This window comes from Camellia sinensis, chromosome 13 (assembly GCF_055761805.1).
Source record: "Camellia sinensis isolate YWXY chromosome 13, ASM5576180v1, whole genome shotgun sequence".
Lineage (NCBI taxonomy): Eukaryota > Viridiplantae > Streptophyta > Magnoliopsida > Ericales > Theaceae > Camellia > Camellia sinensis.
The window spans coordinates 63,714,974-63,859,152 of record NC_138973.1 but is presented as its reverse complement, the minus strand read 5'-3'; the positions used below and the strand labels follow the sequence as shown (position 1 = coordinate 63,859,152).

Genomic DNA, 144,179 nt, shown 5'->3' with positions numbered 1-144,179 from the left:
TAAGCCTTGGAATTTATAACCCTTGAGGGCATTGGATTGCACTTGACTTATTGTGCCACATGCTATAGATTCATATTCTAGGAATGTCGAATGTATAATCTCATGAGGAGTATTTTTGTAAATCTCTAAAGTTTAATGAATAAAAATGTTAGAGATTGATGATGATGTTAATAATGAGGCTCTATATTTGTATACTTTAACAAATGGAGGCTATTAATTTAGAAAACAAGATTATATTGTTGGAAGATAATAAGTCTTTTTGGGTTAATTTCTTTGGGGCGTTACAATTCAATTATCCAATAAAATCGAGAATATTAACAATTTTTTTCTAATTTTAAAATTGAGAACATTATCAGTGTTTTCATTTTTAAAGAATCTCTTTTTTTTTCTCCTTTATAAAAACAAAATTTTCAGTGTTGCACAAAAAAATAATTTAGTTGTTTTCAATTTTTTTTTTTTAAAAAATGGTTTTTTTTATTTACACATAATTTTTTTTTAAATTTGAAAGTTAATGTTTTAAAGTTTTGAAAATCAAAATAAATGTTAAATTATCATGTTCTTTTATAAATAATCATAAATGATGCATACTCATTATTTGAAGGCTAATTCTGACTATATAAAAATTTAATGGGACTTGAAGATTCAAAAAATTTTAATTAGGATTTAATAAAATATAAATTCATAAATTAAAACTTATGTGTAAATTCCCCATTTTTAAAAATGAAGAATCATAGTGGATAATTTAGTTCACAATTTTATGATAATAGATGCCGTTTAAAATCAAACTGAATCACGTATAATATAACGTATACACGTTAAATATTTTTGGTGGCATGTTAGTACATGCCTAATACAATTCAATCATATCACTTCATCTTCATCAATTTGGGGAATAAATTTGCATTGTTAATGCATCAGTCGCAGCTTGGCTAGTTACTTGATTACCCAACCTACTGAATTTCATGATTGACAAATTGAAATAGGCATCCAGTTTTTTAGCCTTGAACCGTAATTTCAAATGGAATTGATTTCCAAGTAATTTGGTTCTTGATTGCTCTCAAAACTGAAAATATTAGGGGTTTTTTGAGAAGTCACATTATAACCTACTTCTCTTTTTTACAAAAAATTGATTATAATCAGCTTTTAATTAACTTTTAACTAAAAAATTTATTATAACCATCTTCTCAAAATAGTCCTGATAAGCTTACCAGTCTTGATTTAAAATAAAAATTGAAAAAACTCTTGGATGGGCTCTTTTACTATTTTGGTTCAATCGTGATGGGGTTTATTTTAACGTGAGAAAGGATTGATGGGTCAGTATAAGTATTCAATTTTAATATAATTATATTAAATTTAGGATAAATTATAGGGACACTTTTTCATAAATTTTTTTTTACCTACTTATATTTTATTTAGTTTATATTATTTTCTTAGGTTCCCATAAGTCCTATGAGTGACGTAGTTACCAAAACACCCCTAATAATATTCGCATTTACATTGTGAATGTTCCGTGATGTGAATGTTCACACAATCAACGTGAATGTTAACATGTTAATGTGAATATTCACATTATAAAATATGAATGTTCACATCACCAAATTACTAACCGTTCAAAAAATATTTGTAAGGGTTGAAATGCCCATAAAATACCTTAAACATGAGAATTAGGATTTGCTAGATCCAATGTCTAAATAATAGGACTTATTAGATTATAAGAATATCTTATGGACTAATTGGGATACAAACACTTGAAAAATGATTTTCTAATAAATTTTCCTAAATTATATTGACACTTTTTAAAATTTCTGTTTAATATAGATTTCTCCCTCATATTTGAAAAGTTATATAAATTATATTTTCTCCTTTGAGGTTAGTAATCTCATTACAAATTACCCACTAAATTGCTAATGTCAACTTTTTAAATTTTTTAAATAGTTATCTTGCCATTTTTCCTACCATTTCTTCTTCCTATCGTCATGGTTACATTCTACAACTTTTCATCATTAAATTCTACCTGAACATATTCTTATTGAGTGATGATATACAAAAATAAATTTTATATAGAATTTTCAAATACAATGGCTTAATGGTGACTTTTCACTTTAAAATAAAACACCTATAAACATTATTTATGTTTACAATAATATCATCATCACAACAATTTTTTTTTGTATAAATTTTTATATATGAATATAATTTTTCATTTTTATTTCTACCATTATCTAATCTAGATATATTTAAAAAGTATAAAATTTGTACAAAAAACTTTTGAAAAATCCATTGAATACAACAAAATAAGATAATGTTTTAAATTTTAAAATTTTTGTTTTTGTTTTTGTTTTTTTTTTTTGTATTTAGTGAATTAAAAAAATCATAAAATATTATACTTCTTAAATATATCTAGATTAGGTTTATATAAAAAGTAAAAAAAATTACTTAAAATATTAAAAATTTAAAAAAACATGAAAAATAAAAATAAAAAAAGCTTAATTTTTTGTGAGTTAAACTAAAGAAGATAATTGTTATTTTTCTTAAAATGACATGAAGAGAATATCTGCATTATTTATTATTTTATATGTATAAAGATTAAAGGAGAAATATGTCATTCTAACCTGACAGAGGGTAAATGTAATTTTTTAAATGTGACGGAGAGATCTATATTAAACAGAAACCTCAGAGGGTGCCAGTGCAATTTACCCTTGAATTTATTAAAAAAAATATTTATAATTTTTTAAAATATAAAAATAGTGTTGTTCACTCGTTTATAATAAAATGTATATATATTATTTATTTATTTTTGTGTTTTTGTACCATTGTATTAGTTTCGGTACCCTTAACTTTATTAAAAAAATTAGTAGATGACCCATGTAATGCACGGAAATTTATTTTTACAATAGAAAATTAATTCTGAGTCTTAATACTTTATGTGTAAAAAATTTTAATAATTGAAAGTCAAATACAAATAAATTTGTTAATAGTTGATAAAATTTTTTGTTACTATATGTGATCTTATATGAAAAGCTCATAAAAATAATTTATTTCAAAGTTAAAAAAAGAAAAAGTGTATTCTCAACTTGAAATCAAAGTATCATTAGTGTTAATCAAATTTACCAAAAATCATGAATTCCACTTGTATCAAAATATATTTCTGAAAAAAATAAGAAAAAAATTATATAATATACAAATTATGACTTGGTCTAACTCATGGTATATTATTTTGGTTACTAATCGAAAAGATCTTTGCTAATTTCTTATATTTTTTGCTATGTCTAGGGGTGTAAATTTGGCTCAGCCTAGCCTGACCCATATCGGGCCGCGCAGGCTCCTTCCAAAATTTGGGTAGGGTCAAGTTGGCCCACAGGCCAAAAAATTAAGCTCAGGCCCAAGGGGTATTCAGGCATCGAGCCGAGCATGGGCGAGCCTAAACAAATTTTTTTTTTCTTTCTATTTTTCCACCAAAATTTTATTATTTTTCACTAAAAATGACATTGGGTCTTGGGCAGGGTAGAGCTTTGGCTCTCATTGTTGTTGCCCAGTGTTTGTATGGTCCGCTCGAGCGGGTCATTCTGCGCTCGAGTGTGGTTTTCACCCTTCCAGTATTTCGTGTCCTTGCAAAACTTCTGCAGGTGTGTTTTCTACGCTCTAGCGGGATTGTTGGAGCTCGAGTGCGTAGTTCTTTTTCTGAAAAGTTCTAGGAGATGAAAATCTACGCTCGAGCGGACTGGTTTTCGCGCTCGAGTGGATGTACTTTATTCTTGTGTCTTGGCGCTCGAGCGGGCCTTCTTGCGCTCGAGCGGACCTAGTTTTTGTTCTTGACGCTCAAGCGTTATGTTTTCCGCTCGAGCGGGAATGTTGTATAACAGAGGGCAACTGGGCATTTTTGAATCATTTTCTATACTTCCACTCTCTCTCTTACTTTTCCAAAACGCCATTTGAGAGCTAATCTCTTTAGAACCTTGCATTCTCTCTAGGGTTTGATCTAGCTAGGGTGTTCTCCTTTCCTTTGGCCTTTACAAAAAGGTTGTTGATCGTCGAGGGCTATCTTTTGATCCTAGAATCTCTGGATTTGGAGCATTTCCGTTTCCTTCATCTTCTTCGTTGGGTTCCATCATTTGAGGTAGAGATTCTTACTTACTACTATGGGTTTTAACCTAGATTTTCTGGGCATTTTGTTAAATGGTTGATTTTGGAAAGTTAGGGTTTGAAAATGTTAAAAAGGGGTTTTGTTATTTTGATTCTAAAATGTATATTTTGGGTTTCAAAATAACGAAATTGTTGTTAGTTGTTGGTATATAGACCATTGGGTCAATATTGGGAAATGGGGTAGAAAACCCTAATTGGTTGTATAAATTAATTGGTATGATTAATTTGGAAAAATTGTGGTTATACGGAATTGAGTTAGAAATAATGAAATTGGCTCATTATATAGTAGAATAGTGGAGTTGGATTTATTAATCGTTCACTTCTGAAAATATTGATATTTTATCTGTTGGAGCTTTTATTTTCTGTTTAGAATAATTGCTTGGGCTACCGGTGGAGGGTAGTTTTGATTGTTGTAGACAATGCATGATGATCAGGCAAACTAAAACTAATCAATTGGATATGTAATAGAGTATGACGGTTAATAGAATACATTAACGTTATGTATTGATTGATTGTGTATATGACCTATGTGTATATACGTTGTGTGTGTGGGAGGAGATAAGGGATGTACTTCACGGTTTAGGGGAAGATAGGGGATGGACCTCTAAACCGGATGTTGTTTGGGAGGAGATAGGGGATGGACTCCACTGATACAGCTCATATGCTTGTCAGTTAACGTGTTGATATAACTCATATGCTTGTCTTTGGAAGTGTTGATATAGCTAATATGCTTATCGTTGAAATGTGAATACAGCTCGCATGCTTATCTGTTGAGATGTTGATGCAACTGGTATGTTTATCTATTGTAAAATGGGAAACGTTTAATATGAGTCACTGTCTCATATAAGTGGTTGGGCAGGTTCTGAGCCGTTGATGCAAATTGTGAAATTGATAAGAAATGGAAAATGAAATGAAACATGAACACAGTGGTCATGAAATGGAAATGGGTTATGAATTGATTTATGAAAATTGAACATTTATCAATTGCTAATGTCTTAGTTATTGCTCATACTGTGTTTAGCATATCTCTACTGGGCGTTGGCTCACCCTATATGGGACATTATTTTCAGGTACAGGTAGTATGCCACCTCCGAGGACATAGCTTGGATGATGATGAGAGTTGAAGACTCTTTTTGTTTATTTTGTTTGTATTACATGTATATCAAGCCAAGGGCTTCTTTTGTATAGAGTTAGTACTCTTCTTTTGTGTAACCAGGTATTGACTTGGAAAACTGTAAGCCCATAGGGCATTTGCTTTTGTTGTTAACATGTAATACTGTTGTAAGAACTACTCTGATGAATAGAAATGGTTGGTTTCTTTTATATCAATGCATGTCTAAAGTGATGGGTTTTATGTATTATTTTGAGGGTGTTACACTGGTCCTTGGATCGGGCTTTGAGTGGGCCTTGAGCGGGCCAATGGGATCGGGCCATGGGTTGATCCGGGCCCAAGCTCAGGGTCATGGGTTGGGCTCGGGCCAAGCTAGGGCTGCAGGCGGGTTTCGAGCCTCTATGGGCTGCGAGCCATTTTTACACCCCTAGCTATGTCTAAAGTGATGCATTGGGTCTTTAATTATATTTCAAGTGGTGTTTGATTATGATGATCTAATATAATATTTTATATGATAATATTTAAGTATTTTATTATACGAAAAAGTGCTTAAGATGGGTTGACTCAAAGGTAAGATTTATGTTTGTATTAGTAAGATCGTAAAAGTTATTCATATTGATGTATAAAAAAATTACAAATTCAAATCATAATTTTAGTTCTCAAAGAGGTTCTAATTAATTATGTGATACATCATAATAATTGTAAATTTTTTATTTCAGCCAAATTATTTTTGCATATCTTTTCTGACAGAGCTCATGAAAGTGTATTATCAATAATACTATAAATTCAAAATTTTTATTTAAAAATTATTGAAGAAACAGCAATAGGTGCCTTAAATATATATAATTATTTTTGATGAATCATTATTATTTAAAATAATACTCCACACTATTTATCATTAGACATTTGTCAATTTATTTTCTAAAAACTTAACAAAAAAACATATTGAGTTTCATTATTTTAATCAATCAATAACAAATTGGACACTGCAGGTGCATGTAAACAACATCTAGAAATATGATGTCTGATATAAAATCACAATGGAACTAATTTTAATTAATGTAATAATATTTTATATTATGATACATGTTAAAAAGAATAATTTTAATTTTAATTTAAAATAAAATTTTAATTGAAATTAATTATTTTAATAATCTTAACATTATCGTTCTATAAAAATATTTCTTGAATACTTATATGTTTGGCATAAACTTCTTGGGTTAAAATAGTCACAAAAAGACAAAATAAGCTAAAAAGTCAATAAAACAAAATGTCACATCCAAACCATAATAATTTCATTTTTTCTCTCACAAAAGTCAAAAAAACCAAAAAGCCTATCCCAAACAAGGCTTTTTAGTCCCAGGCTAAAATAGCCAAAAAGTCAACCCACTTCTCAAACGAAGGCTATATATAATAAACTTAGTTAAATTATTTATTTATTTTGATAATTTTAATTCTATTGTACTATAAAAATATAATTATTATATAATAATTTTATACGATATATATATATATATTAAATTATAAGATAATAAATTAAAAATAATAGTTAAAAATTAGAAAAAGAATTAGTAATATAAAACTAAAAGTGATTCCAATTATTTAATTTTATTTTTATTTTTATGTTTATTTGGAAAATAAAAATATGTACAAATAAAATGAGAAAATTATTTATAAGTCCTATTAGGAGAACTTATTTAATGTGAAGTCATGTGTAGTTTTTATAGAGTTTTAAGTCCTATTTAGATTGGAAGGTGCTCCACAAGGTCCTATGAATTATGAATAAATGGTATTAGTGTACTATTATACCCTTTATATGTTTCCATCTTATAGGTTATTCTATCATTCAGTCTATTAAGTGTTTGGAGACTTTAGGAACAAAAATGTTTAAGACCCCCTTTCCTCTCACCCCCTTTGACCCCCTCTCTTTTTTGATTGGCTACTTTTTCTTTTACTTTTTTTTTGTTTTCCTTCTCCTCCAATCACCACCCGCCACGTGTGTGTGGGGGTTGTGGGGGTGATGATTGGAGGGGGCCTCTATCAATGCTCCTTTAGGAAAATGGAATGTGTATGCGTCGTCCGTGGGAGTGAATGTCGCATTGATCGCGAAATCTGGGGAATTTTGAAAATGTTGCTGGTTTGGATGTAGATATAGGTGATGCTGTCATCAAAGTTGGGGGTTGTGTTGTTTGCTTTTGCTGAGTTGGACTCTAAGTGTTTGAAGGAAGGAGGTAAGGTTTTTTGCTTCTGATATGGCTTTCACAATCTGTTACAGCCATCCAACGATGTCTAATGTTACAATGCAGATGTGGTTTTTTGCATCTGAATATCGCATATGATATGGTTTTTTGCAATGTTGTAGCCTCCAATGACGTTACGTTTAGGTTGTAATGTAAACCCACATCTGCAATGTTAGCATGTTTGGTGCGTGTTACATTCGGTTGTATTTGTCTTTGAATTTGTGTTGTGACGCTGTTGTATTCAGTGTTTACATATGTGTCACGTTACGTTTCGCAAACTTAATGGGTTTTTAATTTTTTTAATTGAATGTGAAAATGTTGCTGGTTTATGAAAAATGGTACATCCATACATTGGCACACTTTCATTAACCTCCAATGACGTTACATTTAAGTTGTATTGTTAACCCACATCTGCAATGTTGTCATGTTTTGTGCGTGTTACGTTCGGTTGTATTTGTCTTTGAATTTGTGTTGTGATGTTGTTGTATTCAGTGTTTATGTACGTGTCACGAACTTAATGAGTTTTTAATTTTTTTAATTGAATGTGAAAATGTTGTTGGTTTATGAAAAATGGTATATCCATACATTGACACACTTTCATTAGCCTCCAATGACGTTACATTTATGTTGTAATGTTAACCCACATCTGCAATGTTGGCATGTTTTGTGCATATTACGTTCGGTTGCATTTGTCTTTGAATTTGTGTTGTGACGTTGTTGTATTCAGTGTTTACCTACGTGTCACGTTAAGTTTCACAAACTTACTAGATTTTTGATTTTTTAAATTGAATGTGAAAATGTTGCTTGTTTGTGTATTTTGAAATTCAAATTCACATTCATATAGATATGATTTATGGTAACAATGAATTTCCTATATATGATTTTACCATTATTTATGATATTAACAACTAATATTAAGGGTAAATGTGTATTTTGAAATTCACATTTACATAGATATGATCTATGGTAACATTCAATTTCCTATATATGATTTTGCCATTTTTTATGATATTAACAACTAATATTGAGGGTAAATGTGTCAACAAACTTTCCATAGGACTTATGGGAACATAAGTTTTTTAGTAAGACCATATGCAACATAAGTCTCCTTAATAGGACTTATAAAACTTATAAATAATTTTCCCAAAATAAAACTACACAAAATTTATTTACAAGATTAAATATAAATATGTTATAATTGGATTAAAAAGAAAATACATAAATTAAGTATGTAAAGTATTATTTTTTTTAATATTCGTTTTGAATTATTCATATACATAGTATATAGGTATATAAAAGAGGGATGCTAAATGTCCTACCTTTTTACTTTAGAGCTCCCATTTAAAAAAAAAAAAAAAGTTATTATAATTTTATTCTAACATCAAATTATCTCCATCCTTATTCTCTTAAGTCTATTCCTAATTCTAGTCCCACCACCACTTCCACTCTAGCCGACGGCCTCCGATGACCAACCCACTTCCTTTATTTTCATCGCCCAGCGAGCCCTTTCTCTACAGCAACACCTATATGAACTTGGATAAATTATGCAAATAGTCCATATAGTTTATACAATGTGTCAATTTGGTCCATGTTGTTTTAATTTGCTCGATTTTGTCCCATAATTTAATAAATTGTGTTGTTTTAGTCCAATAAATAACGGTTGTTAAGTTTGGTGGACAGATAGTCTACATAATATGTCAATTTGGTCACTATAGTTTACAGAATGTGTCAATTTAGTCCTTATCAAAATCGAGCAAAATAAAATAACAGGAACTAAATTGACACATTGTGTAAACTACAGGGACCAAATTGACACGTTATGTAGACTTTCCGTCCACCAAACTTAACAACCATTATTTATTGGATTAAAATGACACAATCTGTTAAATTAAGGGGCAAAATTGAGCAAATTAAAACAATATGGATCAAATTGACACATCGTGTAAACTACAGAGACTTTGTATAATTTACCCTATGAACTTTTGAGTGTTATACAGAATTGAGTTCTTTTCTATTGGGATTTTCAACATTATTTTTGCTAAATTTGGGGTTTTTTGGGTGCTTGTTGATTTGGGATCTTACAAAGACTCTTTTCAGTGATCTGGGTTAATTAGTTTTTGTTGTCAAAGTGATTCATGATCTGGGTTTTGATCTCAAGGTGGTTACTGATCTGGGTTTTGCTCTGGAAAGGGTTTTGTGATTGCAGGTGGAGTGTTTGAAGAATTGTGTGCTTGTTTGGTGATGTATGGGCCACATGGTTTTGTTTCAAGACTCTAATTAATTATTGAGCACTGCTCTAGGGAGTGAGCCAAGTTTAATCACGGGATACTGGATAAAATGCTTGAAATTTTTTTTTGTTGCTCATATGGCAGTTGATTAATGAGCCTCGATGGGTTGGGCTGGTGGTGACACGACCAAAGATGGGTGGTAGGTAGTGGTTGAGATAGAGAAGGAGGTAGCCGGAGTGGGAAACGGGTAAGGAATGAGGGTTGTTGGAGAAAGAAGTGGAAGGGGTGAGGCTACATAGAAAATGGGTAAGGTTGGAAATCTGTTGAGGGTCCAAACAAATAAAAGTGGAGAGCACTTTTGGAAGGTGAGGGACCAAAGAAGTGGATAGATGTGGTGACTGGTAGCGGTGAGTAGCTGAAAGTGTTCACCGGAGTTAGTGGTCAGATGTCATTGGAGGACATGAGATGGCTTAAAGGATGCCAAAAAGTGGACTGAGATCACAATAGTGACTGCTCACCCACCGAAGAGTCGCCAGAGATTGTCCGGAGCTCCCTACCTAACAACATGGGTGGTGATGGGTGATAGGAGAAAGTAAACACTTGTTTTAAAAACAAGTTAAAACAACTTTTTTGTGTTTTCAAAAATTTTGGAAATTTTGAAATCAATTTCATTTACCAAACAAGTTTTTGTTTTCAGTTTTTAACAAAATAAAAACAAAAATAGAAAATAAGAAACAAAAAGTTAACAAATGACCACTAAGGTGTCGTTTGGTAAAACTTACGTTTTCAGTTTTCTGTTTATATTTACAAAAATTTTAAAAACTCAAATAAAAACTTGTTTGGTAAAATTTTTGATTTATAAATCAGTGGTCTCAGTTTATAAATTTGGCCAAAAAATGGAAACACAGAAAATGTGTTTCTATTTTGAGTTTTTAGTTTTTTTTTTGTTTATCACCCAAAACTAGTCACCACCCGCTACCATTTTCCACCACCGCCTTCCGCCACCACCACCCACGCCCACTACCACCACCACCACCACCACCACCACCACCACCACCTGTCACCACCACTCACCACCCACCAGCCACCACCCGTCACCAGCCACCACCTACCTGCCACCCACTCGCGACCACCACACACCCCTTGCCGCCGCCGCCACCACCACCATCATACGCCACCTATTTGCTGCCACCACTCACCATCCACCTGCCACCACTATCTACCACCTACCACCACTATCTACCACCTGCCACCACCAACCACCCACCACCATCATCACCCGCCACCCACCCACCTGCCACCACCACCCACCACCTACCACCACCACCACCACCCCCCACCTACCTGTCACCACCCACAACCCACCACCATCCGCCATCCGCCACTCACCTGCCACCACCACCACTCACTCACTACCACCCACCATCCGCCACCGTCACCCACACACCCGCCATCACCCACCACCCACCTGCCACCACCACCCACTACTCGCCACCACCACGACTCACTCGTTACCACCAACCACCCGCCACCGTCACCCATCCACGCACTACCACCACCCGTCACCTACTCGCTACCACCCACCACCACCCGCCATCCGCCACCCACCTGCCACCACCACCACCCACTCGCTACCACCCGCCATCGCCACCCACCCACCCACCCACTCGCCACCAGTTACCCACCACCCACCGTCACCACTTTCCACCACCATCTTCCACCGCCACTTGCCACCATTGCCATTTCTCACTTTTTTTTATATTTTAAATTTTTTTGAACATTTTGTCAATTACCAAACGCGTTTGTAATTTATGTTTTTCTAAAAATAAACAAAAACCAGTTTATAAATTTTTTATAAATATAAACTGAAAACGTAAACGTTACCAAACACGCCCTAAGTGTATCCACAATAGATGTGTTAAAAATATTTGTTAAAATAATAAATATATGATCTAATTTTGTGTGTTAAGAGTTTATTATTTAAGAGGGAATGAATGTTGAAGTGTAAATTCAAATGGGCTATAGGGTATCTGTGATGACATGCACTGTGCGGCCCTTTATCGGCCATTTTCATAAGATTATTTATTTTATATAGTTCGTTGAGTAGATTGCTCACGTAAAAAATTAAGTTGATTGAAAATTAATAATTATATATAAAATTATATATATTTTTAATAAAATTAAATGATAAATATAATTTTTAGAACATAATGCATATCTCTTAAAATAAATGTGATCTAATTATTAATATCTGATTAATTTAATTTTTTTAAATAAATAATTAACTTATGAAAATGAAGTTGAGAGTGAGCCCCCCAAAGGGCATAGCAGCCCAAATACCCCTTCTAATGTGTGTGAACTGAATATTCTGTATCAAAAAATATTTCTTGTCCACATGTTATTCGTATCCAACTCCCCATTGGTAGGGTAAATAAATGTTGCCTAAAATCATGCTTGGTTTCAAAAAATTGAGTTCATTTTTTAGAAAATTGATTTTTTTTTATTTTTTGTATTTTCTTGTTTTAAGTGAATTTTTTTTAATATTTTATAATTTTTTTTCTTTTTAGATACACCTAATCTAAATACGCTTAAAAAGTATAATAATATAAAAAAAATATAAGAAAAATATATTAAATTTTAGTATTTTTTTGTATTCAATGAATTTTTTTTAAGATTTTTGTATAATTTTTATTTTTATTGTTTAAGTGTATGAAGATTAAGTAAATCTAAAAATTAAAATAAAAAATGATTAAAATATTTAAAAAATCATTAAAACTATAAAAATGCGAATTGAAAACTCAAAAAGCTATTTTTAAAAATTAAAAACCAAACTGTGGGGATATATTTTCTAAGTCCACACGTGGCCAAGGTGACGCCGACGTGTCAGCCGAGGTGCCACGTGTCTAAGATATGACGCCGAGGTTATCTCGGCAAGGCCGAGGTTATCTCCGAAGATATCGGAATCTGAGATAAGCGGATAAGGGACAAGAGTCCTAGAATAAGGAAGGACTATGGTCTGGATAAGGATAAAGCTCTTAGAGAGTTTATCTTTATCTCTTAGAGAGTCCAAGATAAGAACTGAGCAAGAGTCCATTGAAGTTAGGCTTCTAGTGGGACAAGGATTGAGTTAATTATAAAAGAGAGACACCCCCATGGGTTTAAGGTACGCAATTTATATTCTGAACAATGAGTTTAGCACTATTGATTATCTTTGAGAGATATACTGACTTGATCGTCGGAGTGCCCCCGAGTGGACGAACCACCGCCGGAATCTTCTCTTTCTGTTACAGGTCAGCTAGGTGTCATCTATTTTGCTAGTACTCTCCAGCTGATTACTGAGTTGGGCAGTGTGATCGGAAAATCACTCACACAATTTGGCGCCATCTGTGAAAAAGAAAGAAGCATAGATGGCTAGTGACGGACAGAAAGAAAAAATTGGGGACGACACTCCTGCTGGGGGTAGCAGACCTATCGACCTTGACGTTGAAGGAGATAACCGCAACACAGAAACTCGTGACCAAAATCACAGCAAAAAAGACGTCGGCCAAGAGGGCGACGTACCAAGGAAACCAGAACAAAGCAATATTATAACGAAGACGACCTCTAAGTGTGAAATGATAGATGCCTTCAAAGGGACGAAGAAGTAAAAGAGATGGCGAACAAATTAACAGACCTACAGTCGGTCGTTAATTTTATGATGCAAAACAATGTCATGTAGCCACCGTTCCCGCTGCAGGGCATGTCGATTCCAGCAGCTAATGCACAGAAGGAAGGGCAGAAACCAATCCCAGAAATCCCCAGCACACCAGGAGCGAAAAACACTCTCACCGACCTTCAAGGGAGGTTGGATGAGGAGAGTCGAGGAGAAAAGAATCGCGGAGGATGCATCGCGCTAAGAAGGCAGACCCCAAAGAACAACGGCATGTTCAGGGGCAGGCACTCTGCTTCGACACAACTCACGGAGAAAAATTGAAAAAGACCCACCATAAAGCCGAGAGTAGTATGCCGAAAAGACTGAAGTCAGGAGATAGTCGAGCTCCTGGATGGAGCAAAGAAGACTTGAGAGATTACCTCAAGAGGAAGCAGCAAAATGCCGATGCCGAGGTAAATTCCCCTGAAAAGCCGAGAACACCATTCTCTGTGGAGCTAGACAAATTTAAGGCTCCGAAGAGATTCAGTATGCCAAGGTTCCAGATATACGATGGTAAGTCGGACCCCAACTTCCATGTTAGGTTATACTTGAACTCGATGGCATTATATAGTGGGAACGAGCCGTTGTTCTGCAAAGTGTTCCCCTCATTCTTCGGGGAGATTGCATCAGATTGGTTCCACAAATTACCAAAGGGAAGCGTGAAGACTTGGGAAGGCCTGGCCGAAATGTTTGTGGCCAGGTTCGTGACAAATAAACTGCAGCCATTAAGGGTGGACGCACTAATGGCTCTGAAGATCAGTAAAGAAAAAAGCCTTAGGGCCTATGTAAAACGGTACTATGAGGTATTCAATCGAATACCAGAGTGTAATCAAGAGGTGGCGGTCGTATCTTTCAAGAACGGCCTAAAAGACAACTGTCCACTACAAAAATCTTTGGCAAAGACATTGCCAAAAAGCATGGAAGAGCTCATGGCGAGGATCGAGATGTACGCCAGAGCCGAAGAAGATACATCGGGGATCAAGGAGGCAAAACAAGTAAAGGGAAATGGCTCGCCGAAGCGAGGCCGAGGTAACAACGGATCCAGCAAGTAGGAGATAGAACCGAGGGCAACACAGACAGTGACAACTGTGTTCCGAATCCCAATTCACAAATTCCTGAATCAAATTCGGAATCAACCCTATTTCAAAACACCAGCAAAGGCACCAGGAGAATTCATGGTAAGAAACATTGGCAGGCATTGTGCTTACCACAATGAAAACGGGCATATGACTCAAGGCTGCAGAGCCTTGAAAACACACTTGGAAGACCTAGTGAGGCAAGGCCATCTGAGAGACCTTGTTGATGAGGCCAGAACAAGAGAAGAATAGGCAAGATTGCCTCAAGCGACAACAGCCCCACCTTCCCCAGCACAGCAACCACAAGCAGGAGGACCTCGGGTAATTAATGTAATTCACTCGAAGGTCAACGAAAACGAGATTCGAGGGGAGACCCAAAAGGTAAAACACCTGCAGCATGTCTACCAAGTCGGGGAGAAGAGACATCGGGTAAAAGAGTACCAAGGACCAGTAGTGTCCTTTTCTGAAGCCGACCTAGAGATGGTACAGCATCCGCATAATGATGCCTTGGTAGTATCCCTCCAGGTTGGGGAATGGCAAGTAAAGCGTATCCTGATTGACCAAGGTAGCTCTTGTGACATTATGTACGTCCGATGTTACAAGGAGCTTGGCCTTCACCCAGACGATATGGAGCAGTCCAATAGCCTAATGGTCGGGTTCAATGGAATGCTGGCATGGCCACTGGGAACAACCAACTTGGAGGTGCTGGCAGGCACCAAGAAGATAACAACAGAGTTCACAGTAATTGACACACCCTCTCCTTACAACATCATTTTGGGAAGGCCATGGTTGCATGCAATGAGGGCTGTTCCCTCAACTTTGCATCAACTATTGCGGTTCCCAATAGAGTATGGGATTAAGGCTGTCAAAAGAGATCAGTTGCAGGCAAAGAATTGCTCCATGGCAGCAATGAAATCCACCTGCAGCATTCGAAAACCAGAGACGGCAGAGATTGAAGACAAGGACGTGGAGGTCCTAGAGGATGTCGGCAAGGAGCCAACCGAAAAAAGTGAGAAAACACTGAATGAAATCCTCGTCCAAGAGGGAGATGAAGAATGCTTCTTTTTTCTCGGCTCGGGCCTAGTTGAAGAAGAAGAAAGAGAGATGGAAGCTTTCTTGAGAACAAATATTGAGGTGTTTGCTTGGACGCCTTACGAGATGCCTGACATTGACCCCGAGGTCACTTGCCATAAACTAAACGTTGATAGGTCGGCAAAACCGGTAATCCAACGAGCAAGAAGACCGATGTTGATACACGTCGAAGCAGTGGAGGAGGAAGTAGATAGACTTCTCGAGGCCAGGGCCATTCGAGAGGTAGATTACCTGACATGGCTATCAAACACGGTGGTGGTAAAGAAAAAAAATGGTAAATGGAGGGTCTGCGTAGACTTTACTAACCTGAACAAAGCCTGTCCCAAAGACAACTTTCCTTTACCCAAGATTGACCAGCTGGTAGACGCCATTTCGGGGCATGGAAGGATGAGCTTCTTGGATGCATACAGAGGGTACCATCAGATAGCCATGTACCCCCCAGATGAAGAGAAGACTGCGTTTATCACTTCCAAAGGGCTGTATTGCTACAGAGTGATGCCTTTTGGGTTGAAAAACGCAGGAGCAACTTACCAAAGACTGGTAACCAAGATGTTCAAACACCTGATTGGCAGAACGGTGGAAGTTTACATTGATGACATGATCGTGAAGACCAAAGAACCTGAAGGTCATCTGGCCGACCTGAAAATAGTCTTTGACATCCTTAAAACATATCGACTCCGACTCAATGCAGCGAAGTGCGCATTTGGAGTAGGATCTGGTACGTTTTTAGGATGCCTGGTGACTAGAAGAGGCATTGAGGCCAGCCCAGATCAGATTAAGGCCATATTGGAATTGAAGAGCCTGACATCGGCAAAACAGGTACAAATGTTGACTGGAAGGGCCGCAGCCCTGGATAGGTTCATAAGCAGAAGCTCAGACAAGTGTAAACCTTTCTTTAACTTAGTGAAAAAGGCCACAGATTTTTTATGGACAGAAGAATGCGAGGCCGCCCTCGCCGACCTGAAGAAGTATTTGACCATAGCTCCAGTTCTTTCAAATCCAGAACCTAGGGAGGAGTTATTTTTGTACTTAGCAGTCTCAGAACACGCAGTAAGCGCAGTGGTAATCCGCGAAGAAAAAGGGGAGCAAAGGGCTGTTTACTATGTAAGAAAAATCCTGGCCGATGTAGAAACAAGGTATCTACCCTTAGAAAAATTGGCACTGGCTTTAGTAATGGCTTCAAAGAAGCTGAACCATTACTTCTAGGCCCATAAAATTGTGGTGCTAACTGAGCACCCCTTGAAGTCCTTACTGCAACAAGGAGACTTGATAGGGAGAATAGCCAGATGGACAATCACTTTGGGCCAGTATGACTTGGAGTACAGACCCAGAACAGCAATCAAAGGCCAAGTTTTGGTCGACTTCGTGGCCGAGTTCACACCAGAATCCATCGCACATCGGGCTCTGTTGAGCCGAGGTGAACGATGTCCAAGCAAGCAAGGAGAAGCCCAGTCAAATGCAACAGAACAAAGGAAAAAGGAAAAACTCAGACCCTGCAGCATTTACATCGGCGACTCCTTTTGACTGTTTGTTGATGGGAGCTCAAACCGGCAAGGAGCGGGGGCAGGAGTAGTACTGCTATCTCCAGATGGAGAAGTATTGGAACAGTCCATTCGATTGGGGTTCAAGGCCTCAAACAATGAAGCAGAATATGAAGCATTGATTGCAGGACTAAAACTGGCGGTTGCAGCAGAAGCAGATAAAGTGATAGTCTTCTGTAACTCCCAACTCATAGTCAACCAGACAACGGACGAGTTTGCAGCCCGATATGAAAGGATGTCAGCCTACGCAAAGGAAGTCAACAGGTTAGTAGCTTTGTTTCATAATTGTCAACTACATCAGGTTAACCGAGATGATAACAGTCACGCCAATGCACTAGCCAATCTGGCCAGTGCAATACAACCTGGAAAAGCAAGGACGATAATGGTTGAATACTTATCGGGCCCGAGCATTGAACCACTGACCACAGAGCATGAAGCAATGTGTGTGGACATGGGACCAAGCTGGATGAATGCAATTGTTGCATTCCTAAAAGAATGAAAGCTGCCAGATGACCACAAGGAGGCACACAAGATCAGATTGAAATCGGCAAGATTCAGTCTAACATCAAAAGGACATCTTTACAGAAGATCTTTCACTGGACCCCTTTTAAAGTGTGTACACCCATCACAAGTTGAAGATTTTTTATATGAAATACATGAAGGAATCTGTGGAAGCCATACTGGGGGCAGATCACTTGCCCACAGGGCCGTTATTCAGGGGTATTGGTGGCCCTATATGCAGAAAGATACAGAAGCCTATGTAAAGAAATGTGAAAAATGCCAAAGGTTTGCACCATTGATACACCAACCTGCAGCAGACCTAAACCCAGTATCCAGTCCTTGACCGTTTGCCCAATGGGGCATGGATCTCGTTGGGTAACTGCCCCAAGCAACTAGACAAAGGAAGTACGTGCTAGTAGCAATAGATTACTTCACCAAGTGGATAAAAGCTGAGCCCCAAGCCAAGATCCGAGATGTAGACGTGAAGAACTTCTTATGGAGGAACATCATCACCAGATTTGGGATTCTGAGAGCAATAGTTGCTGACAATGAAACACAATTTGACAGCAAGCTAATCAAGAACTTCTGTGCAAAGTTCAAGATCAAGAACTACTTTTCAACCCCAAGCTTTCCTCAAAGCAATAGACAAGCAGAAGCATCCAACAAAGTTATCCTAGATGGGATAAAAAAGAGGCTGCAAGCGGCAAAAGGAAAGTGGGTGGATGAACTACCAAATGTGCTCTGGGCATATCGGACTACGCCGAGAAGATCAACGGAGGAATCCCCCTTTGCCATGACCTATGACACAGAAGCTGTCATTCCGCTTGAAGTTGGCATCCCTGGGATCAGAACCCAGGGAGTAGAAAGTGGGACTAATGATATACTCTTAGCCCGAGATCTGAATCTACTAGAAGAAAGAAGAGAGAAAGTTGCAATTCAGCTCGCAGCCTACCAGCAGCAGCTTGCCAGAGCTTATAATAAGAAAGTCAACCCAAGGGAGTTCCAAGTCGGTGACCTAGTCTTGAGAAAAGTCGTCGGCAACAAGAAGGATCCCAGAGAGGGTAAGCTTGGCCCAAACTGGGAAGGACCCTACAAAATCACTTCGATATTGGGCAACGGGGTATATCAGCTTGAAGATAGTGAGGGCAAGGAGTTGCCAAGACCTTGGAATACTTGTAATCTGAAGTTTTTCTACCATTAGATTTTCCTTGTTATTTGCCGATGTCATGAATAAAATTTTAGTAGAATTCTTCTATATTTGTGACTGATGAAGATACATAACGTTGTTCCGGAATACGTGCATAATGAGGCCCCAAGTGGAACTTAGGTTCACATTAGGGGGCAGAGAGAAGAAATGATGTTTCACACTTGTTGAAACTTGAGAAAAGTTTACAAGTTGAAGTTAAATCGAAATGATGTTTAACACTTATTGAAACTTGAGTAAAGTTTACAAGTTGAAGTTAAACCGAAATGATGTTTAACACTTGTTAAAACTTGAGAAAAGTTTATAAGTTGAAGTTAAACCAAAATGATGTTTAACACTTGCTAAAACTTGAGTAAAGTTTACAAGTTGAAGTTAAACCGAAATGATGTTTAACACTTGTTGAAACTTGAGAAAAGTTTACAAGTTGAAGTTAAACCGATATGATGTTTAACACTTGTTGAAACTTGAGAAAAGTGTACAAGTTGAAGTTAAACCGACATGGTGTTTAACACTTGTTGAAACTTGAGAAAAGTTTACAAGTTGAAGTTAAACCGATATGGTGTTTAACACTTGTTGAAATTTGAGAAAAGTTTACAAGTTGAAGTTAAACCGAGATGATGTTTAACACTTGTTGAAACTTGAGAAAAGTTTACAAGTTGAAGTTAAACCGAGATGATGTTTAACACTTATTGAAACTTCAGAAAAGTTTACAAGTTGAAGTTAAACCGAAATGATGTTTAACACTTGTTGAAACTTGAGAAAAGTTTACAAGTTGAAGTTAAACCGAGATAATGTTTAACACTTGTTGAAACTTATGAAAAGTTTACAAGTTGAAGTTAGGCTAAGGTAAAACACTTGTTGAAATTTTATGAAACCAAGGTTATATTTAGAAAGGTACTTGGGTACTTGCTGAGATAAATCGTCAGTTTGTATTACCGAGGTGTTTCACCCCAAGAAGGTTGCACAAGACTAAAGAGCATTTTTGAAGACAAAATTATTCTAAGTATGGAATCATACAAGAGTAATACAGAGAAGGCACACATACAAGCATTCAGAAAAGAGAGTTATATTAAAACGTTGACATATTGGCCAAAGCCTACAATTGTTCTAAAAACAAAAGTACAAAGCACAAAAGAAAGAGAAAAACATGAAATCAAGAGTCTTCAGCAGCAGGCTGGGTTTGGACCTCGGAGGACTGCTGAGAAGACATCTTGGCAACCTTCTCAGCCGCAAGTTCAGCATTAATTTCTTGAAGGGTTTCATCTAGGCTCTTGTCAGCAGGAGGCACGTCCGATGACGCCTTCTCTGGAGTGGCATCCTTGGAGACTTCCTCATCCTCCTCATCTTGAGTCAAGTCCAGGACTTGCTCATTTTGAGGAGGAGACTTGGCCCCAGCAACATCTTTTGACTTCCTCACCAAAACCTCCTCCTCAGATTCAAAGTCGTCATCGGATTGAGTTGGAGTTGGAGAGAATGGAAGAGGAATGGCGTCGGCGTTTCGAAGGGGCGAGTCGGCAGGAACTTCAAGCTTTTTTAGAAGAGACATCTAACCAAGGGTGAAACCCTTGTTGCATGCCTGCTTCACTTGTTTTTCATAATCCGCCGTGACATCGGCCACCCCTTCGCTATAGCCCTTTTTGTCAGCGGCCTTGACCTCGGCCTCTTTGGTGGCCAGGGCGTCTTGAAGCTCCCTTTGGGCCTCGGCCATCTTGTTCTCGGCTTCTTTCAGCTAGGCTTGAAGGACTTTGTTTATCGCCTCAGCAGCACTTGCTTTCTCTTCGGCGTCATGTTGAGCTTTGATAGCATCCTCAGCCTGATCTTCCAGGGTCTTCATCTTTGACTGCAAGTTCTTATTAGTCTTTTGAAGACTGGAGACTTCCCTCTTCATATCATCCAGCCTCTCCCGGTTCTCAAAAGATTGTACTGAAAAAGAATGGGCATGCTGGATGGCCTGAAAGTAAACAGAACAGAAATTGTTAGAAAAAATTACATGTATGGAATGAACAGAAAGAAAGAAAAAGTTTCCAGATAAAGACACTTACTTGAACGGAGCGTTGAAGCATCAGAGCGTAGTTTTCATACTAGCTCAACTCGGCGTTTCAGTCGAGATCGTCGGGGAAAAGCAGAGCAGTACTGAGAGCTACGCCGACGTTGATGTCATCGGTGCTATTGTTGGCCATAGCTGGCTTATCTTCCAGAGTGATTCTGGGGGCCCAGGGGGCATCATGTTTTTTGGACCCCGAGGTGGTTGCAGAGGATGACCTCGACCTCTTTGATTTCAGAGAATCAGATGGTTGGGCCTCGGCACGCCTCTTCTCCACGGTAGGCTGGGACTTGTCACTCTCAGCCAGTTTGGAGATTGGCAAAGTGTCCTCAGTGATAACCTGAGTCACCTTGGCCTTTGGTTGAGCCTTTTTAATTCTTTTTTGTTTTGGTGGAGGTTGGTTTTGCGATGGCTGAGCGTCAACGGTTGATGGGATCCTGGCCAGGAAATCTTTTGCAACAGCTTTTTGACGGCACATCTCAGCAGGAAAAATGGTTCGTCGCCGACGTTGTCGTTGGGATATTGGGATCAGGTATGGAGCCGAGGTTGACGGCTGCTCAGCTGGATCAGAGGTTAATCCTTGGTCTTGTTGAGATGAGGAAGCAGTCTGAGGAGTTGTTGCAGAAGGTGGAGAAAGGCTTTTCTTCTTCTTTTTTAGGACGTCGGGAAGAGCCGACTTATACGTCGGAATGAAATTAAGAAGCAGAGGGGCCTTCCGCTTGTGGACTAACAAATTCAGTAGTTTCTTCAAGTCTTTGCTGGGGAAGAAAGACTGACGAAAGTCCTTTGGTGGCTGAGGGAGAACTGCAAAAAAGAAAAAAGCATAGACATTAGAGCAAGAATGTTGAAAACTTTATGTAAGAAAGCAAGAAAACTTGTGAAAGGTGGCCCTTACCAGCTCCTTCCCCGAAAACTGTTCGACTTAAGGGATAAAGATGGAGGTCATCGTTTGGCTGAAACTCCCAGTTACCCGAAACGATGAAATAATCATCCCCCGCTCCCTTGTTGGAGTCAGGGAAATTGTGAGCAGTACGAGTATTCAAGACATGGGCAAATCGCAAAATCATGAAATAAACACATTCAGATGCATGATTCGTGAATCAAATGTTTGAATAAAACAACAATGGTGACTAATGATAAAGTAAAAATTTCTTGGAGCGTAACAAGAACTAAAACCAGGAGGAACAGTGGCTTACCAGAAAGAGGGAAGCCGGAATGGGATTTGCCGAAGTCTGACAACGATTGTAAAGGCGGAAGATTGGTGAAAATCACGCCGGAGGTGGTAAACGAAGCAAGTTGCAGAACTCAGAAAGCTTGAACAATGAAGGAGATGGAAGGCTAGAGAGAGAGAGAGAACTTCAGAAACAATGAAAAGTGAAAAGACGGGGGAAAGAAAGAAGTTTTGATAAAACAAAAACGACGGCAAAAGGGTCATAAATGAGCCTAGAACAACGTATACGCCAGACGACGCACGTGAGAATGATTCGATTTACAGACGCGTATCAGGTACGATCCAGTAAGGAAAAGACGCGTGGCTAAAAACGGTCGAGTTGTTATGCATAATAGCTCATGCGCGTGAAGAAGTTCTTGGAAATCTTGATCTTTAAGAAGACATGTCGGCCTAAAGTGATGATCTCGGCTTAAGCCAATGTATTGGTAGGAAGTACCGATATAGGTTCCATCACCTCAGAATGCCGAGGTAATAGAACCTAGGGGACAGTTGTGGGGATGTATTTTCTGAGTCCTAACACAAGGCCAAGGTGACGCCGACGTGTCAGCCAAGGTGCCACGTGTCCAGGATATGACGCCGAGGTTATCTCGGCAAAGCCGAGGTTATCTCCGAAGATATCGGAATCCGAGATAAGCGGATAAGGGACAAGAGTCCTAGAATAAGGAAGGACTATGGTTTGGATAAGGATAAATCTCTTAGGGAGTTTATCTTTATCTCTTGGAGAGTCCAGGATAAGCATTGAGCATGAGTCCATTGAAGCTAGGAATCTAGTGGGACAAGGATTAAGTTAATTATAAAAGAGAGGCACCCCCATGGGTCTAAGGTACGCAATTTATATTCTGAACAGTGAGTTTAGCACTATTGATTATCTTTGAGAGATATACTGACTTGATTGTCGGAGTGCCCTCGGGTGGACGAACCACCGCCGGAATCTTCTCTTTCTGTTACAGGTCAGTCAGGTGTCATCTATTTTGCCAGTACTCTCCAGCTGATTACTGAGTTGGGCAGTGTGATCGGAAAATCACTCACACACAAACATAATTTTACGATATTTCAAAGTATATATACAATTGTGAATTGTATAAACCAGGATCATTTTTTAAATTAATTGAAAACCATAACAGCTAGGTTAATTTTTGAGTATTTAAACCAAATTCGATTGGAAACAAAATTTTACATTGTTTTTTGTTTTTACTAGGTACTTCTAATAACAGACCTAAAAATTCAAAATAAATATAATTTAATTGAAAGAAAGCATTTAAGCAGATTTTATTGTTGTCGTTAATTGAAAATTTTAATTTATTTTATTTTTACTTTTAGACACAAGTATTAAAATTTCAATAAATTTTTTAAAATTCATTTGAAAGAAGAATGGACACATTTGTTTGGTTCCACAGAATGGAGGTGATTAAGAGTAAGGTGGAATTGAGTAAGAAAATTATTAATATGGTGATATTAAGTTGGAGATGTTGGATAAATAGTGTTTGTTTGTATACTATCGGATTAGTGATACTATAGATAGTATAAATATATAAAATAATATTTTTTAATTTTTAGTATTTTTTAATATTATTATTATTTTGTTTTAAAAAATATAAATTTTACTTAAAAATCATTTAAAAATTTACTAATTCCCTTACTCAATTTCTAATTCCAACCCCACTAAGGGATTGATAATCCTACCAATGGAGAGATTACTAGTCCAAGAGAATAGTTAATTCCTTTACTCATGTCCCCAACCAAACACTCTATAAGCGAGTTTCACATACTATTAATCCAAACCTCCTCAAAAAGCCAAACAAACATGGCAAATAAGGGAGAATCGGGTTATACCAATTTTGCAGTTTTTGAAGCACTTCAAAATTTTGTTTAAGGCTCTTATATATGTATCTAACAAATTGGCAAGAATTTTTCTTAATTTCCCTTTCCTGTACTTTCAACCACATATTAACATTGTGTTTGAATTATAAATTTGAATAATAATTTAAAAATAAAAAGAAAAATGAAGAAAAAAATTGATTTACATTTCATTCACAATTTTCATTTTTATTTCTAAATTTCTACTTAAATTCATAATCCAAACAAAAACTTAATATCAAGTTTGTTGTATTTTGAGATTATTTTGATTGGAAGTGCAATTTAAGGATCAGAAAATATTTATTTTTATTCATTTTTAATAATTGCTTTTAAATAAAGAATTAATAATGGCGAAATATTATGAAAATTATGCCATTTATTCATAAATGACATAATTTCATACTATGACATAATTTCATACTATGAGAGTTATAATTAAAAAAATTGAGTTATAACTAAATATCACATAAAATATAACTACACAATTCTTAAATTATAATTAAAATAATATTGTGGGGATATATTTTCTGAGTGCCAACACGTGGCCAAGGTGACGTCGACGTGTCAGCTGAGGTGCCGCGTGTCCTGGTTGTGATGCCGAGGTGATCTCCTCTAAGCCGAGGTTATCTCCGAAGATATCGGAATCCGAGATAAGCGGATGAGGGATAAGAGTCCTAGAATGAGAGATGACTTCAGTTTGGATAGAGATAAGACTCTTAGGCCCCGTTTGTTTTGGGAGATAGAATGGAGGGGATTGATAATGAGGGGATTAATAGTGGGGGGATTATTAGTGAGGGGATTGATAGTGAGGGGATTAAGTAGTGAAGGGATTGATAGTGAGGGGATTAGTAGTGAGGAATTGTTAAATTATTTTTATATAAAATAATAAAACAAATAAAAAAATATAAAAAATTAAAAATTAAAAATTATATTTTAAAAAAAATTTCCCATATATAAAAAATAAAAAAATTTCTAATCCCCTCACTATTTTTCTAATACCATCTCTACCTCCTCCTTACCAATCCCCTCTCCAAGGGTATTAGTAATACCAAGGGACTAATAGTCTCAAGGCCTTCTCCCAAAACAAACAAGGCTATTACTAATACCTTGGTATTAGCAATCCCAATACCCTCTCTTTCACCCAAAACAAACGGGGCCTTAGAGAGTTTATCCCAATCCTACTGGGAGTCCAAGATTAGTAGTAATCCTAAGTCAATTGAAGCTAAGCTACTATTGAGATTAGGTAAGTGTTAGCTATAAAAGAGAGGCACCCCCATGGGTCTAAGTTACGCAATATATATTCTGAATAGTGAGTTAAGCACTCTTGATTATCTTTGGGATAACTGACTTGATCGTCGGAGTGCCCCCGGGTCGACGAACCACCGCTGGAATCATCTCTTTCTGTTGCAGGTCATTCAGGCGCCATCTATTCTGCCAGTGCTCTCCAGCTGAATACTAAGTTGGCAGTGTGATCAGAAATTCACTCACACAATTTGGCGCCGTTTGTGGGAAAGAAAGGAGAATATGGCCAACGACGGACAGAAAGATAAGGTTGGTGACGAAATCCCTGCTGGGAACGGTAAGCACATTGATCCTAATATGGAGGAAGATGGTCGCAACGAGGAGACTCAGAACCAGAATCACGGCAAGAAAGACGTCGGCCGGGATGGCAACATGCCAAAGAAACCAGATTGAAACGGGTACTACAACGAGGACGACCTCCAGGTATGAAACGATAGATGCCTGCGGAGGGACGAAGAGGTGAAAGAGATGGCGAACAAATTGGCTGACCTGCAATCGATCGTCAATTTTATGATGCAAAATAATGTCATGCAGCCACCATTCCCTTGCACGACACGCCGATTCCAACGGCCAATGCTGAAGTGAGGTGTAGACACCCCATTTTTGACCGTCCTCAAGACTTGGACGTCACCGTTTGAACACTCGGTGATTATCTATGTTTGTGTTTGTCTTGAGTTCCCGGAGGTCTCGGCTACGCGCCTTGCCTTAGGACCTCTCGACTCGACTGTGTTGTGTTTGGTTTTGCACCAAACACTTGTGTTTTTGTTTGGAGGGCAGGAAATGGCTTGTTGGCCATCCCCACTCCTCACCGACCATGGCTTGAGGCCACCGGCCGTGTCTTCTTTCCACCGGCCATTGATGTTGGCCGGTCGGCACTTTGTGTGGTTGACCAACCATTTAGTTGGCCGATGGCCTCCTTTTCTGGCCGGTACCACATTGTTGCCTCTTGCAGGCATGGTGCATGCCAGCTGTGCCAGCTGGGATGCACAGACCCTCCCCCCACATACGTGTGTGGCTGTTTTGGCCCCTTTGCCCCCTTTTTTTGATCCAAACTTCTTCTAGAAGATTGCACCCTTTGCTCAAGCTTCTTGAGGAAGCTTGACCCTTTGTCTTAGCTTCCTCAAGAAGCTTAGACCTTTGGGATAGCTTCTCTTAGAAGCTTGGTCCCTTTTACCCTTTCATTTAGCTTCTCTAAGAAGCTTCAAGCCTTTGCCTTGTCTATATAAGGAGACCTCTCTTCTCCATTTGAGAGGTTCAGCAAAACCAAACCTTATACGATATATATATCTGATATATATCACTCTCTCTATATATATATCTCCCTCTCTCTCTTCATTTGTATGTGTTTGAGGGCCTAAAAGTGTAGTTTGTTCTTAGTTTTATACTAGAACACCTACTATTACACCATACTTCGACTTAAGAGGTGTTGAGAGGTTGTTCTTGGAGTTTTGAGCTGGTTTTGATGTAACAACCCTCATACTGCTTACCGATTAATGACTGATTGATTACCGATAACCATCGATTACCGTTAAATTGAATTGATTATGACTGATAATTGGACTGATTAAAGTACTGAACTGACTGACTGAGTCTATCTGTTTAATTGTGCATCTATCTGTTTGGTAAGATTATTTGATCTGTTCGTGTTTTACGTTTAAACTGCTAATTGAAGGCTTTATCGGCGGCCGAACCGGGAATTGATTGATGTTTTATGATCGTCATAATTTATGTGATTTTATGGTATATTTATCTGAAACTGATTAGGTATGATTAAATTAGATTAAATTGAGCTAATTGTAAGAGTTTGATTTATTTACCTTATTGCCATTGTGAGTGGGTCCTTTATTAGCACATTTGAACCTTATTATATATTTAGGCAACATCTTCATCAGTCCAATTCCTTGTTCTTGCCGACCTAGAGGGAGAGAGGGAGAGAATTGTTTTGTTCTTGAGGGTTTGGCTTGGAACTTGATAGAATCGAAGTGTATTTGCATAGTTGAGCTCCCTCACCTCTAATTCTACACCTAAGGTAGATCATTCATCTTCTTAATTGTGTCTTTGAATTGTTCTTGCATGGTCCATGTTAAATTGTAGAGCTAAGCCTTGTTTTAGTTCATACATGTTGATATAAAGCTCATTCCATGCTTGCATGTTTGAATTAATGAGTTTTTGAGTTGAATTCATGGTAAAATGGTGCATGCATGTTCATGATTTTGTAATGGTCCATGTTTTCAACTTGTTTTTGGATCAATTGGCTTCTTAGAGCATCAATTTGGAACTTCAAAGCGATTTGAATTCATGCATGTTTGCATGTTCATATTGTTCTTGAAAAATGGTTTGAAATTGGGTTTTGAATTAAACACCCTTGGGCTTTGATTTCTCAAAATTGAGCTTTGAACTATGATATTCTATGTGTTTATAAACGTTTTCCAGAAAATGGGCCCAAGAGGATTGGTTTTGATGCATTTGAAGGTGAGTTTGAGCTTGGAGGTGCAATCTGGACTTCCCAGATTCTGCACTTCCGCTCGAGCGGGGGAAGTGCCGCTCGAGCGTGGAATCCGAGCATCCAGTATCTCTGCACTGTTTTACAGTCCGCTCGAGCGGAGGATTGGGCGCTCGAGCGGAGTCATGTCTCAAGCTCGAGCGGGCGTCGAGCGGAGATTTCACCCATCCAGTACTTTTACAGTACGCTCGAGCGGGAAAGTTGACGCTCGAGCGTGTGCCTTTGTTGCATGACCGCTCGAGCGGGGAAACCTGCGCTCGAGCGGGATTCTGTTTTTCTGAAAATCCTGAAACAGTCTTCTGATTACATCTTTGCATCCTCATTCCATTCTAGGCATTCTTAGGCCTAGTTTAAGACATCTTGTTGAGGATAGATGTAGAACACACCGAGGCATTAGGGATTAAGTTATTATCTTTCCCAGCTGTGAAACTTAGAGTGTGTTCAATCTGTTAACTGTGTAGGGTTGGCGACTGGGGAGACACGCTCTAGCATACTGTAACCCAAACTCTGTGAGTAACGATTGTGTAAAGATATGTTCACAAATGATTATTTTCTGAACAACTGAACTGTGCTGTTTTCTGAACTGATTACTGTTAACTGAATGAATGTATGTCCTATATTCTGAACTGTATTGTGGCATCCTTAGCACCTACTGTTTACTGTTACTGTTACAGAGATCTCTGTCGGTTCCCTCGTTGGAACCACTACTGTTTACTGACTGATGGCCATCATTACTGTTCGGTCTTTTAAGACCTACTGTTTACTGTACTGTTATGCTAATGGGTGTACAACATATGACTGTACTGACTGAATGACTGAATACTGTTTAAATGAACTGTTTTCATACTGTAAGGACATTCATTCTTAACCTCTTTACGCATTATGTTATTCACTGGGCTTTAGCTCACTGTTTATATATATATGTAGGTGTGCAGGCACCAGACCGCGGCTAGAGGCGTCAGGGTAACTCCAGTTTTGTCAAGCCAGCCTATGTGCCTCACTGCGAGGTTCCGAGCCTATTGTGTTAAGGCTTAGGGGTGTTTTACAATTCCCCTTCTGCACCGTCTTACTGTTCTATATAGACTGACTGTTTACTATACTGCTTTAGAGGGTTGAGTCCCTAGTCTGAATGATTGTAAATATTGTGCATACTGTTCTGTACCGTTTATGTATGAATGTATGAAAAGTCTTTTTCATATAGACTGTCACAGCTCAGTGGACATTATTTATTTACTGTTTTGGCTTCCGCCAGGCCTTGTACTCTGTTTTACTGTATTACTGTTAAGCAGGCCTTTGGTAATCTCGGATTACTGGCCGGTTACGGTGCTAAACCCATAGGGCCGGGTTTGGGTCCTGACAGAGTGGTATCAGAGCGATACTTAACCACGAGTCATACCGCACACACGTGTCCAAATGAGCTATAGGGTGTCCTGGAAAAGTAATTAGGGCATCTTATGAGCATGATAAGTGTATGATATGACTGACTGAATATATGCTATGCTAATGTGGTAAACTGTTAAACAAATGACTACTTATGTTTAAAACTGTTATAATTGCTTATAGTGAAATGGATAATGCAAACACTGCAAACGAAACTGAAACCTCATCCTCTGAGGCCAGAATGGCCAGACTGGAACACATGATGGAACTGATAACTGCAAGACTGGACCAACAACTGAATCAACAGCCCCCACCTCCTCCTCCAGTTGTACCGGAACAAAATGTGAATGTGAATGCTAATGATGGGGACATAATTGCTCTGACCCAGAAGTTTAGTAAAATGAAACCGCCATCCTTTCAGGGAGGCCTTGAACCGTTAAAGGCTGAAGCTTGGGTGCTTGAAACAGAAAAACTATTTGAGGTGTTTCCGTGCTCAGAAGTGAATAAGGTATTGTTAGCTACCTTCACCCTACAAGAAGAAGCTAGAAGGTGGTGGATGTTGATCTGCGATACAAATACTGTTATGACTTGGGCTCAGTTCAAGGAGTCCTTCTTTGAAAAGTATTTCCCTCAGTGTGTCAGGGATAGAAAAGTGACTGAATTTGAACAGCTGAAGCAGGGCACAATGTCCGTTGCGGAATGTGAGACGAAATTCACCGAGCTTGCTAGATATGCACCGCATATGGTGGATACTGAGTATAAGAAGGCCAGAAAATTTGAAGGCGGCCTTAATGTTGCAATTCTTGACCGAATAAATGTTCTGAAACTACCGAACTATGTAAATGTTCTTGACCGAGCCTTGATGGCTGAATCGAACATTGAAGCACTGAAAACTGAAACACCATTGTCTGAATGGCGGGGTAAAAGACAGAGTTTCAAGTTTAGGAAAGGCAAGCATAGTCCATTGAACAAGAAACAGAATACGGGGTCAACGACTACGTCTAGTCAAGGAAACCGTACAATACCGCCCTGTTCTGAATGTGGTAAAAATCACAAGGGAGTCTGTTACAAGATATCAGGAGCCTGTTACAGGTGTGGCAAGGTGGGCCACATGGTTAAGGACTGCCCCTATACTCCACAAGCTAGTAGTAAAGCTACACCAAGTGTAGTGGCATCAACTGTTACACCAAAACCGAACCCCAAAGCTACCAGGAAAGAGCATATGAGGCAGGACCGAGTGTTCGCCCTAGTACCGGGAGACGTCCAGAATACCGAGACCGTTGTGTCAGGTATTCTCTCTATTTGTACTCAAAATGCTTATGTACTGATTGATTCGGGGTCTACGCATTCTTATGTGTCGCATGCCTTTTCTCGAAAATTGAATAGACTCTTAGAACCTATGAATTATCTGTTAGCTGTATCATCACCCGTTGGGGGATCTATGACCTGTGCATACATGTACCCGGCTTGTGAAATCATTGTTGGAGATGCACATCTGTTTATTGATTTACTGCCATTGAATATTGATCATTTTGATGTTATATTGGGGATGGACTGGTTAACGAAATATCATGCCACCATAGACTGTGTAACAAAACAAGTAGTTTTCCGTCCACCTGGTTTGCCCGAATTTGTGTTTAATGGGGTTGGAGTAGTACCTCCCCCGTATCTGATTTCATCTGTGAAAGCTGTTAAACTGATTAGAAAGGGCTGTAAGGGATATCTGTGTTCTGTACTGACTGTATCTACTGATGATAATGCTAATGTGAACTGTATTCCTATAGTCAGAGAATTCCCAGATGTCTTTTCAGATAATTTGCCAGGGGATTTGACTGACAGGGAGATTGAGTTTACTGTTGATGTGGTTCCCGGAACGCAGCCGGTATCTAAAGCTCCTTACCGAATGGCTCCAACTGAACTGAAAGAACTGAAAGTGTAATTGCAAGAACTGTTAGACAAAAAGTTTATCAGACCTAGTACCTCACCGTGGGGTGCACCGGTTTTGTTTGTAAAGAAGAAAAATGGCTCGCTGAGACTGTGCATTGATTACCGTGAATTGAACAAGGTAACTGTGAAAAATAAATACCCATTACCGCGCATTGATGATTTATTTGATCAGTTACAGGGTGCACAAGTGTTTTCTAAGATTGATCTCAGATCGGGGTATCATCAACTGAAGGTTAAACCGGAAGACATTGATAAAACTGCTTTTAGAACGAGGTATGGCCATTATGAATTTTTAGTTATGCCTTTCGGAGTCACGAATGCACCAGCTGCATTTATGGACCTCATGAACAGAATTTTTAAACCATACCTTGATGACTTCATTGTAGTATTTATTGATGACATATTGATTTACTCCAAAAGTATAGAACAACATGAACATCATCTGAGACTTGCCCTACAAACCTTAAGAGAACAGAAACTGTATGCTAAACTGTCTAAATGTGAATTTTGGCTTGACCATATTATGTTTTTGGGGCATGTTGTTAGCAAAGATGGAATTTCCGTTGATCCGCAGAAAATTGAAGCTGTAGTGAACTGGCCTAGACCAACAAATGTGACCGAAGTCCGAAGCTTTTTGGGACTGGCTGGATATTACAGAAGATTTGTCAGGGATTTCTCCAAAATTGCTTTACCGTTGACTCAACTGACTCAAAAGGGGACATCATTTGACTGGACTGACCAAAGAGAATCTGCTTTCCAGGAGTTAAAAACTCGACTTGTGACTGCACCGGTTTTGACCTTACCTTCAGGTACGGATGGTTATACTGTATTTAGTGATGCTTCTCATAAGGGTTTGGGGTGTGTTTTAATGCAGAATGGGAGAGTTATTGCTTATGCTTCCCGACAGTTGAGACCACATGAAAGGAACTACCCGACCCATGACCTGGAACTTGTTGCAGTAGTATTTGCACTGAAAATCTGGCGTCACTATCTGTACGGGGTGACATGTGAAGTATATACCGACCACAAGAGTTTGAAATATTTCTTCACACAGAAAGAACTGAACATGAGACAGCGGAGATGGCTAGAACTGATTAAAGACTATGACCTGCAGATTTTGTACCATCCGGGAAAAGCCAATACCGTTGCCGATGCATTGAGTCGGAAATCAATTGGAAACTTAGCCTGTTTACTCACTGGACAGAAAGAGCTGATTTGTGACCTTGAAAAATCTGAAATTGAAATTGTTTTGCAAGAACAAGGCGGAACCATAGCTGCTATTTCTGCTCAACCAGCCTTGATAGAAGAAATTAAAGAGAAACAGCAACTGGATGACTTCTTGAAAAAGATCATCGAAGAAAGAGAATCTAAACCGAGACCGGGATTCAAATTTGAGAATAATGTACTGAAATTTCATGAAAGACTGTGTGTACCGAACGATACTGAATTGAGAAGAAGAGTTCTGCTAGAGGGCCACAATTCAAAACTGTCTATCCATCCAGGGAACACGAAAATGTACCAAGACCTGAAATTGAATTTCTGGTGGCCGGGAATGAAGAAAGAAATCGCAAAATTTGTATCGAAATGTCTTCATTGCCAACAAGTTAAAGCCGAACATCAACGACCCGCAGGCTTATTGCAGCCCTTACCGATACCGGAGTGGAAATGGGAACATATCACTATGGATTTTATTGTGGGATTGCCTCGCTCCAGTAAAGGTATGGACTCGATTTGGGTTATTGTTGATAGACTGACTAAATCTGCTCACTTCTTACCTGTTAAGACAATTTATAATGCGGACAAATTGGCTATACTCTATATTGACGAAATTGTTAGACTGCATGGAGTGCCTGTGTCCATTGTTTCTGACAGGGATTCGAAGTTTACATCGAGATTTTGGCAAAGCCTACAGACTGCTCTGGGTACTGAACTGAGACTGAGTAGTGCCTACCATCCTCAGACAGATGGCCAGTCAGAAAGGACCATCCAGACTCTGGAGGATTTACTGAGAATGTGTGTCCTTGATTTTCAGGGAAACTAGGAAAGCCATTTACCATTGGCTGAATTCGCCTACAACAACAACTACCATTCGAGTATTGGTATGGCGCCTTTCGAGGCATTGTATGGCAGAAAATGTAGATCTCCGATTTGCTGGGCAGAAGTTGGAGATGGGCCTTTGCTTGGGCTCGAGATTGTATATGAAACAACTGAAAAAGTGAAATTGATACAACATAGATTGAAAACTGCACAGAGCAGACAGAAGAGTTATGCTGACGTCAGAACACGAGACAGAGAGTATGAAGTGGGTGATCACGTATTTGTGAAAGTGACACCGATGAAAGGCCAGACTCGTTTTGGAGTCAAAGGTAAATTAGCACCGAGATACGTCAGACCATATGAGATTATTGAGAAAATCAATCCGGTGGCGTATCAAGTTGCGCTTCCTCCTGAAATGGAACATATGCATAACGTCTTCCACATTTCCATGTTGAGAGACTACCTCCGGGATCCTTTCCATGTAATAGAGCCTACTCATGTAGTGCTAAGAGATGACTACACTTATGAGGAACGGCCTATACAGATTGTAAACAGACGGATCAAGAAACTGAGAAACAAGGAGATCCCGCTAGTGAAAGTTGACTGGCAGAACCATGGTGGTGTGTATGCCACTTGGGAAAGGGAAGATGACATGGCTAAAAGATATCCTGAACTGTTTCCACTGAACCCTGTTTTCTTCCAGAACGAAGGTAACTCGAGTTTAGAGGACTAAACTCTTTATAAGGAGGGGAGACTGTAACAACCCTCATACTGCATACCGATTAATGACTGATTGATTACCGATAACCATCGATTACCGTTAAATTGAATTGATTATGACTGATAATTGGACTGATTAAAGTACTGAACTGACTGACTGAGTCTATCTGTTTAATTGTGCATCTATCTGTTTGGTAAGATTATTTGATCTGTTCGTGTTTTACGTTTAAACTGCTAATTGAAGGCCTTATCGGCGGCCGAACCGGGAATTGATTGATGTTTTATGATCGTCATAATTTATGTGATTTTATGGTATATTTATCTGAAACTGATTAGGTATGATTAAATTAGATTAAATTGAGCTAATTGTAAGAGTTTGATTTATTTACCTTATTGCCATTGTGAGTGGGTCCTTTATTAGCACATTTGAACCTTATTATATATTTAGGCAACATCTTCATCAGTCCAATTCCTTGTTCTTGCCGACCTAGAGGGAGAGAGGGAGAGAATTGTTTTGTTCTTGAGGGTTTGGCTTGGAACTTGATAGAATCGAAGTGTATTTGCATAGTTGAGCTCCCTCACCTCTAATTCTACACCTAAGGTAGATCATTCATCTTCTTAATTGTGTCTTTGAATTGTTCTTGCATGGTCCATGTTAAATTGTAGAGCTAAGCCTTGTTTTAGTTCATACATGTTGATATAGAGCTCATTCCATGCTTGCATGTTTGAATTAATGAGTTTTTGAGTTGAATTCATGGTAAAATGGTGCATGCATGTTCATGATTTTGTAATGGTCCATGTTTTCAACTTGTTTTTGGATCAATTGGCTTCTTAGAGCATCAATTTGGAACTTCAAAGCGATTTGAATTCATGCATGTTTGCATGTTCATATTGTTCTTGAAAAATGGTTTGAAATTGGGTTTTGAATTAAACACCCTTGGGCTTTGATTTCTCAAAATTGAGCTTTGAACTATGATATTCTATGTGTTTATAAACGTTTTCCAGAAAACGGGCCCAAGAGGATTGGTTTTGATGCATTTGAAGGTGAGTTTGAGCTTAGAGGTGCAATCTGGACTTCCGCTCGAGCGGGGGAAGTGCCGCTCGAGCGTGGAATCCGAGCATCCAGTATCTCTACACTGTTTTACAGTCCGCTCGAGCGGAGGATTGGGCGCTCGAGCGGAGTCATGTCTCAAGCTCGAGCGGGCGTCGAGCGGAGATTTCACCCATCCAGTACTTTTACAGTACGCTCGAGCGGGAAAGTTGACGCTCGAGCGTGTGCCTTTGTTGCATGACTGCTCGAGCGGGGAAACCTGCGCTCGAGCGGGATTCTATTTTTCTGAAAATCCTGAAACAGTCTTCTGATTACATCTTTGCATCCTCATTCCATTCTAGGCATTCTTAGGCCTAGTTTAAGACATCTTGTTGAGGATAGATGTAGAACACACCGAGGCATTAGGGATTAAGTTATTATCTTTCCCAGCAGTGAAACTTAGAGTGTGTTCAACCTGTTAACTGTATGGGGTTGGCGACTGGGGAGACACGCTCTAGCATACTGTAACCCAAACTCTGTGAGTAACGATTGTGTAAAGATATGTTCACAAATGATTATTTTCTGAACAACTGAACTGTGCTGTTTTCTGAACTGATTACTGTTAACTGAATGAATGTATGTCCTATATTCTGAACTGTATTGTGGCATCCTTAGCACCTACTGTTTACTGTTACTGTTACAAAGATCTCTGTCGGTTCCCTCGTTGGAGCCACTACTGTTTACTGACTGATGGCCATCATTACTATTCGGTCTTTTAAGACCTACTGTTTACTGTACTGTTATGCTAATGGGTGTACCACATATGACTGTACTGACTGAATGACTGAATACTGTTTAAATGAACTGTTTTCATACTGTAAGGACATTCATTCTTAACCTCTTTACGCATTATGTTATTCACTGGGCTTTAGCTCACTGTTTATATATATATGTAGGTGTACAGGCACCAGACCGCGGCTAGAGGCGTCAGGGTAACTCCAGTTTTGTCAAGCCAGCCTACGTGCCTCACTGCGAGGTTCCGAGCCTATTGTGTTAAGGCTTAGGGGTGTTTTACAATTCCCCTTCTGCACCGTCTTACTGTTCTGTTTAGACTGACTGTTTACTGTACTGCTTTAGAGGGTTGAGTCCCTAGTCTGAATGATTGTAAATATTGTGCATACTGTTCTGTACCGTTTATGTATGAATGTATGAAAAGTCTTTTTCATATAGACTGTCACAGCTCAGTGGACATTATTTATTTACTGTTTTGGCTTCCGCCAGGCCCTGTACTCTGTTTTACTGTATTACTGTTAAGCAGGCCTTTGGTAATCTCGGATTACTGGCCGGTTACGGTGCTAAACCCATAGGGCCGGGTTTGGGTCCTGACATTTGATCATAAGGAAGAGGATGAGGTTGCTGTTCTTCAAGTGTTCTTCAAGGGTAACACTATTTGCTTTATATTTCCCAATCTTGCACTAGTTTTTAACCCACTTTGCATGCTATTTTAGACTTTGTGTATAACTTGAAAAATTCTTGTATTTGCATGCTTAAGATCTTTCATTAAGGACATTTTGTTGTTTGGGGTCGACCTTCCCCTCTTAGGCCATGTTTGGCTCTTTTTGTGCTATCTTTGTTAAGTTTTGAATACTATTGTGTTTTGGCCTTCTCACCACTGAAATCCAGTGGATTTTCAGTGGTGATGAAGAGGGTTTGAGGTTTTTCATAAGGGAGGGACACCCCTCTCTCTTTGCCTCTCTTTTGTTTGCATTTTTGGCTTATAAGGGTAGCATGCATGCTTAGTTGCTTTTGGCTTCATTTCAGAGGTTTTTGGGTGTTATTGGGTCATATTACATCTTTGTTTTTGGTCGGATTCATGCCTCTTTGCATGCATAATATACTTGCTTTGCATTCCTCCTCTTTGCCTAGAAATGCATCTTGCCTTTAAGACCATCATGCATGCATGTTCTTGCCTAACTTTGTGAAGTTCTTGGTCATATTTCATCATGCTTGAGGTCTTTTAGGCACTGATTTGATCATATTTGCTATGTTTGGTGTAACCTCTTTGCATTTTGGCTTGTGAGCCTTTAGTGTGTGAGTCATGAGCATGCTTGAGTTGGGTTGTTTTAGTAATTTGGAATCATTTCTCATGCCATTTCGGTCCCTAATCCATGCTTGTATGCTTGCATTCATCATCCCTTTCACGCCTTGAAGTGTTGTTCTTTTATGCCTTGAAATAGGTCTTAAATGCATGCCTCTTGGTTTGTGTCCCTTAGCTGCCATATCAGTGGGTTTTGGAGGTCCTTTTTGCATGCTAAAACTTTATTTTGTATTGAAAAGTTCATGCCATGTTTGCTTGGGGTAGGTGTCAAGTAATGCCCTCTTTTGTGCCCTTGAATGCTTTCTATCTTACACCCATCCCCTAGCATGTTTTGGCATCATTCTTCGCATGCTTTTCAGAGTTTAACATGATTGTTTAATGTCCATGTATATCACCTTTGAGTGTTCTTGAGAGTAGCCTTCCATGCTTGGGTTTTTGGCTCATTGGTGTGCATGTTTGCATGAGCACTTGTCCATCATTTTTGGCATTTTTGGCCACTGTTTTGGGGTGTGGCTAAGGCCTCCCATTTCAGTTTAAGACCATCCTTGTATATAGTTGCATACTTAGCATGTTACATGTTGCATTCCATTAGTTGCATGCTTACATTATGCCTTGTTTGCATGTTTGCATATTGTTTAGTTAGTTGCATCACATAGTCTTGTTGCATGCTTGATATGTTCATGTTAAGCTTGCATGAATAAGTACCATGGCATTGCATTAGGTGCATTACTTTGCATTGTATATGGCATACATCGCATTTTATTTTGCTTGGTTTGGGGTGTCGAACCAACTATTGGATTGAGAAGTGTTCGTACTTGAAGTGACGAAACACGTTTCAATCCTCGGTCGCCAATGCCCTTGATCTCAACATGATAGGGCATTGGCACTCATTTGTTTTGTTACATTCATTTACATTGATTGGCAAACTTGGTGTCTTAGGCCATCATGCATTGGAATGCGTGATTGGTGGCTCGAGTACCAAGGGCCACACTCTCTTGAATCCATAACATGATTGGAAGAGTGGCCATGCACACATTTGCTTGAAAATTCCATGCCATACACTGCTTGCCCTCTGTTGCTGTCAACTGCAGGATTCTGCAGGAATAATGGCCGACCGGCCATCTCTAGTGTCGACCGGCCAGCAGTGTCCAGCCGATGACACCATCTTTGGTCGATAAGCCTGTTCCCATGACCAGTGACCTTTTGTTCTGGCCGGTGGCACTCCACAGCGCTCAGAAGGAAGCCCAAGGCAGTTCTGGGGAATTTCATAATTTTCAGAGGGGTGAGGCAATGTAAACAGAGGCAACAGTGGCATGGTATCGGGTTTTCGGGCAAGGCGGATCGAGCATGCATCATCTACGCATCCCGAGGCAGGGCTGCAGCCACCTTCCTTCTGCATTTAATTTGTTAAATAATTAGAAGTTCTGTAATAATTAATTTAGTAGTATTCCTTTGGTTGTGTAATATTTATTCGGACCCTCCGAGCGAGGGCAATTGTGTAATAAGTGTGTGTGAGTGTGTGTATGTTTTCCAACCCCCACTTCTTTCTTCCCTTTTATTTACTAGCTTTTGATGGTTAGTATTAGGACATATTTAAATTAGCATACCTTATGTTATGCATGCGTGCATTCATACATTTGTCTAGCATGCACCGGGCTTGGCGCATCATGCTAACTGCATTGTATTTCAATTCCAAATTGAATACGTGTTATCTGTTGCATTTCACATGCCATGTTTAGGATAGCCGAGCCTGTCTAGATTGTATCTTTGCATGTGTTGAATTAGCCATTTTAAATATGAACTAGGATCATGCATATGATTACTAACTAGTTTATGTTTTGGCTTGGAGTACTCGGTAAGTATTTATATTTTAGCATCCTTGCATGAGTGTGAGTGTTGCCATGATAACATGCTTACCATGAGGCTATATGCTTACGTGTTATAACTACTTGAATGCCTGTGGGTGAAGGTTGGGTTACTTAAATTGGAATAATGCATTGAATGCAAGTTTTAAGCCCACTTGAGGGTGGCAAAATTCATGTCTTAAGCCTACTTGCGGGTAGCACCATCAAACCATTTTCAAATAAACAAACATGACATGTTTCGTTCCAATTTAGGCGACTTAGTCTATACTTGTTTGCTGTGCGCATCACGTAGTAAATCTAGGCTAATAACCGGAATAAGAATGCATAATGTTTTCAAAACTAGATATCATGGTTAGTAGAGGCCGATCTTCGGATCGGGCGAGAGGGGGTGTTATAGCTGACCTTCCCTAATCGTACCCAAGTTCCCGAGTCGAGGCAACTTTGGTGATGACGAACACGTGGCCTTAGGCAAACGAGTCAGGGTTTCCTAAATTCCCTCAAAATAAAATATTTAGGTGGTGATTCTGTATCTGGCAAAGCAGTCCATGTTTGGCACTTCTTTACAAAAATCTGTTTTCAAAACGATTTGTCGGATTTGGACTCTTTGGTGATTTATCAATCTCACATTACACATTGTGAGATCAGATTAAAAATCGACACAAATTGAGTCTGAACTGTAGCATGAGACCCAAGGGCGCATCTACAAGAGGGCAGAAAACACTCCATATAGCCCCCTAGCACACCAGGAGTGAAAGACACTCTCACCGGCCTTCAAGGGAGGTTGGGCGAGGAGAGTCGAGGAGGGAAGAGTCTCGAAGGACACATCACACCAAGGAGGCAAACCCTAAAGAACATTGGCATGTCCAAAGGCAGGCGCTGTGCTTTGACACGACTAATGGAGAAATGTCGAAAAGGGCTCACAACGAAATTGAAAGTAGTGCACCAAAAAAATTAAAAGTAGGAGATAGTCGAGCTCCTGGGCGAACCAAAGAAGACTTGAGAGATTACCTCAAGAGGAAACAACAAAATGCCGATGCCGAGGTAACCTCCCCTGATAAGCCGAGAACACCATTCACAGTGGAGTTAGACAAATTTGAGACTCCAAAGAGATTCAGTATGCCGAGGTTCCAAATATACGATGGTAAGTCAGACCCCAACTTTCACGTTGGATTATACCAGAACTCAATGGCATTGTATAGTGGGAACAAGCCGCTACTTTGTAAGGTGTTCCCCTCATCTTTCGGAGAGATTGCATCAGATTGGTTTCACAAATTGCCAAAGGGAAGTGTGAAGACCTGGGAAGGCCTGGCCGAGATGTTTGTGGCCAGGTTCGTGACAAACAAGCTACAACCATTAAGGTGGACGCATTGATGGCTCTGAGAATCAATAAGGATGAAGGCCTTAGGGCCTAGATGAAGGCCTTAGGGCCTATGCAAAAAGGTACTATAAGGTGTTCAACTGAATACCCGAGTGCAACCAAGAGGTGGCGGTCGTGTCTTTCAAGAACAGCCTAAAAGACGATTGTCCACTACGAAAGTCTTTGGTAAAGACATTGCCAAAAGGCATGGAAGAGCTCATGGCCAGAATCGAGAAGTATGCCAAAGCAGAGGAAGACACGTCAGGAACTAAGGAGACAAAGCAAGAGAAAGGTAACGGCTTGCCGAAACGAGGCCGAGGTAACAACGGATCCAACAAAGAGATAGGACTGAGGGCTACACAAGCAATCACAACTGCGTTCCGAATCCCAATTCACAAAGTCCTAGACAAAATCTGATCCCAGCCCTATTTCAGAGTACCAGCTAGGATGCTAAGAGAATTTATGGGAAGAAGCCTTGGAAAGCATTGTGCTTACCATAACGAAGATGGACATATGACACAGGGTCGCAGAGCCCTGAAGACATACCTGGAAGACCTGATAAGGCAAGGCCATCTGTGGGACCTTGTAGATGAGGCCAGGACAAGAGAAGAACAGGCAAGATTGCCTCAAGCACCAGCAGCTCCACCTCCCCCAGCACAATAACCTCAGGCAGGAGGACCTCGGGTAATTAATGTAATCCACTCGAAGGTCAATGAAAATGAAATTAAGGGGGAGACTCAAAAGGTAAAACACTTGCAGCATGTGTACCAGGTCAGGGAGAAGAGACATTGGACAGAGGAGTGCCAGGGACCAATAGTGTCGTTTACTGAAGCCGACCTTGAGATGGTGCAGCACACGTACAACGATGCCTTGGTAGTATCCCTTCAGGTTGGGGAGTGCCAAGTGAAGCGCGTCTTAATTGACCAAGGCAGCTCTTATGACATCATGTACGTCAGGTGTTATAAGGAGCTTGGCCTTTACCCAGACGATATAGAGCAATCCAATGGCCCAATGGTCAGGTTCAATGGAACGCCGACGTAGCCACTGGGAACAACGAGCTTGGAGGTGCAGGCAAGCACCAGGAAGATAAAGACAGAGTTCACCGTAATCGACACACCCTCCTCATATAATGCAATCCTGGGAAGACCATGGCTGCACGCAATGAGGGCAGTTCTCTCAACATTGCATCAACTACTACGGTTTCCAACATAGCATGGGATAGAAGAAGTCAGAGGAGATTAGCTGCAGGCAAAGAATTACTCCATGGCAGCAATGAAATCTACCTACAGCATACGAGAACCAGAGAAGGCAGAGATGAAAGACGAAGATGTGGAAGTCCTAGAGGAAGTCGGCAAGGAGTCGGCCGAGAAAAGTGAAGAAGCACTAAAGAAAATCCTCATCCAGGAGGGTGATGAAGAACGCTTCTTCCTTCTCAGCTCGGGCTTAGCCGAAGAAGAAGAAAAAGAGTTGGAGGCTTTCCTGAGAGCAATCATTGAAGTGTTTGCCTAGACGCCTTACGAAATGCCTGGCATTGACCTCGAGGTCACTTGCCATAAACTGAGTGTTGAATGGTCGGCCAAACCTGTAATCCAATGAGCAAGAAGATCGATATTGTTGCACGTCGAAGCAGTGGAGGAAGAAGTAGACAGACTTCTGGAGGCCAGGGTCATTCGAGAGGTAAACTACCCGACATGGCTATCAAACACAGTAGTGGTGAAGAAAAAGAATGGTAAATGGAGGGTCTGCGTGGACTTTACCAGCCTAAACAAGGCCTGTCCCAAAGACAGTTTTCCTCTACCTAAGATTGACCAGCTGGTGGATGCCATTTCAGGGCATGAAAGGATGAGCTTCCTGGATGCCTACAGGGGGTACCACCAGTTAGCCATAGACCCCCCAGATGAAGAGAAGACTGCGTTTATCACCCCAAAAGGGCTGTATTACTACAAAGTGATGCCTTTTGGGTTGAAAAACGCAGGAGCAACTTACCAAAGATTGGTAACCAAGATGTTCAGACACCTGATTGGTCGAACGGTGGAAGTTTACATCGACGACATAGTCGTGAAGACCAAGGAACCTGAAGGTTATCTAGCTGACCTAAAAGCAGTATTTGAAATCCTTAAAACATATCAGTTCCGACTCAATGCATCGAAGTGTGCACTTGGAGTTGGATCTGGTAAGTTCTTGGGATACCTGGTGACTAGAAGGGGCATTGAGGCTAACCCAAATTAGATCAAGGCCATCCTAGAGTTGAAGAGCCCAACGTCGGCAAAACAGGTATCAATGCTGACTGGAAGGGCCGTAACCCTGAATAGGTTCATAAGCAGAAGCTCAGATAAGTGCAAACCTTTCTTCAACTTAGTGAAGAAAGCCACAGACTTCTTATGGACCGAGGAGTGCGAAGCCGCCTTGGCCGACTTGAAGAAATATCTGACCACAGCTCCAGTTCTTTCAAATCCAGAACCTGGAGAGGAGCTGTTCTTGTACGTGGCAGTTTCAGAACATGCGGTAAGTGCAGTGGTAATCCGAGAAGAAAAAGGGGAACAAAGGACTGTTTACTATGTAAGTAAAACCCTGGCTGATGCAGAGACTAGGTATTTATCCCTAGAGAAGGTGGTGCTAGCCTTAGTAATGGCTTCAAAAAAGCTGAACCATTACTTTCAGCCCATAAAATTGTGGTGCTCACTAAACATCCATTGAAGTCCCTGTTGCAGCAGAGAGACCTGACAGGGAGAATAGCCAGATGGGCAGTGGCCTTGGGCCAGTATGACCTAGAGTTCAGACCCAGAACAGCAATCAAAGGCCAAGTTTTGGCCGACTTTGTGGCCGAGTTCACACCAAAATCCATCATACATCGGGCTCCGCTGAGCCGAGGTGAACGATGTCAAAGTAAGCAAAGAGGAGCCCAGCCGAAGGCGACGGAACAAAGGAAAGAAGAAAAACTCAGACCCTGCAGCATCTACATCGGCAAATCCTTCCGATTGTTTGTCGATGGGAGTTCAAACCGACAAGGAGCGGGGGCAGGATTAGTATATCCAGATGAACAGATATTAGAACAGTCCATTCATTTGGGGTTCAAGGCCTTAAACAATGAAACAGAGTATGAAACATTGATTGTAGGATTAAAGCTGGCAGTAGCATCAGAAGCAGATGAGGTAATAGTCTTCTGCGACTCCCAGCTCATAGTTAACCAGACGACATGCGAGTTTACAGCCACAGACGAGAGGATGTTGGCCTACGCAAAAGAGGTCAACAGGTTAGTGGCCTTGTTTCAGAATTGCTGACTACATCAGGTTAGCCGAGATGATAACAGTCACGCCGATGCACTGGCCAACCTGGCTAGTGCAATACAACCTGAAAAAGCAAGGACGATAATGGTCGACTACTTGTCGGGCCCGAGCATCGAACCACTGACCATAGAGTGTGAAGCAATGTGTGTGGACATGGGACCAAGTTGGATGGATGCAATAGTAACATTTCTAAAAGAAGAAAAATTTCTAGATGATCACAAAGAGGCACACAAGATCAGATTGAAGTCGGCAAGATTTAGTCTAACAGCGGAAGGACATCTCTACAGAAGATCCTTCACTGGACCCCTTTTGAGGTGTGTACATCCTTCATAAGTTGAAGATTTTTTATATGAAATATATGAAGGAATTTGTGGAAGCCACTCTGGGGGCAGATCACTAGCTCATAGGGCCATCACCCAAGGGTATTGATGGCCCTATATGCAGAAGGATGCAGAGGCCTATGTCGAGAAGTGTGAAAAGTGTCAAAGGTTTGCACCTCTGATACACCAACCAGCAGCAGACCTAAACCCAGTATCCAGTCCTTGGCCATTTGCCCAATGGGGCATGGATCTTGTTGGGCAACTGTCCCAAGCAACTGGACAAAGGAAGTACCTGCTGGTAGCAACAGATTACTTCACCAAGTGGATAGAAGCTGAGACCCTAGCCAAGATCCGAGATGTGGATGTAAAGAGCTTCATATGAAAGAACATAATCACAAGATTTCGGATCCCAAGAGCAATAGTTGCAGACAATGGAACACAATTTGACAGTAAGCTAATCAAGAGTTTCTATGCAAAGTTCAAAATCAAGAATTACTTTTCTACCCCAAGCTGTCCTCAAAGCAATGGACAAGCAGAAGCATCCAACAAAGTTATCCTGGATGGGATAAAGAATAGGCTGCAGGCAGCAAAAGGAAAGTGGGTGGATGAACTGCCAAGTGTACTTTGGGCATATCGGACTACGCCGAGAAGATCAATTGGGAAATCCCCATTTGCCATGGCTTATGGCACAGAAGCAGTCATTTCTCTGGAAGTCGGCATCCCAGGGATCAGAACCCAGGGAGTAGAGAATGGGACCAATGATGTATTATTAGCCCGAGATCTGGATCTACTAGAAGAAAGAATGGAGAGAGTTGCAATTCAGCTGACGACATATCAACAGCAGCTAGCCAGGGCTTATAATAAGAAGGTTAACCCAAGGGAGTTCCAAGTCGGTGACCTGGTCTTGAGAAAAGTCATTGGCAACAAGATGGATCCCAGGGAGGGCAAGCTTGGCCCAAATTGGGAGGGACCCTATAGAATCATCTCGGTATTGGGCAATGGGGCATATCAGCTTGAAGATAATGAGGGCAAAGAGTTGCCAAGGCCCTGGAATACTTGCAATCTTAAGTTTTTTTATCATTAAATTTTCTTGTTCTTTATCCGAAGTAATAAATAAAGTTTGATTTTTCACATTTGTGACTGATAGGATAATTGATGATGTTTCTGGAATGCATGCATAATGAGAACCCAAGTGGAACTTAAAGTTCACATTAGGGGGTAGAAAGTTGGAAACTAGTTTTTAACACTTGTTGAAATTTGTTCAAAATTTACAAGTTGAAGTTAAACTAAGATTATGTCTAACACTTGTTGAAATTTGTGAAAAATTTACAAGTTGAAGTTAGGCCGATATCATGTTTAACACTTGTTGAAATTTGAGAAAAATTTATAAGTTGAAGTTAAACAGAGATCACGTTTAACACTTGTTGAAATTTGAGAAAAATTTATAAGTTGAAGTTAAACTAAGATTATATCTAACACTTGTTGAAATTTGAGAAAAATTTACAAGTTGAAGTTAAACTAAGATTATGTCTAACACTTGTTGAAATTTGTGAAAAATTTACAAGTTGAAGTTAGGCCGAGATCATGTTTAACACTTATTGAAATTTGAGAAAAATTTACAAGTTGAAGTTAAACCGAGATCATGTTTAACACTTGTTGAAATTTGAGAAAAATTTACAAGTTGAAGTTAAACTAAGATTATGTCTAACACTTGTTGAAATTTGTGAAAAATTTACAAGTTGAAGTTAGGCCGAGATCATGTTTAACACTTGTTGAAACTTGAGAAAGTTTACAAGTTGACGTTAAACCGAGATCATGTTTAACACATGTTGAAACTTGTGAAAAGTTTATAAGTTGAAGTTAAACTGAGATCATGTTTAACACTTGTTGAAACTTGAGAAAAGTTTACAAGTTGAAGTTAAACCGAGATCATGTTTAACACTTGTTGAAACTTGTGAAAAGTTTACGAGTTGAAGTTAAACCGAAATCATGTTTAACACTTGTTGAAACTTGTGGAAAGTTTACAAGTTGAAGTTAAACCATAATCGTGTTTAACACTTGTTGAAACTTGAGAAAAGTTTATAAGCTGAAGTTAAACCGAGATTATGTTTGACACTTGTTGAAATTTGTGAAAAATTTACAAGTTGAAGTTAAACTAAGGTTATGTCCAACACTTGTTGAAATTTCTGAAAAATTTACAAGTTAAAACCAAGGTAGTAATAAACTGAGTACTTATGTACTTGCTGATGTAAACCGTTGGTGGATATAGCCGAAGTGTTTCACCTCGAGAAAATTACACAGATAAGGTGTGTATTGAAGATATGCAAAAAATTCTAAGTATGAAATCATGCAAGAGCAGTAAAAAGAAGACAAAGATACAAGCATTCAAGAAAAGAAGTTGCATTTATGTACAAAAGAGGGCACTTCGGCCTACCAAAAGAGTAATTGTTCAGAGATTACAAAAGAAGGCACATCGGCCATGTAAACAGCTTACAATTGTTCCAAAAAGAAAAAAAACAAAAGTACAGAAGCAAAAGAAAAAACATTGAAACTAAGACTCTTCTGCGTCTTGAGGAGGTTGGGCCTGGAGTTCAGATGACTGCTGAGAAGGCATCTCGGCTGCTTTTTCAGTTGCTAGCTCGGCGTCTATTTCTTCCAGGGTTTGATCAAGGCTCTTGTCGGCGATAGGCACGTCCGATGTCGTCTTCTCAGGAGCAGTATCTATAGGAACCTCCTCACCCTCCTCATCTTGAGTCAAGTCCAAGACTTGCTCATTTTGACCAGGAGACTTGGCCCCAGCAGCTTCTTTTGACTTCCTCACCAAAGCCTCCTCCTCAGACTCAGAATCGTCGTTGGATTGGCTTGGAGTTGGGGGGAATGGCAGAGGAAGGACATCGGTGTTCCTGAGGGGGGAGTCATCGGGGATTTCAATCTTTTTCAGCAAAGTCATCCAACCAAGGGTGAACCCCTTGTTGCATGCTTGCTTGACCTGTTTCTCATAATCTGTCGTGACATCGGCCACCCTCTCATTGTATCCCTTCTCATCAGAGGCCTTGAGCTCAGCATCTTTGGTGGCCAAGGCGTTTTGGAGTTCCTTTTGGGCCTCGGCCGTTTTTTCCTCAGCCTCTTTTCTCTGGGCCTCAAGAACCTTCTTTATGGCATTAACGGCCTTTGCCTTTTCCTCGGCCACGTCTTTGGCTTTGACAGCAACCTCGGCCTGGTCTGCCAAAGTCTTCATTTTTTATTGTAAGCTTTTATTGGTCTTCTGCAGACTGGAGACCTCCCTCTTCTTGTCGGCTAGCTCCTTCCGGTTCTCAAAGGCTTGCATTGAGAAGGAATGAGCATGCTAGATGGCCTGAAAGTGAACAGAGCAGAAGTTATTGAAAAATTTTCTAAGTACAAAAAAGAAAGAAAGATCCCAAGTGTGAAAACTTACTTGAACAGAACGCTTGAGCATCAAGGCGAAGTTCTCATGCTCAGTAATCTCGGCGTTGCGGTCAAGATCCCCCGGGAGGAGCAAGGCTATGGAAAGGACAACACCGACGTTGATGTTGTCGGCACTATCCTCAACAAAGACTGGTCTGTCCCTCAAAGTAATGAGTGGAGCCTAGGGGGTACCAGCCTTCATGGAGCCCGATGCTGTGGCAGACTCTGACCTCGGCCTTTTAGACCGAATTGATTGAGATGGTTCGGCCTCAGCAGACCTCTTCTTAAGGACGGAGGTAGTTTTCTTGCTTGAAGCCAATTTCGAAATTGGCAAGGTATCCTCAGTGTCAATCTGAGTTACTGCTGCCTTTGGCTGAGCCTTCTTGATCCTTTTTGGCTTTGAATTTTGTGGAGGCTGGGACTACGCTGGTTGGGCGTCTACGTTGGATGGAATGTTGGCCAAGAGATCTTTAGCAACTACTTTCTGGCAGCCCATCTCGGCAGCAAAAACAGTTCGGCGCCGGCATTGGTGTTGGCGTTGAGATGGTGGGATCAGGTATGGAGCCGTGGTTGACGGCTACTCCACTGGATCAGAAGTCCATCCTTGGTCTGGCTGAGATATGGAGGCGGTTTGTAGAGTTGTGGCAGAAGGGGGAGATAGGCTTTTTTTCCTCTTTGGGACGTCGGGAAGAGCCGACTTATAGGTAGGAATAAAATTGAGTAGCAAAGGGGCCTTCCGTGTATGGACAGGCAAGTCAAGTAGCATCTTCAAATCCTTACTGGGGAAGAAAGACTTGCGGAAGCCCTTTGGTCGCTGTGGAAGAACTGCAAAAAGAAGAGCACAGACATTAGAACAAAGTATTGAGAACTTTAGAAAAAAAGAGTAAAAAATGACACTTGGCCCTTACCATCTCCTTCCCCGAAAACTGTTCGGCTTAGAGGATAAAGGTGGAGGTCATCGTTGGGCTGAAACTCCCAGCTGCCCGAGACGATGAAGTAATCGTCTCCAGCACCCTTGTTTGAGTCGGAAGGTCAGCAATGAGCTTGTACTCGGTGGACCTCGGCTTGAGGTAGTAGATATGGCCTTTTTCGAATTTCAGGCGACACATGGTATAACAATACTGAATATCGACAAGGGTGACCCTAGCGTTTTTATTTTTGGCTAAGGTAATTATGCCATTGATAACTCGGTAAGAATTGTTGGCAAGTTGCATTGGGTTCAATTTGTAGTAGTGAAGGACTTCTCGGAAAGGGGATCAAGTGGAAACCTAAGCCTACTTTCGACAAAAGCCACAACTAGGAAAGGCATAAGGCTTACGTTGGGCATAATAGAGTCTTCCTCCCCTGCCAACCTAAGGTGGACGTCGGCAGGAATAGAAAACTCTCGCCTAAAGTACTCTAGTTTGGTTGGGGTATCTACTCTATGCTTCCACATACCCATGATGTCGGATTAACTGGAAGAGTCGGGTTTCAGAAGGGAGTGTTTTTTAGGGTTTTAGGGACCTCGGTGAAAATTCAAAAATACACAGAATCTGTGGAATTGTTTCAGTTTTTCCTAAGGATTTATGGGTTCTACAAACAAATCCCAAACCTAGATCTATGGGAACAAAGATTGAAGGTACGAATCTGGAGAAAATACAGAAAATACAAACAAAAACGATAATTCAGAATCAAGAACAGTGGTGGATCATCAAGAAACACAAGACAAAAGTTCGCGCAGGTATGTCAGGCCAAGAACAATGGAAAAAATCAACGAAATGTATGAACAGTGTGAATTCAGGACATAAATTGGGCAAAAGCAAAATCGTAATGTGCTCAAATACGTGATTTATGAATCAAAAACTTGAGCAGAACAACAATAACAATAGGTAATAAGGAAAAGCTTTCTCAGAAACTAAAATCAGGAGGAATAGTGGCTTACTAGACAAAGTGAAACCGGTGTGAGGATCGCCGATGTCAGACAACGGTTGCAGAAGCGACAAAGTGGTAAAAAGCACGCCGGAGGAGATGAATACAACAAGTTGCAGAGCTAGGAGAGCTTGAACAATGGCAGATCTTTGGAAAAAAACTAGAGAGAGAAAAAGCTTCAGAAACTATGGTGAAAAGTGAAAAGAGGGGGGGAGGAAGGAAGTTTTGTTACAACGCAAAAACGGCGGCAAAGAGGCCATTAATGTGCCTAAAAGAGCATATGCGTCAGACGGTGCACGCGAGAAGAATTCGACTTACAAGCGCATAACAGGTACGATCCAATAAGGGGTAAACGTGTGTCCAAAACGGTTGAGTTACTATGCATAACATCTCATACGCGTGAAGGAGCTCTTGGAATTCATGTTCTATAGAAGACATGTCGGCCTGGAGAATGATCTAGGTTGAGAAGAACAACCCTGATTAGAGGTTCTAAAGCATTGATAAAGAGCAGACTATAGGGCTTGGTCAAACTAAGTCAGCGAGTTGTTACTTCGGCAATGAATAAGGAAGTGAGCTTAGCCGACATTCTAAAAGGAAGAACTGGTATAGGTTCCATCACCTCAGGATGCCAAGGTAATAGAACTTAGGGGGCAGTTGTGGGGATATATTTTTTGAGTACCAACACGTGGTCAAGGTGACGCCGACGTGCCAGCCGAGGTGCTACGTGTCCTGGTTGTGATGCCGAGGTGATCTCCTCTAAGCCAAGGTTATCTCCGAAGATATCGGAATCCGAGATAAGCGGATAAGGGACAAGAGTCCTAGAATGAGAAAGGATTTCAGTTTGGATAAAGATAAGACTCTTAGAGAGTTTATCCCAATCCTATTGGGAGTCCAAGATTAGTAGCAATCCTAAATCAATTGAAGCTAGGCTACTATTGGGATTAGGTAAGTGTTGGCTATAAAAGAGAGGCACCCCCATGGGTCTAAGGTACGCAATTTATATTCTGAATAGTGAGTTAAGCACTATTGATTATCTTTGGAATAACTGACTTGATCGTCGGAGTGCCCCCGGATGGACGAACCACCGCCGGAATCATCTCTTTCTGTTGCAGGTCATTCAGACGCCATCTATTCTGCCAGTGCTCTCCAGCTAAATACTAAGTTGACAGTGTGATCAGAAATTCACTCACACAAATATCATAACTAATATTATCATGTATCATAACTAAAAATAATGATAAAAAAATCGATATAAATATTTAGGATTTCTCTAACAGATGGAGCAAGCCCGTGACCGTGTCTTGGTGGTATTGTCACATGGAGTTGTGCAGTCTCTCGAGTTTACATTTTAATTTTAGAGAATTTGAGAGTCTAGTGAAGTTTATCACAGATTCAGTTTTGATAATTTAAATAATTTGTTTTGTAAATTCCTTAATATTTATCATTTATATTAAAAAAAAGGTTACTCTGATTTAATAATTGTAATTTTTTTTTAATTTTATTACATTTATATTCGAAAAAATGAAAGATAAATATATTTTTCTAAATAGCTCATCAATTTTTTTAGAGAAATACGATAAAATGAAAAAATTATTATTAAATTGATTTATTATTTTTTATAAATATTATATATTGAAAACTTTACAAAGTAAATATTTTAACGTAATAAACACCGTGAACCCTCAAGTTTTGAGATGTACCCAATTTTTTAATATACTATTTTGCTTGGACCCAACCCATGGCTTCATTTGGCATCAAAGCATGGGATTAAAATGGTCACAAAATAATAAAATAAAATGTTATATTTAAATTATAATCATTTTAATTGTTCTCTCATAAAAACAAAAAAAATCAAAAAATTCATTACAAACAAAATTTTTTAATTCAAACTAAAATAATAATTTAAAAAAAAAAAAAAATTGAAAAACCAAAACCAAAGCCACAATCACAACCCACTCAAAAACGAAGGCATAGGAACTCAATAATGGACGGTACTCTTTCCAACTGTCTATAATGACCAATCTTTATCATGCCTTCTTTTCTTGGAATGTACTCTTTGCAGTGGTCTGTAATGACCAATCTTGATCATGCCTTCTTTTCTTGGAATACTACATATAAACGAAAATATTTTTTGAGAATTTATGTATGTCTTATTTAAAAGTAGGCTTATTATCTAATACATCTTATAATAATTAATGATATTTTTAATTATATTCTTAAAAAACGTCACTAATAATTATTTTTTAACGACAATTTAAAATTTTTGTCATAAAAAATGTCACTAATTATAAGTTTTCGTGACAAATCGTCACAAAAAAAAATCATTAATTTTTAATTTTCAACGACAATTTGAAAAATTCGTCACAGAAAAACTTCACTAATAGTAAGTTTTAGTGACAATTTATTAAAACCGTAACAAAAAAAAAATCGTTAATTATCAACTTTTAGCGATATACGTAAAAAATGTCACAAAAAATTATTTTTAATGACCATTTTACTAAGACTTATTTCAATAGGATTTGATGAGAATTAAATCTACTTATTAAGACTTATTGGTAATTTATCCACATATTTTCTTTTTAATTTAAAAAATTATAATGTGCACTATTAAAATATTATATGTCATAATAAAATTTATAATTTTATAGTGAAAGTTACGGTTTTTGTGATAAATATTATGAATAATAAAATTATGTTTTTTGTGTTAAAAAGTATATTTTTTGTGATAAAAAAAAAATCTTACTTTTTTATGATAAAATTATACTTCTGAGAAAAAAATAAGCATTCACTCTCTCTAAAAGTGTGTGTTTAGAAGTGTAAATGTATGTGTGCTAAGCAAAGTTGTATACTCTTTGTAAATTGATCCAACTCATTTCACAATTGTAATGAAAGATTTTTATGAGTTAGGTTACTTTCAAATTCAAATTTATGCTTTTTTTTTTGGGGATAGTGTGCATAGTTGTTAGCACTATAAATCTGTAATTTTATTATTATTTATATAATTGTAGGATACGTGGCATTCTCTTATTCATTTGGAAGTTAAAAGAAGTTATAGAGATAATGGAGAATATGAAGGACAAAGTGGATGAGTGGGGGGATAAAATGGATGAGTGGAATGACACATGGCAAGACAGGAATGAAGATGGAAGAAATGAGTAGTTACTAAGTAGTTATTGCTGTATTTTTTCTTCTATAAATAGCCATTAATGACTACATTGTAAAAGATCCCAGAACTGAAATCAAAGACAATTGATTTTAATATTTCTTGTCACTTTTCTTATCTTAGGAATAGTTTAACATAGATTTATATTTCGAAGCATTTATTTTCAGCATTTCCATTTCGAAACATTTTATGCACTTTCTTTTCGAAGCATAGGAGTAGAGGTAAGTAATTATTACTTCGATTGTTCACTCAATCACCTTTCTCCGTCCCTTTTTCTTCTTTTACCTTTTCTTTTCTCTACACTTGACAATTTTGAAGTCCTCTTCGTTGAGGCAAAAGAACCGTCAACAAATCGCTTGATAATTGACTTGAATTTAATTTGTAAGGATTTTTCAATCCTTGCTGGCACGCTCGCATTTATGATATTTTCCTTTGTAGGAAAAATAAGCCAACAATAGTACTCTTTTTTTTGGGGGATTTGATAGAGACCCCCTCCAATTACTACTTCACACATGTGGCGAGTGGTGAATGGAGGAGAAGGAAAAAAATAAAAAGAAAAAGAAAAAAGAAAATCTGACCAATAAGAGAGAGAGGGAGACAAGGGGTGGAGGGAAAAGGGGGTCTGGATCTTTTACCTTCTTTTTTATTATTTTTTTAACAAACATTTCTTTTCTTTTTTTTTAATAGAACCATTACAAGATGCAAACTTAAGTTTATTTAAAAAATAAATTAATTACCTAAAATTCTTATTTATAAATGTTATGGTAAATCAAGTTTTATTTAAGATTTTTTGAACCAATAAGTCCTATTTAGTAAAATAGAGAATATTGTCAATTTTTTTTAACTTTTAAAACTAAGAATATTATCAATTTTGCATAGTAATGTTTCAGATAATTGTTTTACTAACTGATAAAAAAAAAGTATGAGATTAACATTTTTGCCTTTCTATTTATTGGTTTGATTCAACTATCCAATAAAACTGAGAATATTAACAATTTTTTTCTAGTTTTAAAACTGAAAACATTATCATTTTTTTCATTTAATTTTTTTTTAAAATTTTGCACATCAATGTTCCATTATTATGCTCCTTTATAAAAATAAAATTTTAATTTTGCACAAAAAAATAATTTAGTTTTTCAAAAAAAAAAATAGTTTTTTTTTAATTTTTTTATTTTGCACATAATTTTTTTTTTTAAAAAAAATTCAATTTGAAAGTTGATGTTTTAAATTTAACGTTATTATTATCAAAATAAATGTTAAATTATTATGTTCCTGTATAGATAATTATAAATGATGAACAATCATTGTTTGAAATGTAATTCCGACTATTAAAAATTTAATGGGACTTGAAGGTCTAAAAAATCTTAATTAGTCATTGATAGAGTACAAGTTTATAAATTAGGACTTGTATATAAATACCCTTAAAAAAACTATAACAATATCCTCCTCCTATCATTAAAATAATAATAATAATAACTCAGAACCAATAAAGAAAGGGTAAATTAATGAAAAATCCTCATAGTAGCGCTTAGGGTTAGGCATAGGGTTATTCGATCTGCAAAAATTATCCAACCTGAACCGCTTCTACTTATTTGGACGGATTTGTAGAATCATTAGAGTCGGATGCGGGTTAAGGTTGAGGGCAAGTCGTGGGTTTTATCCGCACCCACACTCACCCGCTTGTATCTTTATAATTTTTTTTTTTAATTTTAAATCTAGATTGTTAGATTTTCTTGTAACTTTTGTAGAAGAGAAAGATAAAGTTGGTGGCAATATTTTGAAAACCGGACTGGTGAGCGAACCAAAAAAAAGACTGGGTGGATAGGTCACTAGTTCAACCGTCAGGTCGAAACAATTGAACTGTGACGTCATAATTAATATTATATAAATATAAATCATAAATAAATAAAAATTTATATAAGAACTGAAATAATAATAAAAAATGTTGCATAGTATTTACTAATAATATTTAATAAAATCATAATTGATATATATATATATATATAAAGAGTCACTAATTTTGAAGAAACTAAAAAATTTAACATTCTTTCCAAACAAATTGATTGAATGCTAAATTTAATTTTGGAGGGAAATAAAATTTTCAACTCTCCCTCTAATAAACTATGATTCAAACAATTTGATTTAATTCCACATTGAATTTTTAGGTTCTCTTTGAATAATCTTTTCCTAAAAATAGGAATAGATTTTCATAATATGTTCAACCTTCCAATGAGACTCCACCTCATAACAAGAGACTTTTAAAGTATAAATTTTTAGTCAAAATTTTAGGGTATATATATATAAGAAAGAAAGAAAAGAAAAGAAGAAAAATAAAAAAAAAATTCAACCGCCGAGTTGGTCAAAAATCGAGATCGCTTTGTGGGTCCAGTTTGGTTCTTAAAACATTGGTTGGTGGCAGTTTTTTTTTTTTTTTTTTTTTTTTTCAGCATTTGAGTAAAGTTTCAAGGTTTATTTTACAAATTATTTTTTTTATTCCACAAAATAGGGGTATAAAACTTTTATTTTTCTCCTGAAAAAAATTCTTAGAAAGAGTACCGAATTTTTCTATGAAGATTGAGGATTAAATAAATTATATAATTTTCATTTTCTATGGAGTGTGTGAGTTTGCAAATGTTTTTATTTTATTTTATTTAATGGGTTTGAATGAAGTTTGGCAACAATTTATTTTGATTCTCAACTAGTTATTATTATTGCATTTTGATTTTTAGATGAATGTAAAAGTTAATGAATAATTATTTTTAACTAAGTTTAGGATTTTGAATGATTTTACTTGAATTGTGTTGTGTATTAGATAGTAAATGAATTTTTAAAAGAAAAAGTCCAATTTGCAAACCGTCCACAATCGCCTATGTTGGACCATTTTAATATCTTATATTTATTTATTGGTTTATCTTTTTCATAATGGGGTTTTATTTCTTTGGTAACCTCTTGGTCATAAATGGAGGTTAAATAGAATTCATGAACCTGGTTAATGGTCATTATTTTGGTGTAACCATTTTCTTGTTTAATGGTCATTATTTTGGTGTAACCATTTTCTTGTTTAATGGTCATTATTTTTGGTGTAACTGTAAGGTCCTTATAGCCTATATATATAGTCTACTCTTTTCTATCTATAGAGATAAGCTATTTTCTATACAAGAGAGATTACTAGCAAAGAAGGGTGTTTTATTAGTGGAGCTTTGGGTTCACCATCTTGTGCAGAGTTGGCCTGAACCATACGACAAGTGGTCGGGCTGTTGTATCCTGGAGGGGACAAGTCATAGTATTGTGACTGCTGCATCGGTATTTGGATTCTTCCTACCGCAGTGGGCTTGATCTCCTTAAAGAAAACGAGATATCCGTGCCTCAGCCTGATCTATTTGTATCTCATTTTCTTTGCATCATTTATCAATAATATAGTTTAGTTTCTGGTATTTTCTCCAACAATTTTAAGGAGATCAAACATGGAACAAGTACCAGAAAAAACCAATGATGGAATTGGAGATCTCAACAAACCTTTCAAGTTCAAAGGAGTTCATTTTAAGAGGTGGAAAGGAAAAGTTCTTTTTTACCTTAGCCTTTTGAAAGTTGCATATGTTCTTACAGAAAAGAATCCGAACAAAATCCCAACCGAGGAGATGAATGATGAAGACTATGAGGCACATGAAGCAAAAGTGGCTTCTTATAATACAGATGAGTATAAATGTCGCTTTTATCTCTTAAATTGCCTTGCTGATCAATTTTATGATTACTATGACACCACTTACACTTCCGTAAAGAAAATTTGGAAAGCTTTACAGACTAAGTATGATACCGAAGAGGCAGGAGCAAAAAAGTATGCAGCTAGTCGGTTTTTTCGCTTCCAAATGGTAGATGGAAAATTCGTTGTAGAACAAGCACAAGATTTCCAAATGATAGTTGCAGAAGTAAGATCTGAAGGCATCAAGATTGGTGACAACTTGGTAGTTGCAGGACTTGTTGACAAGCTACCACCATCCTGGAGAGAATTCCAAAAGACAAAAGGAGACTTCCTTAGAGACGTTGATCACTCGCATCCGAGTAGAAGAGGAGGCTAGAGGCCAAGATGCATTAATAACACAAGCGGGTAATAGCAATTCTACCACAAAGGTAAACTTTGTTTCAGCAAATAATAACGTACCCAAAGGTCATAATTCCAAGAATGCTTATTTGAAGCCTTATAAAAAGAATATGAAGAATTATGGTAAACCTCACAATGAGCACACCTTCATGATGCATACTAGTCTATCTTTGTTTGGTAATCTCTCTTATTTTTATTTTTATCCTTGTTGATATTAAAATGAGTGGGGGATTGTTGGACCATTTTAATATCTTATATTTATTTATTGGTTTATCTTTTTCATAATGGGGTTTTATTTCTTTGGTAACCTCTTGGTCATAAATGGAGGTTAAATAGAATTCATGAACCTGGTTAATGGTCATTATTTTGGTGTAACCATTTTCTTGTTTAATGGTCATTATTTTGGTGTAACCATTTTCTTGTTTAATGGTCATTATTTTTGGTGTAACTGTAAGGTCCTTATAGCCTATATATATAGTCTACTCTTTTCTATCTATAGAGATAAGCTATTTTCTATACAAGAGAGATTACTAGCAAAGAAGGGTGTTTTATTAGTGGAGCTTTGGGTTCACCATCTTGTGCAGAGTTGGCCTGAACCATACGACAAGTGGTCGGGCTGTTGTATCCTGGAGGGGACAAGTCATAGTATTGTGACTGCTGCATCGGTATTTGGATTCTTCCTACCGCAGTGGGCTTGATCTCCTTAAAGAAAACGAGATATCCGTGCCTCAGCCTGATCTATTTGTATCTCATTTTCTTTGCATCATTTATCAATAATATAGTTTAGTTTCTGGTATTTTCTCCAACAGCCTACACATTAGCAAATCCTACCAGCACAAATAGCAACCTGCACTGCGGGTGGTTGTTAGTTCAATTTTCTCCAAACCGCAGACATGCATGTGGGTCCAAACTACAAATTGAACTATCAAAAATCGATCTGTGAGCACTTCTAATAGCACATGTTTATTAGAAAATGAAAAATTACTCATAAATCCCGTTTAGAGAAAAGTTATTCTATTTAGTCCTAGAAGTTTTCTTTCAAACCAATTAGTCTTTTTTATTTTGGGTATATTCTAGTTCCTTCATTTGGGGGTTTGAAAGTTTACTTGTTTGCTCTTGTGTGTGATTTTGTTTTTTTTCCCCCTCTAATGGTGGGTGTGCTTGAGTAAGGTAGGTTTTTACGTTTCTATTTTTTTTTTGTGGGGATTTAGTGGAGTGATTTGTAGGTATATGATGTTACCTCATTTGTGGTGTTATTGGTGTGATGTTCATCCCTATTGTAACATTGATATTAATTAAGGGTTTGGTTATGGTGTGCAACTTACACCTTACACCTTATACCTTACACTTACACCTTACACTTACACCTTTTATAAAAAATTAAACCTTACACTTACACCTTTTTTGAGGTTGCACACCATGTGCAACCCACTTACACCTTACACCTTACACTTACACCTTACACTTACACCTTATACTTATACTTACACCTTATACTTACACTTTTTGTGTAAGTGGCACATGGTGTGCACTTGCACACTTAAGAAAACTCCATTAATTAATATTCAAACGTAACACTAATCTAACATATAAAAAAAAACTCCTTATTGTATTTTTTTACAAACGTAACACTAAAAAAAAAAAAAAAAAAAACTCTTTAGTGTAACACTCTAAAGTAACATATAAAAAATTTCTTATTGTAACACTCTAATGTAACATAAAAAAAACTCCTTAGTATATTTTTTCTAAACGTAACACTTTAATATAACACACAAAATTTTTTCTTAACGTAATACTCTAATATAACACACAAAAAAAATCTTTAGTGTAACACTCTAATGTAACATACAAAATTTTTTTTTGATCTACTTTTTCCAAATGTAACATTTTAATATAATACTCTAAAAAATCTTTTTAATGTAACACTATAATGTAACATACAAAAACTCCTTAGTATAACATTCTAATGTAACACACAAAAAAAATTTTAGTGTATTTTTTCTTAACGTAATACTTCAAAAAAATTCTTTAGTGTAACACTTTAATGTAACACACAAAAAAAGTTCTTTAGTGTACTTTTCCCAAATGTAACGCTACAATGTAACACAAAAAAAAAAAAAAAATTCTTAGTGTATTTTTCTTAAACATAACACTCCAATGTAACAATAATAATAATAAAAAAAGAATGTGAGATTCTTCAAACCATTCTAAAAGAAGTACAAATCTTCTTTAGTAAGTTTTGAACAAATATATAATTGGGGCGTTACGTTTAGGAAAAGTACACTGCAATTTTTTATTTTATTTTTATATACATTGGAGCGTTATGTTTGGGAAAAGTATACCAAAGAATTTTTTTTTTAGTGTTACGTTGTTACGTCTATAAAAAGTACACCAAAGTATTTTTTAGTGTGTTACATTGAAGTGTTACGTTATTGGTGTGTTACATTAGAGTGTTAGGTTTTTGTTCGTAATGTGAGATTTGTTCTAGAATGAGGGAAAATCCAAAACTTTTATAGTGCAAATTGTCCAAATGTGTAATTTTACATTTTAAGAAAATCACTTTTATCCCTAAAAAATTAAACCCAAACATGTAAGTGACTATCTTTTTATATAGTTTTCATTTTAATGAGACTTTCAGGTTTATAGAAAAAAGAGAAGATTAAACTATTCACAAAATTATATTTTAAGATTTATTGATGCTTCACCTTTAGGAAATCCTATCAAAAATCATAAACCTGTTAAATTCTCAACATATACCTTATTTTTGAATTTTGACGTTTTATTATGATTATTAACCCTTTTCCATACATGTCCATATATATTGAATGATGAAACCTAATTTTTTTTAGGTAATTTTCTTATAAATTCTAATAGGTGGGCTTATTATTCAATATGTCTTATGAGAATTAACAATATAAACATTATTAAAAAAGTCACTAATTATTAATTTTTAGCCACGGTTTGAAATTTTATCACGAAAAATGTCATTAATTATAAGTTTTAACAATAGTGTAAAAAAATCGTCACTAATTTTCAACTTTCAGTGACAGTTTAAAAAATGTCACAGAAAAATATCACTAATTATAAGTTTTAGAGACAATTTACAAAAATCGTGACAAAAAAATCACCAATTGTCAATTTGTAACAACATATGCAAAAAATCGTCAAAAAAAATTATTTTTAACAACGATTTTACTAAGATTTATTTTTAATAGGATTTGATGAGAATTAAGTTAAACTATTAATTTTTATTGATAGTTTATCCCTTTTTATTTTGTTTTGTTTTGTTTTTTTTTTTTTTTCATGTTTTATGTTTTTCCTAAATTGTAATACATTGATGTGAATTTTTATTGTAAAGTGTAAATATTTATATTTTTTATTAAATAATTTTTGTAATGCTAATGTAAAAAAGCGTGAAAGTCATTTTTTTTTATTAAACAATTTAAAGATGTCAAAATAAAATTTTATTAATCATAAGTGTAAACTTCAAACTTTCACATTATTTTCTTTAATTGAAGTTGTGAATATTCACACTTATTGTTTTCAAACTTACCAAAAATTCACACTAATATATTACATTGACGTGGAAGCACCACAATCACTGTTGTGTTAAAAGCACAGCTGTCATTCCATTTCCAGCAAGGAAATGAAGTTCTGGAAATGAAGTTAGCACAACAGTGATTATGGTGCCTCTATTTGAGGTATATTATGACTTTATTTTTATGATCCAAGCTGTTAATTTCGTAGAGTTTGTTGAGTACTTCATGCCTACCAAAAATAATATTAATCGGATATCAACAATTATATGATCGATAATAAAAAAAAAAAAATAAGTTTTCCTTTTGAGAAATAGCATAAACAATATGCTATTCGATCATATAATTATTAATATTCGATCAATATGATTTTTGGTAGGCATGAAGTACTCAAAAAATTCTACAAAATAAACAGTTTGGATTACAAAAATAAGGCTATAATATACCTCAAATAGAAGCACCACAGTCACTGCTATGCTAAAAGCACAACAGTCACTCCATTTCCAGCAAGAATGGTGGATTCTGTTCTTTCAATAATGACGGATTTAGTTCTTTTGAAAATTTTATACTTTAGGATATGCTTGTGTTGTAATATAAGGCTAAATCAAATAATAATGTTAGCGCCAACTCCAATTTGTAATTCCATTAATTAGACTTTCATTAGCCAATACCAAACAAGAGTGAGTGAAAGAGAGAGGCCATGGAAACCACTTCGTATCTTCGTCTCTGTCTCACTGTCTTCATAGTCCTTTTCATCTTTGCACTATCATCATGGCACTTTTTGACCATACCAAGCTTTTCTAGTTGCTCTAAGCCCAACCCAACCCATGGCGCACCTTCAACAACCGAAGAGTCCAAGCCAGGTTGGGCTCAGTCTTAGAAACCAAAGTCACCACCACCACCAATCTCCTCTCAGCTACCCCTCTCCACCCACTTGACCCACTCACCGTCCGAGAAATCGACACAGTCCGAGCCATCCTCTCATCCTATGAGCCCTTCTCTTGGCCCTTCCTTACAATCCACTCTCTCTCCCTAGATGAACCTGAAAAAAATCAAGTCTTGGAGTGGAAAAAGAGTGACCCAATTCTACCTAGAAAGGCCTCCGTCATTGGTCTATTGAATGGTCAAACCCATGTCCTGACCGTGGACTTTGACTCGGGACGAGTCAGTTCCCATATCACCAACCCGGGTTTAGGTTACTCGATCCTGTCCACGAAAGACAACTCGGTAGCATTACAAGTTATAACGTCTAATGAAGAGTTCAATAAATCAATCATAGAAAGGGGTGTTGACTGCTTGGGTGTGTCTTGCATTACTCCCTCCGTGGGCTGGTTTGGGCCCAATGAAGAAGGGAGGAGGTTGATGAAGGCCCAATGTTACTCGAGCCAAGGAGCGCCCAATTTTTACATGAAGCCCATCGAGGGGCTCACCGTGACGGTTGACATTGATCGGAAAGAGGTGGTTAAAATTTCTAACACCAACCAGAATATACCCATTCCGAAAGATACGAACACTCACTACAAGAAATTACATTTTTCGCAACGCAACAAAATATGTTGCTAAAAGGAAAAATTCGTTGGCAAAGAGTTTTGCCAACACACAAAGCTACGTTGGCAACCCGTAGGCAAAAGTGAGTTGGCAAAAGTTTTTGCCAACGAAATTATCATTGCGTTGGTAAAAGTAATGCCTTTAGCAACGAACATAGTCGTCGATAAAAGCCTTCATCCATCGTCGGTAATTTACCTTGCGTCAGTAAAAGTCATTCAAATATAATGATTGTGTGACACTTTTCGCGACACAAATTTGCATGGACAAAAAATATACTTTTAGCAACAACATATGCATCGGCAAAAGTAAACTTTTGGCAACACATTCACGTCGGTAAATGTTGCCATTTGCCGACGATTTGTTTGTCGCTAAAGCTTTACTTTTGGCAACGACAAATTGGCATTGGCAAAAAATACACTTCTACCAACACAATATGAGTAGGCAAAAGTAACTTTTAGCGACACATTTACGTCAATAAATGTTGCCATTTGCCAACGATTTGGTTGTCGATAAAGCTTTAGTTTTGGCAACGACAAATTGGCATTGGCAAAAAATACATTTTTAACAACACAATGAGTGGGCAAAAATAAACTTTTGACTACACATTTACCGACAAATTGTTTGTCGAGAAAGCTTTACTTTTTGGCAACGACAAATTTGTAGCGGCAAAAAAAATTGAAAATCATATATATTTTTTTACAAGATTTACATATTTACAAGAGACATCCCTCAGGCACTACTATTACAAACTAATAACATTAATATTAAATCACCTAAAGTTGATGTGCAGGCAAAAAAACACTGCTAAAAAATATGCTTTTGGAAGCGTTGTATAAAACCTAAAAAGGTAAACCCACTAAAATACTCAAATACATCCATCCAAATTGTGAACCCATAGTAAAAACAGCAACTAACAAAATGAAAACATGAAACTAACAAAGACAGGCAAAACGGCATGAAAATCACCCACAAACTTATCCAGCAGACCAACATCTAGTAGCAGCCGCCACCTCACAGCAACATTGCAACAGCAGCCCCCCAGCAAGCATCAGCCACGAGGGCGGCAGCAGCAGCAAACCGGCAGCTGCAGCAGACCAACAAGCAACAACCATCAACCACCAGCAAAAAGGAGAATCTGGTAGCAATCTGTATTGATCAATGACAAATTTAAAACAAAGTCCATTAGCTTTTTTATTGATCTGGTAGAAGTCTCTGTGTCTGTGTTTGTGTGTGTGTGTGTGTGTGTGTGAGAGAGAGAGAGAGAGAGAGAGTTAATAGATATGCAAGCACAAGTACTGGCCAAAACATAAAGCTTTTACCATCATTTGGTAAAAAATAAAATAAAATAAAATAAAAACCTTTGGTTTCCCACACCCACAGACCCTATCTATTTTTTAATTTATGTAATATGCAAGGTACAAAAACATATGATGCCTCTCATAACTTAAATAACATTAATAAGATCAATAGGTAACAGATTCATATTGCAACTTCCAAATAAATTGAAATAAAGCTTTAATGGATAGAACATTCTAGCTTATGTGTATATGAAATCTCAAGAGCATTATCAGTCAAGACTTCTTAATAACTTTAATAAGGATTTTCTTTTTAACACTGAAGGAGTTAACACTGAATTTCCATATAGACTATTGGAAATGCAAGCATCAAGAATTTGAAGTTAATTTCTATTGAAATGAAAATGGCTATGAGAATAAAAGTTGCAGAGTTTTCTTTGCAGTTTTCTATGAGAATATAAGTTAATTTCTACCTCACTACTCAATTGTTTACTCCTAGCCAAGGGCTTTTTAGCCCAATGGTATTTACCCCAACACTCTTATTTTAGTTTGGATGTTCAAACCTCGCCCTTTTAGCTCCTATGTATTCCACCCAGGACCACCACCACTTAGTGACTCGCTCTTCCCCAATACCATTAAGAGTAAGCTAGTTATATATTTGTAATCCAATACTAACAGAGTTTTTATTTTCTTCCCTATCCTTTTCATATTGACCACTGTCACAGTTACTCTTCCATATATATATATATATATATTAGATAATCTCCGTTGCCTTAGCAGCAAAAATTTGAAAACTTACAGACTTAAATTATACCAAATATATGAAGTTGCTAGGCTGTCACTAAAACCAAAACCTACAGACTTAAATTATACCAAATATATGAAGTTGCTAGGCTGTCACTAAAACCAAAACCTACAAACTAAGTTTGGTACAAAAAATACAATATAACACTAATTCCTATGTTTAAAGGAAGAGAGATTAATAGTATAAATCTATATTGTTTTTTCTTTTATTAATATATCCTCGAAGCTATTTTGTTCAAAATTATAATGTGTTTCATGTCTTTCCAAGTAATGAACATGTGTGTCCCCCTTATAAGTTCACCTGGTTTCAAATATATAATCACTTTCAAAGTTTTCTAGTTTGTTTTCTTCACTGATTAAAACATCAGAGGGTTTGACCTATTTCTGCTTGCTGCTACAATCAGCAGGTTTTGACCATCAAGACATGAATAACAACTAGCAAACCTGTGACATTAAAAGATTGTGTTTGGGACTAGGATTTGAGTGGGGATTAGTGGTGGGAAAGGAAAAATAAGGGAAATGTGACAAAAATACAATTTCTATTTTATTTATTTTGCCTTCCTTTCTCTCTACAAATCCTTCAAGCAAACATAGCCCAAGGAGGGGAGTTTTCAGTCTTAAACAATTACCACCATATCACACCTTGATCATCAAGAAGTTTTCCTATGTCATTCATTTCTCTCTTTGAGAGTTATTTATTTTATTGTTATTATCACCATCATTATTATTTTTTCTTGTTCACTGATAATTTTCTTTGGTTTTATATCCTTCTAGGAGTAAAGCGACTAAGGTTTCCAAAAAACTACAATGTGGGCCTCAGGATCAGGTGAGTAGGTCCATGACCAATTTACCTGTCATTAGCCCATCCAACTTTTTTTTACATTCGCATTATCTATAAATTTTCAGAATGAATAGATAGAACAGTATTATAAAACAGATACCAAAGTATTATTTTTAACAGCCATGGTACTTACAGGGGTTAAGGGAGGAGCATCAGGAGGCAGCTGGTAATGCTCAACCCGTGTAATAGAGACTGAAAGATCAGCAATTGTGGATCCCTGAATCAAAAAGGCCAAAAATATAAAAATATAAAATAAATCTAAGGGCTACTAGAAACTGTTTCATCCTCATAGACCTGCAAAACAAGATGAAACCATTGAAGGAAATTAATAAATCACAAAACATAGAGCCAAAACTGTGGGTTTTCTTTCTTTCTTTTTTTTTTTAGGTAAGTAAGTTATAAATTAAAAACAATAACATATACAGGTTTACAAGAGGCATCCCTCAGGCACCACAAAACTAACAACAGACACGGAGAAAAAAACGAAAGGCTCTTTAGCCAGACAACATTGTCATCAAACAAACAAAAACTGACACAAAAGACGGAAACAAGAAAGGAAAACAACACAAAAATGCAAACTAAGTCCATTAGGATCAGCAAAAAACAGAGCCCAATCAAAAAGCTAGCCTAATTTGCTGCACCAACCAAGCAGATTAGCCACCTCTTACTGGCAGGAAGACAGCAACAAACAGCAACAAAACAAAGGTTGGGCAGCATACAGTTCACAAATACAAGAAGAAAGCAACCGCAGACAGCACCAGAGCATGCACTATAAAGAAAACAACACTGCTACAGGGAAGGAAATATAGTAGCAACATCATGGCAGCATGAACCACAAACACAGCTAAGACCACAGTTAGCATGACAGCAGACAGCAAACAGCAGACAACAGACAGTAGCACCAGCAAAGCCACACAAGTGGAGCCACAGACTCAACAACTAGCAGAGAACCATATACACCCATCCATGGGCGGTATCTACACATGAACTACACAAATTTCAACTCAACAGCAGCAATTCAGCATATACCACAGCCAGCAGAACAGCAACCAATAGCAACATAGTCCATCACAACAAGCTTCTGCCAAGACCAACCCCAAGACAAATGCAGATGTAAACTTGAACTACCACATATTACAGACCTAAGGGGGGGTTGAACAGATACAATAACCTATGTGTAACAGCTCAGCAAGGACACACTGACAAATATTCATTACAAATAGACAGCAAGACTGGGTAGAGTAGACCCGCAGAAACAAATAGTCCTCAATCACTCAACCCTCAAGATGCAACACACAGCACTCCAAAAAAATTTATGAGGGCTAACCAATCACTCAACCCTCAACAAAAAAAACTCCCTTACAATTAGGACCGGCTTGACAACCTGCAGAAAAGAATTAGATAAACTATATGGCTCACCATCACTCAACCCACAAAAACCTAGCTATAGAGCCTCACCATCTCAACCCTTCTCCCTACAAGAGACCAGCATTGACAACCTGCAAAGAAAATAATGAGCAAGATAATAGGATTATGGATGTCTCACATTACACAACACTCATATATAGGCTCTCAACACTCACTCTCAATAATCTCCATCACAATACTAACTGTGGAGGCTCACAATCACTCAACCCACAACATCCCTAAGTAAGTACCAGCAAAGTCCTGAATACAAAGGGGAAAATGAGGCAGCTCCAAAGGACTGATCTAGGAGACCTGCAAGAGGAAGATCCAAACACACAACAATATATATAGACACTGGAAGTAAGAGTAAAAACAACTCAAAGAGCATGTGCCCTCAACACTATATGAGGAGAATGCCATGAGTCCATAAACCAATCATTATCCCCATCCTCCTTGAAGTTGTTAACAGATAAGAGCCTGCACCTAACCAGAGATTCAACTTTTCTCACAACCACATTAGCAGGAGTACAAACAGATGAGAAGAACCTAGCATTTCTCTTCTGCCAGATACAGTAAATAGTACAAGTAAGCATTAATTTCTTAGCACTAGTGGCCAAAGAATGACCAGAGAATTGCCCAGATAACCAGTCCACACAACTGCCCCAGTTCATAGCCTGCCAATGCGTATTACATTTATGTAACGGAGGGCCCAGCACACTAGAAGAAAAGGAACAATTGAAAAATAAACAGTTTAGCAGCACCAAACCATACATCAGTAGTTTACCAGTAGCGGCAACAATACAGCAGTAGTAGCACCTCTTTAAAAGCTCCAAAACCAATGAGCAAACAACAGCTACAACTGCACCTCTCCGATGGGAACCAATTAAGAGCAACTAGAAAAAGAAAGGAAGAAAACAGAACAACAAAATCAGCAGCAACTCAACTCCCGTGTCACAACTTTCTAACAAACTCATATATTTCTTTTCTTATATATGTCATAATGTAAAAACCATGATAAGTTTATTATTGATCAATAAAATAGCAATTTCACACACAATAAAATATACCTTGCTAGGGATAATAGCAGTAATCAAACCAGGACTCTAGTAAGAAAATCTAATTAAGGAGATAAGTAGCAGCATTGGCAAATAAATCACATACTTACGCTGAGCCAAAAGCCTAACCAACAATGGAACAACCAAAAACTTGGAGTGCTAAAAACTAGTCATTAAATGCCCTTTATTTCCCAATGATGCACATATTGTCTTTACGGATTCAAGGACATATCTAATCACCACAAGAAATTCAAAAAGCCAGCACAAACTCACTTTAGGACAAATTATTGTCATTCCTTAACACAAGCACAGATTCACTTACAACAAAAACAAAGAAAGAAGTCATTTTTATCCATAAAAAGGCAATTACTTATACATATCTTTGTTTCATTTCAAAAGGGGGGCTGGACAGGGGACAACTTCCATAAAACAAATCAATTATTCATAACATGTCATTGTAACCAAGACATCAATGAGAACAAGAGTAAGTCCAACTAATTGTGGAGAATGTGAAGTACATCCAAAAACACAATCTAATTACCTTAGTTCACCATATTCTGCCTCAGTCAATTTTACACCATCAAATATATACTGCTCGTCTTCTATATCATCTCTGAAATTACCAAGACATGGATGCCAAATTAAAACCGATAAAAAAAATCATAAGACAAAATCTTTTTTATGAAAGTTTTACAAGTTACAATCACCACTGTCTATATAAACACATCTACAAGTAGAACAGAAACTAAAACATAAAGAATATAAAACTAAGATGTGACATCCTATCATACCTAAGCTCCTTCAGTTTCTTTTGCTCCATTTTCTTCAAATACTCTTGCCTTGAAACTTTCTTGAAACAAGAGAATGGAAGAAAAATAAGCATAGGCTTCGGTAGGTGACATAGACACACCACCAAGTTCAAACAAATACAACAAAGAGGCAAAGAAGGGAATATTGCAAAAAAGGGTTTAGTTACGTAGTATGTTGACATTATTGAGGTGGTGTGCTAGAGCAATCACATTAAAGAAAAAATCCAAAATAGTTTATTTGCATTGTATATTGCACTGAAATCATAAAGAATGGAGAAGAGAATGAATTAGAGAGACTAGAAATCAACCCGTACATTCAATGTTTTCCACACAATGAATAAGGAAACAACCTGGAATTGCAATCCAAAGCATATTAATCAGCAAAAATAAGTACCTCGACCTTACGAGAACCAGTTAAAGTACCATATCGATCTGCAAAAGAAGAAGAAAAAAAAGATAGTTTAAACTAATGATGTCCAATAAGAAAGGAAATTCACAAATGTATATATATATATAATCAAACAAATCAAAATCACTAATAATAAAACAAAATTAAACAAACATTGACAATAACATTAGACTTGATCAAATTCCTCACAGTTAAAAACCCTAGAAATCAAGATATTTCATCAAATTCCTCACTGTCAAAAACCCTAGAAATCAAATCCTAGCATCATATACTAGCCGAAATCAAAGGGCATATCATAAACCCCCGAAACACTAGAAAGCAAGACCCTAAATCCATACCTGCTTTTCGGGTTAGACCCATTTGCCGTTGACCCACTCCCGGTGAACTTACAACTCCGAAAACCCAAACTCGATCTCGTCGGGACGGTTCTAGAAGGTGACTGCGAACTTGGAATTGTTGAGAACTATGGTTATGACACCTGTCCACCTTCCTTTGAACAATTTTCTATATTCTTCCTTCGAATGGAACACCTTGAGGAAGCAACCGAACTCAGATACGCAATAGATAAGAGAAGAGAAGAACGAGACAACGATAGATACCTTTGATTTCAGATACAACCGAAGAGAAGAGATGAGATGATCCTGGTAACCCTCAACAATTGATTCAGCCTCATCATGAGAGAGAGAGAGAGATTGAAGCCCTTGCTATGGTCCTTTCTGATTAGAGGAACTAGATCCAGAGTTATTTTGGAAAAAAAAATTCTAATATATATATTTGGTAATTGGCGCCAAATTTTATTTTGACGCTTATTTTTTCTTGATCATTCCATTCGCGATATAAATTATGCGTCGTAAAAAGTGTAATATTTTAACGGCAAGTGTTTTGTACGGCGTAAAAAGTGTAATATTTTTAACAATTGGCATATATGTATCGTGTATAATTAATGTATTAACGACATGCCATATGCACATCATAGAAAGTTTTATTATTTACGGCTAACATTGCAAGTTGTAAAAAAATCATTGTTATTTGTATTTACGACTTACGCAATAAACACGTCATGATTGGAAAATTATTTACGACATACAAAAAAAACAAGTCGTAAAAGTGAGAAATTACAACTTACATTTATTGTATGTCGTTAATGTAAAGTCGTAAAAATCCAGTTTTGTTGTAGTGAAAGCAAAAAGGGAACAAACCTGTAGGGGCACATTGAAGCACCGATCGTCTAACACGGCAGCAGCAAACAGCACAAACCCTACGATCAAGAGTGAAATCGTGAGGGAGAGATAACTACGAATTTTGATATAAGGGTGTGCAATAGTGAAATCGTGCAGATTGATGAGGGGAGATTTGATGAGGGGAAAAACAAAAAAGAGGAGGGAATTTTAAGAGGGAATTTGCCACTGCAGATAATCAGATCACCCCCCCAAAAAAAATAAATAATAATAATAATAATAATAATTTCAAAACAATTTTTAGATTTGTTTTTTTGAAAAAAATTAAAAATAATTTGAGAGCAATAAAATTCAAAATTATATTTTTAAAATTTTAAAAAGTATTTATGACGTAAAAGATAAAAATATACAAAAATAATAAGTATTTTTTTATTTCACCTAATTTTTTTTAGTTTTTTAGAGGAAAAAATTGAAACTAGTTTCTAAAAATAAAACCAAACATATTGAAATTGATAATCTAACCATATTCTTTGAAAAAGTTCAAACTATCTCAAATTAGTCATCTCAACTTAAGAGTGTGTTTGGGGTTAATGGGTTCATTTTGTGATCTAATTCAATGATCATTTTAATTTTACAATTCAATGATTAGAATATTTAAAACTCTTTGAAAAATTGTAATAAAAAATACAAATCACTATATCACATCATTCCACTAGCAAAACTTTTACCAACGAATAGTGTTATCGTCGCTAAATGATTAACTCTTTGCCCACGCCAACTTGTCGTCGCCAAAAGTATGCACACTAATAGCAACGCTCATTGTGTTGCTAAAACATAAGCGTCGTAGCTAAAAGTTCTGAAATTTTAGCGCCAACTAAAAATTTTGGCGCTAAAAGAATGTTATGCTTTTTAGCGACGGTAACAAATTGCATTGGTAAAAGTATACTTTTACCAACGAAATTGATCACTGTGTCGCCAAAAATATACTTTTGGCGATGAAAAATTGACGTCATCGCCAAAAGTAGTTGCCAAAAGTGCAATTTCTTGTAGTGACTGATTATCGGTACACGGACCAAGACAAAGTCCTAGAGGTGGAACCACTAAACCCGATTTCCATGGAACAACCCTTAGGTCCAAGCTTTAGGGTTGAGGATGGGCACGTAGTGAAATAGGCCAATTGGGCTTTTCATCTGAAGCCAGACCAGAGAGCTGGGATGATAATTTCTCAAGCCATGGTTCCGAACTTGGAGATGGGTGAACCCAAGAGCGTGATGTACAAAGGGTTTGCTTCGAAAATGTTTGTGCCATATATGGACCCAAGTGAGTCGTGGTACTTCAAGTCGTATATGGACGCAGATGAATTTAGGCTTGGGCTAACCGTAATGACATTGGTCCCACTAAATGACTGTCCAAGGAACTCATACTACATGGATGGGCCGTTTGTTAGTGCGGATGGAAAGGCGTATGTTCGGCCTAATATGATCTGCGTGTTCGAGCGTTACACGGGGGATATTGGTTGGTGACACTCCGAGCTTCCCGTAAATGGTTTTGAGGTATGAAAATTAAATAATTTTGTATTTCCAAAAAATATTCTGAAAATAACTTGTTTGAAATATATTTCTGTGTGAATGAATTTTTGACCACACTGCCAAACTTAGTATTCAGCTGGAGAGCACTGGTAGAATAGATGGCACCTGACTGATCTGCAACAGAAAGAAGAGATTCTGGCAGTGGTTCGTCCACCCGGGGGCACTCCGACGATTAAGTCAATTATCTCTCAAAGACAAATCAAGTGCTTAACTCACAGTTCAGAATATGAATTGCGTACCTTAGACCCATGGGAGTGCCTCTCTTTTATAGCCAACACTTACCTAATCCCATTAGAAGCCTGGCTTCAATGGACTTAGGATTACTGCCAATCTTGGACTCCCAATAGGATTAGGATAAACTTTCTAAGAGTCTTATCTTTACCCAAATTGAAGTCCTCTTTCATTCTAGGACTCTTGTCCCTTATCCGCTTATCCCAGATTCTGATATCTTCGGAGATAACCTCAGCTTAGAGGAGATCACCTCGGCATCACAACCAGGACACGTGGCACCTCGGCTAACACGTCGGCGTCACCTTGGCCACGTGTTGGTACTTAGAAAATATATCCCCACAACTGCCCCTTAGGTTCTATTACCTCGGCATCCTGAGGTGATAGAACCTATACTAGTTCTTCCTTTTAGAACGTCGGCTAAGCTCGCTGCTTTATTCATTACCAAAGTAACAACTCGTTGACTTAGTTTGACCAAGACCTATAGTCTGCTCTTTATCAATGCTTTAGAACCACTAATCAGGGTTGTTCAAATTCCTCAGCCGAGATCATTCTCTAGGCCGACACGTCTTCTATAGAACATGAATTCCAAGAGCTCCTTCACACGTATGAGCTGTTATGCATAGTAACTCAACTGTTTAGGACATGCGTCTACCCCTTACTAGATCGTACCTGTTACGCGTTTATAAGTCGAATTCTTCTCGCGTGTGCCGTCTGACGCATACGCTCTTTTAGGCACATTAATGGCATCTTTGCCGCCGTTTTTGCGTTTTAACAAAACTTCATTCCTCCCCCTATCTTTTCACTTTTCACCATAGTTTCTGAAGCTTTTTCTCTCTCTAGTTTTTTCCAAAGATCTGCCATTGTTCAAGCTTTCCTAGCTCTGCAACTTGCTGTATTCATCTCCTCCGACGTGCTTTTCACCACTTTGTCGCTTCTGCAACCGTTGTCTGACTTCGGCGATCCTCACACCGGTTTCACTTTGTCTAGTAAGCCACTGTTCCTCTTGATTTCAATTTCTGAGAAAGCTTTTTCTTATTACCTATTGTTATTGCTGTTCTGCTCAAGTTTTTGATTCATAAATCACGTATTTGAGCACATTACGATTTCGCTTTTGTCCAATTTATGTCCTGAATTCACACTGTTCATACATTTCGTTGATTTTTTCCACTGTTCTTGGCCTGACATACCTACGCGAACTTTTGTCTTGTGTTTCTTGATGATCCATCACTGTTCTTGACTCTGAATTACCGTTTTTGTTTGTGTTTTCTGCATTTTCTCCAAATTTGTACTTTCAATCCTCGGTCCCATAGATTTAGGTTTGGGATTTGTTTGTAGAACCCACAAATCCTTAGGAAAAACTGAAACGATTCCACAGATTCTGTGTATTTTTTAGCTTTAGCCGAGGTCCCTAAAACCCTAAAAAACACTCCCTTCTGAAACCTGACTCCTCCAGTTAAGTCGGCATCATGGGTATGTGGAAGAATAGAGTAGATACCCCGACCAAACTAGAGTACTTTAGGTGAGAGTTTTCTATTCCTGCCGATGTCCACCTTAGGTTGGCAGGGGAGGAAGACTCTATTATGCCCGACGTAAACCTTATGCCTTTCCCAGTAGTGGCTTTTGTCGAATGTGGGCTTAGGTTTCCACTTGATCCCCTTTTCCGAGAAGTCTTTCACTACTACAAATTGAACCCAATGCAACTTGCCATCAACTCTTACCGAGTTATCAATGGCATAATTACCTTAGCCAAAAATGAAAACGCTAGGGTCACCCTTGCCGATATTCAGTATTGTTATACCATGTGTCGCCTGAAATCAGAAAAATGCCATATCTACTACCTCAAGCCGAGGTCTACCGAGTACAAGCTCATTGCCGACCTTCCAGACTCAAACAGGGGTGCTGGAGACGATTACTTTATCCTCTCGGGCAGCTGGGAGTTTCAGCCCAACAATGACCTCCACCTTTATCCCTTAAGCCGAACAGTTTTCGGGAAAGGAGATGGTAAGGGCTAAGTGTCATTTTTTACTTTTTTTTTCTAAAGTTCTCAATACTTTGTTCTAATGTCTGTGCTCTTCTTTTTGTAGTTCTTCCACAACCATCAAAGGGTTTCTACAAGTCTGTCTTCCCCAGTAAGGATTTGAAGAGGCTACTTGACTTGCCTGTCCATAAACAGAAGGCCCCTTTGCTACTTAATTTTATTTCTACTTAAAAATCGGCTCTTCCCGACGTCCCAAAAAGGAAGAAAAGCCTATCTCCCCTTCTGCCACAACTCCACAAACCGCCTCCATATCTCGGCTAGACCAAGGATCGACTTCTGATCCAGCGGAGCAGCCGTCAACCTCGGCTCCATACCTGATCCCACCATCTCAACACCAACGTCGGCGCCGAACTGTTTTTGCTGCCGAGATGGGCTGCCAGAAAGCAGTTGCTAAAGATCTCTTGGCCAACATTCTATCCAACGTAGATGCCCAACCCGTGCAGTCCCAGCCTCCACAAAAGTCAAAGCCAAAATGAATAAAGAAGGCTCAGCCAAAGGCAACAGTGGCTTAGGTTGATACTGAGGACACTTTGCCAATTTCAAAATTGGCTGAGAGTGAGAAGACCTCATCTGTTGCCGAGAAGAGGCCAGCCCAGGCCCAACCGTCCGAATCCACTCGGTCAAAGAGGCCGAGGTCCGAATCTACAACAGCTTCAGGCTCCATGAAGTCTGGTTCCCCTTCGGCCTCCAAAATTACACTGGAAGACAGGCCAGTCAGAGCTGGCGATAGTGCTGATGACGTTAATGTCGGCGTCGCTCTTAGTACCGCGTTGTGCCTTCCTGGAGATCTCGACCGAAATGTCGAGATGATCGAGTATGAGAACTTTGCTCTGATGCTCCAGCGCTCTGTTCAAGTAAGTCTTCACATTTGGTGTCTTTCTTTTCTTCTTTATACTTAGAAATTTTTTCTAATAACTTTTGTTTTGTCTATTTTCTTTAGGTAATCCAACACGTCCACTCCTTCTCAATACAATCTTTTGAGACAAGGAAGGCGTTGGCTGACAAGACTAGGGAGGCTACTAGTCTGCAGAAGACCAACAGAAACTTGCAATCCAAAATGAAGACTCTGGCAGATCAGGCCGAGGCTGCTGTCAAAGCCAAAGACGTGGCCGAGGAAAAGGTAGAGGCTGTTGATGCCATAAAGAAGGTTCTTGAGGCCCAGAGAAAAGAGACCGAGGAAAAGACGGCCGAGGCCCAAAAGGAACTCCAAGATGCCTTGGCCACCAAAGATGCTGAGCTCAAGGCCGCCGATGAGAAAGGATAAATGAGGGGGTGGCTGATGTCACGGCGGATTATGAGAAACAGGTCAAGCAAGCATGTAACAAGGGGTTCACCCTTGGTTGGATGACTTTGCTGAAAAAGCTTGAAATCCTCGATGACTCCCCCCTCAGGAGCACTGACGTCCTTCCTCTGCCATTCCCCCAAACTCCAAGCCAATCTGACGACGATTCTGAGTCTGAGGAGGAGGCTTTGGTGAGGAAGTCAAAAGAAGCTGCTGAGGCTAAGTCCCCTGCTCACAATGAGCAAGTCCTGGACTTGACTCAAGATGAGGAGGGTGAGGAAGTTCCCATAGATGCTGCTCCTGAGAAGGCGACATCGGAAGGCCTATCGCCGATAGGAGCCTTAATCAAACCCTACGAGAAATAGACGCCGAACTAGCAGCTGAAAAGGCGTCCGAGATATCTTCTCAGCAGTCATCTGAACTCCAGGCCCAACCTCCTCAAGACGTAGAAGAGTCTTAGTTTCGATGTTTTTTCTTTTGCTTCTGTACTTTGCACTTTGGTTTTTCTTTGAAACAATACATGGCCGATATGCCTTCTTATAAATACAACTTCTTTGTTTTGCTTGCATATTTGTCTTCCCCTTACTGCTCTTGTATGATTCCATACTTAGAATATTTTGCATATCCTCAATGCACACTTTAACTGTGTAATATTTTACATATCTTCAATGCACACTTTAACTATACCCACCAACGGTTTACATCGGCAAGTACATTAGTACTTAGTTTAGTACAACCTTGGTTTTTACTTGTAAAATTTTTTTTCATAAATTTCATCAAGTGTTTGTCATGATCTCGGTTTAACTTCAACTTGTAAATTTTTCACAAATTTCAACAAGTGTTAGACATGATCTCGGCCTAACTTCAACTTGTAAATTTTTCACAAATTCCAACAAGTGTTAGACATGATCTCGGCCTAACTTCAACTTGTAAATTTTTCTCAAATTTCAACAACTGTTAAACATGATCTCGGCCTAACTTCAACTTGTAAATTTTTTACAAATTTCAACAAGTGTTAGACATAATCTTAGTTTAACTTCAACTTGTAAATTTTTCTCAAATTTCAACAAGTGTTAAACATGATCTCGGTTTAACTTCAACTTGTAAATTTTTCTCAAATTTCAACAAGTGTTAAACATGATCTCGGCCTAACTTCAACTTGTAAATTTTTCACAAATTTCAACAAGTGTTAAACATAATCTTAGTTTAACTTCAACTTGTAAATTTTTCTTAAATTTCAAGAAGTGTTAAACATGATCTTGGTTTAACTTCAACTTGTAAATTTTTCTCAAATTTCAACAAGTGTTAAACATGATCTTGGCCTAACTTCAACTTGTAAATTTTTCACAAATTTCAACAAGTGTTAAAAACCAGTTTCCAACTCTCTACCCCCTAATGTGAACTTTAAGTTCCACTTGGGTTCTCATTATGCATGCATTCCAGAAACATCATCAATTATCCTATCAGTCACAAATGTGAAAAATCAAGCTTTATTTATTACTTCGGATAATAACAAAGAACAAGAAAATTTAATGACAAAAAAACTTAAGATTGCAAGTATTCCAGGGCCTTGGCAACTCTTTGCCCTCATTATCTTTAAGCCGATATGCCCCATTACCCAGTACCGAGATGATTCTATAGGGTCCCTCCCAATTTGGGCCAAGCTTGCCCTCTCTGGGATCCTTCTTGTTGCCGACAACTTTTCTCAAGACGAGGTCACCGATTTGAAACTCCCTTGGGTTAACCTTCTTATTGTAAGCCCTAGCAAGCTGCTGCTGGTATGCCGCCAGTTGAATTGCAGTTCTCTCCCTTCTTTCTTCTAGCAGATCCAGGTCTCGGGCTAATAATACATCATTAGTTCCGTTCTCTACTCCCTGGGTTCTGATCCCTGGGATGCCGACTTCAAAGGGAATGACTGCTTCTGTGCCGTAGGCTATAGCAAATGGGGATTCCCCAGTTGATCTTTTCGGTGTAGTCCTATATGCCCAGAGTACACTTGGTAGTTCATCTACCCACTTCCCTTTTGCTGCTTGCAGTCTTCTTTTAATTCCATCCAAGATGACTTTGTTGGATGCTTCTGCTTGTCCATTGCTTTGAGGAAAACTGGGGGTTGAAAAGTAATTTTTGATTTTGAATTTTGCACAGAAGTTCTTGATTAGTTTACTGTCAAATTGTGTTCCATTGTCGGCAACTATTGCTCTTGAAATCCCAAATCGGGTGATGACGTTTTTCCATATGAAGTTCTTCACGTCCATATCTCGGATCTTGGCAAGAGGTTCAGCTTCTATCCATTTGGTGAAGTAATCTGTTTCTACTAGCAGGTACTTCCTTTGCCCAGTTGCTTGGGGCAGTTTTCCAACGAGATCCATGCCCCATTGGGCAAATGGCCAAGGATGGATACTGGGTTCAGGTCTGCTGCCGGTTGGTGTATCAGTAGTGTAAACCTTTGGCACTTTTCACATTTCTTGACATAGGCTTCTGCATCTTTCTGCATTTAGGGCCACCAATACCCTTGGGTAATGGCCTTGTGGGCAAGTGATCTATCCCCTGTGTGGCTTTCATATATTCCTTTATGTATTTCGTATAAAAAATCTTAAACTTGTGAAGGATGTACACATCTCAAAAGGGGTCCATTGAAGGATCTTCTGTAGAGATGTCCCTTTGCTGTGAGACTGAATCTTAGCGATTTCAATCTGATCTTGTGTGCCTCTTTGTGATTATCTGGCAGTTTTCCTTCTTTCAGGAATGCTATTATTGTGTCCATCCAGCTTGGTCCCATGTCCACACACATTCCTTCACGCTATATGATCAGTGGTTCAATGCTTGGGCCCGATAAGTAGTCGACCATTATCGTCCTTGCTTTCCAGGTTGTATTGTACTAGCCAAGTTGGCCAATGCATCAACGTAACTGTTATAATCTCGGCTAACCTGATGCAGTCGACAATTCTGAAACAAGGCCACCAACCTGCTGACCTCCTTTGAGTAGGCCAACATCCTATTATCTCGGGCCGCAAACTCGCCCGTTGTTTGGTTGACTATAAGTTGAGAGTCGCAGAAGACTATCACCTCATCTGCTTCTACTGCTGCTGCCAGTTTCAGTCCTACAATCAGTGCTTCATACTCTGCTTCATTGTTTGAGGCTTTGAACCCTAAACGAATGGATTGTTTCAATATCTGTCCATCTGGGGATACCAGTACTACTCCTGCCCCCGCTCCTTGTCGGCTTGAACTCCCATCGACAAACAATCGAAAGGAGTCGCCGATGTAAATGCTGTAGGGTCTGAGTTTTTCTTTCTGCCTTTGTTCTATTGCCCTCGGCTGGGTTTCTCCTTGCTTGCTTTGACATTGTTCACCTTGGCTCAACGGAGCCCGATGTTCGATGGATTCTGGCATGAACTCGGCCACGAAGTCAGCCAAAACTTGGCCTTTGATTGCTGTTCTAGGTTTGAACTCCAGGTCATACTGGCCCAAGGCCACTGTCCATCTGGCTATTCTTCCTGTCAAATCCCCTTGTTGCAATAGGGACTTTAAAGGGTGTTTAGTTAGCGCCACAAAGTAATGATTCAGCTTCTTTGAAGCCATTACTAAAGCCAGTGCCAACTTCTCCAGGGGTAAATACCTGGTTTCTACATTAGCTAGGGTTTTGCTTATATAGTAAACAACCCTTTGTTCCATTTTTCTTCCCGGATTACCACTGCACTTACTGCATGTTCTGAAACTGCCAAGTACAGGAACAACTCCTCTCTAGGTTCAGGATTTGAAAGAACTGGAGCTGTAGTTAGTTACTTCTTCAAGTCGGCCAGGGCGGCTTCGCACTCCTCGGTCCATAAGAAGTCTGTGGCTTTCTTCACTAAGTTGAAGAAAAGTTTACACTTGTCTGAGCTTCTGCTTATGAACCTATTCAGAGCTGCAGCCCTTCCAGTCAGCATTTGCACCTGTTTTGTCAACGTCGGGCTCTTCAACTCTAGGATGGCCTTGATCTGATCTGGGCTGGCCTCAATGCTCCTTCTAGTTACCAGGTACCCCAAGAACTTACCAGATCCAACTCCAAATGCACACTTCGATGCATTGAGTCGGAGCCGATATGTTTTAAGGATATCAAAAACTGCTTTTAGGTCGGCCAGATGACTTGCAGGTTCCTTGGTCTTCACGACCATATCATCGATGTAAACTTCAACTATTCGACCAATCAGGTGTCTGAACATCTTGGTTACCAACCTTTGGTATGTCTCTCCTGCGTTTTTCAACCCAAAAGGCATCGCTCTGTAGCAGTATAGCCCTTTTAGGATAATAAACGTAGTCTTCTCCTCATCTGGGGGATACATGGCTATCTGATGGTACCTCCTATAGGCATCTAGGAATCTCATTCTTCCATGCCCTGAAGTGACATCTACTAGTTGGTTAATCTTGGGTAAAGGAAAATTGTCTTTGGGACAGGCCTTGTTTAGGCTGGTGAAGTCCACGTAGACCCTCCTTTTACCATTCTTTTTCTTTACCACCGCTGTGTTCGATAGTCATGTCGGGTAATCTACCTCTCGAATGGTCTTGGCCTCCAGAAGTCTGTCTACTTTCTCTTCCACTGCCTCGACGTGCATCAATGTCGGCCTTCTTGCTCGTTGGATTACAGGTTTGGCTGTCCTGTCGACGTTCAGTTTATGGCAAGTGACCTCGGGGTCAATGCTAGGCATTTCGTAAGGCGTCCAGGCAAACACCTCAATGTTTGCTCTCAAGAAAGCCTCCAAATCTTTTTCCTCTTCTTCGGCTAAGCCCGAGCCGAGAAGGAAGAAGCGTTCTTTATCCCCTTCCTGGACAAGGATTTTCTTCAGTGTTTCTTCACTTTTCTCGGCTGGCTCTTTGCCGACGTCCTCTTGGACCTCCATGTCCTCGTCTTCAATTTTCGCCTTCTCTGGTTCTCGTATGCTACAGGTAGATTTCATTGTTGCCAGGGAACAGTTCTTTGCCTGCAGTTGATCTCTTCTAACCTCCTCTATCCCATACTCTGTTGGGAACCGCAAAAGTTGATGCAATGTTGAGGGAACAACCCTCATTGCATGCAACCACGGTCTTCCCAGGATAGCATTGTAAAGGGAGGGTGCATTGATTATAGTGAACTCTGTCTTTATCTTCCTGGTGCCAGCCTGCACCTCCAAGCTTGTTGCTCCCAGTGGCCACATCGGCGTTCCATTGAACCCGACCATTGGGCCATTGCATTGCTCTATATCGTCTGGGTGAAAGCCAAGAGCTGCCTTGGTTGATTAGGATGCGCTTCACCTGGCACTCCCTATGGCACTCCCTAACCTGGAGGGATACTACCAATGCATTGTTGTGGAGATGTTGGACCATCTCAAGGTCTGCTTCAGTAAAGGACACTGCTGGTTCTTGGTGCTCCTTGGCCCAATGTCGTTTTTTCCCGACCTGGTACACGTGCTGCAAGTGTTTTACCTTCTAGGTCTCCCCTCTTATTTCGTTTTCGTTGACCTTCGAGTGAATTACATTAATTACCCGAGGTCCTCCTGCCTGTGGTTGCTGTGCTGGGGGAGGCGGAGCTGCTAGTGCCTGAGGCAGTCTTGCCTGCTCTTCCCTTGTCTTGGCCTCATCTACAAGGTCCCTCAAATGGCCTTGCCTTACCAGGTCTTCCAGGTGTGCCTTCAGGGCTCTACAACCCTGAGTCATATGCCCATCTTCGTTATGGTAAGCACAATGCTTACCAAGGCTTCTTCCCATAAATTCTCTTGGTACCCATGCTGGTGCTCTAAAGTAGGGCAGAGTTCGAATTTTATCCAGGACTTTGTGAATCGGGATTCTGAACACAGTTGTTACTGCCTGTGCAGCCCTCAGTCCTATCTCTTGCTTGCTGGATCCGTTGTTACATCGGCCTTGCTTCGGCGAGCCATTTCCTTTCTCTTGCTTTGTCTCCTTGGCTCCTGACGTGTCTTTCTCGGCTCTGGCATACTTCTCAATTCTGGCCATGAGCTCTTCCATGCTTTTTGGCAATGTCTTTGCCAAAGATTTTCGTAGCGGATAGTCATTTTTTAGGCCGTTCTTGAAAGATATGATCGCCACCTCTTGGTTGCACTCGGGTATTCGGTTGAACACCTCATAGTACCTTTTTGCGTAGGCACTAAGGCCTTCATCCTTGCTTATTCTCAGAGCCATCAAAGCATCTACCCTTAATGGCTATAGTTTGTTTGTCACAAACCTGGCCACGAACATCTCGGCTAGGTCTTCACATTTCTCTTTGGCAATTTGTGAAACCAATCTGATGCAATGTCCCCGAAGGATGAGGGGAACACCTTGCAGAGCAACGACTCGTTCCCAGTGTATAGTGCCATCGAGTTTAGGTATAATTTGACGTGAAAGTTGGGGTCCGACTTTCCGTCGTATATCTGGAACCTCGGCAAACTGACTCTTTTTTGGGGCCTCAAATTTGTCCAATTCCGCCAAGAATGGTGTTTTCAGCTTGGCAGGGGAGGTTACCTTGGCATCTTGTTGCTTCCTCTTGAGGTAATCTCTCAAGTCCTCCTTTGTCTACCTAGGAGCTCGGCTATCTCCTGATTTCAACTTTTTTTCTGCACCATTTTCGGCTTCGTTGTGAACCTTCTTCAACCTTTCTCCATTAGTTGTGTCGAAGCACGACGCCTGCCTTTGAACATGCCGATGTTCTTTAGGGTCTGCCTCCTTGGTGTGATGTGTCCTTCGAGACTCTTCCCTCCTCGACTCTCCTCACCCGACCTCCCTTGAAGGCTGGTGAGAGTGTCTTTCACTCCTGGTGTGCTGGGGGGCTATAGGGAGTGTTTTCTGCCCTCTTTTCTGGGCATTGGCCGCTGGAATCGGCGTGTCGTGCAGCGGGAATGGTGGCTGCATGACGTTGTTTTGCATTATAAAATTGACGACCGATTGCAGGTTTGCCAATTTATTCGCCATCTCTTTCACCTCTTCGTCCCTCCGCAGGCATCTATCCTTCCATACCTGGAGGTCGTCCTCGTTGTAGTACCCACTTCGATCTGGTTTCTTTGGTACATCACCACCCTGGCCGACGTCTTTCTTTCTGTGATTCTGGTTCTGAGTTTCTTCGTTGCAACCATCTTCCTCCACGTTTGGGTCAACGTGTTTACCATTCCCAGCAGGGATTTCGCCCCCAATCTTATCCTTCTGTCCGTCGCTGGCTATCTATTCTCCTTTCTTTCCCACCGATGGCGCCAAATTATGTGAGTGAATTTCCAACCACACTGCCAAACTCAGTATTCAGCTGGAGAGCACTGGCAGAACAGATGGCACCTGATTGACCTGCAACAGAAAGAAGAGATTCTAGCGGTGGTTCGTCCATCCGGGGGAACTCCGACGATCAAGTCAATTATCTCTCAAAGACAAATCAAGTTCTTAACTTATAGTTCAGAATATGAATTGCGTACCTTAGACCCATGGGGGTGCCTCTCTTTTATAGCCAACACTTACCTAATCCCATTAGAAGCCTAGCTTCAATGGATTTAGGATTATTGCCAATCTTGGACTCCCAGTAGGATTAGAATAAACTTTCTAAGAGTCTTATCTTTACCTAAACTGAAGTCCTCTCTCATTCTAGGACTCTTGTCCCTTATCCGCTTATCCCGGATTCCGATATCTTCGGAGATAACCTCGACTTAGAGGAGATCACCTCGGCATCACAACCAGGACACGTGGCACCTTAGCTGACACGTTGGCATTACCTTGGCCACATGTTGGTACTCAGAAAATATATCCCCACAATTTCAATTTGGTACGAGTCACAATTAAAATAAACTTGAATAACATATTTTATTGAGTGCCTAATATATTATTTCAAATATGACACATCAAGCAACAAAATAATAAGAAGGTCAATGTATTTCTAATATGCAAACTAACATTAAATAAAAAAAATGAGTGAGTGATGATTCGAACTTTGGGCGGTAAATACACACATAATTCTTTTTTTTTTTTATAAAAATTATCTTATTATTATTAGTAGAATATACATAATTTGTATAATTTTTAGGGTTGCGACTGCACCCCTCCCCATCCATTCTTGAGTTTTATTCACCACCCTTGCATAACAATCAAACATTGTCATAATGAAATATTAGTTATTTCTCTCTATTATATTAGAAATTATCACATTAGTTAAGGAGATCACTTGGCCATGTATTTATCTAATGAGATTATGTCATTATGTCACTTTTCTACTATTTTTTATTTTATTTTTAGGACCATGAAATTATTAAGCCATTGTTATTGATTGGGTCTGTTGCTAATGTGGTGTTATCGGAAAACAGGACTTATTATAGGGTTATTTTCTCCGTCTTGTAGCTGTGTATAGTTGGATTGTAGTTGTCTAATTTCATGTAATTATTTTTATAGTTGTAATTAATCTATTATCATTTAGCATTATGCATTATATATATAAACTTAAATATATGATAGTTTAATTATTTCTATCATAGATATCATTTTGAATACTAAAATTTCATCAATACAGTTACATCTGATAGTAAATATGTATATATAAAATTTGCTAATTTTGTTCTTATAAATTAACTTAATTGGGTTGCAGATTAGAGAAGCAAGGCCAAAGGTGACACTTGTTGCTAGAATGGCAGCATCAATTGGAAACTACGACTACATTTTTGATTGGGAATTCTAGACCGATGGTTTAATACGCATTAAGGTCACCTTCTAAAACACTTTCACTCTTGATTAGAGATTTTCTGTTTTCACTCCTCTATTGTAATTTAAAATTTGTTAGAAATGGTGGGAAAAATTCTGGATAAAAATAGAATTTTTTCTTAACTTTGATCTAATTTTTAGGTAGGACCCGAGCGTCGATTTTCGTGGGTCAAAGTGGTAACGCGTTCTATGCTGCGTTGTGATTCACGTGGTATATTTGGTTGCTCAAAACCATTATCGAGTGAATGAAAAATTGAAGCCAAAGTGTGCTCCATGAAAATGGAGTTTTGGTGGAAATTCCTTAAGGTTGGAAAATGGCTTGTCCTACATTGATTTGGTGAGAAATTTTGAATGGGTTTATAAGGCATGAGATTGGAACTTGGGGTGTGCCCCAAGGGATATCCAAGTTTTGTAGAGAGAGAGGTTATGGGCAAAATGTGCTACACCCATTGGACTCAAAAATCACCACACGCGCACCACCGTCCGTCTAGTCGGGCAGGCTGGGCTTAGGCCCTGGTATGTGGTTGGACTTGTTCGGCCCAATATTAATCTTTTTGGGCCAAAAACATTTGAGTTTATATTATTTATTTTGAAATAAAATCTATCCGTTTTTATTTCAAAATTCTGGGTTGAAATTAAATTTAAATTTTGTAATGCACCTCTCTACAAAATTATGTCCATACAGAATACAGATTTCAAATATGTTTAATTTTCAAATTCAAACAGATTCCGTTATTTGTCCAATTCAAAACCCAACAGGTACAGTACCTGTTCAAACATGTTGCACCTGTTTAATTCAAAACCTGCAGCCACCAATATATCTATAAATAGACTAGTTCCCCATTTGGATTTACACATTCACTAATTTTGTCCTTAATAATTTTACAAACATTCTCTTCATATTGTTGCATTATTTTCTTCTAAGAGAGAGTATAAACACTTAGTGTGTTCGTTGAACAAATAAGTTGTATGCTGCATTTATTTGTTGATTGATCATTTCATCTTGGGAGATAGACGTCCATATTCTGCAAGCACCGCGGAGAGGACGAATCTGTCTTAAGGAGACAGTGTCGAACACTGGACTTGATCAGAATAATATTCAAGTTATTAATCAAGTAAATTATTTATTTATTTTCTATTTTGTTATTATTTATTTAAATCAGATTTTAATTTTATTTTTGTAACAAAATAAAATCTGTTTTTATTTATTTAATTCTTTGTCTGGTTTGATTTTTGTAATCAAACATTCATTCCCCTTTCCTATTTTTCTTTTATATTCTGTTTGTCGTTTAGTACCCAAACATAATTAATTTATTTAAATACAATGAAGATTGTCCAAAAATCTTAAGATAGATCATTTTTGGCGTCTTCATTGTATTTAATTTTCTGTGATTTCATAAAGGCATATTCCAGTTGGAAAAACGGATAGTGGTTTATGCTATTTGACAGATAGTAGTAATATACTGTCTATTTTCTTTGACAACTAGTAGTAATATACTGGTGTCATTAACAATTGCAGAATATTAATTTGTGTTCTAGAAAATTATTGTGGTATTTTATTTTTCTAGTTTTAGTAACAAGGAAAATAAAATTATTTTGTGTTATAATTTATTTTCTGGTTTTAGTAACTAGAAAATTAATTTGTGTTTTAATTTTTTCTGATTTTTGTAATCAGAGATTATGGCTACTGCAATTGAAATTGCAACTGGTAGTGGTACTCCAATTGTTACACCAACACTAATCCCTATCTAGAACCATGTTGAAGTACCAATAAATCATAGAGAAAAAGGGGAAAAATTTAATGGTACTGAGTTTAAGAGATGGCAGCAGAAGATGCTGTTTTATCTTACAACTCTTAATTTGGTCTAGTTTTTCCATGAAGAGGCTCCAACACTTAATGAGGGTGAAAGTGACCGGCAAGTTGTTGCCACTGTAGATGCTTGGAAACATTCAGATTTCCTGTGCAGAAACTACATTCTCAATGGCCTTGATAACATGTTGTATAATGTTTACAGTCCTCTGAAGTCAGCAAAAGAATTGTGGGATTCTTTGGAGAAGAAATACAAGACGGAGGATGCCGGCACGAAAAAATTTGTCGTCGGTAAATTTCTGGACTTTGTTATGGTAGACTCCCAAACGGTAATTTCTCAAGTTCAAAATTTTCAAATAATTTTGCATGATATTTATTCAGAAGGTATGTCTCTTAGCGAGTCTTTCTAAGTCGCTACTTTAGTGGAAAAGTTACCATCGGCTTGGAAAGATTTCAAAAATTATTTAAAACATAAACGCAAAGAGATGACCATGGATGAACTTATTGTAAGACTGAAAATTGAGGAAGATAACCGTAAGGCTGAAAAGAGGAATGTGAAAAATTCCATTGAGTCCAAGGCTAATGTGGTTGAACAAGTTCACAAACCACATAACAAAAAGAGGAAGTTTACGAGAGATGGTCCTAAACAAGGCAACAACAATGGCAACAAAAAGTTCAAAGGAAAATTCTATAACTATGGCAAGGCTGGACATCGAGCTTCTGACTGCCGCTGCCCTAAGAAGGATCATGGAAGTGCAAGCAAGAAGACTACCAATCAGGCCAATGTAACTGAATTAGATTACATCTCTGAGGGAGTAAATGACATCAACTTCTCTGTTGTGGTGTCTGAGGCTAATCTGGTTGGAAATCCGAAGGAATGGTGGGTTGACACTGGGGCAACTCGTCATATTTGTGTGGACAAGAAGATGTTCACTACCTACAATGAGGCTGCAAATGGTGAACAACTTTTCATGAGAAATTCTTCTACTTCTACTGTGGCTGGACAAGGAAAGGTGATCTTGAAGATGAAATCAGGAAAGGAACTGACCCTCAACAACATACTGCATGTACCTAACATTCGGAAGAATTTAGTTTCTGGTTCTTTGTTAAGTAAAAATGGTTTTAGGCTTGTATTTGAGTATGATAAATTTGTATTATCAAAGAGTGATATGTATGTTGGTAAGGGATACATGAGTGATGGTCTCTTTAAATTAAATGTAATGACAGTTGTATCGAAAGTTGCTATGAATAAGAACAACATATCTTTTGCTTATATTCTTGAGTCGAATTTATGGCATGGTAGATTAGGACATGTGAATTTTGATGCTTTGAGTAGATTAATTGGTTTAGATTATATACCAAAGTTTAAAATTAATCCTAATCATAAATGTGAAATTTATGTAGAAGCAAAACTAACTAAGACTCCATTTAAATCAGTTGAAAGGAAAACCGAACCTCTAGAATTAATTCATACAGACGTATATGATCTTAAATTTGTTTAAAGTAGAGGTAAAAAGTATTTCATAACATTTATCGATGATTGCATAAGATATTGTTATGTTTATTTACTTAGAAGTAAAAATGAAACCTTAGAAATGTTTAAACTTTACAAAACAGAAGTTGAAAATCAACTTGGTAAAACCATTAAAATGGTTAGAAGTGATAAGGGTGGTGAATATAATGCACCATTAAATGAATATTGTGTACAACATGGCATTATTTAGCAAACTACAGCACCTTATTCTCCTCAGCAAAATGGAATTGTTGAAAGGAAGAACAGAACCCTAAAAGAAATGATGAATGCCATGTTACTAAGTTCAGGCTTACCACAGAACTTGTGGGGGGAAGTAATATTGTCTGCTAATTATGTTCTTAACAGAATACCCCACAAGAAAATCAACAACACTCCTTATGAATTGTGGAAAGGTCGACCGCCTTCCTATAAATACTTAAAAGTGCGGGGGTGTTTAGCAAAAGTTGAAGTTCTTGTTCCTAAAAAGACTAAGATTGGACCAAAAACAGTAGATTGTGTATTTATTGGTTATGCTCAAAATAGTAGTGCATATCGGTTTCTGACTTATTAATCAGAAATACCTGATATAAATGTGAACATTATTGTAGAATCAATGAATGTTGTGTTTTTTGAACATGTCTTTCCTTAGAAGAAAGGACGGGAATTAAGTTCACAAAAAAGAACTTATGATTGTACACAAATTCAAGAGACTAATGACAATTAAACATAAGAGACTAGTAATGGTCTCGACCAACAGGATTTAACTGATGATGAACCAAAACGAAGTAAGAGAGCGAGAACATCAAAATCCTTTGGTCTAGATTTTCTGACATACTTGTTAGAAAATGAACCTCAAAGCTTTAAGGAAGCAATGACAGGTCCTGAAGCACCTTTGTGGAAAGAGGCTGTTAATAATGAAATTGAATCCATTATGCAAAATCATACTTGGGAATTGGTGGATCTTCCACCTGGTTCTAAACCTCTTGGATATAAGTGGATATTCAAGAGAAAAATGAAAGCAGATGGTTTAATAGACAAGTATAAAGCAAGACTTGTAGTTAAAGGTTACAGACAAAAGAAAGGTCTGGACTATTTTGACACATTCCCCTGTGACAAGAATAACATTAATTCGCATGCTTATTGCTATAGCAACGTTGTTTAATTTAGATATACATCAAATGGATGTTAAGACAGCTTTTTTAAACGGTGATCTAAATGAAGAGATCTATATGGAGCAACCCGAAGGGTTTGTAGTGTCGGGGCAAGAAAAGAAAGTTTGTCGGCTTGTAAAATCACTTTATGGATTAAAATAAGCACCTAAGCAATGGCATGAAAAATTTGATCATGCAATGCTTACTAATGGGTTTAAGATAAACAAATGTGACAAATGCGTCTATGTTAAAAACACTGACCAAGGATATATCATAGCTTGTCTTTATGTGGATGACATGCTTATCATTGGAAGCAGTCAAAACATGATCAAATCAACTAAGCAAATGCTTAACAAAAGATTTGATATGAAAGATATGAGGGTCGCAGATGTTATATTAGGAATGAAAGTTACTAAAACATCTGACGGATATGCATTATCTCAATCTCATTATATTGAGAAAATTCTTGGTAAATTTATCAAGGATGAGTTGAATGTAGCTAGAACACCTGTAGACATTAGTATTTATTTATCGAAAAATAAAGGTGATGTAGTGTCTCAGTCAAAATACTCCCAAATAATTGGAAACCTAATGTACCTAATGAATTGTACTCGTCCTGATATAGCTTATGCAGTCAGTAAATTAAGTAGGTACACTAGTAACCTCAGAGAAGACCATTGAAATGCGATCATTCGGGTTCTTAGATATCTAAGATTTACCCGTGATCATACATTGAACTTTACTTGATATCTAGTAGTACTCGAAAGTTATTGTGATGCTAATTGGATATCGGATACTAAAGATTCAAAATCCACTAGTGGATATGTCTTTACTCTGGGAGGCGCTACTGTTTCTTGGAAGTCCATGAAACAAACATGTATCGCATGATCCACAATGGAATCCGAGTTCATTGCTTTAGACAAAGTAGGAGAAGAAGCAGAATGGCTTCGTTACTTCTTAGAAGAATTTCCAATGTGGCCTAAACTTGTGCCAGCTATTTGCATTTATTGTGATAGTCAGTCTGCAATAGGCATGGCACAAAATCATATGTATAACGGTAAGTCACGACATATTCGTCGTCGACATAATACCGTTAGGCAATTGTTGGCAAATGGAATAATCTCAATAGATTATATAAAATCTAAAAAGAATATTGCGGATCCGTTAACAAAAGGTTTGACAAAAGAGCAAGTGTATAGTTCATCGAAGGGGATGGGATTAAAGCCTATTATATAAGGGTCATCATAATGGTAACCCTACTTATATGACTGGAGATCCCAATAACTAAGTTCAAAGGGACAACTAGTTATGTGTGGCTCGCCAGAAATCACCAAGGGATAAAAATTCCCTACATATTCCTATGGTGAGAGTGATATCTGCAACATGTGTTGTCTGCAGGGATATAAGGATAAGTTTAGCTTTTAATGATTACTTATATCTTGATTTAGGCATGAAAATCAAGACGAGTATAAGGAGATACTCACAATAAGAATCACCTATATGAGTGTCGAACTAGGGTCGGTTCTATGAGAATGAAGAGGCTAAATTCTCTAGAAACACTCATGAAAACCAGGAGCGTTCAAGGCCAAAATGAACACAACAGTGAGAACCACGATGTGTTAGAAGATATTTTGTGTGAAATCTACTGTCTTGGCTTACACAAACGGCTGAACAATTCAAGACATCACGTCCATTGGTTAGCTAGTAAGTCTGATAGGTTATCACTAAGGAAGGTTCAAGGCCGAAAGCTACCTATCCTGATGCAACATATTTTAGACTTATACTCTTTCGACAAATTTTGAATATTGTTGCATTTCCGTTGTCATCAAATTCTATTCATGTGGGGGATTGTTAGAAATGATGGGAAAAATTCTAGGTAAAAACAGAATTTTTTCTTAACTTTGGTCTAATTTTTAGGTAGGACCCGAGCGTCGATTTTCGCGGGTCAAAGTGGTAACGCATTCTATGCCGCGTTGTGATTAACGTGGTATATTTGGTTGCTCAAAACCATTATCGAATGAATGAGAAACTGAAGCCAAAGTGTGCTCCATGGAAATGGAGTTTTGTGGAAATTCCTTAAGGTTGGAAAATGACTTGTCCCACATTGATTTGGTGGGAAGTTTTGAATGGATTTATAAGGCATGAGATTGGAACTTGGGGTGTGCCCCAAGGGGTACCCAAGTTTTGTAGAGAGGGAGGTCCAAAAATCATCACATACGTGCGATGCCGCCGCTGTTCGTCCAGTCAGGCGGCATGGGCCTGGGTGTGGGTGCGTGGTGTGTGGTTAGGTTGGGCTTGTTCGGCCCAATACTAATCTTTTTAATTCTGGGTTGAAATTAAATTCAAATTTTGTAATACACCTCTCTACAAAATTCTGTCCAAACCGAATACAGAATACAAATTTCAAATCTGTTTAATTTTCAAATTCAAACATATTCAGTTATCTGTTCAATTCAAAACCCAACAGGTACAGTACCTGTTCAAACAGGTTGCACCTGTTTAATTCAAAACCTGCAGCCACCAATACATCTATAAATAGACTAGTTCCCTATTTGGATTTACACATGCACTAATTTCGTCTTTAATAATTCTGCAAACATTCTCTTCATATTGCTGCATTATTTTCTTCTGAGAGAGAGTATAAACACTTAGTGTGTTCGTTGAACAAATAAATTGTAGTGCTGCATTTATTTGTTGATTGATCATTTCATCTTGGGAGATAGACGTCCATATTCTGAAAGCACCGTGGAGAGGACGAATCTGTCTTAAGGAGACAGTGTCGAACACTGGACTTGATCAGAATAATATTCAAGTTATTAATCAAGTAAGTTATTTATTTATTTTCTGTTTTGTTATTATTTATTTAAATCAGATTCTAATTTTATTTTTGTAACAAAATAAAATCTGTTTTTATTTATTTAATTCTTTGTCTAGTTTGATTTTTGTAACCAAACATTAATTCTCCTTTCCTATTTTTTTTTTTATATTATGTTTGTCGTTTAGTACCCAAACAGAATTAATTTATTTAAATACAGTGAAGATTGTCCAACAAAATTTGCATAAGAAATCTCGAGAACAATTAAACAATCGAGAGTTTATTGAGACAGAATGACAGAGAAATTCACTCTTGATGTTATTTTTTTTTTTTATCGGTAAATATTAGTTGTTAGTTGTTAGATGACAGAGAAATTCACTCTTGACATCATTAATGTCAGAAAATTCTAAAACAGGTAGGGCTATCTGGGATGCTAATGGTGAAAGGGTCGTCAAACGAAAATATGCATCAAATGCCTAACACAAACGACATGTCAGGTCCATTTGTGTCGGAAAATGTCATTGGCGTGGTTGATGATCATTTCATTACATTCCACCTCGACATGGACATCGATGCTACTGATAATTCATTCGTTAAGGTCGATCTAGTAAAGGAAGAGACTTTGCCAGGCCAATCACCTAGAAAAAGCTACTTAAAAGCGAAGAGACATGTCGCTAAGACGGAGGATGAAGCGAGAATTAAGCTTACGCTCTATGATCCATCAGAGTTGAGTAACCCAAGTGGTTACAAGGTTGTCCCTGGCGGGACTGCGGCGAGCTTGCTTGATCTCAATGATCCTCCACAGATTAGAGCTGCTTTCACTAATAATCAGGTTTGGTTTGTAATAGTCTTTAGCTAAGATTTGATTGTCTATACTTTAAAAAAGAGGGTAATTAAATTGTAGAGCTATAATTAAAACTTTTCAATTAATTGCTAGTCTGTGTGATGAATGATGGATTGTATAGATATGGGTGACTCGGTATAACAGAACAGAGCAGTGGGCTGGTGGGCTTTTGGTGTATCAGAGCAGGGGAGAAGACACACTAGCTGTGTGGTCTGAAAGCCATGTGTATTTTCAATTTTTTTTTTTTTTTTGATTGGGTAAATTATGCTAATTTGACATAATTATTGTGTACTTTCTTATGGTTTTAATTCACATAAAATATAACATTTTATTTTTTATCAGCCATTCATTAGTTGTATAGATTAAGAAAAATAGTATTATCTTTTCTTTTATACTACTAAATTGTATATTTTATTCAAGATTAATCATGTGTTCCATTTGTATTATTTTTGCTAAAAGAAAAATTGATGTAAATATTTCAAACTTACGAGAATTAGTATATATATATATATATATATTTTTCCAAACGGAGTAGTTAGTATCATTTATCATTTTTTTATTTTATGTTTTTATTTTTTGAAAAATACTAAAAATTAGTTGATGAAGGAGTTGATAAAAATGGCTTGATGGAGTTTTTTTGAAAGGGTAAAACTTCTCCCAAGTTCAAATACTATTTGAGCCCGTAAGCCTCATCACGAGTCTCGTTTTAATGAACCATTCATTTTATAGGGCATATATAACATCGAAACAATACTTCTTGTTGGCACAATAGGTGCAAATAATTCTATCAAATTTATATTTAAATTTGAGAGAAAACCCACTTTTACAAAACATATATCCTCAAATTTTCGATTTTTTTTTTTTTTTTGGGTGCACAAATCCTATAATTTGTGTTTCTAATATATTTATTGCAACATATAAACAGGAATAGAGAGATAGAGAAGGAGTATATTGTATTCGGGCCATTGTGGTACACACTGGGATTCCATCACATGCCATGCCAGGAGGACTATCCAATAATGCCAACAGTCTTATCCAGCTTTGATCTCAAGCCTGTTAATTTCTTCCCAAGCAATCCAATCCTTCGGGCCAAGCCCATCTTTGACCAGGACCTCCCTGTTTGTTGGCCCACTACCTCCTCCTAATCATCATCACCATCGTCATCACCCTTTGCTAAGGACCTTAATATCCGCAATCTTCTGTTATATTATATATCAAAATGCAAATCATTATAATTAGTATTTAGTCCTACTTACTTAATTGTACTATGAAAAATTGAACTGAATGTGAACTAATGTTTCACATCATGGTCTTATATCAAATCTCAATCCCAATTGATCACCACTTCACAACAGTTCCTTTCTTATTTTACTTTATTTATTTATTAATTGTATTGTTTTGGTCAATAAGTAGGAGATGAAAATTTATAAATATAAAAATAATTACATAATCCAACAACTAATCTAACGAAGAGGTCCTATCATGAAAAAGAAATAAATAACACAAACAAAACTCAAAAAATCAACTTGAAAAAAACCTCAAAATAGGGTTATCAATTCTTAAGACAATGATTAATCCTATGACCTTTGAGATAAAAATGTCTAGAGATGATCAATTGATCTCACTCATCTAATTTAATGATATTGGTTTATTTCTGTATCTCAGGAGACAACAATAATATTAGAGATCTCAAATATTACTAAAAAATTAACCAAACACTAACATGAGTCTATACCATTGCTCATGTGAGTGTTTAGTAAATTTTTTGATATATTTTTTTTATCGCTAGCATTGCTTGGGAGACGATACCAATCCTAAATGTTTCCTCATCATACCCCGGGCCGACTATGACTTTTTTTATTCCAAAGCGAGCTGTAAATAAGGGGGCTTTTATACGTTTAAGAACAAAAATAATTGTAATCAAAAGATTATCCACCAAATATTTTTTTGACATAAAATTTACCTAAATATATAATAAAGTTTACAATAAGAAAAATAACTAAAATAATCTAAACTCAAGTACTAAATAAAAAGTAAATAAATTGTAATAAAATATCACTTAAACACCACAATTCTTACATTTTAGTTGCAAAATTGCCAATCAAACTTGCATAATTCAACTTATCAACTAAATATTTATCAATGGCTAAGATTACTAATCCATTTACTCTTTGTTGTGACATAGGTAAGATTTATTCAATTTTAAATTTGATTTTTTTTTTCTTCTCTAGAAACAATTGTAACTAGCATAAGTAATGGTATTTTAAACGCGACTTATGAATTTGGAAAACAATCATCCATTAATTTCAAATAATTCAACAAATCAATAGGCTTTTTGATTTTTTTTGGAGTAAAAACAATCATCTATTAGTTTTAAATAATTACCACATTAACCATTTACTAATTTTGAATCTTCATCAAATTTTATCGAGGCCTTTTAAATTTAAGTAGATTTTTTTTTTATGAACTAACATGATGGCTAAAAATATTATAGGATCTTTTTTTAAATCAATTTCTGGAGGCCCAAAGCGACAACTTTGCCGGCTTTGTTCCGAAGTTGGCCCTGTCTATACCACTTATGGTTGGACTCCAATAAAATATGGTCACGAAATGCTAATACACAAGGCCCATGAGTAATACGGGTCCAACCCAACACAATACTCACACTTCCCCAAAAAAAACAACAAATAGAACCCCTATTCTCCTACCTCACACTCCTCTCTCACATAAAAAAAACCTTAAACCCTAAACCCCAAACCTTTACTTGAAACAATCTAACTCCCATCTCACGAAAGTAATCTCTCTGCTAATCTCTCATTTCTACTTTGCAAATCTATCCAATTGAAAGCAAGAAATGACATAATAACTGTGTTTGAATAGAAATAAAATAGAATAACTTTATTTGAATAAAAAAAATGAAAGGATCTGAACTCAATAGAATTTATAGATTTCAATGAATAGATTGATATATTAACTGTGTTTGAATAGAAGAAAATATAGAATTCGTTGTTTCACTACAAAAAAATTAAGGTTTTAGAAACAAAAATTTAGAGATAAAATTACTTTTTAGGGACTAAATATTTTTATTGTGAAAAGTGTCATCATATTTTTAGCAACAAAAATTAGACATTAGTGATAAATTATTATCTTTTTGAGACCAAATTTTTTGTCTAAAAAAATAAACCATTTCAAGACCAAATTATTTTGTCGCTAAAAGTGTATTTATTAGTGACATTTTTAAAATTTTGTCGCTAAAAGCCTTATATTTTACTTTTCAGAGCAATACTTTAGCGACTATCCTTATGACGATAGAAATTGATCCCTAGATGTCTTTTGTAACAAAATTTTCACTTTTAGAGACTAAAAAATTTGGTTTCTGAAACTCTTATATGCTGTAATGTTTGGATTGATACATTAATTGTGTATTTCATTGATGGATTACTCTGTTACAAAAATTGGATTTCAATGTTGCATTTCAATGAATGGATTGATATATTAATGTGGTGAAATGTATTTAGAAATACTCTCTTGTCCAAACAGAACTTCTTAATTCTCTCTATTACTTTTTTCTTTTTTCTCTCCCCCTTTCTTTGAGCATGGCTCTTCATTTTATAATGATTCGTTCAAGGCCCCTCTATGGGCCCACTGCTTTCTGGGCTTTAATCGTCCATGGGCCTTCCGAATATGAAAGGGTTTGGTTGGCTACTTCGGCATTCATAACTTGCTCGTACTCGACTTTTTCACTTGGCCTCAGCTGGCATGGCCGACTTCTATTCAGCTATATGTCGAGCACTCATAAATAATAATTTATTTATTCGACCACCACAATGCCCCCCAAACATTCGATTAACATTTGTTTATTCGGCGTGGTCGGTGTCTACTTTTTCGGCTCACAAACTCGATGGACCTCAATAATCGAGAATACGGCGCTTGCACACTTTTTAGTGCTGATCCGTCAGAACAGACGCAATATGATATCATTATTGCTTCTCGCCCCTTCATGTTTTCACATTCATTTAATGCGATATAAAATTTGTCCCTCCGTATGTGTTGAACCTTGGCTCTTTGACATTCCTCATTCCGTTCTTCCTTCTTCACAAGACTTTACGATTTGTAACTCTTGCTTCCTATCGCTCTTTCGCTCTAACCTATAAGTCCCCCCTCTCTCTCTCTTTTGTTCGCATTCTAGTCCCTTTTTGTATTTTGTGTATTTATCTTCCCCTCCATCTGGGATGGCGACTCATCTGAAAGCTCTCCTCTTTGAGGAGCGAATTGCCGTTTTCCGCCATCGCTTTTCAATTCCAGACGACGTTCAACTGTCCTTTGTTGCAGACAGTGTGGTTGACATGGAGAGGACGGATGCAAATACCATAATTTTTTCTCTTTTGTCAATCGCTGAGGGTGGGGTCCATTTCCCCTTACATCCATTCCTCAGGACTGTCCTGCATTACTGGGGCCTCTTTTCTTCTCAACCCAATGTGAACTTCTATCGCATAATTATGGGTTTGGTAGAATTGAACCGCCTACTTGGGCTCAACTTGGGGATTCCGACTATTTGACACTGCTATGTTATGGCAAAGTCAACCAGTCGCCAGGGTCGTTATTTTCTCAGAGTGAAGGATATAGATCACCATTTGGTGACTATGCTTGCCAGCTCTGGAAAAAGAGTTGATGATGTTATGGTCGCCGTTCGAGGCAACTGGGAATTCGGCGAGGGAGAGGATTGCCAAGACCTTGTGCCAAGACGGAAAGGCGAGCCAAGTGGCTAATAAGTTGGCTTATAGTAAGATTTATTCGGCTAAAAAATAAGATGCTGACCTAATTTGTTGTGTGCAGGTAACGACTTAAAAAGAGTCATCCCTTTGGCAGACGAAGCCGTTCTTAGTCAAGTGAAGACGGTCCTTAAATACAAAGGGCGTTCAAATCTTCAAGGACAAGGGCGCACCGCTCACATTCTACTCAACTACGATCCCACCTACTCAACTTTTTTAGTCGCCGATCATATTCCTATGCCAAGGGGGGAACAACAGTTGACGACACTTATTTTCCTTAATTTCAAAAGTTTTAGGGATATTAGGTTTAAAGGTTCGGACGCCAAGGAGGCTGGACCTAAAGACTATTTAGAAGAAGGTGAAAACAGTGAAGAATCTAGTCTTGAAGCCCACTTAGGAGACCAAGACTTAATCAGAGAGCTTGAGTTGGCCTTTAAACAATTCATCCCAGAGGATAGTGGTCAGCCATCTACTTTCGGCCGAGTTGTAGTTGCATCTCCTTGAGATGATATTTTCACCATGTTAGGAGATTTGCCTGGGGTTGATTCTGAAAAGATGGGGGGAGAGTCGCTTGCCCAATTCGCTAGACGGAGGAACGCTGAAAAAATGGTAGCAAGGAGGAGAGCCAGTGTTGGGGATGGCCTGGAAACTCCCTCTCCAGCGGCCGTTTTAGAAACCGAATAATTGATTGTGGATGAAGTTGTCGAAGTACCGAGTCGGCAACAAATAGAAACTTTTGGCTCTGAGCAAATAGAGCAAAGAGGTGAGAAATGGCCCGCCGACACAATTGATAAGTCATCAAAAGAACCAGTTGACAAACGGCAAAGAATGGAGGCACTTTCTCCTGACCCGGCTGAGCCATTCATCATCCAGCCCAGGATGAAGAGTTCTCCAGTTCTGGCCAGTAGATCGGCCATCAAAGATCCCGCTTTTGCATTGAGTGTTGCGTTGGTGGTTTTACTCCCGTTTAACAGGTCAACCTTTCGTGCCGAGCCAGATGTCGTTTCTATAACATTGACAACACAGTCGGCAATATTGGTAAGTCGCTTTGGATTGTATATCATTCTTGTGCCGACTACTAACTTTGTTATATCATGTTTTGTAGGTGGTAGGGAGAATCGCTGAAATCGGCCGTCGACACTATGACACCGTGGAAAGACTTGGCGTTCTAGAAGACGAATTTACAGAGGAAAAACACAAGGTCGAAGCTGTAATGGCCAACTTACTAATGGCGACACAGAAGGCGGAAGCCGAATCCAAAAGAGCTGATGAAGAACAGCTAAGGGTGGATGCCGAACAGGAGAGGACCAAGCACGCCGACTTGCTCTTTCAGGCCTCCGAAGAAAGAGTAAACAATATAGACTGAGAATTGAAGTTGGCCAAGGAAGAAAACGTCAAGTTACAGGCCGAGTTGGAGAAAGCGAAAGAGGCTCAGGCACGTACGGAGGCTGATACGACCAAAGCATATGAAGCCGGAGAAACAGCAACAAAGGAGCTATATACAGACAAGGCATTGAGGTTTGAGAACCGTGGCTTCAAGCATGGTTAGCTGAAGGCTTTGGCGGCTGCCAATGTAACACTTGAGCAGCCAATTCTTTATGAGCAATTGGAGGTGGAGCCCTTAGAGTCCGATCCAGAGGAGTTTGAAGATAATTAGTTTAGCTTTCTTTGTATTTTTGTTAGGATGCCGTTTTAATGTTTTTTTTTGAAGCTTTGTACCCGTACTTTTCTTTTGTTTATTGTAGAAGTCAGTCATTTTCATTGATAAAGTGGCCTATGTTTGAAGTACAGATTATGAATGAAAAGCCTACTTTGATGTTTTGTTTTAACGTTGTTAGTTAGAATGATGAATGTTTGAAGTACTATTTCAATGATGAATGTTTTTAATGTTTTAACCCTGTTGGTTAAGTCGGCCACATTCAAATAATGTAGGGGGTGCCTAATGCACGTAGTGCAAAATAATCGCAAGACTGAAAGCTTTAATAGTTGGGGTAGTGGAGAAATTTGGCGGATGAAGGAAGAGGCCGAATAGATTCACATATCTGCTCCTGCCCAGTTGAACATGGGTTGATGACGCATCTGATGCCGAATAAAGAAGATAAGTGTTCAAGTGGGGAAGTGAAAACAAATTTCGGCGGAAGGAGGATGCCGAATAGATTCACATAGATTCATAGATTTGCCCCTGCCCCAGTTGAACATGGGTTGCCATCGCCGTTGACGACGCATATAGGGCCGAATAAAGAAGATAAGTGTTCAAGTGGGGAACTGAAAACAAATTTCGGTGGAAGGAGGATGCCGAATAGATTCACAGATCTGCCCTTGCCCCAGTTGAACATGGGTTGATGACGCATCTAGTGCCAAACACAGAAGATAAGTGTTCAAGTAGGGAAGTGAAAACAAATTTCAGCGGAAGGAAGAGGTCGAATAGATTCACATATCTGCCCTTGTCCCGGTTGTACATGGGTTGCCATCGTCGTTGACGACGCATCTAGTGCTAAAATAGCGGCGAGGCATGTATTTCGGTGTCCGTAGGTGCATCGTAAAAGCTGCACTGTCATTAATGTAGGGGGCGTCATTAAATAGACGATGAGCAACCTAAACTGCGGAGTGGCCAGCGAACAGAGTGGAGGTAAAAGCCCTGTGCAACAAACAGTGTATACAAATGTCTAGCAGGTTATTCTTTAACAGCAAAGGTGAAGGAAAAAGTTTGGCGTAGTTGGAGGCGGAGATGACTCGCGGAGAGGGTGCCGGTGCTGCCAGAGCGAGTACAGTAGCTTCTGAAGAGCGGGAGAGACGTCACTCCCCTTGTCGTTGGAGTAGATCACCAAGAAGGAATGACGCGAAAAAAACGAACAGGGGCGGGACGCAATAGAAAAATAGCGAGAGGTCTGGCCGATATAAGTCGAGTAAGTCACCACGCCCTCTAAGCTTTGCTGTCTTTATTGGCAACAAGCCTATGACTGAGGCAGATTCGATCATTCATGATCCGAATGTGGCAGTGGATTTTGCCAGACAGATATTTCCACTTGAAGTTCAATAGTCCATGATTAGGTGAAGCGACTACGAAGTGTTTAGAGAGGGTGTTCATGGATCCTTCAAAGGGCTCTACTGTGCATACGAGACCCGTATGCGCCTGCGGACCGCTCAGAAAGAGACAACGCAAAAGGACGGCCGAATTCGTGATCTGGAACATCGTACCGAGAAGGCTAAGAACGAATGAAGGAAAGCCAAAGTCGTTGAGAAACAGCCTTCAGTATCGGCGACTACGACTGTTACTGATAAAGTGAATCAATGGCTGATTGATCACACGATTGTTGATCGAGACATGGCGGCTGTGTTTTCCAAAGAGGCCATACAATCGCATGCCTATGAGAAGGGTTTCTTTGATGGGCGGAAGATCAGCATTGCGAAGAAGAGAGAAAAACTGGTCGATGATTTATGTCGATGTGAGAATTGTGGGTTCAAACATGGATGGATCAAGGCGCTTCAAGCTATGGGGGTGGACTCAACGTCGCCCTTATACCAAAATTACAAATTTCCGTTTGAGGCCTATGACACCAAGAAAACGGACGATGAAGAAGTGGTTGATGTCGGAGAGGCTGTAGCAACTTCTGAGAGAGCTTGAGCAGCTTAATAATTAGACCTTTGTATTCCTTTTGTTTTTACGTTAATAAATTATGTTTAATGGACTTTAGTGCATATCATGTTTGTCTCTGTTGCCCACTATGATGTATGGCATTTGTGAGAGCACTCTTTTTTAAAAAAAATAAAATAAAATGAAAAAACAGAAAAAATCAATTACAAGTTATTTTGCCAATTTTATGATGCCAATTTCTGGATCAATAACTGCACTAAATTCAGAGTATCTATTCAATAGCCAATTATGTCGAGCACAAAAGACGCCCCAAATTCGGCGTCCGTATTTGATGGCCAATTGTGTAAGCACAAAGGGCGTTCCGAATTCAGAGGCTTTATTCGGCCGATCATGCCAAGCATGAGGGGCGCTCCGAATACGGAGTCTTTGATGGCCAATTGTGCAAGCACAAAGGGTGCTCCAAATTCAGAGGCTTTATTCGGCCAATCGTGCCAAGCACGAGGGGCGTTCTGAATTTGGAGTCTTTGATGGCCAATTGTGCAAGCACAAAGGGCTCTCCAAATTCAGAGGCTTTATTCGGCTGATTGTGCCAAGCACGAGGGGCGCTCTGAATTCGGAGTCTTTGATGGCCAATTATGCAAGCACAAAGGGTGCTCCGAATTCAGAAGCTTTATTCAGTTGATCGTGCCAAGCATGAGGACACTTCGAATTTGGAGTCTCTTTACAACTCATATGAGATTCAAGCAAATGAAATCCAAGCTAAAGTCATTGATGGACAGAACAAATATATTCATACTGGCGTAAACGGACCACAAATACGTACTTGCTACATAATTAAAAAAATTGAAAAGCATGGACAGTTCCTATATCGGTTTAGTGATAAAACATGCGCAAGTGGGTGGCGTTCCGTGGTTAGAGAAGCTTTTTGCCAGCCATGTCAAAGCCGATATGCCCCTACCCCAACAATTGAGTCGATCTGATATGGGTCGTGCCAATTGGAGCCCAGCTTGCCCTCGGCCGGATTTTTAGTAGAAGGAAGCACTTTTTTGAGAACTAACTCTCCGGGGACGTAACGACGAGGCTGTATGAGTTGGTTATACGATTTGGCGAGTTACTGCTAATAGCGCGCCATATGCACAACAACACGATTGCGGCGTTCCTCAATCAAATTCAAATCCAAGGCCAACATCATGTCATTCTGTTATGTGTCAAATGCTTTTGATCTCAGAGTGGGCAAACCGATTTCAAGGGAAATAATAGCTTCAGTGCCAAAACCTAAGGCGAAGGGTGTTTCGCTGGTAGGTCGCCTTGGAGTAGTGCGATGGGCCCAAAGTACACTAGTCATTTCTTTAACCCACTTGCCCTTGGCCTTTTCTAACCATTTTTTGACTCCATCCAGGATCACTTTATTGGAGGCCTTAGCTTGGCCGTTTCTCTGTGGATAGGCTGGTGAGGAGAAGTATGGTCTAATGCCGTATGTGTCACACAGCTCATGCCGTATGTATCGCACAACTCACAATAGACACCATTGAGCAAAAGGCCAAGGACTAGTGACAGAGTTCAATTATTCTGCAGGTAGATGAGTCAAAGGAGAGAATTTTTGGCATTGCTCACACTTCTTTATGTAGTTCTCTGCATTAGTCCGCATGGTAGGCCAGTAATACCCCTGGGTTACGGCTCGGTGGGCAAGTGAATGCCCTCCAGAATGGGCGCCGCAACTACTTTCATGTATTTCAGCAAAAAAATCTTCTACCAAGTCCAGGTGTACACGTTCCAGATATGGCCTTGAGAGGGATTTTTTTGTAGAGCTTTCCACTGGGGTCTAAATAGTAGCGTAGGGCCATGTTCCCCAGCTTATGGGCCTCTTTCTGGTCCGCGGGCAGTTGCTCTGAAGATAAAAAGGTGGTAATGGGATTCATCCAACTCGGCGCCAGGTCAATAACATTGATGCGAACGGAATACAGGAGATCAATACTCGGCTCACTGACGAATCTCATCTTGATTGTCCTCTTAACCTCCTAGTTAATGGTAGAAACCAAGCAAACAAGAGCATCTGTGTAACAACCCCAATCCAGAATTAATTACTAATCCGTGATTAAGGACGTTAATCAAGTGATTAAAATAATTAAATGTTAATTGTGTATTTTTGCATGCTATTCGATTTTCTATCTGTTAATCATAGTAATATCTTTTGTGAAATCTTCTTTGATATGAAAATTGAAAGCCTTATCGGCATCCGAAACCGGAATTGGTTACATGTATATGTTATTTAGAATTTTTAGAATGTTATGGCAAATTTTATTACAAATTGATTCAGTCTGATTAATTAAGTTTTGTTTGGAAAGTCTTATGTTTTAATTAATATATTATGGCATCATAACTATATATATGAGCCCTTAAGCTCATTTGAGCTCATCTTTGCCCATTATTGAGTGCAAAAATCTGAGATTGTATTATAGAGAGAGAAAGTGTAGGAATTGAAGAGAAATTGAAGGCTTTGGATTGAATTCTTCAAGATTGTACAAGTATCTAGCTAATTGAAGACTTTAGGTAAGATTGCAACCTCTAGATTGTGCACTTAAGTCATTTAGCATGAGATTTCTTCATGATTATGAATTTAAATGCATAAAATAAGCTTAGAATGAAGGAAATGTTGCTAAGTCATACATGCATGTAAGAATTTGTCAAGAGCTCTCATGTTTGAGCATCATTCATGTCATTAGAGATGAAATTAAAAGCTAGAAGTCACATGCATGCATAATTCATAAAGGTTTGAGGCTCAATTGCATGTGTTGGAAGTGGAAGGAAAGAATTTGAATGAATTTGAGGCATACATGCATGGAAATATAGAGTTTTGACATGTTAAGTTTGATTTTGAGCATCTAAATTATTATGGTAAGTTATTTGGTACATGCATGTTAGAATCACCATGTTTCATCACTTGAATTCATGTTTTGAGAAGGAATTTGCTACATGCATGGGGCTTAGAACTCGATTTGGCCAAACATCATGGATTTTGAAGATAAGAGTTGTATGTTCTACATGCATGAAAATTTTGGGTCTAATTTTGGTAAATTCATGAGTTTTGAGTAAAAAGAGTTTGTGAAAATCATATATTCATGTTTATGAATAAGTTTTCCAAGTTTATGAACAAGACATGCATGAATTTGCCATTGAATTTGCATTTGAAAGCTCTGTTTTGGAAACCCAGAATTTTTGAAGGTTGCTCGAGCGGGGGATTTGCCACTCGAGTAGACATTTCGTGCATCCAGTAGTTTTGTAGGATATTACATCTCGCTCGAGCGACCACTTGGATGCTCGAGCAAACCCTTTGTATATTGTTGATCCGCTCGAGCGCAGGAGTTGTGGCTCGAGTGTAGATTGAGACCATCCAGTATTTTTACAGGCAGACCAGTCCGCTCGAGCGACCAAAGATACGCTTGAGCAGCCAAGCCAAATTCAACATATTTTCAAAAGGCATTCAGTGTGCATATTTTTGTTCCCATCCTTTTCTGAGCATAATTTGGCATGAATTATGAGTTATTGAAGAGTCATGAGCTAAGAATCGATGTATGTAGAGTGAATTAGAAAATATGTGTCGAATCCGAGTATATGGGCAATATGAAGAAGTTATGTGGCATGGAATGAATAAGCAGTTAAAGTAAGAGAGCTAAGCCATAATGGCCATGTGAACCCGTGTAATGATAAGATATGTTTGTGTTATGTACTTTTATGTTTGTAGGTCAACGTCCGGAGATTGATTGACCGTTTATGGGAGCCTACTGTGAGTAACGTTATTGTAAAGATATGTTTATATGAATTATGTTCCAAATGTGATATGTTAAGTCATGATTTCTGAAATGATTATTTACGTGAACGAATGTCCTATGTTTGAAATCTATTATGGCATCCATAGATAGTTCCAAGTCATGGGAGATGGCATGTAAATGCGGGTCCATGACATATATGTGAGTACGAGATCTCGTTAGCCACTTCATTGTGGTGATATGTTTTTAATCGGTATCCGGAACCGATTATTTTAGTCGGAAAACGATATGTGATGTGTTCTATGGGATGTACCATTATTATGTTCGGATATGAGGATGATTATGTTATGATCTATTTTATGATTATGAAATGTTCGAAATTCGTTCACTAACCTCTTTACATTGATATTATTCACTGGGCTTTACCTCACTGTGTGTATATATATATATATGTATAGGTGGGCATTCTGGAGATCGAGCCAGAAGGCTTTTGTCTGGATCTGTGTTCTGTTGTCAGCCAACCATTGTGCCTCACATAGAGGTTCCTGAAGTGTCACGTGTTTTGAGCTCTGGTTATTTATGTATATGAGACTTGTATATTTTTGTTGATTGTACTCAAGATGTTATAGCTAAGTGTGTGGGTATAATGTGAAAATGATTTTTGGTTATGAATATAAAGTTTAAATATTCTGCTTCATGTAAGTCTACACAACTCATTGGACAACTTTATTTATGTATTTGCTTCTGCTAGCCCCTTAATTTTGTTAATCAGTTCAGAGGCCCTCGGTAATACAAGGATTACTACCCAGTTACGATGCGAAACCTATAGGGGCGGGCTTGGGTCGTGACAATCTGCATGGGTATTTTGGTTGCGAGTAATTTGATTCAGGTCATGGTGGTCAAACTTCACGAGTAATGAGTTTGTCGTTTTCATGTATGCTGCCATTTGGTCGTCCCTAGCTACATACTCCCCCTTCAGTTGATTGATAACCAACTTTGAATCGCAGAAAACTTGTAATCGCTTGGCACCGAGTCGATGCGCGTTACGAAGGTCGATAAGCAAAGCCTCATATTTGGCTTTGTTATTTGGTGCGTCAAAATCGAGCTTGACCGCTTGCTCGATTACGCCACCCTCGGGAGTCATAATCACTACTCCAGCCCCCAACTACATTTGTTGGATGAACCATCGCAGTACATCTGCCAAATATCTCCAACATACATCCTTCACTCCTGTTAAGGTTGGAAGGCTGGTTGCTCTTGCTTAAAGTTGGCGTGACAGCCAATAAATTCAGTAACAAAGTTGGCAAAAACCTGCCCCTTGCTAGCCGTTCTGGAAAAGAATTGAATGTCATATTGGCCGAGTTTTAACGCCCATTTGGAGATGCACCCTGATGATTCCGCACTACGAAGTATTGTTTGGAGAGGGTAGTCCGTCATCACAGTTATTGTATGGGCCTGGAAATAGTGCATTAACTTTCTGGCAGCAACTACTAGGGCCAAAATTAGCTTTTCCAGTGGTAGGTATTGTGTCTTGGCATCCACCATTGCTTTACTAACGTAAAAAATAGGCCGTTGCTCTCCAAGCTCTTCTTTGAGTAATATGGCGCTGACTGCACGATCTAAGACCGCAAGATATACGATGAGTGTGTTGCCCGGCGATAGAGTTGTCAAGAGCGGTGTTGAACAGAGATAAGCTTTTAAGCCATCTAGGGCTATCTGGCACTCGGGGGTCCAAATGAAAACTTTCCTTTGTCGAAGGGTCTGAAAAAATAGTCGGCAACGATTCGAAGAACGGCTAATGAATATGTTGAGGGCCGCGGCCATTCTCATCAACTTCTGTACTTCTTTTACTGACTGAGGGGAGCCGAGTTACAAGATTGCTGTAATTTGTTTCGAATTGGCCTCTGTTCCACGATAGTTCACAATATAGCCCATGAATGTTCCAGATCCGATACTGAATGCACACTTTGAGGCATTAAGTTTCATACTGTATTTCCTGAGGATGTTGAAGGTTGTAAACAAGTCAGCTAAGTGGTCATGCTTCTCTTTGGACTTCACTACCATATCATCAATGTACACCTCCATGGTACGACTGAGTTGCTCCTTAAACATGGTAGTGACAAGCCTTTGATAAGTTGCCCTGGCATTTTTCAAGCCGAAAGGCATGACTTTGTAACAATAAGTGCCCTACGGGGTGAGGAATGCCGTTTTTTCTTGATCCTCAGGATGCATGACTATTTGATGATATCCCCTGTATGTATCCAAGAAGCTCATACGCTGATGATGCGCAGTTCTATCCACTAACCGGTTGATTCATGGGAGGGGAAGCAATCCTTGGGACAGGCCTTATTCAGGTTCGTGAAGTCCATGCAGACGCCCCAAGACCCATTTTTCTTCTTCACAACAACAGTGTTGGACAACCAGGTGGGGTAATTCACTTCGCGGATTGCACTGGCCTCAAGAAGCTTGTCAACTTCTTCGACAATGGCCGAAGTATGCTCGGCTGCCGATTGACGACTCTTCTGGATGATGGGCTTAACCTTTGGGTCCACGTTCAAACGGTGTTGTACTATGATGGGGTCTACTCCTGGCATTTCATAAGGCGTCCAGGCGAATACATTACTATTATTGACTAGGAATGAAATTAACTCCTGACGTTCGTTGAAATTCAGACAGGCGCCGATCAGGAAGAATATATTTGGTTCATGACCAAATTGAATCTGCATGAGATTCTCAATTGCCTTATCAGTGGGGAGTTTCCTAACATCCTCGAGGTTCTCCCGGTCTAGGATTTCAATTGAATTAACCTCCAGCTCCTTTGACTTCTTGTCGGAAGTAGTAAGGTAGCAATCCTTTGCCGACTTCTGAGAGCCTCGAATTTGCTTAATGCCATGTTGTGTTGGGAAGCGGAGTAGCTGGTGATAGGTGCTCGATACGGCCTGTATCGCATGTAGCCAAGTTCTTCTCATGATGATATTATACGACGATGGTAGTTTAACGACCAGAAACTCCATATCGAGGGTCTTAGTGCCTGTACGTATCGCAACCGTGACCTTGCCGAGAGGGTATTCTGGATTCACATTGAAGCCAAATAAGGGGTATGCTGACGGTAGTAGATTTGAATCCATGAAGTCGAGCTTCAAGAACATCTTATAGTACATTATTTATGATGTGCTCCCCTGATCAACTAGAATGCGTTTGACAGCGAATTTGTTAATTCGCAACTTGATAACAAGAGCATCGTCGTGGGGAAGGATCAACCCCTCCAGATATGCGTCATCGAAGCTAATCTTGCCGGTCTGATGGGGCCGTTTGGCTGGTGTAGACAGCTTGGATAGACGTGATACTTGGATTGTATGGAAGCCGGTCGGCGTCAAAAGACAGTATATCATATGAATGGTGCCCATCAGAGGTGAGTCTTGGCATAAATCCATTGCGTTAGGTCAAGTGATCTTGTGGGGAAGGTATTGGAGGAGTCGACCATTCTACACCAACTCCTCAAGGTGGTCCTTCAAGGCGTAGCATTTTTTTGTTTCATGCCCATGGTCTTTGTGGTATTCACATCATCGATCCCTGCGTCTTGTGTTGGGTGGTCCAATCTTCTTGGCCGGCCATTTAAAGAAAGGCTGATGCTGGACTTTGGAAAGTATCTTGCTGATTGGCTAGGTCAACTGAGTATATTTCTTCTCAGACCACCTGGGGCGTCTGCTATTTCTCAGTTTACTTGATATTGCTCGCTCGATCGGCGTGGCTCGTGACGACTTTCTCGTTTTGATTTGCCTAGACACTCGGGGCTCCTTTTTGGTGGGGCTATGCTTATCCACTGTACCAAGATAGGTGCAGCCATCTCTGCCACCTTCTGTTCGGCTTTGACGCGGAGAGCGTCATCTTCCACTTTGCAACACTCTTCAACCTTCTTCATTAAAGCCCACACTATTTTAGGAGGTCGTCTAGTTAATGAGCTTCGAAGCGGACTGTTGGGTTACAAGCCCATCTTGAAGGCGGTAATGGCCATGGAGTCATTATAGACATCGTCAACCAAATTGAAACACTTCCAATAACGCGCCGAATATTTGCGGAGGGTTTCTGCTGGCTTAATTTGCATTGCCCAGAGCGAGTCGGCTTGCTTAGGTTGGACCTTGTTGGTGATAAATCTTGCCCGGAAAGATTTTTGGAGCAGGTGAAAACTCTTGACCGAGGTTGGTTCAAGTTTGTAATACCACCGAACTACCAGCGGACCTAAGCTGCTTGTTAATATGCGACACATAAGTGCTTCATCATCAGCGTGCAACGTTATTGCCTGCTTGTAATGGCGAATGTGGTCTATTGGGTCAGACTTACTAACATACAACGTAAATGTTGGGGCTTTAAACTTTTTCGACAGGATGTGTAACAACCCTCATCACGGATCACTGATCGATTACTGCTTACTGCTAAATTGAGACTGATTATGATTGGTAATTGAACCGATTGAACTACTGAACTGACTGACTGGAATCTGAAACTGAATTGATTAAGTATATCTGTTATATTGCATTCTTATCTGTTGCCTGCTTGATTATCTGTTCATGTTTTTATGGTTAAATTGCAAATTGAAGGCCTTATCGGCAGCCGAACCAGAAATTGATTAGTGTTTCATGATCCTTAGAATTAATGTGATTTTATGGTGTATTTATCTGAAAACTGAATTGGTATGATTAAATTAGATTAAATAGTGCTAAATTACAAGAGTTGCCTTATTTACGAAAATAACATTGTGAGTGGGCCTTATTATAACATATTTGAGCCTTATTAATCATTCAACAAAACATTTCTTCAGCTCATTTCCTTGAGCCATAACTGACCAAGAGAGAGAGGAAGTGAGAGTTTGAGTTCAACTTGTTGATTTGCTTGGAAATTGGAAGAAATTGTAGGAGATTTGCCTACTTGAGCCTCTAGACTTGTATTTAAGGAACCTAGGTATGAATTTTATCCTCTTAATTGTGTCTTTAAGTTGATTCTTGCATGGTTCATGTCTAATTGAGGAGCTAAGTCATAATTTAGTTCTAGCATGTTGAATTATAGCTTAATTCATGTATGCATGTTTGGATTGTTGAGTTTTAAGTTGTTTTCATGGCAAAGTGTTACATGCATGTTCATATTATGTTTAAGTCCATGATTTCATCTTGTTTTGAAAAGAATTGGCTCATTGGAGCTAGCATTGAAGCTTTGAAGTGGTTTTAACTCATGCATGTCATACTTGGATTATGTTCTTGAAATTTGGTTTGAAAATGAGTTTAATTGATCTTCCCTTGGGCTTTGATTTTACAAATTGAGCTTTGAATCCTGTTTAACTATGAGTTTTGAAGTGTTTTCCAGAAAATGAGCCCAAGAGGATCGAATTTGGTGTTTGAAAGTTGAATTTGAGCTTGAGGTTCGAATCTGGGAATTCCAGATTTTGAACTCGCACTCGAGCGGGGTGACTGGCGCTCGAGCGTGGAAATCGTGCTCTCAGCATTTTGTTCTATTTTTGAGTCAGCTCGAGCGGCGTAATTTACGCTCGAGCGGGACCTTGTGTTTTACGCTCAAGCGAGTGTCAAGCGCCCAATCGAGCGTGAATTTCACCTATCCAGCACTTTTGACTGTTTTGAAGTAAGCTCGAGCGGTTGAGTCTGCGCTCGAGCCGAAACCTTTGTCTGCATGTCCGCTCAAGCGGATTAACCTACGCTCGAGCGGGACCCCTGTTTTCTGAAAATTCTGAAAATGCTTTTAAAGTGCATCTTTGCATCCTCATTTTATCCTAGGCATTCTTAGGCCTAGTTTAAGGCATCTTAATGAGGATATAGATGTAGAACCACACCGAGGCAAATTAGGGATTAAATTATTATTTTTTCAACTGTGTAGCTTAGTGTGTGTTCAACCTGTATACTGTGTAGGGTTGGCGACTCGAGACGCGCTCTAGCTTTACTGTAGCCCAGATCTCTGTAAGTAACAACTGTGTAAAGATATGTTCAAAAATGATTATCTTCTGAACAATTGAACTGTACTGTTTCTGAATTGATACTGTTAATAGAATGAATGTATGTCCTCTATTCTGAACTGTATTGTGGCATCCTTAGCAACTACTGTTACTGACTGTTACTGTTACAGAGATCTATGTCAGTTCCCTTGTTGGAACCACTATTGTTTACTGATTGATGGCCATCATTGACTGTTTGGTCTTTCAAGACCTACTGTTTACTGTATTGTTATGCTAATGGATGTACCACATATGACTGTACTGACTGAACGACTGAAATACTGATTTAATGAACTATTTTCACTACAGTAAGGACATTCATTCTAAACCTCTTTACGCATTATGTTATTCACTGGGCTTTAGCTCACTGCTTATATATATATGTAGGTGTATAGGCACCAGACCGGAGCTAGGAGCGTGGGTTAGACTCCCTTTTTGTCAAGCCAACCACTGTGCCTCACTGCGAGGTTCCGAGCCTGTTAAGCTATGGCTTAGGGGTGTTTTAATTTTCCCCCGTCTGTCTCTGTAACCGTTTTGTAGACTGTATATACTGTTACTGTACTGTTTAATAGGGATTAGGTCCCTGATCTGAATGATTATAAATGTTGTACATACTGTTCTGCACTTTGCATTTGTATACATGAAAAGTCTTTTTGGCATTCAGACTGTCACAGCTCATTGGACATTGTTTATTTACTGTATTGGTTTCCGCCAGGCCCGTGTACTCTGTTTCACTATATTACTGTTAAGCAGGCCTTCGGTAATCTCGGATTATTGGCCGGTTACGGTGCTAAACCCATAGGGGCGGGTTTGGGTCGTGACAGAGTGGTATCAGAGCGATACTTACCACGAGTTATACCACACACACGTGTCCAAATGAGCTATAGGATGTCCTAGAAAAGCGATTAGGGCATTGCATGAACTTGTTAAAGTATGTGTGACTATGACATGACTGAATATATGCTAATGTGATAAACTGTTTAAGTATGCAACTGCTTATGTTTATAATTGATATAACTGCTTATAATGAAATGGATAATACAAGAACTGCAAATGAATCTGAATCCTCATCCTCTGAGGCTGGAATGGCAAGACTGGAGAGAATGATGGAACTAATAACTGAAAGACTAGATCAACAATAGAATCAGCAGCCCCCATCTCCTCCTCCGGTACAGCCGAAACAGAATGTGAATGTTAATAATGGGGATATAATTGCTCTCACCCAGAAGTTCAGCAAAATGAAACCGCCATCCTTTCAGGGAAGCCTTGAACCGTTAAAAGTTGAAGCATGGGTTCTTGAGACTGAAAAGTTATTCGTGGTGTTTCCGTGCTCTGAAGCACATAAAGTACTGTTAGCTACCTTCACCTTACAAGAAAAGGCTAGAAGGTGGTGGATGCTTATCCGTGGTGACAACACTGTTATGACTTGGGCTCAATTTAAAAGAGCCTTCTTTGAAAAGTACTTCCCTCAGTGTGTCAGGGACAAAAAAGTGACTGAGTTTGAACAGCTGAGACAGGGCACAATGTCCGTTGCTGAATATGAAACAAAGTTCACCGAGCTTGCTAGATATGCACCACACATGGTGGACACTGATTATAAGAAGGCCAGAAAGTTTGAAGGCAGCCTTAATGTTGTAATACTGGACAGGATTAATGTTTTAAAGCTACCGAATTATGTAAATGTCCTTGACCGAGCTTTGATGGCTGAATCGAACATCGAGGCACTGAAAACTGAAACACCAGCGCCTAAATGGCGAGGTAAAAGGCTGGGTTTCAAATTTAAGAAAGGCAAGCATAACCCATTGAACAAGAAATAGAATACGGGGTCAACAACTAGCCCCAGCCAAGGGAGTGGTTTCATACCACCCTGTTCCAAGTGTGGCAAGAAACACAAAGGGGTCTGTTACAAAATATTCGGAGCCTATTACAGGTGTGGTAAGGTGGGCCACATGGTTAAAGACTGCCCCTCTGCTCTACAAGCCAATAGTAAAGCTGCACCAAGTGTGGCAGCATCAACTGTTGCACCAAAACCGAACCCCAAAGCCACCAGGAAAGAGCCCATGAGGCAGGGCCGAGTGTTCTCCCTAGTACCGGGAGACGTGCAGAATACCGAGACTGTTGTGTCAGGTATTCTCTCTATTTGTACTCAAAATGCTTATGTACTGATTGATTCGGGGTCTACGCATTCATATGTGTCGCATGCTTTTTCGCGAAAACTGAATAGACCATTAGAACCCATGAATTATCTGTTAGCTGTATCATCACCCGTTGGGGGATCCATGACTTGTGCATATATGTACCTTGCTTGTAAAATTATTGTTGGAGATGCACATTTGTATATTGATTTCCTGCCACTGAACATTGATCATTTTGACGTAATATTGGGAATGGACTGGTTAACGAAATACTATGCTATTATAGACTGTGTAACGAAACAAGTAGTTTTCCGTCCACCTGGTTTGCCTGAATTTGTGTTTAATGGAAGTGGAGTAGTACCTCCTCCGTATTTGGTTTCATCTGTGAAAGCTTGTAAATTGATTAGGAAGGGGTGTAAAGGGTATCTGTGTTCTGTATTAACTGTATCTACTGATGATAATGCTAATATGAACAGTATCCCCATAGTCAGAGAATTTCCAGATGTTTTTCCAGATAATCTGTCAGGGGATTTGATTGACAGGGAGATTGAATTCACCGTTGATGTGATTCCGGGTACCCAGCCAGTATCTAAAGCTCCTTACCGAATGGCTCTGACTGAATTGAAAGAATTGAAAGTGCAATTGCAGGAACTGATAGATAAGAAGTTCATCAGGCCCAGTACTTCACCGTAGGGCGCACCTGTTTTGTTTGTGAAAAAGAAAGACGGCTCACTGAGACTGTATTGACTACCGTGAACTAAACAAGGTAACTGTGAAAAATAAATACCCATTGCCACGTATTGATGACCTATTTGATCAGTTACAGGGTGCTCAAGTGTTCTCGAAGATCGACCTCAGATCAGGATACCATTAGTTGAAAGTTAAACCAGAAGACATTGACAAAACTGCTTTTCGAACGAGGTATGGACATTACGAATTTTTAGTCATGCCTTTCAGAGTTACCAATGCACCTGTTGCATTTATGGACCTCATGAACAGAATCTTTAAACCATACCTTGATGACTTTATTGTAGTATTCATTGATGACATACTGATTTACTCCAAAAGTATAGAAGAACATGAACATCATCTGAGACTTGCCCTGCAGACCCTAAGAGAACAGAAACTTTATGCTAAACTGTCTAAATGCGAATTTTGGCTTGATCATGTTATGTTTTTGGGGCATGTTGTTAGCAAAGATGGAATTTCTGTTGATACGCAGAAAATTGAAGCTGTAGTAAACTGGCCTAGACCAACAAATGTGACAGAAGTCCGAAGCTTTTTGGGACTAGCCGGGTATTACAGAAGATTTGTCAAAGATTTCTCCAAAATTGCCTTACCGTTGACTCAGTTAACTCAGAAGGGGATATCATTTGATTGGACTAACCAAAGGGAATCAGCATTCCAAGAGTTGAAAACTCAACTTGTAACTGCACCGATTCTTACCCTACCTTCAGGTACGGATGGTTTTACTATATTTAGTGATGCTTCTCATAAGGGTTTGGGATGTGTTTTAATGCAGAATGAGAGAGTTATTGCTTATGCTTCCCGACAACTGAGACCGCACGAAAAGAATTACCCAACCCATGACTTGGAACTTGCCGCGGTGGTATTTGCATTGAAAATCTGGCGTCACTATCTGTATGGGGCGACATGTGAGGTGTATACAGATCACAAGAGTCTGAAATACTTCTTCACACAAAAAGAACTGAACATGAGACAGCGGAGATGGCTAGAACTGATTAAAGACTATGACCTACAGATTTTGTGCCATCCGGGAAAAGTCAACACCGTTGTCGATGCACTGAGCCGGAAATCGATTGGAAATTTAGCCTGTTTGCTCACCGGGCAGAAAGAATTGCTTTGTGACCTTGAAAAATCTGAAATTGAAATTGTTTTGTGAGAACAAGGTAGAACTTTAGCTGCTATTTCTGCTCAACCGGCACTGATTGAAGAAATTAAAGAGAAACAGCAATTGGATGACTTTTTGAAGAAGATCATCGAAGAAAGGAATACTAAACCAAGACCGGGTTTCAAATTTGAAAATAATGTATTGAAATTTCAAGAAAGACTGTGTGTACCGAATGATACTGAACTGAAAAGAAGAGTTCTGCAAGAAGGCCACAATTCAAAACTGTCTATCCATCCATGGAACACGAAAATGTACCAAGATTTGAAACTGAATTTCTGGTGGCCGAGAATAAAGAAAGAAATTGCTGATTTTGTATCGAAATGTCTTCATTGCCAAAAAGTTAAAGCCGAACATCAACCACCCGCAGGCTTATTGCAGCCCTTACCCATACCGGAGTGGAAATGGAAACATATCACCATGGATTTCATTGTGGGATTGCCTCGCTCCAGTAAAGGTATCGACTCAATTTGGGTTATTGTTGATAGATGTAGAAGCCCCTGAACGCCCTGGGAGGATGAGTCCCGTTCTGTTCATATTGAGCTCACTACAGTTCGGACTCTCGAATTGTCACGGTTCTTAATCTGAACCAAAGAGTCCAAATCCGGCAAATCGTTTTGAGAAAACAGATTTTTTGAAAGAAGTGCCAAACATGGACTGCTTTACCAGATACAGAGTCGCCACCTAAATATTTTATTTTGGGGGAATTTAGGAAACCCTGACTCGATGCCAAAGGCCACGTGTCCGTCATCACCAAAGTTGCCTCGGCTCGGGAACTTGAGTACGATTGGGGAAGGTCAGCTATGAGCACCCCCTCTCGCCCGATCCGAAGATCGGCCTCTACTAACCATGATATCCAATTTTGAAAACGTTATGTGTTCTTATTCCGGTTATTAGCCTAGAATTACTATGTTATGCGCACAGCAAACAAGTATAGACCAAATCGCCTAAATTGGAATAAAACATAGCATGTTTGTTTTGGAAATGGTTTGCTACTTGCAAGTAGGCTAAAATGCAGGTTTTGCCACCCTCAAGTGGACTTTTAGAAAAAATGGTTTTGCCACTATCGAGTGGGCTTAAAACTCATAGTTTTAATGCATTATCCCAATTTAAGTAATTCAACCTCCATCCACAGGCATTCAAGCAGTTATATTACATAAGCAGCTAGCGTCATGGTAATCATGCTGTTATGGCAACACTCATACGCATGCAGTATGCTAAAGCATAAATGCTTATCGAGTACTCCGAGCTAAAACAAAAACTAGTTAGTAATCATATGCATGATCCTAGTTCATGTTAAGATGGCTAATGCAACACATGCAAAATGTAACTAAGATAGGCTCGGCTAATCTACAATGACATATGAAATGCTACAACCAACACGTATTCAATTTGGAATTGAAATACAAATGCAGTTAGAATGATGCGCCGAGCCCGGTGCATGCAAAACGAATGAATGGATGCAAACATGCTATCATACTGTATGCTAATTGAAACATGCCCTAGACTAACCATTGAAAGCTAGTAAATAAAAGGGAAGAAAGACGTGGGGTTGGAAGACATACACACACTCACGTACACTTATTACACAATTGCCCTCGCTCGGAGGGTTCAAATAAATATTACAGTCCGAATAAATAATACTAAATTAATTATTACAGAATTTCTAATTAATTAACAAATTAAATGCAAATGGAAGGTGGCCACAGCCCCCGCCTCGGGATGCGCAAATGATGCGTGCTCGATTTGGACTGCCGGGAAATTCGCTGCCATAGCATTGCTACCTCTGTTTACACTGCCTAGCTCCCCTGAAAACTACACAAGTCTCAGGATAGGTTCTTTTCACACTGTGGAACACCACCGGCTGGGAGGGATGACCACCGGCCGTAGTAAATGCTCATCGGCCTTTGATAAAGCTATCGGCCACCAAAGGATGGCCGGTCGGCACTGTATGTGGCCGGCCGGCTAAAACTTCCTGCAGAACCTGCAGTTGACAGCAGCAGAGGGCAGGCAGTGTATGGCATGGAATTTCAAGTAAGTGTAAGCATGGTCACACTCCCTATCATGCCATGGACTCAAGGGGGCGTGACCCTCGATCCTTGGGCCATCAATTAGGCATGATGGCCTAAGAAGTCAAGCTTGCCATTTGATGAAAATGCATGCAACACACAAATGAATACCAAGACCCCATCATATTAGAGTCAAGGGCCTCGGCGACCGAGGGTTGAGAAATGTTGCATCACTTGAAGTATGAACATTTCTCACCCCTCAAGTTTGGCTTGACACCCCAAGCTAAACAATGCAATGCAAGTTTACAAACATGGCTCAAGCATGCAAATGAAGCTAAGGCACAAATCATACCAAATGTGCAACAAGTATATGAGATAGCACAACATTAAACAAACATGCAAGCAGGATACAATGCAAGCATGCTTCTAATATAATGTAACATGCTCATGCAAAGGTGGATTTAGACCACAAAGAGGGGGACCTCAGCCCACCCCAAAAACAGTGGCCAAAGGTGCCAAGATAATGGTGCCAATCATGTAAGACAAACATGCCAATCTAATGAGCCTAAGACTAAGGCATGAAGGCCAATTCTCAAGCATACCAAAAGAAGGCAAACATGGACATTAGACCAACAAAATCAGTGCCATAGCATGCCAGAATGAGCCCCAAAACCCGCACACATGGCATCCCAAAGACTTAAACACAAGGCATGCACAATGCTCCATTTCAAGGCATAAAATGAGACTTCTTCAAGGCATGGAAGGAATGATAGATGCGAACATTTGAGCACAAAACATGGACTGATATGGTATGGTAAGTGATTCCAAATCACTGAAAAAAGCCTAACTAAGGCATGTTTATGACCCGCACCTTTAAGGCTCACATGCCAAAATGCATAGCAACTATATCAAACATGTCAAGCATGACCAAAACAGTAACCAACAGACCTTAAGCATGGAAAAATAATGCCAAGAACTTTATAAAGCAAGATCAAAACATGAGAGCACGGCGGTCTAATGGCATGATGCACTTCTAGGCCAAATAAGGGAATACAAAGTAAGTGTATTAAGCATGTAAGGGACCACAAATCCGAACAAAAACAGAGGTAAGATATGCCCAAATAACACCCAAAAACCTCTGAAATAGGGCCAAATACAACCAAACATACATGCTACCCTTATGAGCCAAAACGTGAGCAAAATGAGAGACCAAGGGAGAGGGGTGTCCCTCCCCTTTAAAAGACCTCAAAACCCCTTTTTCACCACTGAAAATCCACTGGATTTCAGTGGTGAGAAGGCCAAGACTCAAGAGTAACCAAAGCTTAAGAAAGAAAGCACGAAAAGGGCCAAACAAGGCCTAAGAGGGGGAGGTCGACCCCGAACCACAAAAGGACCTTATTGAAATATCTTAAGCATGCAAATACAAGACTTTTTTATGTTATACACAAAGCTTAAATCAGCATGCAAGGCAGGTCAAAAACTAATGCAAGATTGGGGAAAATAAAGCAAAAGTCTTACCCTTGAAGAACACTTCAAGAACAGCTGGTCCAGCCACTCTCTTCTGACCAAACTCAGTCCAAAACTTCAAAAACAAACCCTCAAAGCCCCTCAAGGTCGAAGCAAGGTGTAATGGTGTGTGTCTTAGTGCAAAAATAAGGTCAAAATACACTTTCTAGGCCTCTAAACACACACTAAGGATGAGAGAGAGGGAAATATATATAGAGAGAGAGTATATGACAGATGTATATATGTATAATCTCTGGTTTTTTGTTCAAAATCTCTAACCCTCTACAATGGAAGAAGAGAGGTGCTTATATAGGCAAAAGAAATGGTTCTAAGCTTCTCAAAGAAGCTAAGTAAAAGGGGGCAAAGGGGGCAAGGAGGTCAAGGCTTCTTGAGGAAACTAAGACAGCTGGCCAAGCTTCTTGAGGAAGCTTTGACAAAGGGTCAAGCTTCCTTAAGAAGCTTTGACCAAAAGGGGGCAAAAGGGGCAAAACAGCCACATGTTAGCCCCGGGGTAGGTTTGGTGTATTCCAGCTGGCACAGCTGGCATGCACCATACCTGAAGAAGGAAAAAAGGTGTTACCGGCCAAAAAAGGAGGTCGCCGGCCAAACAGATAGCCGGCCGGCCATATGGAGTGCCGACCGGCCATTAGTATTAAGAAACCATGGCCGGTGTCAGCAATTAATGGTCGGTGATGCAAAGGGAAGGCCGATGGGTGTGGGGATGGTCAACAAGCCATTCCCTACTCCTCAAAGCAAAAACACAAGTATTTGGTGCGAAACCAAACGCAAGACGAACAAGTTGAGAGATCCTGAGGCAAGGCGCGCAGCCAAGGCCTCCGGGAACTCAAAACGAACACGAACATGGATGATCACCGAGTGTCCCCACCAGTGACGTCCAAGTCTTGAGGACGGTCAAAAATGGGGTGTCTACAGTTGCCCCTCTTTGACAGAACTCGAAAGTCATAACAATGACGGGAGTGAGTGTCAAAGCCCCGAGACAACCCATTTTTGACAAGGCCGAAGACTTGGACAAACAAACAAAATACCAATAAATAAATGGTTGTGCCCCCAGGCTGCCTACGTATCCCTTTGCAAGGAATCAAACCAGCATAGTTTAGGGGCAGGATGCAAATGATATGCAGGAAGACTTTGATAATTGGACTTATACGCTACGCGAAGCCAGTTTGAAAATTGTGAAATCTTTACGAACATGTGCAATAGATACACAAAGTAAGTAAGCATGTGTGATAGACACACTATATGAACAAAGTGTGATTGATACACTAAATGAATGAAGTGAGCAAAGTATGATGGATACACAAAAGGCAAACACAACGTGTGATAGATGCACTTAGTGAACAAGTATGATGGATATACTAAAGGTGAACACAAGGTGTGATAGATGCACTATATGAACAAAATATGATTGATATACTGAAGGTGAACACAAAGTGTGATAGATGCATTATGTGAACAGAGTATGATTGATATACCAAAGGTGAACACAAAGTGTGATAGATGCACTATGTGAACAGAGTATAATTGATATACTAAAGGTGAACACAAGGTGTGATAGATGCATTATGTGAACAAAGTATGATTGATATACTAAAGGTGAACACAAGGTGTGATAGATGCACTATGTGAACAGAGTATGATTGATATACTAAAGGTGAACATGAAGTGTGATAGATGCACTTAGTGAACAAACTATGATGGATATACTAAAGGTGAACACGAAGTGTGATAGATGCACTAGTGAACAGAGTATGATTGATATACTGAATGTAAACACAAAGTGTGATAGATGCACTATGTGAACAGAGTATGATTGATATACTAAATGTGAACACGAAGTGTGATAGATGCACTATGTGAACAGAGTATGATTGATATACTAAAAGTGAACACAAGGTGTGATAGATGCACTATGTGAACAAAGTATGATTGATATATTAAAGGTGAACACGAAGTGTGATAGATGCACTAGTGAACAGAGTATGATTGATATACTGAATGTGAACACAAAGTGTGATAGATGCACTATATGAACAGAGTATGATTGATATACTAAATGTGAACACGAAGTGTGATAGATGCACTTAGTGAACGAGTGTGATGGATATACTAAATGAACACAAAGTGTGATAGATGCACTTAGTGAACAAAGTGTGATTGATATACTGAAAATGAACACAAAGAGTGATAGATGCACTACGTGAACAAAGTATGATTGATATACTAAATGAATGAAGTGTGATTGATACACTAAACGAGAATGTATGTGATATATACGCTAAAGTGAGTGTGTGCATGGTAGATACGCAAAATGAGAATGTGTGTGATAGATACATAAAAGTGAAAGTGAATGAAGTGTGATTGATACACTAAGTGAATGAAGTAAAGTGTGATTGATACACAAAACGAGAATGTATGTGATAGATACACAAAATGAAAGAAGTGTGATTGATACACTAAATGAATGAAGTGTGATTGATACACTAAATAAGTGAAGAAAGTGTGATAGATACACTAAGGGTGAATGAGGTGTGATTGATACACTAAAGAAATGAAGTGTGATTGATACACTAATTGAATGAAGTGTGATTGATACACTAAATAAAGGATCTCAAATGGAACTTCTTTGAATGAACCGTACATACAATATCGTGCATGAATGAGAAAGAAACTTGATAGGTACAATGCAATACAATGCATGATGTTTAATGAACGCAATAAACAAGCGTAGCGGCGCTTTAGAAAGCACCTCATGAGGTGAGTGGCGGTGAACCGCTCTTCTCCGACGAGGATCTCCCCTTGTGCTCTTCGAACACTTACCTTCAATCTTACAGTACAAAGGCTCTGAAATATTGACAAGGGTTCTTCACATAGAACACTTTGGATGTTGCCTTTCTTCCTGATCATATTCACAACTTTCCCTATTCTCCAACGGGGTGACAGACTAGGTTGGTTCAGTATCCAAAATTGAGGTGCATACATGCTATCTCAACCTATGGGGCTTCCATACAGATTTCAAGCCGAGGACACGCCTCTGGGTATTTAAACCAGACTTTAGTCCCGGAAATCCCGAACCTTTACGTTCTAGGCATCAGCCATTCGAACTCTAGTTTCCACCTTCGCAGTTGGTCTCTTAGGAACTCATTGCGAACACAGCCAAGATGCCTCTGGCAGGGAATGGTACTCAGGGAGAGCACTTTTGATCGCCATTCTGGCTTGAAGCAGACTTGATCTTGAGCTTGAGGTAGAGGCACACTCGTACTTCGGAGCATTGGCAAGACCTGAAAAGGTACATCCAGAATACAATCTCGGAACTTACTGAAGTTGAAACAAACTCAGATACCCGACATTTTCCCTCTTTTCTTTTGCTTTGTAGTCTGGAACCCATATAGCTTCAAATAGGTCCTGGTTTTACTGTTTTGACATGACCTGGGTTGAACCCTACGGTTTTATGAAAGAACAAATACTATTTTGCACAAATGTGGAGAATGGCACAACACTTTGAGCACAAAATGATTTTATTTTGAAATCGAAATTGAAAATGAATTCTCAACTGGGTATTGAGTCTACGATTGGACCATAGCAAAAATGACTCAACAACGAAAAGCAAAAGATAAAACAACCTAAACACATCCGTTGACACTAAAAACGACTCAAAACAAGAATCGAGATAAACAAAGACACAAACACAACACTCGGATGTGTTACAAAGGCAGGAGACCTCTCGGTGCATGAGGAGCCAGTTTCTCCGGGTATTGTTTCCCACCATTTCCTATTTGTGATTCTCACATCACTCGGCCCTTAGGCTCTGTTTTTGCTGAAAAAGCCCTTTTCCTCACTTTTCTCTTATCGTACATCTCTCTATTCTTTATTCTCTCATTTTTATCCCTCCCCAGGGTGGTTGATGGATAAACAAAAAGTTGTGGGCTCTTGCCCCTAGCACTCAGTTAGATTCTTCTTTTTCTGCGCGTAGCTAGTGAGTTCCTCCCACAGAGGGGTTGCGCTACAGCTAAGCGTGTAGCGAATCTGCAGCTGACATCGGCTGTCGATGCTCTGCCGGGGAGTTTGGACGTGGTTAGATCTGTTCAGATGAGGGAGTGGGATATCTTGATCCATTCCAGTCCGTGCTTCGCACTTGGCTTGATACCTCGTTGCTTGGAGGATAAGAGAGCTTTCAGCTCTTTTGTTGACAGTTTCAGTTGTGCCCTTTCTGGCAGGGAGAGTGCCCTTCTTGGCAAGTGTGGTGCCCTTTCTGGCAAAGGTATTGGCAACGGGGAAAAGACAGGAAGCCTGACTCAACTGTGCCCCTAGTTCATCATTTTGACCAATTTTTTGTTTCGATTTTCGACTAAAACAATTTTGACTGACATGAGAGTTAGATTAACATCCTTGCTCGATTTTCTGATTTGAAACCATGCAAGTTAGGTCATGAGTACTGAAAATCTTCCTTTTTTGGGTCCCAGAAAAAGGTCCAGTTTTGGAAAAATGGAATAGTTTTCGAGAGAAACTCAGTCAACCTTAGTAAAAATTCTCAAAAACTGTTTTTGCAAATGGCCACTGCTCAACGAGCATAGAACCCACTCTCGAGATGCACAACTTCAGATTCGAAGGAAAATTGCCCCTTACTTGAAGGGAGCTGCATGGCAACGGAAAGTTGCCCCTTGTTTGAACGACGCCACAGCGCGTGGTATGGCAACGGAAAGTTGCCCCTTGTCTGAATGGCACTGCAGCGCATTGCAATCAATTCTCAGAGTGACGATCACAACCGAACTCCCGGATACAAAAAAGACAAAGATGACCAGAACCATCACATGGACATAGTTGAGTTTGAAATGTTTTACGGCTGGACTTCAGAATGAAGTTGCCTACGTATCTCAAAGACGGGAATCAAGCCTTACGTAGTTCGGGGTTAAGGTATACTCGGGTATTTAACCTCTCCTTTTGCGCTCTAACTTTTGCCAAGGCCGCCCTTCCGGGTTTTCAACCTTGCGAGCTATGTTCTTCTTTTCTTTTCAATTCTTTTCATTTCTTTTCTACTTTGTTCATTCTTTTTCAGAATTTTTCATTTCTTTTTTTTTCACTTCTTTTTTTTTGTTATTTGCATTTTTTTTCTTTTTTTTTTGCTCTTTTTCTTACTCTAACTTTTGCCTGGGTCGCCCTTCCGGGTTTTCGGTCCAGCGAGCCTCTCAAGGGTAAAAGTGTAGCTTGGTCCATGTCAAATGGTTCTGAGATCTCGAATTCGTCTGAATCCAAGACAGTGGCTGCTGTTTGTTGACAATGCAAGAGTCCATCCCGTGGAGGCTGAATTTGCCCCTAGTGTTGTAGATCGGAACTCAGTTTTTCTTCAGCAATACTTTCTTCTCTCTTCCCCTCTGGGATTTGGCATTCTTGCCGATCTTTGTTAGCTTGAGAAACATCCCAATTTTTTGACTCTTCGAGCACATCTGACAGTTTTGCCCCTAGTTTGAGGGCTTTTGATCTAGCTTCGCAAGCTTCCTTTGAAAACACTTGATCTTCTTGATCTGACTTTTCTTGCCCCTAGTTCGAGGGCTGCTTCGAATCTGGCCACACAGGCCTCATATTATGGTTGACCTTTGAACTTTTTGACTCCGAGTTCGAGGTTTGAAAGTAAGGGGTCGAGTCTCGAGGCTGAGAGCGATCCTAGGCTGCACAATCTCGAGAGCGATTCCACACAGGTCTTCATAGGACCACGCAAAACATTTTTTGAAATCTTTTAAGAAAGCGACTAGTCGCTTGCGCTGAAGATAATGTAGAACCAATCTGGATCAAGCCAGGATCCTTCTCAGTACTCATATTAACAAGCATGATCTCATTCATTAAGGGCTTAGCACGCCTCTCTTTCTCTCAGTTGATCAAATTTTTGCAAATCCCGAGGAATTCCTTCCTCTTTGTTTTCACCGCAGTGTACGAAAAAGTTTTGAAAAAACTTAGGTCAATGCAACAATTTCAAGGCACAGAAGAGCAGGTGAAAAGTACTGCCGCTCTATTCAAACTTTCTGGCACGACTGGCGTAAGGCAGAAGCAAACACAAGAGTGTGAAAATCACTGCTGTTTCATTCAAATCTTTTTGGTGTTATTGGCTCCCCGGCAGAAACAGACTCAAAAGAAAACAAAAAGACAAACACAAAACAAGCAAGTGATGCTCGAGGTAACACCCCCGAAATCACCCGACTCTAACAAAACAAGACTGACTCGATACAACAAGACAGACCCAACTGACTCAATACAAAAGACTGACTATATACAAAACAACAGACTGACCCAATACCCAAGTCAGGAAGTACAAAAACTAGCATTCACAAATGCTAGAAACAGTGCGTGCCACACGCCACATCGGGAGTAAACTGAGCGCCGCCCGCAGGTGGTTCATCCCTTGATCACATCACATTATCCCCTACAAGTTCACTGATCAAGTGCCGATAGACTTTGCAGGACCTGGTGCGGCAATGACCCCGTTGTCAAACAGATCTTGTACATCATGGCGCAGACGAAAGCAACTGTCGGTGTCATGACCGGTTTGTTGATGGTAGGCACAGTATTTAGTCTGATCATGCTTTGCAGGGATAGGATCGGGTAAGGGCCGTTGTTCCAATGGTTTCAGATGCCTTTTCCGGATTAAGACCTCTAGAGCCTTTGACAAAGGCATATGAAGTGGGGTGAAAACCCTCTTGACTCGAGGTAGATATTTGGTTTCTTGTGAGCTACTTCTGGACGCACTGGTGAATGGGGTAGCTGTTTTTTATGCGGAGGTGGTAACCATGCCCACTTCAGAAGATCTTGCAGCTGCATCACCATTGGTGGTCGCATTTGAACTGCGGGAAAATGCCCTCCTGGGCTGCTCTTTCTCCTGGTCAAGAAGGCCCTGCTTCATAGCGTCCTCGATCTGTACTCCCATCTCATGTAAGTCTGAAAAAGTGGGGAAGGGGAGAACGATCATCTTCTGCATGAGCTTGGGTTGGAGGTTGCGTACAATTATCCGGATTTGATCCTTGTTAGTGGGCCTAAGGGTCATCATTGAGGCCTTGGCCCTCCAGCGGGCTACAAAATCAAAAAAACTATGCTTAGGCTCTTGCCTTGCTGTCTCAAGATCACGGGTTGTGACCTCGATTTGCGTGTTATAGGAGTACTGCATAACGAAGGCCTCGGCCATCTCATCCCAGTTTCGTTTGACATCGTCTTCTAATTTTGCATACCAGATAGTGGCCACACCCGACAGGGTTCGGCCGAATAAAGAAAGCTTCTATAGTCTGGTGAGGCCCATCGGCCTTAATATGTCTGAAAATGGCCGTAAGTGTACCATGGGATCCCCGGACCCGTCAAAACGGTCAATATGTGGCATTTTAAAGCGGTTTGGCAGTGTCACGGCCGCATCGGTATACCCATTCTCAATGTCCGGGATGGACTTGACGCCCTGAGATTTCTTGAACAGCTTTTCAAGCTTGCTCACCTTCAATGCTGTGGGGTCCACCTCGGACTCAAAGGGAGAATCCGGCAAGTTGGTGGGTGTTTTGGATAATTGGGGTAGGATTGGGGGTGGAGCCGGTCTTGTCGAAATGTTCGCATCTCCCTGGACATTTGGTATCTCCCCAGGTGCTGGAGCTCCTGGTGGGGGAGGAGCCTGATGCGAAGTAGATGCTCCGTTTTGCTGTTGCAGCCTGGTGATTAGCTCAGCCTGCTGGGCCATGATTGTAGCCTACTGTTTGGCAAATTCCATCTGGCGGGCAGCGTCTTGCTGCATGAGTTTCATACTTTCTTGGAGTTGACGCATCATTTCCTCCATCCCTGCCGTGTTCTGCTGTTCCGGCTGACTGACTGGTACATCTATCTCTGTGACAAAAACTGAGGCCTCAGCCTGATTGTTCACTGGTGGGGTGGATAAGGGCCACTGATCTGGTAACTACTGAACCGGTGATCTGTGCCTAACTGGCCCCTTTTACCTTGCCTCTGGCGGAGGAACACTGATTTGCCCTTGAACTGAATCTCTGACTCGACAAAGTCTATCAGCACAAGTCCGATAAACCTCGGGGGATATCAGAGCCTTCTGAAGCTATGGTTCCAAGACTACCCCTAGCAAAAGAGAAAACATGCAGCATCTCAGCCTGATTTCACCAAAACAGATATGAGCAACCGAATAACTGTGCTCTCTACTGAATTTTGCCCAAAAGTCCGCCTATAAACTGATACCTTCAGGTAAAACTGATTCCCAGATACTGATGCTGATGCCCACAGGCCTGATACTCAAACTTACAAACTGATACATGCAATCCTGTAGAGGCCAACTCTAAAGCACATAGCAGATAAGTGAGAGCCAAAACACCCCTATGTTGGGGGAGGGTTTCCCTGTCCTATTTTGTCAGGAGCTAGGATTTCACTACGCACACAACGGCTTCAAACAACCTATAATTGGGTAAGCAACCTGTCCTAGCTTGGAATGGTCACTATGGTTTCCGAATATGCACTAGGTCGAATGGTCAAAAAGGGTGCCCCGGTAAAAACTGGGGTTTGTGTTTCCATACTGTCAGAGCCCATAACCGGTCAGCCTTATGGTCATGCCTTGACAAGACAAGCCTCCGGCAAACCGTTTAGGAATGGCAGATGGTAAACACGGTGTCCTAGGCGCACCAATGCACATGCAATGCAAAGAAACACATAAGTGCAGTCAAAACAAGATATCATGAATTTGAGTCAAGTTCTCTAATTCCCCAGCAGAGTCGCCAGAAACTGTAGACGTCCCCAAACGCCCTGGGAGGATGAGTCCCGTTCTGTTCATATTGGGCTCACTATAGTTCGGACTCTCGAATTGTCACGGTTCTTAATCTGAACCAAAGAGTCCAAATCCGGCAAATCGTTTTGAGAAAACAAATTTTTTGAAAGAAGTGCCAAACATGGACTGCTTTGCCAGATACAGAGTCGCCACTTAAATATTTTATTTTGGGGGAATTTCGAAAACCCTGACTCGGTGCCAAAGGCCACGTGTCCGTCATCACCAAAGTTGCCTCGGCTCGGGAACTTGAGTACGATTGGGGGCAAAAGAAATGGTTCTAAGCTTCTCAAAGAAGCTAAGTAAAAGGGGGCAAGGAGGTCAAGGCTTCTTGAGGAAACTAAGACAGCTGGCCAAGCTTCTTGAGGAAGCTTTGACAAAGGGTCAAGCTTCCTCAAGAAGCTTTGACCAAAAGGGGGCAAAAGAGGCAAAACAGCCATATGTTAGCCCCGGGGTAGGTTTGGTGTATTCCAGCTGGCACAGCTGGCATGCACCATGCCTGAAGAAGGCAAAAAGGTGTTACCGGCCAAAAAAGGAGGTCGCCAGCCAAACAGATAGCCGGCCGACCATATGGAGTGCCGACCGGCCATTGGTATTAAGAAACCATGGCCGGTGTTAGCAATTAATGGTCGGTGATGCAAAGGGAAGGCCGATGGGTGTGGGGATGGTCAACAAGCCATTCCCTACTCCTCAAAGCAAAAACACAAGTATTTGGTGCGAAACCAAACGCAAGACGAACAAGTTGAGAGATCCTGAGGCAAGGCGCGCAACCAAGGCCTCTGGGAACTCAAAACGAACACGAACATGGATGATCACCGAGTGTCCCCACCGGTGACGTCCAAGTTTTGAGGACGGTCAAAAATGGAGTGTCTACAATAGACTGACTAAATCTGCTCACTTCTTACCTGTCAAAACAATTTATAATGCGGACAAATTGGCTGTAATTTATATTGATGAAATTGTTAGACTACATGGAGTGCCTGTGTCCATTGTTTCTTACAGAGATTCGAAGTTTACATCAAGATTTTGGCAAAGCTTACAGACTGCATTGGGTACTGAATTGAGACTGAGTAGTGCTTATCATCCTCAGACAGATGGCCAGTCAGAAAGGACGATTCAGACTCTGGAGAATTTACTGAGAATGTGTGTCCTTGATTTTCAGGAAAACTGGGAAAGCCATTTGCCCTTAGCCGAATTCGCCTACAACAACAGTTATCATTCAAGTATTGGTGGCGCCTTTCGAGGCATTGTATGGCAGAAAATGTAGATCTCCGATTTGTTGGGCAAAAGTTGGAGATGGCCTTTGCTTGGGCCCGAGATTGTATATGAAATGACTGAGAAAGTAAAACTGATACAACAGAGACTGAAAACTGCACAGAGTAGACAGAAAAGTTATGCAAATGTCAGAAGACGGGACATAGAATATGAAGTGGGTGATCACGTTTTTGTGAAAGTGACGCTGATGAAAGGCCAGACTCGTTTTGGAGTCAAAGGCAAGTTAGTGCCAAGATATGTCGGACCGTATGAGCTTATTGAGAAAATCAATCCCGTGGCGTATCAAGTTGCGCTTCCTCCTGAAATGGAGCATGTGCACACTGTGTTCCATATTTCTATGTTGAGGGATTACCTCCGGGATCCTTTCCATGTGATAGAGCCTACTCGTGTAGTGCAGAGTGATGACTATAGTTACGAGGAACAGCCTATTCAGATTGTAAACAGACGGATCAAGAAGTTGAGAAACAAAGAGATCCCGTTAGTGAAAGTCGACTAGCAAAACCATGGTGGCGTGTATGCCACTTGGGAAAAGGAAGATGACATGGCTAAAAGATATCCTGAACTGTTTCCACTGAATCCTGTTTTCTTCCAAGATGCAGGTAAACTCGAGTTTAGAGGACTAAACTCTTTTTAAGGAGGGGAGACTGTAACAACCCTCATCACGGATCAATGATCGATTACTGCTTACTGCTAAACTGAGACTGATTATGATTAGTAATTGAACTGATTGAACTACTGAACTGACTAACTGGAATCTGAAACTGAATTGATTAAGTATATCTATTATATTGCATTCCTATCTATTGCCTGTTTGATTATCTGTTCATGTTTTTATGGTTAAATTGCAAATTGAAGGCCTTATCGGCAGCCGAACCAGAAATTGATTAGTGTTTCATGATCCTTAGAATTAATGTGATTTTATGGTGTATTTATCTGACAACTGAATTGGTATGATTAAATTAGATTAAATAGTGCTAAATTACAAGAGTTGCCTTATTTACGAAAATGCCATTGTGAGTGGGCCTTATTATAACATATTTGAGCCTTATTAATTATTCAACAAAACATTTCTTTAGCTCATTTCCTTGATCCATAACCGACCAAAAGAGAGAGGAAGTGAGAGTTTGAGTTCAACTTGTTGATTTGCTTGGAAATTGGAAGAAATTGTAGGAGATTTGCCTACTTGAGCCTCTAGACTTGTATTTAAGGAACCTACGTATGAATTTTATCCTCTTAATTGTGTCTTTAAGTTGATTCTTGCATGGTTCATGTCTAATTGAGGAGCTAAGTCATAATTTAGTTCTAGCATGTTGAATTATAGCTTAATTCATGCATGCATGTTTGGATTGTTGAGTTTTAAGTTGTTTTCATGGCAAAGTGTTACATGCATGTTCATATTATGTTTAAGTCCATGATTTCATCTTGTTTTGAAAAGAATTGGCTCATTGGAGCTAGCATTGAAGCTTTGAAGTGGTTTTAACTCATGCATGTCATGCTTGGATTATGTTCTTGAAATTTGGTTTGAAAATGAGTTTAATTGATCTTCCCTTGGGCTTTGATTTTACAAATTGAGCTTTGAATCCTGTTTAACTACGAGTTTTGAAGTGTTTTCCAGAAAATGAGCCCAAGATGATCGAATTTGGTGTTTGAAAGTTGAATTTGAGCTTGAGGTTCGAATCTGGGAATTCCAGATTTTGAACTCACGCTCGAGCGTGGAAATCGTGCTCCCAGTATTTTGTTCTGTTTTTGAGTCAGCTCGAGCGGGGTAATTTACGCTCGAGCGGGACCTTGTGTTTTACGCTCGAGCGGGTGTCGAGCGCCCAATCGAGCATGAATTTCACCTATCCAGCACTTTTGACTGTTTTGAAGTAAGCTCGAGCAGTTGAGTCTGTGCTCGAGCCGAAACCTTTGTTTGCATGTCCGCTCGAGCGGATTAACCTACGCATGAGCGGGACCCCTGTTTTCTGAAAATTCTGAAAATGCTTTTAAAGTACATCTTTGCATCCTCATTTTATCTTAGGCATTCTTAGGCCTAGTTTAAGGCATCTTAATGAGGATATAGATGTAGAACCACACCGAGGCAAATTAGGGATTAAATTATTATTTTTTCAACTGTGTAGCTTAGTGTGTGTTCAACCTGTATACTGTGTAGGGTTGGCGACTAGAGACACGCTCTAGCTTTACTGTAGCCCAGAACTCTGTAAGTAACAACTGTGTAAAAATATGTTCAAAAATGATTATCTTCTGAACAATTGAACTGTACTGTTTCTGAATTGATACTGTTAATAGAATGAATGTATGCCCTCTATTCTGAACTGTATTGTGGCATCCTTAGCAACTACTGTTACTGACTGTTACTGTTACAGAGATCTATGTCGGTTCCCTTGTTGGAACCACTACTGTTTACTGATTGATGGCCATCATTGACTGTTTGGTCTTTCAAGACCTACTGTTTACTGTACTGTTATGCTAATGGATGTACCACATATGACTGTACTGACTGAACGACTGAAATACTGATTTAATGAACTGTTTTCACTACAGTAAGGACATTCATTCTAAACCTCTTTACGCATTATGTTATTCACTAGGCTTTAGCTCACTGCTTATATATATATGTAGGTGTACAGGCACCAGACCGGAGCTAGGAGCGTGGGTTAGACTCCCTTTTTGTCAAGCCAACCACTGTGCCTCACTGCGAGGTTCCGAGCCTGTCAAGCTATGGCTTAGGGGTGTTTTAATTTTCCCCTGTCTGTCTCTGTAACCGTTTTGTAGACTGTATAGACTGTTACTGTACTGCTTAATAGGGATTAGGTCCCTGATCTGAATGATTATAAATGTTGTACATACTGTTCTGCACTGTGTATTTGTATACATGAAAAGTCTTTTTGGCATTCAGACTGTCACAGCTCATTGGACATTGTTTATTTACTGTATTGGCTTCCGCCAGGCCTCTGTATTCTGTTTCACTGTATTACTGTTAAGCAGGCCTTTGGTAATCTTGGATTACTGGCCAATTACGGTGCTAAACCCATAGGGGCGAGTTTGGGTCGTGACAGGATGGCCCTGGCAATTCGTTGTATGAAAGGGTTATGTCTGTCTTCTCCGTCTAACCCATTGTCCTTCCCTTGTCTATGCCGTACATATGGACGTCCCTCAGATGAACTGGATACGCCAACTCACCATTTTTTTGGAGGTTCTTGAGTTGATGAGTCAGAGGCGCTACTGCTATCGTGTTTCCGATGCCGACGTCATTGAGTTCCCTTCTGCTGTTCAGGCGACCGACATCTCTTGTGATATGGTACGGTTTGTTGAGATTTGGCTAACTCCAGAGCTAGCTCTTTACGTAAGCACTCATTGTCATCTGTCATCTATTGCAGACATTGCTCATTTCGTGTTGGTTGATCCATGATTGTCTGTATGGTTTCGTGTATGGAGGTTGAGGGTAAAGATTGAACGACCGGGTCAAATTTCAAGGCTCTTCATGCAGTGATATTCTCCGGGCCAAGCATAGTACTTGGTGTAACATCATCTGTTACGAACGGAGGATCGTCGGTAACGTCTGTCATGGACGGGCTTAAGTATTCCCACAGACGACGCCAATTGTGGTGAAATAGATTTAGAAATACTCTCTCGTCCAAACAGAACTTCTTAATCCTTTCTCTCTCTCTATTACTTTTCTTTTTTTCTCTCCCCCTTTTTTTGAGCATGGCTCTTCTTTTTATAATGATTCCTTCAAGGCCCCTCCCTGGGCCTATTACTTTCTAGGCTTTAATCGTCCATGGGCCTTTCAAATATGAAAGGGTGTGGTCAGCTACTTCAGCATTTATAACTTGCTTGTACTCGGCTTTTTCACATGGCCTCACCCGGCATGGCCGACTTCTATTCGGCCATAGGTCGAGCACTCATAAATAATAATTTCTTTATTCGGCCACCACAATTACCATACATTAACTGTGTTTGAATAGAATTTATAGATTTCACGGATAAATTACTATTGTTATAAATATATAGCTATTAATGATTGGATTACTCTCTCAATTTGAAATTACATATTCGAGAAGGTTTTAGAATCTTCCATTAGTCTCTATTGCTTGAGCCCTCATTTGGTGGAGATTTTGTGTAGGCAACTAAGCGGGTTGTGACAATAGGCTATGGTGCAAATTAGCCACCTTTGCACTATAAATTTGTTGTTGGATGAAATATTATTTATATGGCAGGAAGGAAAAAAACTCTCTTAAGTTTTAATTCATGTTTTTGCATGTCTACAACTCTTGGAAATGATGATCATATATGCCTGTGTTAGCATGCACATTATGTTTTGCATATCTCCAAGAATGGATTGACACATTAGGTAAAGGATTGAACCAGAGACTTTAGTCTAGTTGGCTAATTTTTTGACCACCAAAGCTCTCTTAAGAGGGAGGTCTTAGGTTCTACTCTTAAAGATGAAATGGGTGTGAGTGCAAGATTTATTTGGTCTCTAAAACTCTTATATGTTGTAGTATGAAATGGGTGTGAGTGCAAGATTTTCTTGTATGAGGGCAAGATTTTTTATAAGGTGTATGGATGTGAGTTATATCTCTCTCGAAAACTAACCATTGACTTTCACTTAAAAAAAAAAAAAAAACTTTAGGTAAAGGATTGACTGGGAATTACCTTTGCTTTGCAAATTGTATTTCTTGAACGCAAATTTCAGGTTTGTTTTTCCTTGGGTACTATTGTACTAGTATCTCCTCAGTTATTATGGTTTGTTATATCGTGCTTGTACTAAATTAGGTTGTATTTCTTTCCCCTATTGAATGGCTTCTTTTTGTTTGGATATTTTTGCCAACCTATGGAATTTTTTCACTGTTGGATATGGTTCCTGTTTTTTTTATTTTGGCAATATTAATCAATTTATAGTGGGATAGCTATTAATAGAGAGAATGATTTGTGAATGTGAATCCAACAACTAATCTAAGAAAGATGTTCTATAATAAAAATAAATAAAGAGCTAATTACCTAAAAATCCCATTTATAAATGTTAGGGATATTTACCGATAAATCTCATCCTACAAACAGTTTTACCAATTGGTCCCAATTTTATTCTATTGTTCTCATTAGTCCTATCAGTGAGGAAATATATTCATGTTTGATCCTATTTCTTTGTTTTACTTCATTTAGTGGGACAATTATACCCTTCCTTTCACCCAGGGCCGATTTTCTAGAGATTACTTGCATTTGGTATTTTGTATATTTTACTGGTGGGACTTTCGGGTTGTTACGTTAGGGTTTTGGGAAGGCGTGTGAGGTTTTGTGTTTGTTTTGTTTGTGTGACACACTGACGACGCTTCCAAAGTATGTCGTCGGTAATGCCGAGTTGCCAAGGTATGTTTGTGTGTTTCAGTACTTGTGTGTTTGTATGTTTGGTGATTTCTTGTTTTGTTTTGTAATGGCGATGTTGTTATAATGTAAAACACAGGTAACCATAACCAAGTTTCTGACGACACAATGTCACTTTAAGTACATTTCAATTCCATGGGTATAACAGGATTCGCAATTTCAGTTATGTACCGTGTTCATACATTAAGGTCGGTATTGGTGGTCATCGTAGATTTCCGGTGTAACATAGTCAATTTTTTTACAGGTATGGACATGCATATTATGTTGGTGGTGTTGTTATCGCAACACGAACGCTGCAATCAAGTTGTATTTCCCGTATCGATTTGACAATCTTCTCAATTGTGTGTGCGGGAAATTTGATGGTCTAATAGATGCTCATGTGTCTATGTTTTTCAAGATGCCGGGATACAATATTTTCACGTTACAGAATGATATCGATATGGACAACATGGTTTGTCTTGCACGGTCTTTCCGATTAGACCACATTGATGTCATCATTCAATCTCGAATAACGCAAGGTCCAGTTGACATTGGTGACGTAACTCGAAGCCCACAGGCCGATACGTGTAACTTGCTTGTGCTTGCAGATGAGTCAGACATTGATGATAACCAACAAGATTTGCTTCCCAAATTTTGTCCCCATGCCGATAAGGTTTTCTTGTATGACCAATGGGCTCATGGTATCACATACGTCGGACAAAGTTTTGAGGGGGGGAGCCAATGAATTTTGCTGTGTCTTTCACAAATATGCGGTTGAGTGTGGATTTCGATTCAAATTTCAGAAGAATGAATCTGTTCAGATTACAGCGGTATGCATGATGAGGGAATTAAAAGGATGCATGTGGTCTGTACATCCACTAGTCTTATGTACTGATGAGTTTTTCTACATTCGCAAGTGGAATAGGGAGCACAATTGCGGTGTTACCGTCTAGACAGCAAAACACCCAAGGGCTGGGTCTGAATTAGTGTCTGATGTTATATCCGAACGGGTACGTGACAGACCGCTTACATGTCCGACCGATGTGGTGTACGACTTAAAGAAAAATTATGGATTAGGAATTAGCTATCGGGTCGCATGGTTGGGCCTTGAGAAATTGCGTGGCGAAATGTTTGGTGCACATTCCATTTCATTCGATTAGTTGCGGTGGTATAGTAATGCCGTTATGGACAACAATCCGGGTAGCTACATAAACATTGATTACGATGAACAAAATCACCGGTTTAAATGGTTTTTCATATCATTCAAAGCATGTATTGATGGGTTCAACCATTGTCGTCCTTTATTATTTTTGGATGGTACTTTTTTGAAGGGTAAATTTAAGGGCAACTTGCTAGCTGCCAGTGTGAAGGATGACAACCAAGGTTGGATTTTCTTTTTGCACACGTAATACATTTTTTTTTTGTCACAAGTTGTATGGGTTTGTGGCATAATAATGTTATGCTTGTATGAGTGTTGTTCCAGTTCATGTCTTGTGTCTGTGTTACATATACACTTATTCACCAACTAACAGCTTCTCACACAGGTTTATTTCCATTAGCAATAGCAATTGTGGATTCTGAAAACACTACAAACTAGTTGTGGTTCTTGCAACACCTCGCCAATGTTATTAGCAACGACAGGACACTTACATTCTTGTCCGCTTGTCACATAGGCCTCATCAACTTAATACCCAAAATATTCCCAATAGCCCACCACGTGTTTTGCTTACAACATTTGCAATAGAATCTGCAGGACAAGATGAGGTATGTCAACAATTTGTACTGAGCTGGATTGCTAAGTAAATTCCAAGAATGCGCATATGCACCTACTGTAATAGGATTTAATGCTAGCTTCGAGAGATTCAAGAAGTCTGGGAGCAATGTGGCAATGTCTTTTCTGAAAGATTTACCCCCACAGCATTGGGCAAATGCTTATTTCAGGTACGCACACTGTATTTACGCATAACCAGTTAGAAATAGTAAAGCTATTACAACATAATGGTTTTTCCTTGTAACAAACAAAATACGTGACATATGTAACAGTATTGATCTATGTAACAGGGGTGCACATTACGGCGAGATGTGTTATAACGCCGCTGAGTCATTCAACTCGTGGATCCGCGAGGCACGTCATCTTTCCATCACCCAAATGGTTGACAGTATTCGGACAAAAATCATGAACCAAATGTCGAAACGTAGACCCAAGTCAGCAGCGTGGCTCGGAGTTCTTTGTCCCAATATGGAGGCTCAGTTGGTGAAAGCATATAACAAAGGAAGGGCATGGATTATAAGCCAATCAAATGATAATGTGTACGAGGTCCATTCATACCCATCAATGTTGGTTAATGTTGACAGGCGTACGTGCTCTTGTTTTTAATGGCAAATTAATCAGTTACCATGTGCACACGCGATGGTTGCAATACGTAGCAGTGGTAGAGATTTGTATGATTTGGTTGAGCCATTTTACTATGCAGTTACAAATCGACTGTCATACGCTTCAAGCATAACCCCTATTCCAACTGTTGAGAAACCATCATTCCAACTCGACGATTTCGTCATACATCCACCGATTGTCAAACGACCACTAGGGAGGACAAAGAAAAAACGTATGCTTTCTAGGGGGGAAGAAGTGCAGTTAATTCATTGCGGACGTTGTCAACGTATGGGGAACCATAACAGGAAGACATGCAAAGAACCAATTTAGCATTCCGAACATGGAAGTAGCTTTTAATTTTTGGAAGTTAGAACTACTTATTGCGGTCTAAATTGTGTCACCCTTAATAATGTTTTGCCACATCCACAGCACCTACCACATCGTTATGTGTTTGTTTTTCCGTTTACATGTTTGATTTTTATGAACATTGCAAATAAATGTGTGTAACACATACCCTACCTGTCCCTTTATTTACGAACATTGCAAATAATGTGTGCATCACACACCTTACTTGTCCCGTTATTCATAATAATGTCTTGCTCTAAATTACAACCAATTATCAATTTTCACATAACATTTACATCCAAATGCTTATTTCAAGTCGCTTCAATCCAAATGCTTATTTCAGGTCGTTTCATTTTATGGTTGTGCGTTTTTTGATGTTTCCTATTTTATTTATGAACGTAATTTGCCTTGTTAGTTTTATGTCATACAAGGCAAACATCCTTATAGTACTTCGTCATTGTTGAACATTTTTTTATACAACAATGAAAAACATATCATTATGTGTTTGTTTTCCCGTTTACACGTTTGATTGTTATGAACATTGCAAATAAATGTGTGTAACACATAGCCTACCCGTCCCTTTACGTTACGAACATTTGCAAATCATTATTCGTAATAATGTATTGTTCTAAATTACAACCAATTCTCAATTTTCACGTAACATTTACATCCAAATGCTTATTTCATGTCGTTTCAATCTAAATGCTTATTTCAGGTTGTTTCACTTCGTGGTTGTGCGTTTTTTGGTGTTTCCCATTTTATTTACGAACGTAATTTGCCTCAGTTTTATGTTATGCAAGGCAAACTTCCCTGCAGTACTTCGTCATTGTGGCATGTTTTATTACACAACAATGAAAACCATATCGGACCATATTATCAAGCCATTAACACACAATTACTGTCTCCACAACACTAACACCCCAATCCTGCCACAAAGGCACATCAATGGCCACGGCATTGATTGCTAACACATCACATAACCACAAAAACATGTTTGCATATTGACACAAGTCATCCACAAATAAAACAATACACCATCCGACGTAAACACATCTGACGCCCACACCAAAAAACACAACATACATAATGTCCATCTAAAAAATTATTTTTTATTCCACTCCTCCAACGCCATAGTCAACGACACACAACGAGCAACACATTAACCACAAAATAAGTAAGCATGTCCACCGCGTATCAACGTCATACATAACCCTAAACTATAAGTTGGAAACATTTTTTGCACATAACAAAAACAAACTATATAATCAAACTTCTAAAACAAAAAATAAATTGTTTGATATTAATATTAATTTCCTACTTTCAGGGAGACATTGTTATAGTAGCTTCATATTTTTAAGCTTTTAGCCCCATGATCGGATCGTTAACGAACCCCTTCACCATATTTGCTATTAGAACGCAGCCATTGTTACCTTGCAATGAACGGCCCACGTCCGCATGGTACACGTACTGCCTCATAATAGCACAAACAATGACTGCACAATCTAGCCTGCATAGGGGGGAGCAAATGATACATTATCAGTGTCATGACCATCATTTAACCGAAAATATAAAAAAAATCAATATGTCTAGTTTTATGAGTCTGTCTTCTGTTGGGGGCAGTCTACAATAGCCTCCAAAGGGTGGTTAAAAGTTTTCGCAATGCTCTTCTCATCCATCCCGTCCTTATGTAATGATCCGTTCATGACGTTCGACACACGCTCTTTCTATCACACATCTAATTCACCAAAATATATATATATATATATATATATATTTGTCTTCATTAATCATTCCCAATCAACAAAATTTGCAATAAAATGCAACGTTCATATTACCAAAACAAGTGCCTCATTGTAATGCACATCTGTTCGACCAGATGAATGTTGTCTCATCGGATTAAAATGTTGCTAACTTTCATCCTCCGTGTTATACACCACGAGTGTCCAGTGCATATTATGGTATACAGGGAAATGTATGTACCAACACTCCTTTGAGGTTGAAAAATTTTTCACCACATACTTCTCCACCGACTTCGTGTTGCTGTTCCTCACCATGTCCTGCAACACAACCAATCCAAACACAATTAACACTGCGTACCATACTATGCTCTTTAGCAATTACACCGAATTACTAACCATGCACGCATCACTGAAGAAGTATGATTTGTCAACCACCTCTTCCCCCCCATCAACCTGTGACTGGTTCGCAAACAAGATTTCTGCATACGCATCAATCACCTGCCATAACATCTCACTATGTTCAATATAGATTGAACCCAATATCATGAGAATGTAATACCATGAATATACGTTATATACATACAACAAAAAAAAGTAAAAAAAAAAAAAAACAAAAACAAAAACAAAAACAAAACCTCAAACCCAACTTACATTGCCACGCACGCTGTCCCCCCGTATAAGATTTTAACATCAGTAAAGTAAACAACAACACCACTCGCATTGCCAGCCCACATTACAGCTCTACGCACAAAACACGCAACAAATAAACATAATGACGTTAACAAAAATTAAACACACAAACGTGGCTATACACAAATGCATACCCGTCACCATCCTGCTCATACACTTTGGTTATTTTCGCTTTTTTTTTTCTGCGGTCATCATTTTCCAAGCCCAAACCGGTTGTTCATGTCAAACCCAGACCACTTCTTCTCAAGAAGCACAATGGTTTCCACATCAATGACAGCATCATTCACACTGCATTTGTCACTAACCCCAATTGCGTCCATGTGTGTGCCTGACTTTCTCCCAAGTCCACAAGCCAACGGATACTCATAGTCTGCCAATTTCGTTCTTTTCTGACTTTGTTCTTGATACTGCGGATGAACGAATTGTGTATATCCAGACCTCGGATGCCTTCCACCATATACGGTACGATTTCCATTTCAGTATCTAACACATCTACATCAATTGGTCCACGAACATTTACCAGGCTAGAATCTAACAACGTGTGCACGAAAACAGGTTCTTCTTCAGCATGTTCAATCTTGGCAGCTACAATTGGCGTCACATCCTGAACCACCGTCCCATCAACCCCATTTCCACAAAAAACGTTAACCCCATCGTCATAACCAACGTCAACGTTACGGTATGCTTGTGTAACGCTGTGAACTTGTTGATCAGCCAGCTGATCTTCAAGTACTGATATTGTCTCCGTCAATTCCTTATTTTCCATTGTCAACTTCTGTATTTCATCATCCTTCAGCTTCAACACGCACCTGAACCCACCAACAATTTCCACAGCTTGTATCTCCAATTTTTTTCCTAAACTTAAAACTTCTTCCCCAGTTTTGCTATTGCAACATCTTTGTTTTTGTTTTGCATTTCGCGTGTTGCATTTGCATTCAACGCTTTCTCCAATGTTGTTGCACACCCAACATCCCTCGTTAAAGAATGTAAACCGCTACGCGCATCACCAGCCTGCCCCCCTATTGCAGTCCCCACCGCACACCTCACGCTAACCCCACTACCACTACCAGTAACAACATTATCCGACAACCCTACCTCTCCCTCCCCCATGCCCTCATTTTTTTCACTTTTTATTGTTTTAACTTCACCACAAACAGGATCATTGTTTAAAGTAGTGTCATCTACGTCTTCTCCATCCTCGGACTGTACTTCAACGTCTATCGCCAACATGTCATGCTCAAACTCCAACAACCTCAACCGGTCGACACGTACCTGTCCAAATCATACCACATATAAATTAGAACCCAAAACAAAATACACAACCTAATACAGATACGCATACACAAACAACAAGCAACAATAACTGCAATGCTTACAGCCACACATTCACCCCTTTAACACACCACTAATCACCAATCGACATTTCAACTACGTATTATATATCTTGAATTTGCCTGGTGCTGCAAAATCAATCCCCTGTGACTTGGATAGCAAATTCCCTATATCCCATTTTAGGAACCGAGGGAACATATTCTCCATTTCGGGTTTCACTATTATCGAATGTTCACAAAACCAGTACTGTATGGCAAACAAACAATTTAACAGACCAGTTACCAAAATACAATAACCCACAACATGAGTAGACGATTTATGCATACATATTGGGATGACCGACATACCAACAATGCGACCACACATCCAGTGACCTTCTTCGGCGTATGGTAGAAATCTTTGATCGAACCCACCAGTGTTTGCAATATTGCACCGGTCCAATCATATGTCCGTATATGATGCTAGTCATCAATATATCGCACAAAGGCCCAACTTATCGTCTCACCTGAATTGGGAAAAAACAATTTCCCACACACATACAGCACCAACAATTTCACCATGTCCTCTTTGTCCAGCTGACTCTGACCACACACAGCTTCTTCAAACAATGTTTTCACGAGCTTCGAGGATATACGAACGGCGTTGTGGCATCTACGTTGTACAAAATCCGATACCGACCTTTGGTAAGGAGACAGATCAATGCGCCTAATCCCGTATTGTATTCTGAATAACAGCCTTATATCGCTTCTACCGATTTTCACATACTTCTCACCAACCTTGAATGCGTTACACTATTCATCATACATCCTAATAATCTTTGAAATAAGCTCATCATACTTTCTAAAGCCGTTATGATTGAGTTTGTTAACACGAATTGCCTCGATCATTATCCAAAAAGGGGTTCTTCTCAACTGTTCGAAATGACCTTCCCTCAACAGGGACGTTGTGACAATCTTCACAATCCCCGCGATATTCGAACGAAAATTAATTCGTGTCGGCGCAGTGTGTGACATAACAACTACAGCTTTGCTATTTCCTTCGCTGACTGCATTATTAACGACCTTCGTTTGCTTAAACAATATGTGACCCTGCATCTTGTTGACCTCCATGTTGTTCATCTTTGTCCCCCCCACCCCATCAATTCACTTTCGCTCACATGAACGTGTCCACGGGCTCCGCTGAATGCCAATACCTGCAATACAAAGAAAAAAAAAAAAAAAAAAACCCGGTCAACATAACACAACACACGCCACCAAATCGTAAAACACACATATTATCCCACAGCGATACCCATTCATGCCTTATCACTCTCATCGTGTGCCACAACCAAAAACAAACCACGTTCCTACACATACCATCCACTCCAACCAACCACACCAAACCCAAACAACTACGCGATCCGTCACAATCGCATAACCAGAGAAAAACATAGACACAAAATTACTTAGTCACACAATAGTTCTTCATACTCATTACAACGTAATATGGTCAACAAACACACACCAAACCACATACTAACATACACACACCAAACCAAGGACTATAATTCCATTTTGCCCAATGTACAGCACAACGACAACTACTGCACCCCAACGCAAGAAAACAAAAGCAAATTGCAACATTATGGCTTACAACCATGATTACCGCGCAAGACAACAAACAAAGGACTGTCACACAACCACACATATGAAAACAACAGAAAAATCCCAATCGTGATGAACATACATGATGCATAATAGCCAATACGCAAACCACAAACGACAAACCAAACATGGAAAAACAAATAAATGTGTCATGACGTACATATACACACATCATAACCGTAAAAACCCCCAAATTTTTAACCTCAACATAAGAAAACATATGAACAATATACAACAATGGGTGATATAGTACCTGTCGCCTTCATCGTTCCAGCAACAACCACTAACAACGACATGCAACAAATCCCTCGTACAGTGTCGGCCCCTTGCAGCACCTTCTCTGAAAGCCGTAATCAAAATGTGGCACCGTATTAGCACATTCACACAATCGTCCCGTCATTGACTCACATCTAAATCTTGAATCAATGACGACAACCAAGCTTAATTTGGTATTTGCAGATTTGGGGGGAATCGATAATGTAAATCCCAACAAAATAGGGTTACAAACAAAACAAACACACATTCAAAATGGGAACGACTCATATACGCGAACCTGTTTTCTGCGCGTGTTTACGGGTCAAACTCGGATTATATGAGGTCCAATGCTCTATGTATCACACACAACTCATCAGCCCACTAAAGCAAAAACAATAATAAAAGAATAGAAACCCTTAGTGTACTTTTGCACTGTGGGTCACAAAAACACGCGCACACTGTTGCACATTCTCATCAAACGCGGGCTAAATATCATGTACAACACAGCGCATGTTTGACGCAGACCCTAAATGCACCAACACAACCAACCACAAACATCCATACAACTGTCACACTAATCAACACAAACCAGTGGCACTTCCGTCTTTTTCCAATATAAAGGACCCAATGGATCACAGGAAAATTTTTGGGTCTAAATGGAACACAAGTTCAACATTTAGGATTTATGGATAACTTCCCCTAAATGTTATGTAGTTCAGATCCTATTTAAGATTTTTTAATCCAATAAGTCCTATTTAGTACAACTAAGAATATTATCAGTTTTTTTTTTTAAAATTAAGAACATTATCAATTTTACATGGTAATGTTCTAAATAATTATTTCACTAACTGAGGGGAAAAAAAAAGAAGCATGATATTAAACGCTTTTGCCTTTCTATTTATTAGTTTGATTCAACTACCCAATAACATCAAGAACATTATCAGTTTTTTTCAGTTTTAAAAGTGAGAACATTATCAATTTTTCATTTTTAAAGGTTTTTTTTTTAATTTTTTTTTTGCACATCAATATTCCATTATCATGCTCCTTTATAGACACAAAATTTTTAATTTTATACAAAAAAAATTCAGTTTTTTTAATTTTTTCAAAAAAAAAATGGTCTTTTTTTTTTGCACACACACACACACATACACACACACACACACACACACACATATATATATATATATATATATATTCAATTTTTTCAATTTGAAAGTTGATGTTTTAAAGTTTTGAAAATCAAAATAAATGTCAAATCATCATATTTCTTTATAGATAATCATAAATGATGAATTATTATTATTTGAAGGATAATTCCGATTATTAAAAATTTAATGAGATTTGAATGTCCAAAAAATCTTAGTTAGGATTTAATGGATTAAGATTTAATGGAGTATAAGTTCATAAATTAGGATTTGTGTGTAAATGCCCCAAAAACAAATAACACAAACAAAAGGGTTATGCTTCAGACCCCAGCACCCCCAGCACTTTTGTGAGAGAGAGGGAGGAGAAAGAGAGGAGAAAAAAGGAAAAAACAAAGAAAAAAGAAAAAAAATAATGTGTGGCCACAAATCAATTGGGTTTGTGGGGGTCAAAGTTTGTGGGGAGCTCAAGTATTATTGCAAACAAAACTTAACAACCAACTTGACAAACAACCTCATAATAGGGGTTATGAATCCTTAAGATAATGGTTAACCCTATGAACTAAGCTAATTTATTTCTATATCTCTTACATGGCTTCTTGTAAAGAATATAAAAGAAATGATTTTGGTGGTTATAATTAAAAAAAAAAAAAGGTTTTTAGTTATATCTAAAAATGTTTTGGTTATGATCAATTAAATTGTGACCAAAAAAAAAAAAAAAAACCTACATATGTTAGACCCCTTTTTAGGAGTGTGTATTGTGCAATTACTCTTTATTTTAACATTTACTAGCCATTGTTGGCACACTACTGATGCACCTAATTATTCTCCCACCACTCATGCCACAAACAAAAAAGAAAGAATACTATGCCCCTAATTTTTCTTCCACCACTCATGCTACAAACAGAAAAATAAGAAGCATATACCAAAGAATTGAGATATATATATATATATATATTTGATTCAAATGAAAATTAAACACAAAGTACAGTCTTACAACACAAAACAGAGAAGGCAAATGATTAACCCCTCATCGAGTTTGCAGATATCAAATCTGCTACAAGAGAGGAAGTTACATTGCTTGGAGGATCATCAAGAAAGATTAGATGCTCTTTTTGGTTGACACCAATGTTGGCTAGTGCATCAGCACTTTGATTGGCTTCTCTTGGCACATACTGAATGGTGCATCTACATCTTCACAACATAAAATTTCCATCTTTAATCAATGCTCTGTAGGGATGAGTTCTTTCCACTCCATCACTGATTAGTTTCATTGCAGTTTGGGAGTCAGTTTCTGTCTGTATTTCATTAATAGGCCTCTATACAGTCTCTATAGCTTAGCTTCTAACCTGGTGCAGTTACCCAGGTATCCATAATATCCCCCTATCCAACTGCCAGCTTCATCTCTGAGCAGACCTCCATATCCTGATTGTCCGGGATCACCCTTGGTGCATCCATTAGTATTTAGCTTGAGTTTACCTGCAATAGGAAGAAGCCAAGTAGTTAGTCTAGGCTCTATATAGTTTGGGTTAAGTATGTTATTAAAGGCAGCTTGAGTTTCTTGGGCGTGCTTCAAGATTGAACAAGTGGTGAGGGGGGGGAAGTAAGGTTGTCAAACACTTCTTTATTCCTCTCTTTCCAAATAGTCCAAAATTCTGTCAAGAATATGGTAGGCCGTTTAACTTCTGCCAGCTGGTCATTCATTTTCATGTTGGTTTTGATCCATTCTGCAAGAGTTTTGTTGTTCTCACATTGCCACTAGTTGAGGTCTTCAAGTTTTATTCAGATAGCTTTTGCTTTAGAGCATCCTCTTAATAGGTGGTCCATGTCTTCCTTTGCAGTCTCACATCTAGTGTAGGTATTAGATTCTGATAGGTTCCGAATGAGCCTCATTTGGTTTGTTAACAATCTACCATACATTACCAACCAGGGAAAACTTTTAAGTCTTTGAGGAGCCTTAGTTTTTTAGATCCATTGTCAATCCTGCCCATTGTCTTCTTGTTCAGAAATAACTTTGTAAGCTGCTGAAGTTGAGTGATTACCATTAAAAGAACCCTTCCATATAGGGGTATCCATGAAGGTTACAAACCTGGGTCTGTATATATTCAGGATAGTGTCCTTGTCCAATTGGGAGATCAGGTCTTGTATTGGTGTGAGGTCCCATCCTCCTTCATCATCAAGGATGAAGTTGACCCGTGTTGGATCATTGATGTGAGGTCCATGACTAGTGTAGCAAAGGGGTTATGAGCCACACCACCAATCAGTCCAGAGTGAAATGTTTTCTCCATTAC

The 144,179-nt window shown here is 39.0% G+C and overlaps 1 protein-coding gene, 1 long non-coding RNA gene and 1 pseudogene across 2 annotated transcripts; 1 reads left to right on the top strand and 2 right to left on the bottom strand.

Moving 5' to 3' along the window:
- Positions 1 to 47,142: 47,142 nt before the first annotated feature.
- LOC114313964 (amine oxidase [copper-containing] gamma 2-like) lies at positions 47,143 to 92,484 on the top strand (annotated as a pseudogene).
- LOC114304956 (uncharacterized) lies at positions 67,429 to 68,838 on the bottom strand. Its single transcript, XR_014347995.1, has 4 exons — positions 68,705 to 68,838; positions 68,444 to 68,635; positions 67,679 to 68,128; positions 67,429 to 67,500 (listed from the first exon to the last, which is right to left on the bottom strand). It is a non-coding gene; the product is annotated as an uncharacterized LOC114304956 (long non-coding RNA).
- A 13,188-nt stretch (positions 92,485 to 105,672) lies between the features above and the next one.
- LOC114313965 (uncharacterized) lies at positions 105,673 to 106,533 on the bottom strand. Its single transcript, XM_028260397.2, has one exon. It carries the CDS (start codon positions 106,531 to 106,533, stop codon positions 105,673 to 105,675), a length of 861 nt encoding a protein of 286 aa, XP_028116198.2.
- Positions 106,534 to 144,179: the final 37,646 nt, after the last annotated feature.

What these genes read in the sequence shown, in the direction of transcription:
- LOC114313965 (XM_028260397.2), bottom strand. Translation starts at nt 106,533, where the DNA reads ATGTACTATAAGATGTTCTTGAAGCTCGACTTCATGGATTCAAATCTA.